The sequence below is a fragment of the Schistocerca nitens genome, chromosome 12 (assembly GCF_023898315.1).
Source record: "Schistocerca nitens isolate TAMUIC-IGC-003100 chromosome 12, iqSchNite1.1, whole genome shotgun sequence".
Classification (NCBI taxonomy): Eukaryota; Metazoa; Arthropoda; class Insecta; order Orthoptera; family Acrididae; genus Schistocerca; species Schistocerca nitens.
The window spans coordinates 178,424,139-178,568,317 of record NC_064625.1 but is presented as its reverse complement, the minus strand read 5'-3'; positions in this window follow the sequence as shown (position 1 = coordinate 178,568,317).

The following is a 144,179-nucleotide window of genomic DNA, read 5'->3' as shown; positions in this document are numbered from 1 at the left end:
CAATGTGAAGGTCCAAGGGATACAGTAAACCTGCACTGGTGCATCGGAATCCAATACTATTATCCCAGGAACCGCTCAAAGCATAACTCTTAGAAAATTCACTCTTCTTGTACTTAAGTCGGCATTGTGCTTTTTATATTCAATTCCGATGCGATTTCTGTGTTTCATCGTCAATGTGAAGGTCCAAGGCATACAGTATACCTGCACTGGTGCATCGGAATCCAATACTATTATCCCAGGAACCGCTCAAAGCATAACTCTTAGAAAATTCACTCTTCTTGTACTTAAGTCGGCATTGTGCTTTTTATATTCAATTCCGATGCGATTTCTGTGTTTCATCGTCAATGTGAAGGTCCAAGGGATACAGTATACCTGCACTGGTGCATCGGAATCCAATACTATTATCCCAGGAACCGCTCAAAGCATAACTCTTAGAAAATTCACTCTTCTTGTACTTAAGTCGGCATTGTGCTTTTTATATTCAATTCCGATGCGATTTCTGTGTTTCATCGTCAATGTGAAGGTGCAAGGGAAACAGTATACCTGCACTGGTGCATCGGAATCCAATACTGGTCTCCCAGGAGCCGCTCAAAGCACAAACTCTTAGAAAATTCACTCTTCTTGTACTTAAGTCGGCATTGTGCTTTTTATATTCAATTCCGATGCGATTTCTGTGTTTCATCGTCAATGTGAAGGTCCAAGGCATACAGTATACCTGCACTGGTGCATCGGAATCCAATACTATTATCCCAGGAACCGCTCAAAGCATAACTCTTAGAAAATTCACACTTCTTGTACTTAAGTCGGCACTGTGCTTTTTATATTCAATTCCGATGCGATTTCTGTGTTTCATCGTCAATGTGAAGGTCCAAGCCATACAGTATACCTGCACTGGTGCATCGGAATCCAATACTGGTCTCCCAGGAGCCGCTCAAAGCATAACTCTTAGAAAATTCACTCTTCTTGTACTTAAGTCGGCATTGTGCTTTTTATATTCAATTCCGATGCGATTTCTGTGTTTCATCGTCAATGTGAAGGTCCAAGGGACACAGTATACCTGCACTGGTGCATCGGAATCCAATACTATTATCCCAGGAACCGCTCAAAGCAGAAACTCTTAGAAAATTCACTCTTCTTGTACTTAAGTCGGCATTGTGCTTTTTATATTCAATTCCGATGCGATTTCTGTGTTTCATCGTCAATGTGAAGGTCCAAGCCATACAGTATACCTGCACTGGTGCATCGGAATCCAATACTGGTCTCCCAGGAACCGCTCAAAGCATAACTCTTAGAAAATTCACTCTTCTTGTACTTAAGTCGGCATTGTGCTTTTTATATTCAATTCCGATGCGATTTCTGTGTTTCATCGTCAATGTGAAGGTCCAAGGGACACAGTATACCTGCACTGGTGCATCGGAATCCAATACTATTATCCCAGGAACCGCTCAAAGCATAACTCTTAGAAAATTCACTCTTCTTGTACTTAAGTCGGCATTGTGCTTTTTATATTCAATTCCGATGCGATTTCTGTGTTTCATCGTCAATGTGAAGGTCCAAGGCATACAGTATACCTGCACTGGTGCATCGGAATCCAATACTGGTCTCCCAGGAGCCGCTCAAAGCATAACTCTTAGAAAATTCACTCTTCTTGTACTTAAGTCGGCATTGTGCTTTTTATATTCAATTCCGATGCGATTTCTGTGTTTCATCGTCAATGTGAAGGTCCAAGGGACACAGTATACCTGCACTGGTGCATCGGAATCCAATACTGGTCTCCCAGGAGCCGCTCAAAGCAGAAACTCTTAGAAAATTCACTCTTCTTGTACTTAAGTCGGCATTGTGCTTTTTATATTCAATTCCGATGCGATTTCTGTGTTTCATCGTCAATGTGAAGGTCCAAGGGACACAGTATACCTGCACTGGTGCATCGGAATCCAATACTGGTCTCCCAGGAGCCGCTCAAAGCAGAAACTCTTAGAAAATTCACTCTTCTTGTACTTAAGTCGGCATTGTGCTTTTTATATTCAATTCCGATGTGATTTCTGTGTTTCATCGTCAATGTGAAGGTCCAAGCCATACAGTATACCTGCACTGGAGCATCGGAATCCAATACTGGTCTCCCAGGAGCCGCTCAAAGCATAACTCTTAGAAAATTCACTCTTCTTGTACTTAAGTCGGCATTGTGCTTTTTATATTCAATTCCGATGCGATTTCTGTGTTTCATCGTCAATGTGAATGTCCAAGGCATACAGTAAACCTGCACTGGTGCATCGGAATCCAATACTGGTCTCCCAGGAGCCGCTCAAAGCATAGCTCTTAGAAAATTCACTCTTCTTGTACTTAAGTCGGCATTGTGCTTTTTATATTCAATTCCGATGCGATTTCTGTGTTTCATCGTCAATGTGAAGGTCCAAGGCATACAGTAAACCTGCACTGGTGCATCGGAATCCAATACTGGTCTCCCAGGAACCGCTCAAAGCATAGCTCTTAGAAAATTCACTCTTCTTGTACTTAAGTCGGCATTGTGCTTTTTATATTCAATTCCGATGCGATTTCTGTGTTTCATCGTCAATGTGAAGGTCCAAGCCATACAGTATACCTGCACTGGTGCATCGGAATCCAATACTGGTCTCCCAGGAGCCGCTCAAAGCATAACTCTTAGAAAATTCACTCTTCTTGTACTTAAGTCGGCATTGTGCTTTTTATATTCAATTCCGATGCGATTTCTGTGTTTCATCGTCAATGTGAAGGTCCAAGGGACACAGTATACCTGCACTGGTGCATCGGAATCCAATACTGGTCTCCCAGGAGCCGCTCAAAGCAGAAACTCTTAGAAAATTCACTCTTCTTGTACTTAAGTCGGCATTGTGCTTTTTATATTCAATTCCGATGCGATTTCTGTGTTTCATCGTCAATGTGAAGGTCCAAGGGACACAGTATACCTGCACTGGTGCATCGGAATCCAATACTGGTCTCCCAGGAGCCGCTCAAAGCAGAAACTCTTAGAAAATTCACTCTTCTTGTACTTAAGTCGGCATTGTGCTTTTTATATTCAATTCCGATGCGATTTCTGTGTTTCATCGTCAATGTGAAGGTCCAAGGGACACAGTATACCTGCACTGGTGCATCGGAATCCAATACTGGTCTCCCAGGAGCCGCTCAAAGCAGAAACTCTTAGAAAATTCACTCTTCTTGTACTTAAGTCGGCATTGTGCTTTTTATATTCAATTCCGATGCGATTTCTGTGTTTCATCGTCAATGTGAAGGTCCAAGCCATACAGTATACCTGCACTGGTGCATCGGAATCCAATACTGGTCTCCCAGGAGCCGCTCAAAGCATAACTCTTAGAAAATTCACTCTTCTTGTACTTAAGTCGGCATTGTTCTTTTTATATTCAATTCCGATGCGATTTCTGTGTTTCATCGTCAATGTGAAGGTCCAAGGCATACAGTAAACCTGCACTGGTGCATCGGAATCCAATACTGGTCTCCCAGGAGCCGCTCAAAGCATAACACTTAGAAAATTCACTCTTCTTGTACTTAAGTCGGCATTGTGCTTTTTATATTCAATTCCGATGCGATTTCTGTGTTTCATCGTCAATGTGAAGGTCCAAGCCATACAGTATACCTGCACTGGTGCATCGGAATCCAATACTGGTCTCCCAGGAACCGCTCAAAGCATAACTCTTAGAAAATTCACTCTTCTTGTACTTAAGTCGGCATTGTGCTTTTTATATTCAATTCCGATGCGATTTCTGTGTTTCATCGTCAATGTGAAGGTCCAAGGCATACAGTAAACCTGCACTGGTGCATCGGAATCCAATACTGGTCTCCCAGGAACCGCTCAAAGCATAACTCTTAGAAAATTCACTCTTCTTGTACTTAAGTCGGCATTGTGCTTTTTATATTCAATTCCGATGCGATTTCTGTGTTTCATCGTCAATGTGAAGGTCCAAGGGACACAGTATACCTGCACTGGTGCATCGGAATCCAATACTGGTCTCCCAGGAGCCGCTCAAAGCAGAAACTCTTAGAAAATTCACTCTTCTTGTACTTAAGTCGGCATTGTGCTTTTTATATTCAATTCCGATGCGATTTCTGTGTTTCATCGTCAATGTGAAGGTCCAAGGCATACAGTATACCTGCACTGGTGCATCGGAATCCAATACTATTATCCCAGGAACCGCTCAAAGCATAACTCTTAGAAAATTCACTCTTCTTGTACTTAAGTCGGCATTGTGCTTTTTATATTCAATTCCGATGCGATTCTGTGTTTCATCGTCAATGTGAAGGTCCAAGGCATACAATATACCTGCACTGGTGCATCGGAATCCAATACTGGTCTCCCAGGAGCCGCTCAAAGCAGAAACTCTTAGAAAATTCACTCTTCTTGTACTTAAGTCGGCATTGTGCTTTTTATATTCAATTCCGATGCGATTTCTGTGTTTCATCGTCAATGTGAAGGTCCAAGCCATACAGTATACCTGCACTGGTGCATCGGAATCCAATACTGGTCTCCCAGGAGCCGCTCAAAGCATAACTCTTAGAAAATTCACTCTTCTTGTACTTAAGTCGGCATTGTGCTTTTTATATTCAATTCCGATGCGATTTCTGTGTTTCATCGTCAATGTGAAGGTCCAAGGCATACAGTATACCTGCACTGGTGCATCGGAATCCAATACTATTATCCCAGGAACCGCTCAAAGCATAACTCTTAGAAAATTCACTCTTCTTGTACTTAAGTCGGCATTGTGCTTTTTATATTCAATTCCGATGCGATTTCTGTGTTTCATCGTCAATGTGAAGGTCCAAGCCATACAGTATGCCTGCACTGGTGCATCGGAATCCAATACTGGTCTCCCAGGAGCCGCTCAAAGCATAACTCTTAGAAAATTCACTCTTCTTGTACTTAAGTCGGCATTGTGCTTTTTATATTCAATTCCGATGCGATTTCTGTGTTTCATCGTCAATGTGAAGGTCCAAGGCATACAGTATACCTGCACTGGTGCATCGGAATCCAATACTATTATCCCAGGAACCGCTCAAAGCATAACTCTTAGAAAATTCACTCTTCTTGTACTTAAGTCGGCATTGTGCTTTTTATATTCAATTCCGATGCGATTTCTGTGTTTCATCGTCAATGTGAAGCTCCAAGCCATACAGTATACCTGCACTGGTGCATCGGAATCCAATACTGGTCTCCCAGGAGCCGCTCAAAGCATAACTCTTAGAAAATTCACTCTTCTTGTACTTAAGTCGGCATTGTGCTTTTTATATTCAATTCCGATGCGATTTCTGTGTTTCATCGTCAATGTGAAGGTCCAAGGGACACAGTATACCTGCACTGGTGCATCGGAATCCAATACTATTATCCCAGGAACCGCTCAAAGCATAACTCTTAGAAAATTCACTCTTCTTGTACTTAAGTCGGCATTGTGCTTTTTATATTCAATTCCGATGCGATTTCTGTGTTTCATCGTCAATGTGAAGGTCCAAGGGATACAGTAAACCTGCACTGGTGCATCGGAATCCAATACTATTATCCCAGGAACCGCTCAAAGCATAACTCTTAGAAAATTCACACTTCTTGTACTTAAGTCGGCACTGTGCTTTTTATATTCAATTCCGATGCGATTTCTGTGTTTCATCGTCAATGTGAAGGTCCAAGGGATACAGTATACCTGCACTGGTGCATCGGAATCCAATACTATTATCCCAGGAACCGCTCAAAGCATAACTCTTAGAAAATTCACTTTTCTTGTACTTAAGTCGGCATTGTGCTTTTTATATTCAATTCCGATGCGATTTCTGTGTTTCATCGTCAATGTGAAGGTGCAAGGGAAACAGTATACCTGCACTGGTGCATCGGAATCCAATACTGGTCTCCCAGGAGCCGCTCAAAGCACAAACTCTTAGAAAATTCACTCTTCTTGTACTTAAGTCGGCATTGTGCTTTTTATATTCAATTCCGATGCGATTTCTGTGTTTCATCGTCAATGTGAAGGTCCAAGGCATACAGTATACCTGCACTGGTGCATCGGAATCCAATACTATTATCCCAGGAACCGCTCAAAGCATAACTCTTAGAAAATTCACTCTTCTTGTACTTAAGTCGGCATTGTGCTTTTTATATTCAATTCCGATGCGATTTCTGTGTTTCATCGTCAATGTGAAGGTCCAAGGCATACAGTATACCTGCACTGGTGCATCGGAATCCAATACTATTATCCCAGGAACCGCTCAAAGCATAACTCTTAGAAAATTCACTCTTCTTGTACTTAAGTCGGCATTGTGCTTTTTATATTCAATTCCGATGCGATTTCTGTGTTTCATCGTCAATGTGAAGGTCCAAGGCATACAGTATACCTGCACTGGTGCATCGGAATCCAATACTATTATCCCAGGAACCGCTCAAAGCATAACTCTTAGAAAATTCACTCTTCTTGTACTTAAGTCGGCATTGTGCTTTTTATATTCAATTCCGATGCGATTTCTGTGTTTCATCGTCAATGTGAAGGTCCAAGGCATACAGTATACCTGCACTGGTGCATCGGAATCCAATACTGGTCTCCCAGGAGCCGCTCAAAGCATAACTCTTAGAAAATTCACTCTTCTTGTACTTAAGTCGGCATTGTGCTTTTTATATTCAATTCCGATGCGATTTCTGTGTTTCATCGTCAATGTGAAGGTCCAAGGGATACAGTATACCTGCACCGGTGCATCGGAATCTAATACTATTATCCCAGGAGCCGCTCAAAGCATAACTCTTAGAAAATTCACTCTTCTTGTACTTAAGTCGGCATTGTGCTTTTTATATTCAATTCCGATGCGATTTCTGTGTTTCATCGTCAATGTGAAGGTCCAAGGCATACAGTATACCTGCACTGGTGCATCGGAATCCAATACTGGTCTCCCAGGAGCCGCTCAAAGCATAACTCTTAGAAAATTCACTCTTCTTGTACTTAAGTCGGCATTGTGCTTTTTATATTCAATTCCGATGCGATTTCTGTGTTTCATCGTCAATGTGAAGGTCCAAGGCATACAGTATACCTGCACTGGTGCATCGGAATCCAATACTGGTCTCCCAGGAGCCGCTCAAAGCATAACTCTTAGAAAATTCACTCTTCTTGTACTTAAGTCGGCATTGTGCTTTTTATATTCAATTCCGATGCGATTTCTGTGTTTCATCGTCAATGTGAAGGTCCAAGGCATACAGTATACCTGCACTGGTGCATCGGAATCCAATACTGGTCTCCCAGGAGCCGCTCAAAGCAGAAACTCTCAGAAAATTCACTCTTCTTGTACTTAAGTCGGCATTGTGCTTTTTATATTCAATTCCGATGCGATTTCTGTGTTTCATCGTCAATGTGAAGGTCCAAGGGACACACTATACCTGCACTGGTGCATCGGAATCCAATACTGGTCTCCCAGGAGCCGCTCAAAGCAGAAACTCTTAGAAAATTCACTCTTCTTGTACTTAAGTCGGCATTGTGCTTTTTATATTCAATTCCGATGCGATTTCTGTGTTTCATCGTCAATGTGAAGGTCCAAGGGACACAGTATACCTGCACTGGTGCATCGGAATCCAATACTATTATCCCAGGAACCGCTCAAAGCATAACTCTTAGAAAATTCACTCTTCTTGTACTTAAGTCGGCATTGTGCTTTTTATATTCAATTCCGATGCGATTTCTGTGTTTCATCGTCAATGTGAAGGTCCAAGGGATACAGTAAACCTGCACTGGTGCATCGGAATCCAATACTATTATCCCAGGAACCGCTCAAAGCATAACTCTTAGAAAATTCACACTTCTTGTACTTAAGTCGGCACTGTGCTTTTTATATTCAATTCCGATGCGATTTCTGTGTTTCATCGTCAATGTGAAGGTCCAAGGGATACAGTATACCTGCACTGGTGCATCGGAATCCAATACTATTATCCCAGGAACCGCTCAAAGCATAACTCTTAGAAAATTCACTTTTCTTGTACTTAAGTCGGCATTGTGCTTTTTATATTCAATTCCGATGCGATTTCTGTGTTTCATCGTCAATGTGAAGGTGCAAGGGAAACAGTATACCTGCACTGGTGCATCGGAATCCAATACTGGTCTCCCAGGAGCCGCTCAAAGCACAAACTCTTAGAAAATTCACTCTTCTTGTACTTAAGTCGGCATTGTGCTTTTTATATTCAATTCCGATGCGATTTCTGTGTTTCATCGTCAATGTGAAGGTCCAAGGCATACAGTATACCTGCACTGGTGCATCGGAATCCAATACTATTATCCCAGGAACCGCTCAAAGCATAACTCTTAGAAAATTCACTCTTCTTGTACTTAAGTCGGCATTGTGCTTTTTATATTCAATTCCGATGCGATTTCTGTGTTTCATCGTCAATGTGAAGGTCCAAGGCATACAGTATACCTGCACTGGTGCATCGGAATCCAATACTATTATCCCAGGAACCGCTCAAAGCATAACTCTTAGAAAATTCACTCTTCTTGTACTTAAGTCGGCATTGTGCTTTTTATATTCAATTCCGATGCGATTTCTGTGTTTCATCGTCAATGTGAAGGTCCAAGGCATACAGTATACCTGCACTGGTGCATCGGAATCCAATACTATTATCCCAGGAACCGCTCAAAGCATAACTCTTAGAAAATTCACTCTTCTTGTACTTAAGTCGGCATTGTGCTTTTTATATTCAATTCCGATGCGATTTCTGTGTTTCATCGTCAATGTGAAGGTCCAAGGCATACAGTATACCTGCACTGGTGCATCGGAATCCAATACTGGTCTCCCAGGAGCCGCTCAAAGCATAACTCTTAGAAAATTCACTCTTCTTGTACTTAAGTCGGCATTGTGCTTTTTATATTCAATTCCGATGCGATTTCTGTGTTTCATCGTCAATGTGAAGGTCCAAGGGATACAGTATACCTGCACCGGTGCATCGGAATCTAATACTATTATCCCAGGAGCCGCTCAAAGCATAACTCTTAGAAAATTCACTCTTCTTGTACTTAAGTCGGCATTGTGCTTTTTATATTCAATTCCGATGCGATTTCTGTGTTTCATCGTCAATGTGAAGGTCCAAGGCATACAGTATACCTGCACTGGTGCATCGGAATCCAATACTGGTCTCCCAGGAGCCGCTCAAAGCATAACTCTTAGAAAATTCACTCTTCTTGTACTTAAGTCGGCATTGTGCTTTTTATATTCAATTCCGATGCGATTTCTGTGTTTCATCGTCAATGTGAAGGTCCAAGGCATACAGTATACCTGCACTGGTGCATCGGAATCCAATACTGGTCTCCCAGGAGCCGCTCAAAGCATAACTCTTAGAAAATTCACTCTTCTTGTACTTAAGTCGGCATTGTGCTTTTTATATTCAATTCCGATGCGATTTCTGTGTTTCATCGTCAATGTGAAGGTCCAAGGCATACAGTATACCTGCACTGGTGCATCGGAATCCAATACTATTATCCCAGGAACCGCTCAAAGCATAACTCTTAGAAAATTCACTCTTCTTGTACTTAAGTCGGCATTGTGCTTTTTATATTCAATTCCGATGCGATTTCTGTGTTTCATCGTCAATGTGAAGGTCCAAGGCATACAGTATACCTGCACTGGTGCATCGGAATCCAATACTATTATCCCAGGAACCGCTCAAAGCATAACTCTTAGAAAATTCACTCTTCTTGTACTTAAGTCGGCATTGTGCTTTTTATATTCAATTCCGATGCGATTTCTGTGTTTCATCGTCAATGTGAAGGTCCAAGGCATACAGTATACCTGCACTGGTGCATCGGAATCCAATACTATTATCCCAGGAACCGCTCAAAGCATAACTCTTAGAAAATTCACTCTTCTTGTACTTAAGTCGGCATTGTGCTTTTTATATTCAATTCCGATGCGATTTCTGTGTTTCATCGTCAATGTGAAGGTCCAAGGCATACAGTATACCTGCACTGGTGCATCGGAATCCAATACTGGTCTCCCAGGAGCCGCTCAAAGCATAACTCTTAGAAAATTCACTCTTCTTGTACTTAAGTCGGCATTGTGCTTTTTATATTCAATTCCGATGCGATTTCTGTGTTTCATCGTCAATGTGAAGGTCCAAGGGATACAGTATACCTGCACCGGTGCATCGGAATCTAATACTATTATCCCAGGAGCCGCTCAAAGCATAACTCTTAGAAAATTCACTCTTCTTGTACTTAAGTCGGCATTGTGCTTTTTATATTCAATTCCGATGCGATTTCTGTGTTTCATCGTCAATGTGAAGGTCCAAGGCATACAGTATACCTGCACTGGTGCATCGGAATCCAATACTGGTCTCCCAGGAGCCGCTCAAAGCATAACTCTTAGAAAATTCACTCTTCTTGTACTTAAGTCGGCATTGTGCTTTTTATATTCAATTCCGATGCGATTTCTGTGTTTCATCGTCAATGTGAAGGTCCAAGGCATACAGTATACCTGCACTGGTGCATCGGAATCCAATACTGGTCTCCCAGGAGCCGCTCAAAGCATAACTCTTAGAAAATTCACTCTTCTTGTACTTAAGTCGGCATTGTGCTTTTTATATTCAATTCCGATGCGATTTCTGTGTTTCATCGTCAATGTGAAGGTCCAAGGCATACAGTATACCTGCACTGGTGCATCGGAATCCAATACTGGTCTCCCAGGAGCCGCTCAAAGCAGAAACTCTCAGAAAATTCACTCTTCTTGTACTTAAGTCGGCATTGTGCTTTTTATATTCAATTCCGATGCGATTTCTGTGTTTCATCGTCAATGTGAAGGTCCAAGGGACACACTATACCTGCACTGGTGCATCGGAATCCAATACTGGTCTCCCAGGAGCCGCTCAAAGCAGAAACTCTTAGAAAATTCACTCTTCTTGTACTTAAGTCGGCATTGTGCTTTTTATATTCAATTCCGATGCGATTTCTGTGTTTCATCGTCAATGTGAAGGTCCAAGGCATACAGTATACCTGCACTGGTGCATCGGAATCCAATACTATTATCCCAGGAACCGCTCAAAGCATAACTCTTAGAAAATTCACTCTTCTTGTACTTAAGTCGGCATTGTGCTTTTTATATTCAATTCCGATGCGATTTCTGTGTTTCATCGTCAATGTGAAGGTCCAAGGCATACAGTATACCTGCACTGGTGCATCGGAATCCAATACTGGTCTCCCAGGAGCCGCTCAAAGCACAAACTCTAAGAAAATTCACTCTTCTTGTACTTAAGTCGGCATTGTGCTTTTTATATTCAATTCCGATGCGATTTCTGTGTTTCATCGTCAATGTGAAGGTCCAAGGCATACAGTATACCTGCACTGGTGCATCGGAATCCAATACTATTATCCCAGGAACCGCTCAAAGCATAACTCTTAGAAAATTCACTCTTCTTGTACTTAAGTCGACATTGTGCTTTTTATATTCAATTCCGATGCGATTTCTGTGTTTCATCGTCAATGTGAAGGTCCAAGCCATACAGTATACCTGCACTGGTGCATCGGAATCCAATACTGGTCTCCCAGGAGCCGCTCAAAGCATAACTCTTAGAAAATTCACTCTTCTTGTACTTAAGTCGGCATTGTGCTTTTTATATTCAATTCCGATGCGATTTCTGTGTTTCATCGTCAATGTGAAGGTCCAAGGCATACAGTATACCTGCACTGGTGCATCGGAATCCAATACTGGTCTCCCAGGAGCCGCTCAAAGCATAACTCTTAGAAAATTCACTCTTCTTGTACTTAAGTCGGCATTGTGCTTTTTATATTCAATTCCGATGCGATTTCTGTGTTTCATCGTCAATGTGAAGGTCCAAGGGACACAGTATACCTGCACTGGTGCATCGGAATCCAATACTGGTCTCCCAGGAGCCGCTCAAAGCAGAAACTCTTAGAAAATTCACTCTTCTTGTACTTAAGTCGGCATTGTGCTTTTTATATTCAATTCCGATGCGATTTCTGTGTTTCATCGTCAATGTGAAGGTCCAAGGCATACAGTATACCTGCACTGGTGCATCGGAATCCAATACTATTATCCCAGGAACCGCTCAAAGCATAACTCTTAGAAAATTCACTCTTCTTGTACTTAAGTCGGCATTGTGCTTTTTATATTCAATTCCGATGCGATTTCTGTGTTTCATCGTCAATGTGAAGGTCCAAGGCATACAGTATACCTGCACTGGTGCATCGGAATCCAATACTATTATCCCAGGAACCGCTCAAAGCATAACTCTTAGAAAATTCACTCTTCTTGTACTTAAGTCGGCATTGTGCTTTTTATATTCAATTCCGATGCGATTTCTGTGTTTCATCGTCAATGTGAAGGTCCAAGCCATACAGTATACCTGCACTGGTGCATCGGAATCCAATACTGGTCTCCCAGGAGCCGCTCAAAGCAGAAACTCTTAGAAAATTCACTCTTCTTGTACTTAAGTCGGCATTGTGCTTTTTATATTCAATTCCGATGCGATTTCTGTGTTTCATCGTCAATGTGAAGGTCCAAGGCATACAGTATACCTGCACTGGTGCATCGGAATCCAATACTATTATCCCAGGAACCGCTCAAAGCATAACTCTTAGAAAATTCACTCTTCTTGTACTTAAGTCGGCATTGTGCTTTTTATATTCAATTCCGATGCGATTTCTGTGTTTCATCGTCAATGTGAAGGTCCAAGGCATACAGTATACCTGCACTGGTGCATCGGAATCCAATACTGGTCTCCCAGGAGCCGCTCAAAGCACAAACTCTAAGAAAATTCACTCTTCTTGTACTTAAGTCGGCATTGTGCTTTTTATATTCAATTCCGATGCGATTTCTGTGTTTCATCGTCAATGTGAAGGTCCAAGGCATACAGTATACCTGCACTGGTGCATCGGAATCCAATACTATTATCCCAGGAACCGCTCAAAGCATAACTCTTAGAAAATTCACTCTTCTTGTACTTAAGTCGACATTGTGCTTTTTATATTCAATTCCGATGCGATTTCTGTGTTTCATCGTCAATGTGAAGGTCCAAGCCATACAGTATACCTGCACTGGTGCATCGGAATCCAATACTGGTCTCCCAGGAGCCGCTCAAAGCATAACTCTTAGAAAATTCACTCTTCTTGTACTTAAGTCGGCATTGTGCTTTTTATATTCAATTCCGATGCGATTTCTGTGTTTCATCGTCAATGTGAAGGTCCAAGGCATACAGTATACCTGCACTGGTGCATCGGAATCCAATACTGGTCTCCCAGGAGCCGCTCAAAGCATAACTCTTAGAAAATTCACTCTTCTTGTACTTAAGTCGGCATTGTGCTTTTTATATTCAATTCCGATGCGATTTCTGTGTTTCATCGTCAATGTGAAGGTCCAAGGGACACAGTATACCTGCACTGGTGCATCGGAATCCAATACTGGTCTCCCAGGAGCCGCTCAAAGCAGAAACTCTTAGAAAATTCACTCTTCTTGTACTTAAGTCGGCATTGTGCTTTTTATATTCAATTCCGATGCGATTTCTGTGTTTCATCGTCAATGTGAAGGTCCAAGGCATACAGTATACCTGCACTGGTGCATCGGAATCCAATACTATTATCCCAGGAACCGCTCAAAGCATAACTCTTAGAAAATTCACTCTTCTTGTACTTAAGTCGGCATTGTGCTTTTTATATTCAATTCCGATGCGATTTCTGTGTTTCATCGTCAATGTGAAGGTCCAAGGCATACAGTATACCTGCACTGGTGCATCGGAATCCAATACTATTATCCCAGGAACCGCTCAAAGCATAACTCTTAGAAAATTCACTCTTCTTGTACTTAAGTCGGCATTGTGCTTTTTATATTCAATTCCGATGCGATTTCTGTGTTTCATCGTCAATGTGAAGGTCCAAGCCATACAGTATACCTGCACTGGTGCATCGGAATCCAATACTGGTCTCCCAGGAGCCGCTCAAAGCATAACTCTTAGAAAATTCACTCTTCTTGTACTTAAGTCGGCATTGTGCTTTTTATATTCAATTCCGATGCGATTTCTGTGTTTCATCGTCAATGTGAAGGTCCAAGGCATACAGTATACCTGCACTGGTGCATCGGAATCCAATACTGGTCTCCCAGGAGCCGCTCAAAGCATAACTCTTAGAAAATTCACTCTTCTTGTACTTAAGTCGGCATTGTGCTTTTTATATTCAATTCCGATGCGATTTCTGTGTTTCATCGTCAATGTGAAGGTCCAAGGGACACAGTATACCTGCACTGGTGCATCGGAATCGAATACTGGTCTCCCAGGAGCCGCTCAAAGCAGAAACTCTTAGAAAATTCACTCTTCTTGTACTTAAGTCGGCATTGTGCTTTTTATATTCAATTCCGATGCGATTTCTGTGTTTCATCGTCAATGTGAAGGTCCAAGGCATACAGTATACCTGCACTGGTGCATCGGAATCCAATACTGGTCTCCCAGGAGCCGCTCAAAGCATAACTCTTAGAAAATTCACTCTTCTTGTACTTAAGTCGGCATTGTGCTTTTTATATTCAATTCCGATGCGATTTCTGTGTTTCATCGTCAATGTGAAGGTCCAAGGCATACAGTATACCTGCACTGGTGCATCGGAATCCAATACTGGTCTCCCAGGAGCCGCTCAAAGCATAACTCTTAGAAAATTCACTCTTCTTGTACTTAAGTCGGCATTGTGCTTTTTATATTCAATTCCGATGCGATTTCTGTGTTTCATCGTCAATGTGAAGGTCCAAGGCATACAGTATACCTGCACTGGTGCATCGGAATCCAATACTGGTCTCCCAGGAGCCGCTCAAAGCATAACTCTTAGAAAATTCACTCTTCTTGTACTTAAGTCGGCATTGTGCTTTTTATATTCAATTCCGATGCGATTTCTGTGTTTCATCGTCAATGTGAAGGTCCAAGCCATACAGTATACCTGCACTGGTGCATCGGAATCCAATACTGGTCTCCCAGGAGCCGCTCAAAGCATAACTCTTAGAAAATTCACTCTTCTTGTACTTAAGTCGGCATTGTGCTTTTTATATTCAATTCCGATGCGATTTCTGTGTTTCATCGTCAATGTGAAGGTCCAAGGGACACAGTATACCTGCACTGGTGCATCGGAATCCAATACTGGTCTCCCAGGAGCCGCTCAAAGCATAACTCTTAGAAAATTCACTCTTCTTGTACTTAAGTCGGCATTGTGCTTTTTATATTCAATTCCGATGCGATTTCTGTGTTTCATCGTCAATGTGAAGGTCCAAGGGACACAGTATACCTGCACTGGTGCATCGGAATCCAATACTGGTCTCCCAGGAGCCGCTCAAAGCATAACTCTTAGAAAATTCACTCTTCTTGTACTTAAGTCGGCATTGTGCTTTTTATATTCAATTCCGATGCGATTTCTGTGTTTCATCGTCAATGTGAAGGTCCAAGGCATACAGTATACCTGCACTGGTGCATCGGAATCCAATACTGGTCTCCCAGGAGCCGCTCAAAGCATAACTCTTAGAAAATTCACTCTTCTTGTACTTAAGTCGGCATTGTGCTTTTTATATTCAATTCCGATGCGATTTCTGTGTTTCATCGTCAATGTGAAGGTCCAAGGGACACAGTATACCTGCACTGGTGCATCGGAATCCAATACTGGTCTCCCAGGAGCCGCTCAAAGCATAACTCTTAGAAAATTCACTCTTCTTGTACTTAAGTCGGCATTGTGCTTTTTATATTCAATTCCGATGCGATTTCTGTGTTTCATCGTCAATGTGAAGGTCCAAGGGACACAGTATACCTGCACTGGTGCATCGGAATCCAATACTGGTCTCCCAGGAGCCGCTCAAAGCATAACTCTTAGAAAATTCACTCTTCTTGTACTTAAGTCGGCATTGTGCTTTTTATATTCAATTCCGATGCGATTTCTGTGTTTCATCGTCAATGTGAAGGTCCAAGCCATACAGTATACCTGCACTGGTGCATCGGAATCCAATACTGGTCTCCCAGGAGCCGCTCAAAGCATAACTCTTAGAAAATTCACTCTTCTTGTACTTAAGTCGGCATTGTGCTTTTTATATTCAATTCCGATGCGATTTCTGTGTTTCATCGTCAATGTGAAGGTCCAAGGGACACAGTATACCTGCACTGGTGCATCGGAATCCAATACTGGTCTCCCAGGAGCCGCTCAAAGCATAACTCTTAGAAAATTCACTCTTCTTGTACTTAAGTCGGCATTGTGCTTTTTATATTCAATTCCGATGCGATTTCTGTGTTTCATCGTCAATGTGAAGGTCCAAGGGACACAGTATACCTGCACTGGTGCATCGGAATCCAATACTGGTCTCCCAGGAGCCGCTCAAAGCATAACTCTTAGAAAATTCACTCTTCTTGTACTTAAGTCGGCATTGTGCTTTTTATATTCAATTCCGATGCGATTTCTGTGTTTCATCGTCAATGTGAAGGTCCAAGCCATACAGTATACCTGCACTGGTGCATCGGAATCCAATACCGGTCTCCCAGGAGCCGCTCAAAGCATAACTCTTAGAAAATTCACTCTTCTTGTACTTAAGTCGGCATTGTGCTTTTTATATTCAATTCCGATGCGATTTCTGTGTTTCATCGTCAATGTGAAGGTCCAAGGGACACAGTATACCTGCACTGGTGCATCGGAATCCAATACTGGTCTCCCAGGAGCCGCTCAAAGCATAACTCTTAGAAAATTCAGTCTTCTTGTACTTAAGTCGGCATTGTGCTTTTTATATTCAATTCCGATGCGATTTCTGTGTTTCATCGTCAATGTGAAGGTCCAAGGGACACAGTATACCTGCACTGGTGCATCGGAATCCAATACTGGTCTCCCAGGAGCCGCTCAAAGCATAACTCTTAGAAAATTCACTCTTCTTGTACTTAAGTCGGCATTGTGCTTTTTATATTCAATTCCGATGCGATTTCTGTGTTTCATCGTCAATGTGAAGGTCCAAGCCATACAGTATACCTGCACTGGTGCATCGGAATCCAATACTGGTCTCCCAGGAGCCGCTCAAAGCATAACTCTTAGAAAATTCACTCTTCTTGTACTTAAGTCGGCATTGTGCTTTTTATATTCAATTCCGATGCGATTTCTGTGTTTCATCGTCAATGTGAAGGTCCAAGGGACACAGTATACCTGCACTGGTGCATCGGAATCCAATACTGGTCTCCCAGGAGCCGCTCAAAGCATAACTCTTAGAAAATTCACTCTTCTTGTACTTAAGTCGGCATTGTGCTTTTTATATTCAATTCCGATGCGATTTCTGTGTTTCATCGTCAATGTGAAGGTCCACGCCATACAGTATACCTGCACTGGTGCATCGGAATCCAATACTGGTCTCCCAGGAGCCGCTCAAAGCATAACTCTTAGAAAATTCACTCTTCTTGTACTTAAGTCGGCATTGTGCTTTTTATATTCAATTCCGATGCGATTTCTGTGTTTCATCGTCAATGTGAAGGTCCAAGGGACACAGTATACCTGCACTGGTGCATCGGAATACAATACTGGTCTCCCAGGAGCCGCTCAAAGCATAACTCTTAGAAAATTCACTCTTCTTGTACTTAAGTCGGCATTGTGCTTTTTATATTCAATTCCGATGCGATTTCTGTGTTTCATCGTCAATGTGAAGGTCCAAGCCATACAGTATACCTGCACTGGTGCATCGGAATCCAATACTGGTCTCCCAGGAGCCGCTCAAAGCATAACTCTTAGAAAATTCACTCTTCTTGTACTTAAGTCGGCATTGTGCTTTTTATATTCAATTCCGATGCGATTTCTGTGTTTCATCGTCAATGTGAAGGTCCAAGGGACACAGTATACCTGCACTGGTGCATCGGAATCCAATACTATTATCCCAGGAACCGCTCAAAGCATAACTCTTAGAAAATTCACTCTTCTTGTACTTAAGTCGACATTGTGCTTTTTATATTCAATTCCGATGCGATTTCTGTGTTTCATCGTCAATGTGAAGGTCCAAGCCATACAGTATACCTGCACTGGTGCATCGGAATCCAATACTGGTCTCCCAGGAGCCGCTCAAAGCATAACTCTTAGAAAATTCACTCTTCTTGTACTTAAGTCGGCATTGTGCTTTTTATATTCAATTCCGATGCGATTTCTGTGTTTCATCGTCAATGTGAAGGTCCAAGCCATACAGTATACCTGCACTGGTGCATCGGAATCCAATACTGGTCTCCCAGGAGCCGCTCAAAGCATAACTCTTAGAAAATTCACTCTTCTTGTACTTAAGTCGGCATTGTGCTTTTTATATTCAATTCCGATGCGATTTCTGTGTTTCATCGTCAATGTGAAGGTCCAAGGCATACAGTAAACCTGCACTGGTGCATCGGAATCCAATACTGGTCTCCCAGGAGCCGCTCAAAGCATAACTCTTAGAAAATTCACTCTTCTTGTACTTAAGTCGGCATTGTGCTTTTTATATTCAATTCCGATGCGATTTCTGTGTTTCATCGTCAATGTGAAGGTCCAAAGGACACAGTATACCTGCACTGGTGCATCGGAATCCAATACTGGTCTCCCAGGAGCCGCTCAAAGCATAACTCTTAGAAAATTCACTCTTCTTGTACTTAAGTCGGCATTGTGCTTTTTATATTCAATTCCGATGCGATTTCTGTGTTTCATCGTCAATGTGAAGGTCCAAGCCATACAGTATACCTGCACTGGTGCATCGGAATCCAATACTGGTCTCCCAGGAGCCGCTCAAAGCAGAAACTCTTAGAAAATTCACTCTTCTTGTACTTAAGTCGGCATTGTGCTTTTTATATTCAATTCCGATGCGATTTCTGTGTTTCATCGTCAATGTGAAGGTCCAAGCCATACAGTATACCTGCACTGGTGCATCGGAATCCAATACTGGTCTCCCAGGAGCCGCTCAAAGCATAACTCTTAGAAAATTCACTCTTCTTGTACTTAAGTCGGCATTGTGCTTTTTATATTCAATTCCGATGCGATTTCTGTGTTTCATCGTCAATGTGAAGGTCCAAGGGACACAGTATACCTGCACTGGTGCATCGGAATCCAATACTGGTCTCCCAGGAGCCGCTCAAAGCAGAAACGCTTAGAAAATTCACTCTTCTTGTACTTAAGTCGGCATTGTGCTTTTTATATTCAATTCCGATGCGATTTCTGTGTTTCATCGTCAATGTGAAGGTCCAAGGCATACAGTATACCTGCACTGGTGCATCGGAATCCAATACTATTATCCCAGGAACCGCTCAAAGCATAACTCTTAGAAAATTCACTCTTCTTGTACTTAAGTCGGCATTGTGCTTTTTATATTCAATTCCGATGCGATTTCTGTGTTTCATCGTCAATGTGAAGGTCCAAGCCATACAGTATACCTGCACTGGTGCATCGGAATCCAATACTGGTCTCCCAGGAGCCGCTCAAAGCATAACTCTTAGAAAATTCACTCTTCTTGTACTTAAGTCGGCATTGTGCTTTTTATATTCAATTCCGATGCGATTTCTGTGTTTCATCGTCAATGTGAAGGTCCAAGGGACACAGTATACCTGCACTGGTGCATCGGAATCCAATACTGGTCTCCCAGGAGCCGCTCAAAGCAGAAACTCTTAGAAAATTCACTCTTCTTGTACTTAAGTCGGCATTGTGCTTTTTATATTCAATTCCGATGCGATTTCTGTGTTTCATCGTCAATGTGAAGGTCCAAGGCATACAGTATACCTGCACTGGTGCATCGGAATCCAATACTATTATCCCAGGAACCGCTCAAAGCATAACTCTTAGAAAATTCACTCTTCTTGTACTTAAGTCGGCATTGTGCTTTTTATATTCAATTCCGATGCGATTTCTGTGTTTCATCGTCAATGTGAAGGTCCAAGGCATACAGTATACCTGCACTGGTGCATCGGAATCCAATACTGGTCTCCCAGGAGCCGCTCAAAGCATAACTCTTAGAAAATTCACTCTTCTTGTACTTAAGTCGGCATTGTGCTTTTTATATTCAATTCCGATGCGATTTCTGTGTTTCATCGTCAATGTGAAGGTCCAAGGGACACAGTATACCTGCACTGGTGCATCGGAATCCAATACTGGTCTCCCAGGAGCCGCTCAAAGCATAACTCTTAGAAAATTCACTCTTCTTGTACTTAAGTCGGCATTGTGTTTTTTATATTCAATTCCGATGCGATTTCTGTGTTTCATCGTCAATGTGAAGGTCCAAGGGACACAGTATACCTGCACTGGTGCATCGGAATCCAATACTGGTCTCCCAGGAGCCGCTCAAAGCATAACTCTTAGAAAATTCACTCTTCTTGTACTTAAGTCGGCATTGTGCTTTTTATATTCAATTCCGATGCGATTTCTGTGTTTCATCGTCAATGTGAAGGTCCAAGCCATACAGTATACCTGCACTGGTGCATCGGAATCCAATACTGGTCTCCCAGGAGCCGCTCAAAGCATAACTCTTAGAAAATTCACTCTTCTTGTACTTAAGTCGGCATTGTGCTTTTTATATTCAATTCCGATGCGATTTCTGTGTTTCATCGTCAATGTGAAGGTCCAAGGGACACAGTATACCTGCACTGGTGCATCGGAATCCAATACTGGTCTCCCAGGAGCCGCTCAAAGCATAACTCTTAGAAAATTCACTCTTCTTGTACTTAAGTCGGCATTGTGCTTTTTATATTCAATTCCGATGCGATTTCTGTGTTTCATCGTCAATGTGAAGGTCCAATGGACACAGTATACCTGCACTGGTGCATCGGAATCCAATACTGGTCTCCCAGGAGCCGCTCAAAGCATAACTCTTAGAAAATTCACTCTTCTTGTACTTAAGTCGGCATTGTGCTTTTTATATTCAATTCCGATGCGATTTCTGTGTTTCATCGTCAATGTGAAGGTCCAAGCCATACAGTATACCTGCACTGGTGCATCGGAATCCAATACTGGTCTCCCAGGAGCCGCTCAAAGCATAACTCTTAGAAAATTCACTCTTCTTGTACTTAAGTCGGCATTGTGCTTTTTATATTCAATTCCGATGCGATTTCTGTGTTTCATCGTCAATGTGAAGGTCCAAGGGACACAGTATACCTGCACTGGTGCATCGGAATCCAATACTGGTCTCCCAGGAGCCGCTCAAAGCATAACTCTTAGAAAATTCAGTCTTCTTGTACTTAAGTCGGCATTGTGCTTTTTATATTCAATTCCGATGCGATTTCTGTGTTTCATCGTCAATGTGAAGGTCCAAGCCATACAGTATACCTGCACTGGTGCATCGGAATCCAATACTGGTCTCCCAGGAGCCGCTCAAAGCATAACTCTTAGAAAATTCAGTCTTCTTGTACTTAAGTCGGCATTGTGCTTTTTATATTCAATTCCGATGCGATTTCTGTGTTTCATCGTCAATGTGAAGGTCCAAGCCATACAGTATACCTGCACTGGTGCATCGGAATCCAATACTGGTCTCCCAGGAGCCGCTCAAAGCATAACTCTTAGAAAATTCACTCTTCTTGTACTTAAGTCGGCATTGTGCTTTTTATATTCAATTCCGATGCGATTTCTGTGTTTCATCGTCAATGTGAAGGTCCAAGCCATACAGTATACCTGCACTGGTGCATCGGAATCCAATACTGGTCTCCCAGGAGCCGCTCAAAGCAGAAACTCTTAGAAAATTCACTCTTCTTGTACTTAAGTCGGCATTGTGCTTTTTATATTCAATTCCGATGCGATTTCTGTGTTTCATCGTCAATGTGAAGGTCCACGCCATACAGTATACCTGCACTGGTGCATCGGAATCCAATACTGGTCTCCCAGGAGCCGCTCAAAGCATAACTCTTAGAAAATTCACTCTTCTTGTACTTAAGTCGGCATTGTGCTTTTTATATTCAATTCCGATGCGATTTCTGTGTTTCATCGTCAATGTGAAGGTCCAAGGGACACAGTATACCTGCACTGGTGCATCGGAATCCAATACTGGTCTCCCAGGAGCCGCTCAAAGCATAACTCTTAGAAAATTCACTCTTCTTGTACTTAAGTCGGCATTGTGCTTTTTATATTCAATTCCGATGCGATTTCTGTGTTTCATCGTCAATGTGAAGGTCCAAGCCATACAGTATACCTGCACTGGTGCATCGGAATCCAATACTGGTCTCCCAGGAGCCGCTCAAAGCATAACTCTTAGAAAATTCACTCTTCTTGTACTTAAGTCGGCATTGTGCTTTTTATATTCAATTCCGATGCGATTTCTGTGTTTCATCGTCAATGTGAAGGTCCAAGGGACACAGTATACCTGCACTGGTGCATCGGAATCCAATACTGGTCTCCCAGGAGCCGCTCAAAGCATAACTCTTAGAAAATTCACTCTTCTTGTACTTAAGTCGGCATTGTGCTTTTTATATTCAATTCCGATGCGATTTCTGTGTTTCATCGTCAATGTGAAGGTCCAAGGGACACAGTATACCTGCACTGGTGCATCGGAATCCAATACTGGTCTCCCAGGAGCCGCTCAAAGCATAACTCTTAGAAAATTCACTCTTCTTGTACTTAAGTCGGCATTGTGCTTTTTATATTCAATTCCGATGCGATTTCTGTGTTTCATCGTCAATGTGAAGGTCCAAGGGACACAGTATACCTGCACTGGTGCATCGGAATCCAATACTGGTCTCCCAGGAGCCGCTCAAAGCATAACTCTTAGAAAATTCACTCTTCTTGTACTTAAGTCGGCATTGTGCTTTTTATATTCAATTCCGATGCGATTTCTGTGTTTCATCGTCAATGTGAAGGTCCAAGGGACACAGTATACCTGCACTGGTGCATCGGAATCCAATACTGGTCTCCCAGGAGCCGCTCAAAGCATAACTCTTAGAAAATTCACTCTTCTTGTACTTAAGTCGGCATTGTGCTTTTTATATTCAATTCCGATGCGATTTCTGTGTTTCATCGTCAATGTGAAGGTCCAAGGGACACAGTATACCTGCACTGGTGCATCGGAATCCAATACTGGTCTCCCAGGAGCCGCTCAAAGCATAACTCTTAGAAAATTCACTCTTCTTGTACTTAAGTCGGCATTGTGCTTTTTATATTCAATTCCGATGCGATTTCTGTGTTTCATCGTCAATGTGAAGGTCCAAGGCATACAGTATACCTGCACTGGTGCATCGGAATCCAATACTGGTCTCCCAGGAGCCGCTCAAAGCATAACTCTTAGAAAATTCACTCTTCTTGTACTTAAGTCGGCATTGTGCTTTTTATATTCAATTCCGATGCGATTTCTGTGTTTCATCGTCAATGTGAAGGTCCAAGGGACACAGTATACCTGCACTGGTGCATCGGAATCCAATACTGGTCTCCCAGGAGCCGCTCAAAGCATAACTCTTAGAAAATTCACTCTTCTTGTACTTAAGTCGGCATTGTGCTTTTTATATTCAATTCCGATGCGATTTCTGTGTTTCATCGTCAATGTGAAGGTCCAAGGGACACAGTATACCTGCACTGGTGCATCGGAATCCAATACTGGTCTCCCAGGAGCCGCTCAAAGCATAACTCTTAGAAAATTCACTCTTCTTGTACTTAAGTCGGCACTGTGCTTTTTATATTCAATTCCGATGCGATTTCTGTGTTTCATCGTCAATGTGAAGGTCCAAGCCATACAGTATACCTGCACTGGTGCATCGGAATCCAATACTGGTCTCCCAGGAGCCGCTCAAAGCATAACTCTTAGAAAATTCACTCTTCTTGTACTTAAGTCGGCATTGTGCTTTTTATATTCAATTCCGATGCGATTTCTGTGTTTCATCGTCAATGTGAAGGTCCAAGGGACACAGTATACCTGCACTGGTGCATCGGAATCCAATACTGGTCTCCCAGGAGCCGCTCAAAGCATAACTCTTAGAAAATTCACTCTTCTTGTACTTAAGTCGGCATTGTGCTTTTTATATTCAATTCCGATGCGATTTCTGTGTTTCATCGTCAATGTGAAGGTCCAAGGGACACAGTATACCTGCACTGGTGCATCGGAATCCAATACTGGTCTCCCAGGAGCCGCTCAAAGCATAACTCTTAGAAAATTCACTCTTCTTGTACTTAAGTCGGCATTGTGCTTTTTATATTCAATTCCGATGCGATTTCTGTGTTTCATCGTCAATGTGAAGGTCCAAGCCATACAGTATACCTGCACTGGTGCATCGGAATCCAATACCGGTCTCCCAGGAGCCGCTCAAAGCATAACTCTTAGAAAATTCACTCTTCTTGTACTTAAGTCGGCATTGTGCTTTTTATATTCAATTCCGATGCGATTTCTGTGTTTCATCGTCAATGTGAAGGTCCAAGGGACACAGTATACCTGCACTGGTGCATCGGAATCCAATACTGGTCTCCCAGGAGCCGCTCAAAGCATAACTCTTAGAAAATTCAGTCTTCTTGTACTTAAGTCGGCATTGTGCTTTTTATATTCAATTCCGATGCGATTTCTGTGTTTCATCGTCAATGTGAAGGTCCAAGGGACACAGTATACCTGCACTGGTGCATCGGAATCCAATACTGGTCTCCCAGGAGCCGCTCAAAGCATAACTCTTAGAAAATTCACTCTTCTTGTACTTAAGTCGGCATTGTGCTTTTTATATTCAATTCCGATGCGATTTCTGTGTTTCATCGTCAATGTGAAGGTCCAAGCCATACAGTATACCTGCACTGGTGCATCGGAATCCAATACTGGTCTCCCAGGAGCCGCTCAAAGCATAACTCTTAGAAAATTCACTCTTCTTGTACTTAAGTCGGCATTGTGCTTTTTATATTCAATTCCGATGCGATTTCTGTGTTTCATCGTCAATGTGAAGGTCCAAGGGACACAGTATACCTGCACTGGTGCATCGGAATCCAATACTGGTCTCCCAGGAGCCGCTCAAAGCATAACTCTTAGAAAATTCACTCTTCTTGTACTTAAGTCGGCATTGTGCTTTTTATATTCAATTCCGATGCGATTTCTGTGTTTCATCGTCAATGTGAAGGTCCACGCCATACAGTATACCTGCACTGGTGCATCGGAATCCAATACTGGTCTCCCAGGAGCCGCTCAAAGCATAACTCTTAGAAAATTCACTCTTCTTGTACTTAAGTCGGCATTGTGCTTTTTATATTCAATTCCGATGCGATTTCTGTGTTTCATCGTCAATGTGAAGGTCCAAGGGACACAGTATACCTGCACTGGTGCATCGGAATCCAATACTGGTCTCCCAGGAGCCGCTCAAAGCATAACTCTTAGAAAATTCACTCTTCTTGTACTTAAGTCGGCATTGTGCTTTTTATATTCGATGCGATTTCTGTGTTTCATCGTCAATGTGAAGGTCCAAGCCATACAGTATACCTGCACTGGTGCATCGGAATCCAATACTGGTCTCCCAGGAGCCGCTCAAAGCAGAAACTCTTAGAAAATTCACTCTTCTTGTACTTAAGTCGGCATTGTGCTTTTTATATTCAATTCCGATGCGATTTCTGTGTTTCATCGTCAATGTGAAGGTCCAAGCCATACAGTATACCTGCACTGGTGCATCGGAATCCAATACTGGTCTCCCAGGAGCCGCTCAAAGCATAACTCTTAGAAAATTCACTCTTCTTGTACTTAAGTCGGCATTGTGCTTTTTATATTCAATTCCGATGCGATTTCTGTGTTTCATCGTCAATGTGAAGGTCCAAGGGACACAGTATACCTGCACTGGTGCATCGGAATCCAATACTGGTCTCCCAGGAGCCGCTCAAAGCAGAAACGCTTAGAAAATTCACTCTTCTTGTACTTAAGTCGGCATTGTGCTTTTTATATTCAATTCCGATGCGATTTCTGTGTTTCATCGTCAATGTGAAGGTCCAAGGCATACAGTATACCTGCACTGGTGCATCGGAATCCAATACTATTATCCCAGGAACCGCTCAAAGCATAACTCTTAGAAAATTCACTCTTCTTGTACTTAAGTCGGCATTGTGCTTTTTATATTCAATTCCGATGCGATTTCTGTGTTTCATCGTCAATGTGAAGGTCCAAGCCATACAGTATACCTGCACTGGTGCATCGGAATCCAATACTGGTCTCCCAGGAGCCGCTCAAAGCATAACTCTTAGAAAATTCACTCTTCTTGTACTTAAGTCGGCATTGTGCTTTTTATATTCAATTCCGATGCGATTTCTGTGTTTCATCGTCAATGTGAAGGTCCAAGGGACACAGTATACCTGCACTGGTGCATCGGAATCCAATACTGGTCTCCCAGGAGCCGCTCAAAGCAGAAACTCTTAGAAAATTCACTCTTCTTGTACTTAAGTCGGCATTGTGCTTTTTATATTCAATTCCGATGCGATTTCTGTGTTTCATCGTCAATGTGAAGGTCCAAGGCATACAGTATACCTGCACTGGTGCATCGGAATCCAATACTATTATCCCAGGAACCGCTCAAAGCATAACTCTTAGAAAATTCACTCTTCTTGTACTTAAGTCGGCATTGTGCTTTTTATATTCAATTCCGATGCGATTTCTGTGTTTCATCGTCAATGTGAAGGTCCAAGGCATACAGTATACCTGCACTGGTGCATCGGAATCCAATACTGGTCTCCCAGGAGCCGCTCAAAGCATAACTCTTAGAAAATTCACTCTTCTTGTACTTAAGTCGGCATTGTGCTTTTTATATTCAATTCCGATGCGATTTCTGTGTTTCATCGTCAATGTGAAGGTCCAAGGGACACAGTATACCTGCACTGGTGCATCGGAATCCAATACTGGTCTCCCAGGAGCCGCTCAAAGCATAACTCTTAGAAAATTCACTCTTCTTGTACTTAAGTCGGCATTGTGTTTTTTATATTCAATTCCGATGCGATTTCTGTGTTTCATCGTCAATGTGAAGGTCCAAGGGACACAGTATACCTGCACTGGTGCATCGGAATCCAATACTGGTCTCCCAGGAGCCGCTCAAAGCATAACTCTTAGAAAATTCACTCTTCTTGTACTTAAGTCGGCATTGTGCTTTTTATATTCAATTCCGATGCGATTTCTGTGTTTCATCGTCAATGTGAAGGTCCAAGCCATACAGTATACCTGCACTGGTGCATCGGAATCCAATACTGGTCTCCCAGGAGCCGCTCAAAGCATAACTCTTAGAAAATTCACTCTTCTTGTACTTAAGTCGGCATTGTGCTTTTTATATTCAATTCCGATGCGATTTCTGTGTTTCATCGTCAATGTGAAGGTCCAAGGGACACAGTATACCTGCACTGGTGCATCGGAATCCAATACTGGTCTCCCAGGAGCCGCTCAAAGCATAACTCTTAGAAAATTCACTCTTCTTGTACTTAAGTCGGCATTGTGCTTTTTATATTCAATTCCGATGCGATTTCTGTGTTTCATCGTCAATGTGAAGGTCCAAGGGACACAGTATACCTGCACTGGTGCATCGGAATCCAATACTGGTCTCCCAGGAGCCGCTCAAAGCATAACTCTTAGAAAATTCACTCTTCTTGTACTTAAGTCGGCATTGTGCTTTTTATATTCAATTCCGATGCGATTTCTGTGTTTCATCGTCAATGTGAAGGTCCAAGCCATACAGTATACCTGCACTGGTGCATCGGAATCCAATACTGGTCTCCCAGGAGCCGCTCAAAGCATAACTCTTAGAAAATTCACTCTTCTTGTACTTAAGTCGGCATTGTGCTTTTTATATTCAATTCCGATGCGATTTCTGTGTTTCATCGTCAATGTGAAGGTCCAAGGGACACAGTATACCTGCACTGGTGCATCGGAATCCAATACTGGTCTCCCAGGAGCCGCTCAAAGCATAACTCTTAGAAAATTCAGTCTTCTTGTACTTAAGTCGGCATTGTGCTTTTTATATTCAATTCCGATGCGATTTCTGTGTTTCATCGTCAATGTGAAGGTCCAAGCCATACAGTATACCTGCACTGGTGCATCGGAATCCAATACTGGTCTCCCAGGAGCCGCTCAAAGCATAACTCTTAGAAAATTCAGTCTTCTTGTACTTAAGTCGGCATTGTGCTTTTTATATTCAATTCCGATGCGATTTCTGTGTTTCATCGTCAATGTGAAGGTCCAAGCCATACAGTATACCTGCACTGGTGCATCGGAATCCAATACTGGTCTCCCAGGAGCCGCTCAAAGCATAACTCTTAGAAAATTCACTCTTCTTGTACTTAAGTCGGCATTGTGCTTTTTATATTCAATTCCGATGCGATTTCTGTGTTTCATCGTCAATGTGAAGGTCCAAGGGACACAGTATACCTGCACTGGTGCATCGGAATCCAATACTGGTCTCCCAGGAGCCGCTCAAAGCATAACTCTTAGAAAATTCACTCTTCTTGTACTTAAGTCGGCATTGTGCTTTTTATATTCAATTCCGATGCGATTTCTGTGTTTCATCGTCAATGTGAAGGTCCAAGGGACACAGTATACCTGCACTGGTGCATCGGAATCCAATACTGGTCTCCCAGGAGCCGCTCAAAGCATAACTCTTAGAAAATTCACTCTTCTTGTACTTAAGTCGGCATTGTGCTTTTTATATTCAATTCCGATGCGATTTCTGTGTTTCATCGTCAATGTGAAGGTCCAAGGGACACAGTATACCTGCACTGGTGCATCGGAATCCAATACTGGTCTCCCAGGAGCCGCTCAAAGCATAACTCTTAGAAAATTCACTCTTCTTGTACTTAAGTCGGCATTGTGCTTTTTATATTCAATTCCGATGCGATTTCTGTGTTTCATCGTCAATGTGAAGGTCCAAGGGACACAGTATACCTGCACTGGTGCATCGGAATCCAATACTGGTCTCCCAGGAGCCGCTCAAAGCATAACTCTTAGAAAATTCACTCTTCTTGTACTTAAGTCGGCATTGTGCTTTTTATATTCAATTCCGATGCGATTTCTGTGTTTCATCGTCAATGTGAAGGTCCAAGGTACACAGTATACCTGCACTGGTGCATCGGAATCCAATACTGGTCTCCCAGGAGCCGCTCAAAGCATAACTCTTAGAAAATTCACTCTTCTTGTACTTAAGTCGGCATTGTGCTTTTTATATTCAATTCCGATGCGATTTCTGTGTTTCATCGTCAATGTGAAGGTCCAAGCCATACAGTATACCTGCACTGGTGCATCGGAATCCAATACTGGTCTCCCAGGAGCCGCTCAAAGCATAACTCTTAGAAAATTCACTCTTCTTGTACTTAAGTCGGCATTGTGCTTTTTATATTCAATTCCGATGCGATTTCTGTGTTTCATCGTCAATGTGAAGGTCCAAGGGACACAGTATACCTGCACTGGTGCATCGGAATCCAATACTGGTCTCCCAGGAGCCGCTCAAAGCATAACTCTTAGAAAATTCACTCTTCTTGTACTTAAGTCGGCATTGTGCTTTTTATATTCAATTCCGATGCGATTTCTGTGTTTCATCGTCAATGTGAAGGTCCAAGCCATACAGTATACCTGCACTGGTGCATCGGAATCCAATACTGGTCTCCCAGGAGCCGCTCAAAGCATAACTCTTAGAAAATTCACTCTTCTTGTACTTAAGTCGGCATTGTGCTTTTTATATTCAATTCCGATGCGATTTCTGTGTTTCATCGTCAATGTGAAGGTCCAAGGGACACAGTATACCTGCACTGGTGCATCGGAATCCAATACTGGTCTCCCAGGACCCGCTCAAAGCATAACTCTTAGAAAATTCACTCTTCTTGTACTTAAGTCGGCATTGTGCTTTTTATATTCAATTCCGATGCGATTTCTGTGTTTCATCGTCAATGTGAAGGTCCAAGGGACACAGTATACCTGCACTGGTGCATCGGAATCCAATACTGGTCTCCCAGGAGCCGCTCAAAGCATAACTCTTAGAAAATTCACTCTTCTTGTACTTAAGTCGGCATTGTGCTTTTTATATTCAATTCCGATGCGATTTCTGTGTTTCATCGTCAATGTGAAGGTCCAAGCCATACAGTATACCTGCACTGGTGCATCGGAATCCAATACTGGTCTCCCAGGAGCCGCTCAAAGCATAACTCTTAGAAAATTCACTCTTCTTGTACTTAAGTCGGCATTGTGCTTTTTATATTCAATTCCGATGCGATTTCTGTGTTTCATCGTCAATGTGAAGGTCCAAGGGACACAGTATACCTGCACTGGTGCATCGGAATCCAATACTGGTCTCCCAGGAGCCGCTCAAAGCATAACTCTTAGAAAATTCACTCTTCTTGTACTTAAGTCGGCATTGTGCTTTTTATATTCAATTCCGATGCGATTTCTGTGTTTCATCGTCAATGTGAAGGTCCAAGGGACACAGTATACCTGCACTGGTGCATCGGAATCCAATACTGGTCTCCCAGGAGCCGCTCAAAGCATAACTCTTAGAAAATTCACTCTTCTTGTACTTAAGTCGGCATTGTGCTTTTTATATTCAATTCCGATGCGATTTCTGTGTTTCATCGTCAATGTGAAGGTCCAAGCCATACAGTATACCTGCACTGGTGCATCGGAATCCAATACTGGTCTCCCAGGAGCCGCTCAAAGCATAACTCTTAGAAAATTCACTCTTCTTGTACTTAAGTCGGCATTGTGCTTTTTATATTCAATTCCGATGCGATTTCTGTGTTTCATCGTCAATGTGAAGGTCCAAAGGACACAGTATACCTGCACTGGTGCATCGGAATCCAATACTGGTCTCCCAGGAGCCGCTCAAAGCATAACTCTTAGAAAATTCACTCTTCTTGTACTTAAGTCGGCATTGTGCTTTTTATATTCAATTCCGATGCGATTTCTGTGTTTCATCGTCAATGTGAAGGTCCAAGCCATACAGTATACCTGCACTGGTGCATCGAAATCCAATACTGGTCTCCCAGGAGCCGCTCAAAGCATAACTCTTAGAAAATTCACTCTTCTTGTACTTAAGTCGGCATTGTGCTTTTTATATTCAATTCCGATGCGATTTCTGTGTTTCATCGTCAATGTGAAGGTCCAAGGGACACAGTATACCTGCACTGGTGCATCGGAATCCAATACTGGTCTCCCAGGAGCCGCTCAAAGCATAACTCTTAGAAAATTCACTCTTCTTGTACTTAAGTCGGCATTGTGCTTTTTATATTCAATTCCGATGCGATTTCTGTGTTTCATCGTCAATGTGAAGGTCCAAGGCATACAGTATACCTGCACTGGTGCATCGGAATCCAATACTGGTCTCCCAGGAGCCGCTCAAAGCATAACTCTTAGAAAATTCACTCTTCTTGTACTTAAGTCGGCATTGTGCTTTTTATATTCAATTCCGATGCGATTTCTGTGTTTCATCGTCAATGTGAAGGTCCAAGGGACACAGTATACCTGCACTGGTGCATCGGAATCCAATACTGGTCTCCCAGGAGCCGCTCAAAGCATAACTCTTAGAAAATTCACTCTTCTTGTACTTAAGTCGGCATTGTGCTTTTTATATTCAATTCCGATGCGATTTCTGTGTTTCATCGTCAATGTGAAGGTCCAAGCCATACAGTATACCTGCACTGGTGCATCGGAATCCAATACTGGTCTCCCAGGAGCCGCTCAAAGCATAACTCTTAGAAAATTCACTCTTCTTGTACTTAAGTCGGCATTGTGCTTTTTATATTCAATTCCGATGCGATTTCTGTGTTTCATCGTCAATGTGAAGGTCCAAGGGACACAGTATACCTGCACTGGTGCATCGGAATCCAATACTGGTCTCCCAGGAGCCGCTCAAAGCATAACTCTTAGAAAATTCACTCTTCTTGTACTTAAGTCGGCATTGTGCTTTTTATATTCAATTCCGATGCGATTTCTGTGTTTCATCGTCAATGTGAAGGTCCAAGCCATACAGTATACCTGCACTGGTGCATCGGAATCCAATACTGGTCTCCCAGGAGCCGCTCAAAGCATAACTCTTAGAAAATTCACTCTTCTTGTACTTAAGTCGGCATTGTGCTTTTTATATTCAATTCCGATGCGATTTCTGTGTTTCATCGTCAATGTGAAGGTCCAAGGGACACAGTATACCTGCACTGGTGCATCGGAATCCAATACTGGTCTCCCAGGAGCCGCTCAAAGCATAACTCTTAGAAAATTCACTCTTCTTGTACTTAAGTCGGCATTGTGCTTTTTATATTCAATTCCGATGCGATTTCTGTGTTTCATCGTCAATGTGAAGGTCCAAGCCATACAGTATACCTGCACTGGTGCATCGGAATCCAATACTGGTCTCCCAGGAGCCGCTCAAAGCATAACTCTTAGAAAATTCACTCTTCTTGTACTTAAGTCGGCATTGTGCTTTTTATATTCAATTCCGATGCGATTTCTGTGTTTCATCGTCAATGTGAAGGTCCAAGGGACACAGTATACCTGCACTGGTGCATCGGAATCCAATACTGGTCTCCCAGGAGCCGCTCAAAGCATAACTCTTAGAAAATTCACTCTTCTTGTACTTAAGTCGGCATTGTGCTTTTTATATTCGATGCGATTTCTGTGTTTCATCGTCAATGTGAAGGTCCAAGGGACACAGTATACCTGCACTGGTGCATCGGAATCCAATACTGGTCTCCCAGGAGCCGCTCAAAGCATAACTCTTAGAAAATTCACTCTTCTTGTACTTAAGTCGGCATTGTGCTTTTTATATTCAATTCCGATGCGATTTCTGTGTTTCATCGTCAATGTGAAGGTCCAAGCCATACAGTATACCTGCACTGGTGCATCGGAATCCAATACTGGTCTCCCAGGAGCCGCTCAAAGCATAACTCTTAGAAAATTCACTCTTCTTGTACTTAAGTCGGCATTGTGCTTTTTATATTCAATTCCGATGCGATTTCTGTGTTTCATCGTCAATGTGAAGGTCCAAGGGACACAGTATACCTGCACTGGTGCATCGGAATCCAATACTGGTCTCCCAGGAGCCGCTCAAAGCATAACTCTTAGAAAATTCACTCTTCTTGTACTTAAGTCGGCATTGTGCTTTTTATATTCAATTCCGATGCGATTTCTGTGTTTCATCGTCAATGTGAAGGTCCAAGGGACACAGTATACCTGCACTGGTGCATCGGAATCCAATACTGGTCTCCCAGGAGCCGCTCAAAGCAGAAACTCTTAGAAAATTCACTCTTCTTATACTTAAGTCGGCATTGTGCTTTTTATATTCAATTCCGATGCGATTTCTGTGTTTCATCGTCAATGTGAAGGTCCAAGGGACACAGTATACCTGCACTGGTGCATCGGAATCCAATACTGGTCTCCCAGGAGCCGCTCAAAGCATAACTCTTAGAAAATTCACTCTTCTTGTACTTAAGTCGGCATTGTGCTTTTTATATTCAATTCCGATGCGATTTCTGTGTTTCATCGTCAATGTGAAGGTCCAAGCCATACAGTATACCTGCACTGGTGCATCGGAATCCAATACTGGTCTCCCAGGAGCCGCTCAAAGCATAACTCTTAGAAAATTCACTCTTCTTGTACTTAAGTCGGCATTGTGCTTTTTATATTCAATTCCGATGCGATTTCTGTGTTTCATCGTCAATGTGAAGGTCCAAGGGACACAGTATACCTGCACTGGTGCATCGGAATCCAATACTGGTCTCCCAGGAGCCGCTCAAAGCATAACTCTTAGAAAATTCACTCTTCTTGTACTTAAGTCGGCATTGTGCTTTTTATATTCAATTCCGATGCGATTTCTGTGTTTCTCGTCAATGTGAAGGTCCAAGGCATACAGTATACCTGCACTGGTGCATCGGAATCCAATACTGGTCTCCCAGGAGCCGCTCAAAGCATAACTCTTAGAAAATTCACTCTTCTTGTACTTAAGTCGGCATTGTGCTTTTTATATTCAATTCCGATGCGATTTCTGTGTTTCATCGTTAATGTGAAGGTCCAAGCCATACAGTATACCTGCACTGGTGCATCGGAATCCAATACTGGTCTCCCAGGAGCCGCTCAAAGCATAACTCTTAGAAAATTCACTCTTCTTGTACTTAAGTCGGCATTATGCTTTTTATATTCAATTCCGATGCGATTTCTGTGTTTCATCGTCAATGTGAAGGTCCAAGGGACACAGTATACCTGCACTGGTGCATCGGAATCCAATACTGGTCTCCCAGGAGCCGCTCAAAGCATAACTCTTAGAAAATTCACTCTTCTTGTACTTAAGTCGGCATTGTGCTTTTTATATTCAATTCCGATGCGATTTCTGTGTTTCATCGTCAATGTGAAGGTCCAAGCCATACAGTATACCTGCACTGGTGCATCGGAATCCAATACTGGTCTCCCAGGAGCCGCTCAAAGCATAACTCTTAGAAAATTCACTCTTCTTGTACTTAAGTCGGCATTGTGCTTTTTATATTCAATTCCGATGCGATTTCTGTGTTTCATCGTCAATGTGAAGGTCCAAGGGACACAGTATACCTGCACTGGTGCATCGGAATCCAATACTGGTCTCCCAGGAGCCGCTCAAAGCATAACTCTTAGAAAATTCACTCTTCTTGTACTTAAGTCGGCATTGTGTTTTTTATATTCAATTCCGATGCGATTTCTGTGTTTCATCGTCAATGTGAAGGTCCAAGGGACACAGTATACCTGCACTGGTGCATCGGAATCCAATACTGGTCTCCCAGGAGCCGCTCAAAGCAGAAACGCTTAGAAAATTCACTCTTCTTGTACTTAAGTCGGCATTGTGCTTTTTATATTCAATTCCGATGCGATTTCTGTGTTTCATCGTCAATGTGAAGGTCCAAGGCATACAGTATACCTGCACTGGTGCATCGGAATCCAATACTATTATCCCAGGAACCGCTCAAAGCATAACTCTTAGAAAATTCACTCTTCTTGTACTTAAGTCGGCATTGTGCTTTTTATATTCAATTCCGATGCGATTTCTGTGTTTCATCGTCAATGTGAAGGTCCAAGCCATACAGTATACCTGCACTGGTGCATCGGAATCCAATACTGGTCTCCCAGGAGCCGCTCAAAGCATAACTCTTAGAAAATTCACTCTTCTTGTACTTAAGTCGGCATTGTGCTTTTTATATTCAATTCCGATGCGATTTCTGTGTTTCATCGTCAATGTGAAGGTCCAAGGGACACAGTATACCTGCACTGGTGCATCGGAATCCAATACTGGTCTCCCAGGAGCCGCTCAAAGCAGAAACTCTTAGAAAATTCACTCTTCTTGTACTTAAGTCGGCATTGTGCTTTTTATATTCAATTCCGATGCGATTTCTGTGTTTCATCGTCAATGTGAAGGTCCAAGGGACACAGTATACCTGCACTGGTGCATCGGAATCCAATACTATTATCCCAGGAGCCGCTCAAAGCATAACTCTTAGAAAATTCACTCTTCTTGTACTTAAGTCGGCATTGTGCTTTTTATATTCAATTCCGATGCGATTTCTGTGTTTCATCGTCAATGTGAAGGTCCAAGGGACACAGTATACCTGCACTGGTGCATCGGAATCCAATACTGGTCTCCCAGGAGCCGCTCAAAGCAGAAACTCTTAGAAAATTCACTCTTCTTGTACTTAAGTCGGCATTGTGCTTTTTATATTCAATTCCGATGCGATTTCTGTGTTTCATCGTCAATGTGAAGGTCCAAGCCATACAGTATACCTGCACTGGTGCATCGGAATCCAATACTGGTCTCCCAGGAGCCGCTCAAAGCATAACTCTTAGAAAATTCACTCTTCTTGTACTTAAGTCGGCATTGTGCTTTTTATATTCAATTCCGATGCGATTTCTGTGTTTCATCGTCAATGTGAATGTCCAAGGGACACAGTATACCTGCACTGGTGCATCGGAATCCAATACTGGTCTCCCAGGAGCCGCTCAAAGCAGAAACTCTTAGAAAATTCACTCTTCTTGTACTTAAGTCGGCATTGTGCTTTTTATATTCAATTCCGATGCGATTTCTGTGTTTCATCGTCAATGTGAAGGTCCAAGGGACACAGTATACCTGCACTGGTGCATCGGAATCCAATACTGGTCTCCCAGGAGCCGCTCAAAGCAGAAACTCTTAGAAAATTCACTCTTCTTGTACTTAAGTCGGCATTGTGCTTTTTATATTCAATTCCGATGCGATTTCTGTGTTTCATCGTCAATGTGAAGGTCCAAGGGACACAGTATACCTGCACTGGTGCATCGGAATCCAATACTGGTCTCCCAGGAGCCGCTCAAAGCAGAAACTCTTAGAAAATTCACTCTTCTTGTACTTAAGTCGGCATTGTGCTTTTTATATTCAATTCCGATGCGATTTCTGTGTTTCATCGTCAATGTGAAGGTCCAAGGGACACAGTATACCTGCACTGGTGCATCGGAATCCAATACTATTATCCCAGGAGCCGCTCAAAGCATAACTCTTAGAAAATTCACTCTTCTTGTACTTAAGTCGGCATTGTGCTTTTTATATTCAATTCCGATGCGATTTCTGTGTTTCATCGTCAATGTGAAGGTCCAAGGGACACAGTATACCTGCACTGGTGCATCGGAATCCAATACTGGTCTCCCAGGAGCCGCTCAAAGCAGAAACTCTTAGAAAATTCACTCTTCTTGTACTTAAGTCGGCATTGTGCTTTTTATATTCAATTCCGATGCGATTTCTGTGTTTCATCGTCAATGTGAAGGTCCAAGGCATACAGTATACCTGCACTGGTGCATCGGAATCCAATACTGGTCTCCCAGGAGCCGCTCAAAGCATAACTCTTAGAAAATTCACTCTTCTTGTACTTAAGTCGGCATTGTGCTTTTTATATTCAATTCCGATGCGATTTCTGTGTTTCATCGTCAATGTGAATGTCCAAGGGACACAGTATACCTGCACTGGTGCATCGGAATCCAATACTGGTCTCCCAGGAGCCGCTCAAAGCAGAAACTCTTAGAAAATTCACTCTTCTTGTACTTAAGTCGGCATTGTGCTTTTTATATTCAATTCCGATGCGATTTCTGTGTTTCATCGTCAATGTGAAGGTCCAAGGCATACAGTATACCTGCACTGGTGCATCGGAATCCAATACTATTATCCCAGGAACCGCTCAAAGCATAACTCTTAGAAAATTCACTCTTCTTGTACTTAAGTCGGCATTGTGCTTTTTATATTCAATTCCGATGCGATTTCTGTGTTTCATCGTCAATGTGAAGGTGCAAGGCATACAGTATACCTGCACTGGTGCATCGGAATCCAATACTGGTCTCCCAGGAGCCGCTCAAAGCATAACTCTTAGAAAATTCACTCTTCTTGTACTTAAGTCGGCATTGTGCTTTTTATATTCAATTCCGATGCGATTTCTGTGTTTCATCGTCAATGTGAAGGTCCAAGGCATACAGTATACCTGCACTGGTGCATCGGAATCCAATACTATTATCCCAGGAACCGCTCAAAGCATAACTCTTAGAAAATTCACTCTTCTTGTACTTAAGTCGGCATTGTGCTTTTTATATTCAATTCCGATGCGATTTCTGTGTTTCATCGGCAATGTGAAGGTCCAAGGCATACAGTATACCTGCACTGGTGCATCGGAATCCAATACTATTATCCCAGGAACCGCTCAAAGCATAACTCTTAGAAAATTCACTCTTCTTGTACTTAAGTCGGCATTGTGCTTTTTATATTCAATTCCGATGCGATTTCTGTGTTTCATCGTCAATGTGAAGGTCCAAGGCATACAGTATACCTGCACTGGTGCATCGGAATCCAATACTGGTCTCCCAGGAGCCGCTCAAAGCAGAAACTCTTAGAAAATTCACTCAACTTGTACTTAAGTCGGCATTGTGCTTTTTATATTCAATTCCGATGCGATTTCTGTGTTTCATCGTCAATGTGAAGGTCCAAGGCATACAGTATACCTGCACTGGTGCATCGGAATCCAATACTGGTCTCCCAGGAGCCGCTCAAAGCATAACTCTTAGAAAATTCACTCTTCTTGTACTTAAGTCGGCATTGTGCTTTTTATATTCAATTCCGATGCGATTTCTGTGTTTCATCGTCAATGTGAAGGTCCAAGGGACACAGTATACCTGCACTGGTGCATCGGAATCCAATACTGGTCTCCCAGGAGCCGCTCAAAGCAGAAACTCTTAGAAAATTCACTCTTCTTGTACTTAAGTCGGCATTGTGCTTTTTATATTCAATTCCGATGCGATTTCTGTGTTTCATCGTCAATGTGAAGGTCCAAGGCATACAGTATACCTGCACTGGTGCATCGGAATCCAATACTGGTCTCCCAGGAGCCGCTCAAAGCATAACTCTTAGAAAATTCACTCTTCTTGTACTTAAGTCGGCATTGTGCTTTTTATATTCAATTCCGATGCGATTTCTGTGTTTCATCGGCAATGTGAAGGTGCAAGGCATACAGTATACCTGCACTGGTGCATCGGAATCCAATACTGGTCTCCCAGGAGCCGCTCAAAGCATAACTCTTAGAAAATTCACTCTTCTTCTACTTAAGTCGGCATTGTGCTTTTTATATTCAATTCCGATGCGATTTCTGTGTTTCATCGTCAATGTGAAGGTCCAAGCCATACAGTATATCTGCACTGGTGCATCGGAATCCAATACTGGTCTCCCAGGAGCCGCTCAAAGCATAACTCTTAGAAAATTCACTCTTCTTGTACTTAAGTCGGCATTGTGCTTTTTATATTCAATTCCGATGCGATTTCTGTGTTTCATCGGCAATGTGAAGGTGCAAGGCATACAGTATACCTGCACTGGTGCATCGGAATCCAATACTGGTCTCCCAGGAGCCGCTCAAAGCATAACTCTTAGAAAATTCACTCTTCTTGTACTTAGGCGGCATTGTGCTTTTTATATTCAATTCCGATGCGATTTCTGTGTTTCATCGTCAATGTGAAGGTCCAAGGCATACAGTATACCTGCACTGGTGCATCGGAATCCAATACTGGTCTCCCAGGAGCCGCTCAAAGCATAACTCTTAGAAAATTCACTCTTCTTGTACTTAAGTCGGCATTGTGCTTTTTATATTCAATTCCGATGCGATTTCTGTGTTTCATCGTCAATGTGAAGGTCCAAGGGACACAGTATACCTGCACTGGTGCATCGGAATCCAATACTGGTCTCCCAGGAGCCGCTCAAAGCAGAAACTCTTAGAAAATTCACTCTTCTTGTACTTAAGTCGGCATTGTGCTTTTTATATTCAATTCCGATGCGATTTCTGTGTTTCATCGGCAATGTGAAGGTCCAAGGCATACAGTATACCTGCACTGGTGCATCGGAATCCAATACTGGTCTCCCAGGAGCCGCTCAAAGCATAACTCTTAGAAAATTCACTCTTCTTGTACTTAAGTCGGCATTGTGCTTTTTATATTCAATTCCGATGCGATTTCTGTGTTTCATCGTCAATGTGAAGGTCCAAGGGACACAGTATACCTGCACTGGTGCATCGGAATCCAATACTGGTCTCCCAGGAGCCGCTCAAAGCAGAAACTCTTAGAAAATTCACTCTTCTTGTACTTAAGTCGGCATTGTGCTTTTTATATTCAATTCCGATGCGATTTCTGTGTTTCATCGTCAATGTGAAGGTCCAAGCCATACAGTATACCTGCACTGGTGCATCGGAATCCAATACTATTATCCCAGGAACCGCTCAAAGCATAACTCTTAGAAAATTCACTCTTCTTGTACTTAAGTCGGCATTGTGCTTTTTATATTCAATTCCGATGCGATTTCTGTGTTTCATCGTCCATGTGAAGGTCCAAGGGACACAGTATACCTGCACTGGTGCATCGGAATCCAATACTGGTCTCCCAGGAGCCGCTCAAAGCAGAAACTCTTAGAAAATTCACTCTTCTTGTACTTAAGTCGGCATTGTGCTTTTTATATTCAATTCCGATGCGATTTCTGTGTTTCATCGTCAATGTGAAGGTCCAAGGGACACAGTATACCTGCACTGGTGCATCGGAATCCAATACTGGTCTCCCAGGAGCCGCTCAAAGCATAACTCTTAGGAAATTCACTCTTCTTGTACTTAAGTCGGCATTGTGCTTTTTATATTCAATTCCGATGCGATTTCTGTGTTTCATCGTCAATGTGAAGGTCCAAGGGACACAGTATACCTGCACTGGTGCATCGGAATCCAATACTGGTCTCCCAGGAGCCGCTCAAAGCATAACTCTTAGAAAATTCACTCTTCTTGTACTTAAGTCGGCATTGTGCTTTTTATATTCAATTCCGATGCGATTTCTGTGTTTCATCGGCAATGTGAAGGTCCAAGGCATACAGTATACCTGCACTGGTGCATCGGAATCCAATACTGGTCTCCCAGGAGCCGCTCAAAGCTTAACTCTTAGAAAATTCACTCTTCTTGTACTTAAGTCGGCATTGTGCTTTTTCTATTCAATTCCGATGCGATTTCTGTGTTTCATCGGCAATGTGAAGGTCCAAGGCATACAGTATACCTGCACTGGTGCATCGGAATCCAATACTGGTCTCCCAGGAGCCGCTCAAAGCAGAAACTCTTAGAAAATTCACTCTTCTTGTACTTAAGTCGGCATTGTGCTTTTTATATTCAATTCCGATGCGATTTCTGTGTTTCATCGTCAATGTGAAGGTCCAAGGGACACAGTATACCTGCACTGGTGCATCGGAATCCAATACTGGTCTCCCAGGAGCCGCTCAAAGCAGAAACTCTTAGAAAATTCACTGTTCTTGTACTTAAGTCGGCATTGTGCTTTTTATATTCAATTCCGATGCGATTTCTGTGTTTCATCGTCAATGTGAAGGTCCAAGCCATACAGTATACCTGCACTGGTGCATCGGAATCCAATACTGGTCTCCCAGGAGCCGCTCAAAGCATAACTCTTAGAAAATTCACTCTTCTTGTACTTAAGTCGGCATTGTGCTTTTTATATTCAATTCCGATGCGATTTCTGTGTTTCATCGGCAATGTGAAGGTGCAAGGCATACAGTATACCTGCACTGGTGCATCGGAATCCAATACTGGTCTCCCAGGAGCCGCTCAAAGCAGAATCTCTTAGAAAATTCACTCTTCTTGTACTTAAGTCGGCATTGTGCTTTTTATATTCAATTCCGATGCGATTTCTGTGTTTCATCGTCAATGTGAAGGTCCAAGGCATACAGTATACCTGCACTGGTGCATCGGAATCCAATACTATTATCCCAGGAACCGCTCAAAGCATAACTCTTAGAAAATTCACTCTTCTTGTACTTAAGTCGGCATTGTGCTTTTTATATTCAATTCCGATGCGATTTCTGTGTTTCATCGTCAATGTGAAGGTCCAAGGCATACAGTATACCTGCACTGGTGCATCGGAATCCAATACTATTATCCCAGGAACCGCTCAAAGCATAACTCTTAGAAAATTCACTCTTCTTGTACTTAAGTCGGCATTGTGCTTTTTATATTCAATTCCGATGCGATTTCTGTGTTTCATCGTCAATGTGAAGGTCCAAGGCATACAGTATACCTGCACTGGTGCATCGGAATCCAATACTATTATCCCAGGAACCGCTCAAAGCATAACTCTTAGAAAATTCACTCTTCTTGTACTTAAGTCGGCATTGTGCTTTTTATATTCAATTCCGATGCGATTTCTGTGTTTCATCGTCAATGTGAAGGTCCAAGGCATACAGTATACCTGCACTGGTGCATCGGAATCCAATACTATTATCCCAGGAACCGCTCAAAGCATAACTCTTAGAAAATTCACTCTTCTTGTACTTAAGTCGGCATTGTGCTTTTTATATTCAATTCCGATGCGATTTCTGTGTTTCATCGTCAATGTGAAGGTCCAAGGCATACAGTATACCTGCACTGGTGCATCGGAATCCAATACTGGTCTCCCAGGAGCCGCTCAAAGCACAAACTCTTAGAAAATTCACTCTTCTTGTACTTAAGTCGGCATTGTGCTTTTTATATTCAATTCCGATGCGATTTCTGTGTTTCATCGTCAATGTGAAGGTCCAAGGCATACGGTATACCTGCACTGGTGCATCGGAATCCAATACTGGTCTCCCAGGAGCCGCTCAAAGCACAAACTCTTAGAAAATTCACTCTTCTTGTACTTAAGTCGGCATTGTGCTTTTTATATTCAATTCCGATGCGATTTCTGTGTTTCATCGTCAATGTGAAGGTCCAAGGCATACAGTATACCTGCACTGGTGCATCGGAATCCAATACTGGTCTCCCAGGAGCCGCTCAAAGCATAACTCTTAGAAAATTCACTCTTCTTGTACTTAAGTCGGCATTGTGCTTTTTATATTCAATTCCGATGCGATTTCTGTGTTTCATCGGCAATGTGAAGGTGCAAGGCATACAGTATACCTGCACTGGTGCATCGGAATCCAATACTGGTCTCCCAGGAGCCGCTCAAAGCATAACTCTTAGAAAATTCACTCTTCTTGTACTTAAGTCGGCATTGTGCTTTTTATATTCAATTCCGATGCGATTTCTGTGTTTCATCGTCAATGTGAAGGTCCAAGGCATACAGTATACCTGCACTGGTGCATCGGAATCCAATACTATTATCCCAGGAACCGCTCAAAGCATAACTCTTAGAAAATTCACTCTTCTTGTACTTAAGTCGGCATTGTGCTTTTTATATTCAATTCCGATGCGATTTCTGTGTTTCATCGTCAATGTGAAGGTCCAAGGCATACAGTATACCTGCACTGGTGCATCGGAATCCAATACTGTTATCCCAGGAACCGCTCAAAGCATAACTCTTAGAAAATTCACTCTTCTTGTACTTAAGTCGGCATTGTGCTTTTTATATTCAATTCCGATGCGATTTCTGTGTTTCATCGTCAATGTGAAGGTCCAAGGCATACAGTATACCTGCACTGGTGCATCGGAATCCAATACTGGTCTCCCAGGAGCCGCTCAAAGCATAACTCTTAGAAAATTCACTCTTCTTGTACTTAAGTCGGCATTGTGCTTTTTATATTCAATTCCGATGCGATTTCTGTGTTTCATCGTCAATGTGAAGGTCCAAGGGACACAGTATACCTGCACTGGTGCATCGGAATCCAATACTGGTCTCCCAGGAGCCGCTCAAAGCAGAAACTCTTAGAAAATTCACTCTTCTTGTACTTAAGTCGGCATTGTGCTTTTTATATTCAATTCCGATGCGATTTCTGTGTTTCATCGTCAATGTGAAGGTCCAAGGCATACAGTATACCTGCACTGGTGCATCGGAATCCAATACTATTATCCCAGGAACCGCTCAAAGCATAACTCTTAGAAAATTCACTCTTCTTGTACTTAAGTCGGCATTGTGCTTTTTATATTCAATTCCGATGCGATTTCTGTGTTTTATCGTCAATGTGAAGGTCCAAGGCATACAGTATACCTGCACTGGTGCATCGGAATCCAATACTGGTCTCCCAGGAGCCGCTCAAAGCACAAACTCTTAGAAAATACACTCTTCTTGTACTTAAGTCGGCATTGTGCTTTTTATATTCAATTCCGATGCGATTTCTGTGTTTCATCGTCAATGTGAAGGTCCAAGGGACACAGTATACCTGCACTGGTGCATCGGAATCCAATACTGGTCTCCCAGGAGCCGCTCAAAGCAGAAACTCTTAGAAAATTCACTCTTCTTGTACTTAAGTCGGCATTGTGCTTTTTATATTCAATTCCGATGCGATTTCTGTGTTTCATCGGCAATGTGAAGGTCCAAGGCATACAGTATACCTGCACTGGTGCATCGGAATCCAATACTATTATCCCAGAAACCGCTCAAAGCATAACTCTTAGAAAATTCACTCTTCTTGTACTTAAGTCGGCATTGTGCTTTTTATATTCAATTCCGATGCGATTTCTGTGTTTCATCGTCAATGTGAAGGTCCAAGCCATACAGTATACCTGCACTGGTGCATCGGAATCCAATACTGGTCTCCCAGGAGCCGCTCAAAGCATAACTCATAGAAAATTCACTCTTCTTGTACTTAAGTCGGCATTGTGCTTTTTATATTCAATTCCGATGCGATTTCTGTGTTTCATCGTCAATGTGAAGGTCCAAGGGATACAGTATACCTGCACTGGTGCATCGGAATCCAATACTGGTCTCCCAGGAGCCGCTCAAAGCACAAACTCTTAGAAAATTCACTCTTCTTGTACTTAAGTCGGCATTGTGCTTTTTATATTCAATTCCGATGCGATTTCTGTGTTTCATCGTCAATGTGAAGGTCCAAGGCATACAGTATACCTGCACTGGTGCATCGGAATCCAATACTGGTCTCCCAGGAGCCGCTCAAAGCACAAACTCTTAGAAAATTCACTCTTCTTGTACTTAAGTCGGCATTGTGCTTTTTATATTCAATTCCGATGTGATTTCTGTGTTTCATCGTCAATGTGAAGGTGCAAGGCATACAGTATACCTGCACTGGTGCATCGGAATCCAATACTGGTCTCCCAGGAGCCGCTCAAAGCATAACTCTTAGAAAATTCACTCTTCTTGTACTTAAGTCGGCATTGTGCTTTTTATATTCAATTCCGATGCGATTTCTGTGTTTCATCGTCAATGTGAAGGTGCAAGGCATACAGTATACCTGCACTGGTGCATCGGAATCCAATACTGGTCTCCCAGGAGCCGCTCAAAGCATAACTCTTAGAAAATTCACTCTTCTTGTACTTAAGTCGGCATTGTGCTTTTTATATTCAATTCCGATGCGATTTCTGTGTTTCATCGGCAATGTGAAGGTCCAAGGCATACAGTATACCTGCACTGGTGCATCGGAATCCAATACTGGTCTCCCAGGAGCCGCTCAAAGCATAACTCTTAGAAAATTCACTCTTCTTGTACTTAAGTCGGCATTGTGCTTTTTATATTCAATTCCGATGCGATTTCTGTGTTTCATCGTCAATGTGAAGGTGCAAGGCATACAGTATACCTGCACTGGTGCATCGGAATCAAATACTGGTCTCCCAGGAGCCGCTCAAAGCATAACTCTTACAAAATTCACTCTTCTTGTACTTAAGTCGGCATTGTGCTTTTTATATTCAATTCCGATGCGATTTCTGTGTTTCATCGGCAATGTGAAGGTCCAAGGCATACAGTATACCTGCACTGGTGCATCGGAATCCAATACTATTATCCCAGGAACCGCTCAAAGCATAACTCTTAGAAAATTCACTCTTCTTGTACTTAAGTCGGCATTGTGCTTTTTATATTCAATTCCGATGCGATTTCTGTGTTTCATCGGCAATGTGAAGGTCCAAGGCATACAGTATACCTGCACTGGTGCATCGGAATCCAATACTGGTCTCCCAGGAGCCGCTCAAAGCATAACTCTTAGAAAATTCACTCTTCTTGTACTTAAGTCGGCATTGTGCTTTTTATATTCAATTCCGATGCGATTTCTGTGTTTCATCGTCAATGTGAAGGTCCAAGCCATACAGTATACCTGCACTGGTGCATCGGAATCCAATACTATTATCCCAGGAACCGCTCAAAGCATAACTCTTAGAAAATTCACTCTTCTTGTACTTAAGTCGGCATTGTGCTTTTTATATTCAATTCCGATGCGATTTCTGTGTTTCATCGGCAATGTGAAGGTCCAAGGCATACAGTATACCTGCACTGGTGCATCGGAATCCAATACTATTATCCCAGGAACCGCTCAAAGCATAACTCTTAGAAAATTCACTCTTCTTGTACTTAAGTCGGCATTGTGCTTTTTATATTCAATTCCGATGCGATTTCTGTGTTTCATCGTCAATGTGAAGGTCCAAGCCATACAGTATACCTGCACTGGTGCATCGGAATCCAATACTATTATCCCAGGAACCGCTCAAAGCATAACTCTTAGAAAATTCACTCTTCTTGTACTTAAGTCGGCATTGAGCTTTTTATATTCAATTCCGATGCGACTTCTGTGTTTCATCGTCAATGTGAAGGTGCAAGGCATACAGTATACCTGCACTGGTGCATCGGAATCCAATACTGGTCTCCCAGGAGCCGCTCAAAGCATAACTCTTAGAAAATTCACTCTTCTTGTACTTAAGTCGGCATTGTGCTTTTTATATTCAATTCCGATGCGATTTCTGTGTTTCATCGGCAATGTGAAGGTCCAAGGCATACAGTATACCTGCACTGGTGCATCGGAATCCAATACTATTATCCCAGGAACCGCTCAAAGCATAACTCTTAGAAAATTCACTCTTCTTGTACTTAAGTCGGCATTGTGCTTTTTATATTCAATTCCGATGCGATTTCTGTGTTTCATCGGCAATGTGAAGGTCCAAGGCATACAGTATACCTGCACTGGTGCATCGGAATCCAATACTATTATCCCAGGAACCGCTCAAAGCATAACTCTTAGAAAAATTCACTCTTCTTGTACTTAAGTCGGCATTGTGCTTTTTATATTCAATTCCGATGCGATTTCTGTGTTTCATCGGCAATGTGAAGGTCCAAGGCATACAGTATACCTGCACTGGTGCATCGGAATCCAATACTATTATCCCAGGAACCGCTCAAAGCATAACTCTTAGAAAATTCACTCTTCTTGTACTTAAGTCGGCATTGTGCTTTTTATATTCAATTCCGATGCGATTTCTGTGTTTCATCGGCAATGTGAAGGTCCAAGCCATACAGTATACCTGCACTGGTGCATCGGAATCCAATACTATTATCCCAGGAACCGCTCAAAGCATAACTCTTAGAAAATTCACTCTTCTTGTACTTAAGTCGGCATTGTGCTTTTTATATTCAATTCCGATGCGATTTCTGTGTTTCATCGTCAATGTGAAGGTCCAAGCCATACAGTATACCTGCACTGGTGCATCGGAATCCAATACTATTATCCCAGGAACCGCTCAAAGCATAACTCTTAGAAAATTCACTCTTCTTGTACTTAAGTCGGCATTGTGCTTTTTATATTCAATTCCGATGCGATTTCTGTGTTTCATCGGCAATGTGAAGGTCCAAGGCATACAGTATACCTGCACTGGTGCATCGGAATCCAATACTGGTCTCCCAGGAGCCGCTCAAAGCATAACTCTTAGAAAATTCACTCTTCTTGTACTTAAGTCGGCATTGTGCTTTTTATATTCAATTCCGATGCGATTTCTGTGTTTCATCGGCAATGTGAAGGTCCAAGGCATACAGTATACCTGCACTGGTGCATCGGAATCCAATACTATTATCCCAGGAACCGCTCAAAGCATAACTCTTAGAAAATTCACTCTTCTTGTACTTAAGTCGGCATTGTGCTTTTTATATTCAATTCCGATGCGATTTCTGTGTTTCATCGGCAATGTGAAGGTCCAAGGCATACAGTATACCTGCACTGGTGCATCGGAATCCAATACTGGTCTCCCAGGAGCCGCTCAAAGCATAACTCTTAGAAAATTCACTCTTCTTGTACTTAAGTCGGCATTGTGCTTTTTATATTCAATTCCGATGCGATTTCTGTGTTTCATCGGCAATGTGAAGGTGCAAGGCATACAGTATACCTGCACTGGTGCATCGGAATCCAATACTATTATCCCAGGAACCGCTCAAAGCATAACTCTTAGAAAATTCACTCTTCTTGTACTTAAGTCGGCATTGTGCTTTTTATATTCAATTCCGATGCGATTTCTGTGTTTCATCGTCAATGTGAAGGTCCAAGGCATACAGTATACCTGCACTGGTGCATCGGAATCCAATACTGGTCTCCCAGGAGCCGCTCAAAGCATAACTCTTAGAAAATTCACTCTTCTTGTACTTAAGTCGGCATTGTGCTTTTTATATTCAATTCCGATGCGATTTCTGTGTTTCATCGGCAATGTGAAGGTCCAAGCCATACAGTATACCTGCACTGGTGCATCGGAATCCAATACTGGTCTCCCAGGAGCCGCTCAAAGCATAACTCTTAGAAAATTCACTCTTCTTGTACTTAAGTCGGCATTGTGCTTTTTATATTCAATTCCGATGTGATATCTGTGTTTCATCGTCAATGTGAAGGTGCAAGGCATACAGTATACCTGCTCTGGTGCATCGGAATCCAATACTGGTCTCCCAGGAGCCGCTCAAAGCATAACTCTTAGAAAATTCACTCTTCTTGTACTTAAGTCGGCATTGTGCTTTTTATATTCAATTCCGATGCGATTTCTGTGTTTCATCGGCAATGTGAAGGTCCAAGGCATACAGTATACCTGCACTGGTGCATCGGAATCCAATACTGGTCTCCCAGGAGCCGCTCAAAGCATAACTCTTAGAAAATTCACTCTTCTTGTACTTAAGTCGGCATTGTGCTTTTTATATTCAATTCCGATGCGATTTCTGTGTTTCATCGTCAATGTGAAGGTGCAAGGCATACAGTATACCTGCACTGGTGCATCGGAATCCAATACTGGTCTCCCAGGAGCCGCTCAAAGCATAACTCTTAGAAAATTCACTCTTCTTGTACTTAAGTCGGCATTGTGCTTTTTATATTCAATTCCGATGCGATTTCTGTGTTTCATCGTCAATGTGAAGGTCCAAGGCATACAGTATACCTGCACTGGTGCATCGGAATCCAATACTATTATCCCAGGAACCGCTCAAAGCATAACTCTTAGAAAATTCACTCTTCTTGTACTTAAGTCGGCATTGTGCTTTTTATATTCAATTCCGATGCGATTTCTGTGTTTCATCGGCAATGTGAAGGTCCAAGGCATACAGTATACCTGCACTGGTGCATCGGAATCCAATACTATTATCCCAGGAACCGCTCAAAGCATAACTCTTAGAAAATTCACTCTTCTTGTACTTAAGTCGGCATTGTGCTTTTTATATTCAATTCCGATGCGATTTCTGTGTTTCATCGGCAATGTGAAGGTCCAAGGCATACAGTATACCTGCACTGGTGCATCGGAATCCAATACTATTATCCCAGGAACCGCTCAAAGCATAACTCTTAGAAAATTCACTCTTCTTGTACTTAAGTCGGCATTGTGCTTTTTATATTCAATTCCGATGCGATTTCTGTGTTTCATCGGCAATGTGAAGGTCCAAGGCATACAGTATACCTGCACTGGTGCATCGGAATCCAATACTGGTCTCCCAGGAGCCGCTCAAAGCATAACTCTTCGAAAATTCACTCTTCTTGTACTTAAGTCGGCATTGTGCTTTTTATATTCAATTCCGATGCGATTTCTGTGTTTCATCGTCAATGTGAAGGTCCAAGGCATACAGTATACCTGCACTGGTGCATCGGAATCCAATACTATTATCCCAGGAACCGCTCAAAGCATAACTCTTAGAAAATTCACTCTTCTTGTACTTAAGTCGGCATTGTGCTTTTTATATTCAATTCCGATGCGATTTCTGTGTTTCATCGGCAATGTGAAGGTCCAAGGCATACAGTATACCTGCACTGGTGCATCGGAATCCAATACTGGTCTCCCAGGAGCCGCTCAAAGCATAACTCTTAGAAAATTCACTCTTCTTGTACTTAAGTCGGCATTGTGCTTTTTATATTCAATTCCGATGCGATTTCTGTGTTTCATCGGCAATGTGAAGGTCCAAGGCATACAGTATACCTGCACTGGTGCATCGGAATCCAATACTATTATCCCAGGAACCGCTCAAAGCATAACTCTTAGAAAATTCACTCTTCTTGTACTTAAGTCGGCATTGTGCTTTTTATATTCAATTCCGATGCGATTTCTGTGTTTCATCGTCAATGTGAAGGTCCAAGGCATACAGTATACCTGCACTGGTGCATCGGAATCCAATACTATTATCCCAGGAACCGCTCAAAGCATAACTCTTAGAAAATTCACTCTTCTTGTACTTAAGTCGGCATTGTGCTTTTTATATTCAATTCCGATGCGATTTCTGTGTTTCATCGTCAATGTGAAGGTCCAAGGCATACAGTATACCTGCACTGGTGCATCGGAATCCAATACTATTATCCCAGGAGCCGCTCAAAGCATAACTCTTAGAAAATTCACTCTTCTTGTACTTAAGTCGGCATTGTGCTTTTTATATTCAATTCCGATGCGATTTCTGTGTTTCATCGTCAATGTGAAGGTCCAAGGCATACAGTATACCTGCACTGGTGCATCGGAATCCAATACTATTATCCCAGGAACCGCTCAAAGCATAACTCTTAGAAAATTCACTCTTCTTGTACTTAAGTCGGCATTGTGCTTTTTATATTCAATTCCGATGCGATTTCTGTGTTTCATCGGCAATGTGAAGGTCCAAGGCATACAGTATACCTGCACTGGTGCATCGGAAACCAATACTATTATCCCAGGAGCCGCTCAAAGCATAACTCTTAGAAAATTCACTCTTCTTGTACTTAAGTCGGCATTGTGCTTTTTATATTCAATTCCGATGCGATTTCTGTGTTTCATCGTCAATGTGAAGGTCCAAGGCATACAGTATACCTGCACTGGTGCATCGGAATCCAATACTATTATCCCAGGAACCGCTCAAAGCATAACTCTTAGAAAATTCACTCTTCTTGTACTTAAGTCGGCATTGTGCTTTTTATATTCAATTCCGATGCGATTTCTGTGTTTCATCGGCAATGTGAAGGTCCAAGGCATACAGTATACCTGCACTGGTGCATCGGAATCCAATACTATTATCCCAGGAGCCGCTCAAAGCATAACTCTTAGAAAATTCACTCTTCTTGTACTTAAGTCGGCATTGTGCTTTTTATATTCAATTCCGATGCGATTTCTGTGTTTCATCGTCAATGTGAAGGTCCAAGGCATACAGTATACCTGCACTGGTGCATCGGAATCCAATACTATTATCCCAGGAACCGCTCAAAGCATAACTCTTAGAAAATTCACTCTTCTTGTACTTAAGTCGGCATTGTGCTTTTTATATTCAATTCCGATGCGATTTCTGTGTTTCATCGGCAATGTGAAGGTCCAAGGCATACAGTATACCTGCACTGGTGCATCGGAATCCAATACTGGTCTCCCAGGAGCCGCTCAAAGCATAACTCTTAGAAAATTCACTCTTCTTGTACTTAAGTCGGCATTGTGCTTTTTATATTCAATTCCGATGCGATTTCTGTGTTTCATCGGCAATGTGAAGGTCCAAGGCATACAGTATACCTGCACTGGTGCATCGGAATCCAATACTATTATCCCAGGAACCGCTCAAAGCATAACTCTTAGAAAATTCACTCTTCTTGTACTTAAGTCGGCATTGTGCTTTTTATATTCAATTCCGATGCGATTTCTGTGTTTCATCGGCAATGTGAAGGTCCAAGGCATACAGTATACCTGCACTGGTGCATCGGAATCCAATACTGGTCTCCCAGGAGCCGCTCAAAGCATAACTCTTAGAAAATTCACTCTTCTTGTACTTAAGTCGGCATTGTGCTTTTTATATTCAATTCCGATGCGATTTCTGTGTTTCATCGGCAATGTGAAGGTCCAAGGCATACAGTATACCTGCACTGGTGCATCGGAATCCAATACTGGTCTCCCAGGAGCCGCTCAAAGCATAACTCTTAGAAAATTCACTCTTCTTGTACTTAAGTCGGCATTGTGCTTTTTATATTCAATTCCGATGCGATTTCTGTGTTTCATCGGCAATGTGAAGGTCCAAGGCATACAGTATACCTGCACTGGTGCATCGGAATCCAATACTATTATCCCAGGAACCGCTCAAAGCATAACTCTTAGAAAATTCACTCTTCTTGTACTTAAGTCGGCATTGTGCTTTTTATATTCAATTCCGATGCGATTTCTGTGTTTCATCGGCAATGTGAAGGTCCAAGGCATACAGTATACCTGCACTGGTGCATCGGAATCCAATACTGGTCTCCCAGGAGCCGCTCAAAGCATAACTCTTAGAAAATTCACTCTTCTTGTACTTAAGTCGGCATTGTGCTTTTTATATTCAATTCCGATGCGATTTCTGTGTTTCATCGGCAATGTGAAGGTCCAAGGCATACAGTATACCTGCACTGGTGCATCGGAATCCAATACTGGTCTCCCAGGAGCCGCTCAAAGCATAACTCTTAGAAAATTCACTCTTCTTGTACTTAAGTCGGCATTGTGCTTTTTATATTCAATTCCGATGTGATTTCTGTGTTTCATCGTCAATGTGAAGGTCCAAGGCATACAGTATACCTGCACTGGTGCATCGGAATCCAATACTATTATCCCAGGAACCGCTCAAAGCATAACTCTTAGAAAATTCACTCTTCTTGTACTTAAGTCGGCATTGTGCTTTTTATATTCAATTCCGATGCGATTTCTGTGTTTCATCGTCAATGTGAAGGTCCAAGGCATACAGTATACCTGCACTGGTGCATCGGAATCCAATACTATTATCCCAGGAGCCGCTCAAAGCATAACTCTTAGAAAATTCACTCTTCTTGTACTTAAGTCGGCATTGTGCTTTTTATATTCAATTCCGATGCGATTTCTGTGTTTCATCGGCAATGTGAAGGTCCAAGGCATACAGTATACCTGCACTGGTGCATCGGAATCCAATACTATTATCCCAGGAACCGCTCAAAGCATAACTCTTAGAAAATTCACTCTTCTTGTACTTAAGTCGGCATTGTGCTTTTTATATTCAATTCCGATGCGATTTCTGTGTTTCATCGGCAATGTGAAGGTCCAAGGCATACAGTATACCTGCACTGGTGCATCGGAATCCAATACTGGTCTCCCAGGAGCCGCTCAAAGCATAACTCTTAGAAAATTCACTCTTCTTGTACTTAAGTCGGCATTGTGCTTTTTATATTCAATTCCGATGCGATTTCTGTGTTTCATCGGCAATGTGAAGGTCCAAGGCATACAGTATACCTGCACTGGTGCATCGGAATCCAATACTATTATCCCAGGAACCGCTCAAAGCATAACTCTTAGAAAATTCACTCTTCTTGTACTTAAGTCGGCATTGTGCTTTTTATATTCAATTCCGATGCGATTTCTGTGTTTCATCGGCAATGTGAAGGTCCAAGGCATACAGTATACCTGCACTGGTGCATCGGAATCCAATACTGGTCTCCCAGGAGCCGCTCAAAGCATAACTCTTAGAAAATTCACTCTTCTTGTACTTAAGTCGGCATTGTGCTTTTTATATTCAATTCCGATGCGATTTCTGTGTTTCATCGGCAATGTGAAGGTCCAAGGCATACAGTATACCTGCACTGGTGCATCGGAATCCAATACTGGTCTCCCAGGAGCCGCTCAAAGCATAACTCTTAGAAAATTCACTCTTCTTGTACTTAAGTCGGCATTGTGCTTTTTATATTCAATTCCGATGTGATTTCTGTGTTTCATCGTCAATGTGAAGGTCCAAGGCATACAGTATACCTGCACTGGTGCATCGGAATCCAATACTATTATCCCAGGAACCGCTCAAAGCATAACTCTTAGAAAATTCACTCTTCTTGTACTTAAGTCGGCATTGTGCTTTTTATATTCAATTCCGATGCGATTTCTGTGTTTCATCGTCAATGTGAAAGTCCAAGGCATACAGTATACCTGCACTGGTGCATCGGAATCCAATACTATTATCCCAGGAGCCGCTCAAAGCATAACTCTTAGAAAATTCACTCTTCTTGTACTTAAGTCGGCATTGTGCTTTTTATATTCAATTCCGATTCGATTTCTGTGTTTCATCGTCAATGTGAAGGTCCAAGGCATACAGTATACCTGCACTGGTGCATCGGAATCTAATACTATTATCCCAGGAACCGCTCAAAGCATAACTCTTAGAAAATTCACTCTTCTTGTACTTAAGTCGGCATTGTGCTTTTTATATTCAATTCCGATGCGATTTCTGTGTTTCATCGGCAATGTGAAGGTCCAAGGCATACAGTATACCTGCACTGGTGCATCGGAATCCAATACTGGTCTCCCAGGAGCCGCTCAAAGCATAACTCTTAGAAAATTCACTCTTCTTGTACTTAAGTCGGCATTGTGCTTTTTATATTCAATTCCGATGCGATTTCTGTGTTTCATCGGCAATGTGAAGGTCCAAGGCATACAGTATACCTGCACTGGTGCATCGGAATCCAATACTATTATCCCAGGAGCCGCTCAAAGCATAACTCTTAGAAAATTCACTCTTCTTGTACTTAAGTCGGCATTGTGCTTTTTATATTCAATTCCGATGCGATTTCTGTGTTTCATCGTCAATGTGAAGGTCCAAGGCATACAGTATACCTGCACTGGTGCATCGGAATCCAATACTATTATCCCAGGAACCGCTCAAAGCATAACTCTTAGAAAATTCACTCTTCTTGTACTTAAGTCGGCATTGTGCTTTTTATATTCAATTCCGATGCGATTTCTGTGTTTCATCGGCAATGTGAAGGTCCAAGGCATACAGTATACCTGCACTGGTGCATCGGAATCCAATACTATTATCCCAGGAACCGCTCAAAGCATAACTCTTAGAAAATTCACTCTTCTTGTACTTAAGTCGGCATTGTGCTTTTTATATTCAATTCCGATGCGATTTCTGTGTTTCATCGTCAATGTGAAGGTGCAAGGCATACAGTATACCTGCACTGGTGCATCGGAATCCAATACTATTATCCCAGGAACCGCTCAAAGCATAACTCTTAGAAAATTCACTCTTCTTGTACTTAAGTCGGCATTGTGCTTTTTATATTCAATTCCGATGCGATTTCTGTGTTTCATCGTCAATGTGAAGGTCCAAGCCATACAGTATACCTGCACTGGTGCATCGGAATCCAATACTATTATCCCAGGAACCGCTCAAAGCATAACTCTTAGAAAATTCACTCTTCTTGTACTTAAGTCGGCATTGTGCTTTTTATATTCAATTCCGATGCGATTTCTGTGTTTCATCGGCAATGTGAAGGTCCAAGGCATACAGTATACCTGCACTGGTGCATCGGAATCCAATACTGGTCTCCCAGGAGCCGCTCAAAGCATAACTCTTAGAAAATTCACTCTTCTTGTACTTAAGTCGGCATTGTGCTTTTTATATTCAATTCCGATGTGATTTCTGTGTTTCATCGTCAATGTGAAGGTGCAAGGCATACAGTATACCTGCACTGGTGCATCGGAATCCAATACTGGTCTCCCAGGAGCCGCTCAAAGCATAACTCTTAGAAAATTCACTCTTCTTGTACTTAAGTCGGCATTGTGCTTTTTATATTCAATTCCGATGCGATTTCTGTGTTTCATCGGCAATGTGAAGGTCCAAGGCATACAGTATACCTGCACTGGTGCATCGGAATCCAATACTGGTCTCCCAGGAGCCGCTCAAAGCATAACTCTTAGAAAATTCACTCTTCTTGTACTTAAGTCGGCATTGTGCTTTTTATATTCAATTCCGATGCGATTTCTGTGTTTCATCGTCAATGTGAAGGTGCAAGGCATACAGTATACCTGCACTGGTGCATCGGAATCCAATACTGGTCTCCCAGGAGCCGCTCAAAGCATAACTCTTAGAAAATTCACTCTTCTTGTACTTAAGTCGGCATTGTGCTTTTTATATTCAATTCCGATGCGATTTCTGTGTTTCATCGTCAATGTGAAGGTCCAAGGCATACAGTATACCTGCACTGGTGCATCGGAATCCAATACTATTATCCCAGGAACCGCTCAAAGCATAACTCTTAGAAAATTCACTCTTCTTGTACTTAAGTCGGCATTGTGCTTTTTATATTCAATTCCGATGCGATTTCTGTGTTTCATCGTCAATGTGAAGGTGCAAGGCATACAGTATACCTGCACTGGTGCATCGGAATCCAATACTGGTCTCCCAGGAGCCGCTCAAAGCATAACTCTTAGAAAATTCACTCTTCTTGTACTTAAGTCGGCATTGTGCTTTTTATATTCAATTCCGATGCGATTTCTGTGTTTCATCGGCAATGTGAAGGTCCAAGGCATACAGTATACCTGCACTGGTGCATCGGAATCCAATACTGGTCTCCCAGGAGCCGCTCAAAGCATAACTCTTAGAAAATTCACTCTTCTTGTACTTAAGTCGGCATTGTGCTTTTTATATTCAATTCCGATGCGATTTCTGTGTTTCATCGGCAATGTGAAGGTCCAAGGCATACAGTATACCTGCACTGGTGCATCGGAATCCAATACTATCATCCCAGGAACCGCTCAAAGCATAACTCTTAGAAAATTCACTCTTCTTGTACTTAAGTCGGCATTGTGCTTTTTATATTCAATTCCGATGCGATTTCTGTGTTTCATCGTCAATGTGAAGGTGCAAGGCATACAGTATACCTGCACTGGTGCATCGGAATCCAATACTGGTCTCCCAGGAGCCGCTCAAAGCATAACTCTTAGAAAATTCACTCTTCTTGTACTTAAGTCGGCATTGTGCTTTTTATATTCAATTCCGATGCGATTTCTGTGTTTCATCGGCAATGTGAAGGTGCAAGGCATACAGTATACCTGCACTGGTGCATCGGAATCCAATACTGGTCTCCCAGGAGCCGCTCAAAGCATAACTCTTAGAAAATTCACTCTTCTTGTACTTAAGTCGGCATTGTGCTTTTTATATTCAATTCCGATGCGATTTCTGTGTTTCATCGTCAATGTGAAGGTCCAAGCCATACAGTATACCTGCACTGGTGCATCGGAATCCAATACTGGTCTCCCAGGAGCCGCTCAAAGCATAACTCTTAGAAAATTCACTCTTCTTGTACTTAAGTCGGCATTGTGCTTTTTATATTCAATTCCGATGCGATTTCTGTGTTTCATCGTCAATGTGAAGGTCCAAGGCATACAGTATACCTGCACTGGTGCATCGGAATCCAATACTATTATCCCAGGAACCGCTCAAAGCATAACTCTTAGAAAATTCACTCTTCTTGTACTTAAGTCGGCATTGTGCTTTTTATATTCAATTCCGATGCGATTTCTGTGTTTCATCGGCAATGTGAAGGTCCAAGGCATACAGTATACCTGCACTGGTGCATCGGAATCCAATACTATTATCCCAGGAACCGCTCAAAGCATAACTCTTAGAAAATTCACTCTTCTTGTACTTAAGTCGGCATTGTGCTTTTTATATTCAATTCCGATGCGATTTCTGTGTTTCATCGGCAATGTGAAGGTCCAAGGCATACAGTATACCTGCACTGGTGCATCGGAATCCAATACTATTATCCCAGGAACCGCTCAAAGCATAACTCTTAGAAAATTCACTCTTCTTGTACTTAAGTCGGCATTGAGCTTTTTATATTCAATTCCGATGCGACTTCTGTGTTTCATCGTCAATGTGAAGGTGCAAGGCATACAGTATACCTGCACTGGTGCATCGGAATCCAATACTGGTCTCCCAGGAGCCGCTCAAAGCATAACTCTTAGAAAATTCACTCTTCTTGTACTTAAGTCGGCATTGTGCTTTTTATATTCAATTCCGATGCGATTTCTGTGTTTCATCGGCAATGTGAAGGTCCAAGGCATACAGTATACCTGCACTGGTGCATCGGAATCCAATACTATTATCCCAGGAACCGCTCAAAGCATAACTCTTAGAAAATTCACTCTTCTTGTACTTAACTCGGCATTGTGCTTTTTATATTCAATTCCGATGCGATTTCTGTGTTTCATCGGCAATGTGAAGGTCCAAGGCATACAGTATACCTGCACTGGTGCATCGGAATCCAATACTGGTCTCCCAGGAGCCGCTCAAAGCATAACTCTTAGAAAATTCACTCTTCTTGTACTTAAGTCGGCATTGTGCTTTTTATATTCAATTCCGATGCGATTTCTGTGTTTCATCGGCAATGTGAAGGTCCAAGGCATACAGTATACCTGCACTGGTGCATCGGAATCCAATACTATTATCCCAGGAACCGCTCAAAGCATAACTCTTAGAAAATTCACTCTTCTTGTACTTAACTCGGCATTGTGCTTTTTATATTCAATTCCGATGCGATTTCTGTGTTTCATCGGCAATGTGAAGGTCCAAGGCATACAGTATACCTGCACTGGTGCATCGGAATCCAATACTATTATCCCAGGAACCGCTCAAAGCATAACTCTTAGAAAATTCACTCTTCTTGTACTTAACTCGGCATTGTGCTTTTTATATTCAATTCCGATGCGATTTCTGTGTTTCATCGGCAATGTGAAGGTCCAAGGCATACAGTATACCTGCACTGGTGCATCGGAATCCAATACTGGTCTCCCAGGAGCCGCTCAAAGCATAACTCTTAGAAAATTCACTCTTCTTGTACTTAAGTCGGCATTGTGCTTTTTATATTCAATTCCGATGCGATTTCTGTGTTTCATCGTCAATGTGAAGGTCCAAGGCATACAGTATACCTGCACTGGTGCATCGGAATCCAATACTATTATCCCAGGAACCGCTCAAAGCATAACTCTTAGAAAATTCACTCTTCTTGTACTTAAGTCGGCATTGTGCTTTTTATATTCAATTCCGATGCGATTTCTGTGTTTCATCGGCAATGTGAAGGTCCAAGGCATACAGTATACCTGCACTGGTGCATCGGAATCCAATACTATTATCCCAGGAACCGCTCAAAGCATAACTCTTAGAAAATTCACTCTTCTTGTACTTAAGTCGGCATTGTGCTTTTTATATTCAATTCCGATGCGATTTCTGTGTTTCATCGGCAATGTGAAGGTCCAAGGCATACAGTATACCTGCACTGGTGCATCGGAATCCAATACTATTATCCCAGGAACCGCTCAAAGCATAACTCTTAGAAAATTCACTCTTCTTGTACTTAAGTCGGCATTGAGCTTTTTATATTCAATTCCGATGCGACTTCTGTGTTTCATCGTCAATGTGAAGGTGCAAGGCATACAGTATACCTGCACTGGTGCATCGGAATCCAATACTGGTCTCCCAGGAGCCGCTCAAAGCATAACTCTTAGAAAATTCACTCTTCTTGTACTTAAGTCGGCATTGTGCTTTTTATATTCAATTCCGATGCGATTTCTGTGTTTCATCGGCAATGTGAAGGTCCAAGGCATACAGTATACCTGCACTGGTGCATCGGAATCCAATACTATTATCCCAGGAACCGCTCAAAGCATAACTCTTAGAAAATTCACTCTTCTTGTACTTAACTCGGCATTGTGCTTTTTATATTCAATTCCGATGCGATTTCTGTGTTTCATCGGCAATGTGAAGGTCCAAGGCATACAGTATACCTGCACTGGTGCATCGGAATCCAATACTATTATCCCAGGAACCGCTCAAAGCATAACTCTTAGAAAATTCACTCTTCTTGTACTTAACTCGGCATTGTGCTTTTTATATTCAATTCCGATGCGATTTCTGTGTTTCATCGGCAATGTGAAGGTCCAAGGCATACAGTATACCTGCACTGGTGCATCGGAATCCAATACTATTATCCCAGGAACCGCTCAAAGCATAACTCTTAGAAAATTCACTCTTCTTGTACTTAACTCGGCATTGTGCTTTTTATATTCAATTCCGATGCGATTTCTGTGTTTCATCGGCAATGTGAAGGTCCAAGGCATACAGTATACCTGCACTGGTGCATCGGAATCCAATACTGGTCTCCCAGGAGCCGCTCAAAGCATAACTCTTAGAAAATTCACTCTTCTTGTACTTAAGTCGGCATTGTGCTTTTTATATTCAATTCCGATGCGATTTCTGTGTTTCATCGGCAATGTGAAGGTCCAAGGCATACAGTATACCTGCACTGGTGCATCGGAATCCAATACTGGTCTCCCAGGAGCCGCTCAAAGCATAACTCTTAGAAAATTCACTCTTCTTGTACTTAAGTCGGCATTGTGCTTTTTATATTCAATTCCGATGCGATTTCTGTGTTTCATCGGCAATGTGAAGGTCCAAGGCATACAGTATACCTGCACTGGTGCATCGGAATCCAATACTGGTCTCCCAGGAGCCGCTCAAAGCATAACTCTTAGAAAATTCACTCTTCTTGTACTTAAGTCGGCATTGTGCTTTTTATATTCAATTCCGATGCGATTTCTGTGTTTCATCGGCAATGTGAAGGTGCAAGGCATACAGTATACCTGCACTGGTGCATCGGAATCCAATACTGGTCTCCCAGGAGCCGCTCAAAGCATAACTCTTAGAAAATTCACTCTTCTTGTACTTAAGTCGGCATTGTGCTTTTTATATTCAATTCCGATGCGATTTCTGTGTTTCATCGTCAATGTGAAGGTGCAAGGCATACAGTATACCTGCACTGGTGCATCGGAATCCAATACTGGTCTCCCAGGAGCCGCTCAAAGCATAACTCTTAGAAAATTCACTCTTCTTGTACTTAAGTCGGCATTGTGCTTTTTATATTCAATTCCGATGCGATTTCTGTGTTTCATCGTCAATGTGAAGGTCCAAGCCATACAGTATACCTGCACTGGTGCATCGGAATCCAATACTGGTCTCCCAGGAGCCGCTCAAAGCATAACTCTTAGAAAATTCACTCTTCTTGTACTTAAGTCGGCATTGTGCTTTTTATATTCAATTCCGATGCGATTTCTGTGTTTCATCGTCAATGTGAAGGTCCAAGCCATACAGTATACCTGCACTGGTGCATCGGAATCCAATACTGGTCTCCCAGGAGCCGCTCAAAGCATAACTCTTAGAAAATTCACTCTTCTTGTACTTAAGTCGGCATTGTGCTTTTTATATTCAATTCCGATGCGATTTCTGTGTTTCATCGTCAATGTGAAGGTCCAAGCCATACAGTATACCTGCACTGGTGCATCGGAATCCAATACTGGTCTCCCAGGAGCCGCTCAAAGCATAACTCTTAGAAAATTCACTCTTCTTGTACTTAAGTCGGCATTGTGCTTTTTATATTCAATTCCGATGCGATTTCTGTGTTTCATCGGCAATGTGAAGGTGCAAGGCATACAGTATACCTGCACTGGTGCATCGGAATCCAATACTGGTCTCCCAGGAGCCGCTCAAAGCATAACTCTTAGAAAATTCACTCTTCTTGTACTTAAGTCGGCATTGTGCTTTTTATATTCAATTCCGATGCGATTTCTGTGTTTCATCGTCAATGTGAAGGTGCAAGGCATACAGTATACCTGCACTGGTGCATCGGAATCCAATACTGGTCTCCCAGGAGCCGCTCAAAGCATAACTCTTAGAAAATTCACTCTTCTTGTACTTAAGTCGGCATTGTGCTTTTTATATTCAATTCCGATGCGATTTCTGTGTTTCATCGTCAATGTGAAGGTCCAAGGCATACAGTATACCTGCACTGGTGCATCGGAATCCAATACTGGTCTCCCAGGAGCCGCTCAAAGCATAACTCTTAGAAAATTCACTCTTCTTGTACTTAAGTCGGCATTGTGCTTTTTATATTCAATTCCGATGCGATTTCTGTGTTTCATCGGCAATGTGAAGGTCCAAGGCATACAGTATACCTGCACTGGTGCATCGGAATCCAATACTGGTCTCCCAGGAGCCGCTCAAAGCATAACTCTTAGAAAATTCACTCTTCTTGTACTTAAGTCGGCATTGTGCTTTTTATATTCAATTCCGATGCGATTTCTGTGTTTCATCGGCAATGTGAAGGTGCAAGGCATACAGTATACCTGCACTGGTGCATCGGAATCCAATACTGGTCTCCCAGGAGCCGCTCAAAGCATAACTCTTAGAAAATTCACTCTTCTTGTACTTAAGTCGGCATTGTGCCTTTTATATTCAATTCCGATGCGATTTCTGTGTTTCATCGTCAATGTGAAGGTCCAAGCCATACAGTATACCTGCACTGGTGCATCGGAATCCAATACTGGTCTCCCAGGAGCCGCTCAAAGCATAACTCTTAGAAAATTCACTCTTCTTGTACTTAAGTCGGCATTGTGCTTTTTATATTCAATTCCGATGCGATTTCTGTGTTTCATCGTCAATGTGAAGGTGCAAGGCATACAGTATACCTGCACTGGTGCATCGGAATCCAATACTGGTCTCCCAGGAGCCGCTCAAAGCATAACTCTTAGAAAATTCACTCTTCTTGTACTTAAGTCGGCATTGTGCTTTTTATATTCAATTCCGATGCGATTTCTGTGTTTCATCGTCAATGTGAAGGTCCAAGCCATACAGTATACCTGCACTGGTGCATCGGAATCCAATACTGGTCTCCCAGGAGCCGCTCAAAGCATAACTCTTAGAAAATTCACTCTTCTTGTACTTAAGTCGGCATTGTGCTTTTTATATTCAATTCCGATGCGATTTCTGTGTTTCATCGTCAATGTGAAGGTGCAAGGCATACAGTATACCTGCACTGGTGCATCGGAATCCAATACTGGTCTCCCAGGAGCCGCTCAAAGCATAACTCTTAGAAAATTCACTCTTCTTGTACTTAAGTCGGCATTGTGCTTTTTATATTCAATTCCGATGCGATTTCTGTGTTTCATCGTCAATGTGAAGGTGCAAGGCATACAGTATACCTGCACTGGTGCATCGGAATCCAATACTGGTCTCCCAGGAGCCGCTCAAAGCATAACTCTTAGAAAATTCACTCTTCTTGTACTTAAGTCGGCATTGTGCTTTTTATATTCAATTCCGATGCGATTTCTGTGTTTCATCGTCAATGTGAAGGTGCAAGGCATACAGTATACCTGCACTGGTGCATCGGAATCCAATACTGGTCTCCCAGGAGCCGCTCAAAACATAACTCTTAGAAAATTCACTCTTCTTGTACTTAAGTCGGCATTGTGCTTTTTATATTCAATTCCGATGCGATTTCTGTGTTTCATCGGCAATGTGAAGGTGCAAGGCATACAGTATACCTGCACTGGTGCATCGGAATCCAATACTGGTCTCCCAGGAGCCGCTCAAAGCATAACTCTTAGAAAATTCACTCTTCTTGTACTTAAGTCGGCATTGTGCTTTTTATATTCAATTCCGATGCGATTTCTGTGTTTCATCGGCAATGTGAAGGTCCAAGCCATACAGTATACCTGCACTGGTGCATCGGAATCCAATACTGGTCTCCCAGGAGCCGCTCAAAGCATAACTCTTAGAAAATTCACTCTTCTTGTACTTAAGTCGGCATTGTGCTTTTTATATTCAATTCCGATGCGATTTCTGTGTTTCATCGTCAATGTGAAGGTCCAAGCCATACAGTATACCTGCACTGGTGCATCGGAATCCAATACTGGTCTCCCAGGAGCCGCTCAAAGCATAACTCTTAGAAAATTCACTCTTCTTGTACTTAAGTCGGCATTGTGCTTTTTATATTCAATTCCGATGCGATTTCTGTGTTTCATCGGCAATGTGAAGGTGCAAGGCATACAGTATACCTGCACTGGTGCATCGGAATCCAATACTGGTCTCCCAGGAGCCGCTCAAAGCATAACTCTTAGAAAATTCACTCTTCTTGTACTTAAGTCGGCATTGTGCTTTTTATATTCAATTCCGATGCGATTTCTGTGTTTCATCGTCAATGTGAAGGTCCAAGCCATACAGTATACCTGCACTGGTGCATCGGAATCCAATACTGGTCTCCCAGGAGCCGCTCAAAGCATAACTCTTAGAAAATTCACTCTTCTTGTACTTAAGTCGGCATTGTGCTTTTTATATTCAATTCCGATGCGATTTCTGTGTTTCATCGGCAATGTGAAGGTCCAAGCCATACAGTATACCTGCACTGGTGCATCGGAATCCAATACTGGTCTCCCAGGAGCCGCTCAAAGCATAACTCTTAGAAAATTCACTCTTCTTGTACTTAAGTCGGCATTGTGCTTTTTATATTCAATTCCGATGCGATTTCTGTGTTTCATCGTCAATGTGAAGGTGCAAGCCATACAGTATACCTGCACTGGTGCATCGGAATCCAATACTGGTCTCCCAGGAGCCGCTCAAAGCATAACTCTTAGAAAATTCACTCTTCTTGTACTTAAGTCGGCATTGTGCTTTTTATATTCAATTCCGATGCGATTTCTGTGTTTCATCGTCAATGTGAAGGTCCAAGCCATACAGTATACCTGCACTGGTGCATCGGAATCCAATACTGGTCTCCCAGGAGCCGCTCAAAGCATAACTCTTAGAAAATTCACTCTTCTTGTACTTAAGTCGGCATTGTGCTTTTTATATTCAATTCCGATGCGATTTCTGTGTTTCATCGTCAATGTGAAGGTGCAAGGCATACAGTATACCTGCACTGGTGCATCGGAATCCAATACTGGTCTCCCAGGAGCCGCTCAAAGCATAACTCTTAGAAAATTCACTCTTCTTGTACTTAAGTCGGCATTGTGCTTTTTATATTCAATTCCGATGCGATTTCTGTGTTTCATCGTCAATGTGAAGGTGCAAGGCATACAGTATACCTGCACTGGTGCATCGGAATCCAATACTGGTCTCCCAGGAGCCGCTCAAAGCATAACTCTTAGAAAATTCACTCTTCTTGTACTTAAGTCGGCATTGTGCTTTTTATATTCAATTCCGATGCGATTTCTGTGTTTCATCGTCAATGTGAAGGTGCAAGGCATACAGTATACCTGCACTGGTGCATCGGAATCCAATACTGGTCTCCCAGGAGCCGCTCAAAACATAACTCTTAGAAAATTCACTCTTCTTGTACTTAAGTCGGCATTGTGCTTTTTATATTCAATTCCGATGCCATTTCTGTGTTTCATCGGCAATGTGAAGGTGCAAGGCATACAGTATACCTGCACTGGTGCATCGGAATCCAATACTGGTCTCCCAGGAGCCGCTCAAAGCATAACTCTTAGAAAATTCACTCTTCTTGTACTTAAGTCGGCATTGTGCTTTTTATATTCAATTCCGATGCGATTTCTGTGTTTCATCGTCAATGTGAAGGTCCAAGCCATACAGTATACCTGCACTGGTGCATCGGAATCCAATACTGGTCTCCCAGGAGCCGCTCAAAGCATAACTCTTAGAAAATTCACTCTTCTTGTACTTAAGTCGGCATTGTGCTTTTTATATTCAATTCCGATGCGATTTCTGTGTTTCATCGTCAATGTGAAGGTCCAAGCCATACAGTATACCTGCACTGGTGCATCGGAATCCAATACTGGTCTCCCAGGAGCCGCTCAAAGCATAACTCTTAGAAAATTCACTCTTCTTGTACTTAAGTCGGCATTGTGCTTTTTATATTCAATTCCGATGCGATTTCTGTGTTTCATCGGCAATGTGAAGGTGCAAGGCATACAGTATACCTGCACTGGTGCATCGGAATCCAATACTGGTCTCCCAGGAGCCGCTCAAAGCATAACTCTTAGAAAATTCACTCTTCTTGTACTTAAGTCGGCATTGTGCTTTTTATATTCAATTCCGATGCGATTTCTGTGTTTCATCGTCAATGTGAAGGTCCAAGCCATACAGTATACCTGCACTGGTGCATCGGAATCCAATACTGGTCTCCCAGGAGCCGCTCAAAGCATAACTCTTAGAAAATTCACTCTTCTTGTACTTAAGTCGGCATTGTGCTTTTTATATTCAATTCCGATGCGATTTCTGTGTTTCATCGGCAATGTGAAGGTGCAAGGCATACAGTATACCTGCACTGGTGCATCGGAATCCAATACTGGTCTCCCAGGAGCCGCTCAAAGCATAACTCTTAGAAAATTCACTCTTCTTGTACTTAAGTCGGCATTGTGCTTTTTATATTCAATTCCGATGCGATTTCTGTGTTTCATCGTCAATGTGAAGGTGCAAGCCATACAGTATACCTGCACTGGTGCATCGGAATCCAATACTGGTCTCCCAGGAGCCGCTCAAAGCATAACTCTTAGAAAATTCACTCTTCTTGTACTTAAGTCGGCATTGTGCTTTTTATATTCAATTCCGATGCGATTTCTGTGTTTCATCGGCAATGTGAAGGTGCAAGGCATACAGTATACCTGCACTGGTGCATCGGAATCCAATACTGGTCTCCCAGGAGCCGCTCAAAGCATAACTCTTAGAAAATTCACTCTTCTTGTACTTAAGTCGGCATTGTGCTTTTTATATTCAATTCCGATGCGATTTCTGTGTTTCATCGTCAATGTGAATGTCCAAGGCATACAGTATACCTGCACTGGTGCATCGGAATCCAATACTATTATCCCAGGAACCGCTCAAAGCATAACTCTTAGAAAATTCACTCTTCTTGTACTTAAGTCGGCATTGTGCTTTTTATATTCAATTCCGATGCGATTTCTGTGTTTCATCGTCAATGTGAAGGTCCAAGGCATACAGTATACCTGCACTGGTGCATCGGAATCCAATACTGGTCTCCCAGGAGCCGCTCAAAGCACAAACTCTTAGAAAATTCACTCTTCTTGTACTTAAGTCGGCATTGTGCTTTTTATATTCAATTCCGATGCGATTTCTGTGTTTCATCGTCAATGTGAAGGTCCAAGTCATACAGTATACCTGCACTGGTGCATCGGAATCCAATACTGGTCTCCCAGGAGCCGCTCAAAGCATAACTCTTAGAAAATTCACTCTTCTTGTACTTAAGTCGGCATTGTGCTTTTTATATTCAATTCCGATGCGATTTCTGTGTTTCATCGTCAATGTGAAGGTCCAAGGGACACAGTATACCTGCACTGGTGCATCGGAATCCAATACTGGTCTCCCAGGAGCCGCTCAAAGCAGAAACTCTTAGAAAATTCACTCTTCTTGTACTTAAGTCGGCATTGTGCTTTTTATATTCAATTCCGATGCGATTTCTGTGTTTCATCGTCAATGTGAAGGTCCAAGGCATACAGTATACCTGCACTGGTGCATCGGAATCCAATACTATTATCCCAGGAACCGCTCAATGCATAACTCTTAGAAAATTCACTCTTCTTGTACTTAAGTCGGCATTGTGCTTTTTATATTCAATTCCGATGCGATTTCTGTGTTTCATCGTCAATGTGAAGGTCCAAGGCATACAGTATACCTGCACTGGTGCATCGGAATCCAATACTATTATCCCAGGAGCCGCTCAAAGCATAACTCTTAGAAAATTCACTCTTCTTGTACTTAAGTCGGCATTGTGCTTTTTATATTCAATTCCGATGCGATTTCTGTGTTTCATCGTCAATGTGAAGGTCCAAGGCATACAGTATACCTGCACTGGTGCATCGGAATCCAATACTATTATCCCAGGAGCCGCTCAAAGCATAACTCCTAGAAAATTCACTCTTCTTGTACTTAAGTCGGCATTGTGCTTTTTATATTCAATTCCGATGCGATTTCTGTGTTTCATCGTCAATGTGAAGGTCCAAGGCATACAGTATACCTGCACTGGTGCATCGGAATCCAATACTATTATCCCAGGAACCGCTCAAAGCATAACTCTTAGAAAATTCACTCTTCTTGTACTTAAGTCGGCATTGTGCTTTTTATATTCAATTCCGATGCGATTTCTGTGTTTCATCGTCAATGTGAAGGTCCAAGGCATACAGTATACCTGCACTGGTGCATCGGAATCCAATACTATTATCCCAGGAGCCGCTCAAAGCAGAAACTCTTAGAAAATTCACTCTTCTTGTACTTAAGTCGGCATTGTGCTTTTTATATTCAATTCCGATGCGATTTCTGTGTTTCATCGTCAATGTGAAGGTCCAAGGCATACAGTATACCTGCACTGGTGCATCGGAATCCAATACTATTATCCCAGGAACCGCTCAAAGCATAACTCTTAGAAAATTCACTCTTCTTGTACTTAAGTCGGCATTGTGCTTTTTATATTCAATTCCGATGCGATTTCTGTGTTTCATCGTCAATGTGAAGGTCCAAGGCATACAGTATACCTGCACTGGTGCATCGGAATCCAATACTATTATCCCAGGAGCCGCTCAAAGCATAACTCTTAGAAAATTCACTCTTCTTGTACTTAAGTCGGCATTGTGCTTTTTATATTCAATTCCGATGCGATTTCTGTGTTTCATCGTCAATGTGAAGGTCCAAGGCATACAGTATACCTGCACTGGTGCATCGGAATCCAATACTATTATCCCAGGAGCCGCTCAAAGCATAACTCTTAGAAAATTCACTCTTCTTGTACTTAAGTCGGCATTGTGCTTTTTATATTCAATTCCGATGCGATTTCTGTGTTTCATCGTCAATGTGAAGGTCCAAGCCATACAGTATACCTGCACTGGTGCATCGGAATCCAATACTGGTCTCCCAGGAGCCGCTCAAAGCATAACTCTTAGAAAATTCACTCTTCTTGTACTTAAGTCGGCATTGTGCTTTTTATATTCAATTCCGATGCGATTTCTGTGTTTCATCGTCAATGTGAAGGTGCAAGGCATACAGTATACCTGCACTGGTGCATCGGAATCCAATACTGGTCTCCCAGGAGCCGCTCAAAGCATAACTCTTAGAAAATTCACTCTTCTTGTACTTAAGTCGGCATTGTGCTTTTTATATTCAATTCCGATGCGATTTCTGTGTTTCATCGTCAATGTGAAGGTCCAAGGCATACAGTATACCTGCACTGGTGCATCGGAATCCAATACTATTATCCCAGGAGCCGCTCAAAGCATAACTCCTAGAAAATTCACTCTTCTTGTACTTAAGTCGGCATTGTGCTTTTTATATTCAATTCCGATGCGATTTCTGTGTTTCATCGTCAATGTGAAGGTCCAAGGCATACAGTATACCTGCACTGGTGCATCGGAATCCAATACTATTATCCCAGGAGCCGCTCAAAGCATAACTCTTAGAAAATTCACTCTTCTTGTACTTAAGTCGGCATTGTGCTTTTTATATTCAATTCCGATGCGATTTCTGTGTTTCATCGTCAATGTGAAGGTCCAAGGCATACAGTATACCTGCACTGGTGCATCGGAATCCAATACTATTATCCCAGGAGCCGCTCAAAGCATAACTCTTAGAAAATTCACTCTTCTTGTACTTAAGTCGGCATTGTGCTTTTTATATTCAATTCCGATGCGATTTCTGTGTTTCATCGTCAATGTGAAGGTCCAAGGGACACAGTATACCTGCACTGGTGCATCGGAATCCAATACTGGTCTCCCAGGAGCCGCTCAAAGCAGAAACTCTTAGAAAATTCACTCTTCTTGTACTTAAGTCGGCATTGTGCTTTTTATATTCAATTCCGATGCGATTTCTGTGTTTCATCGTCAATGTGAAGGTCCAAGGCATACAGTATACCTGCACTGGTGCATCGGAATCCAATACTATTATCCCAGGAGCCGCTCAAAGCATAACTCCTAGAAAATTCACTCTTCTTGTACTTAAGTCGGCATTGTGCTTTTTATATTCAATTCCGATGCGATTTCTGTGTTTCATCGTCAATGTGAAGGTCCAAGGCATACAGTATACCTGCACTGGTGCATCGGAATCCAATACTATTATCCCAGGAACCGCTCAAAGCATAACTCTTAGAAAATTCACTCTTCTTGTACTTAAGTCGGCATTGTGCTTTTTATATTCAATTCCGATGCGATTTCTGTGTTTCATCGTCAATGTGAAGGTCCAAGGCATACAGTATACCTGCACTGGTGCATCGGAATCCAATACTATTATCCCAGGAGCCGCTCAAAGCAGAAACTCTTAGAAAATTCACTCTTCTTGTACTTAAGTCGGCATTGTGCTTTTTATATTCAATTCCGATGCGATTTCTGTGTTTCATCGTCAATGTGAAGGTCCAAGGCATACAGTATACCTGCACTGGTGCATCGGAATCCAATACTATTATCCCAGGAACCGCTCAAAGCATAACTCTTAGAAAATTCACTCTTCTTGTACTTAAGTCGGCATTGTGCTTTTTATATTCAATTCCGATGCGATTTCTGTGTTTCATCGTCAATGTGAAGGTCCAAGGCATACAGTATACCTGCACTGGTGCATCGGAATCCAATACTATTATCCCAGGAGCCGCTCAAAGCATAACTCTTAGAAAATTCACTCTTCTTGTACTTAAGTCGGCATTGTGCTTTTTATATTCAATTCCGATGCGATTTCTGTGTTTCATCGTCAATGTGAAGGTCCAAGGCATACAGTATACCTGCACTGGTGCATCGGAATCCAATACTATTATCCCAGGAGCCGCTCAAAGCATAACTCTTAGAAAATTCACTCTTCTTGTACTTAAGTCGGCATTGTGCTTTTTATATTCAATTCCGATGCGATTTCTGTGTTTCATCGTCAATGTGAAGGTCCAAGCCATACAGTATACCTGCACTGGTGCATCGGAATCCAATACTGGTCTCCCAGGAGCCGCTCAAAGCATAACTCTTAGAAAATTCACTCTTCTTGTACTTAAGTCGGCATTGTGCTTTTTATATTCAATTCCGATGCGATTTCTGTGTTTCATCGTCAATGTGAAGGTGCAAGGCATACAGTATACCTGCACTGGTGCATCGGAATCCAATACTGGTCTCCCAGGAGCCGCTCAAAGCATAACTCTTAGAAAATTCACTCTTCTTGTACTTAAGTCGGCATTGTGCTTTTTATATTCAATTCCGATGCGATTTCTGTGTTTCATCGTCAATGTGAAGGTCCAAGGCATACAGTATACCTGCACTGGTGCATCGGAATCCAATACTATTATCCCAGGAGCCGCTCAAAGCATAACTCCTAGAAAATTCACTCTTCTTGTACTTAAGTCGGCATTGTGCTTTTTATATTCAATTCCGATGCGATTTCTGTGTTTCATCGTCAATGTGAAGGTCCAAGGCATACAGTATACCTGCACTGGTGCATCGGAATCCAATACTATTATCCCAGGAACCGCTCAAAGCATAACTCTTAGAAAATTCACTCTTCTTGTACTTAAGTCGGCATTGTGCTTTTTATATTCAATTCCGATGCGATTTCTGTGTTTCATCGTCAATGTGAAGGTCCAAGGCATACAGTATACCTGCACTGGTGCATCGGAATCCAATACTATTATCCCAGGAGCCGCTCAAAGCAGAAACTCTTAGAAAATTCACTCTTCTTGTACTTAAGTCGGCATTGTGCTTTTTATATTCAATTCCGATGCGATTTCTGTGTTTCATCGTCAATGTGAAGGTCCAAGGCATACAGTATACCTGCACTGGTGCATCGGAATCCAATACTATTATCCCAGGAGCCGCTCAAAGCATAACTCCTAGAAAATTCACTCTTCTTGTACTTAAGTCGGCATTGTGCTTTTTATATTCAATTCCGATGCGATTTCTGTGTTTCATCGTCAATGTGAAGGTCCAAGGCATACAGTATACCTGCACTGGTGCATCGGAATCCAATACTATTATCCCAGGAACCGCTCAAAGCATAACTCTTAGAAAATTCACTCTTCTTGTACTTAAGTCGGCATTGTGCTTTTTATATTCAATTCCGATGCGATTTCTGTGTTTCATCGTCAATGTGAAGGTCCAAGCCATACAGTATACCTGCACTGGTGCATCGGAATCCAATACTGGTCTCCCAGGAGCCGCTCAAAGCATAACTCTTAGAAAATTCACTCTTCTTGTACTTAAGTCGGCATTGTGCTTTTTATATTCAATTCCGATGCGATTTCTGTGTTTCATCGTCAATGTGAAGGTGCAAGGCATACAGTATACCTGCACTGGTGCATCGGAATCCAATACTGGTCTCCCAGGAGCCGCTCAAAGCATAACTCTTAGAAAATTCACTCTTCTTGTACTTAAGTCGGCATTGTGCTTTTTATATTCAATTCCGATGCGATTTCTGTGTTTCATCGTCAATGTGAAGGTCCAAGCCATACAGTATACCTGCACTGGTGCATCGGAATCCAATACTGGTCTCCCAGGAGCCGCTCAAAGCATAACTCTTAGAAAATTCACTCTTCTTGTACTTAAGTCGGCATTGTGCTTTTTATATTCAATTCCGATGCGATTTCTGTGTTTCATCGTCAATGTGAAGGTGCAAGGCATACAGTATACCTGCACTGGTGCATCGGAATCCAATACTGGTCTCCCAGGAGCCGCTCAAAGCATAACTCTTAGAAAATTCACTCTTCTTGTACTTAAGTCGGCATTGTGCTTTTTATATTCAATTCCGATGCGATTTCTGTGTTTCATCGTCAATGTGAAGGTCCAAGGCATACAGTATACCTGCACTGGTGCATCGGAATCCAATACTATTATCCCAGGAGCCGCTCAAAGCATAACTCTTAGAAAATTCACTCTTCTTGTACTTAAGTCGGCATTGTGCTTTTTATATTCAATTCCGATGCGATTTCTGTGTTTCATCGTCAATGTGAAGGTCCAAGGCATACAGTATACCTGCACTGGTGCATCGGAATCCAATACTATTATCCCAGGAGCCGCTCAAAGCATAACTCCTAGAAAATTCACTCTTCTTGTACTTAAGTCGGCATTGTGCTTTTTATATTCAATTCCGATGCGATTTCTGTGTTTCATCGTCAATGTGAAGGTCCAAGGCATACAGTATACCTGCACTGGTGCATCGGAATCCAATACTATTATCCCAGGAACCGCTCAAAGCATAACTCTTAGAAAATTCACTCTTCTTGTACTTAAGTCGGCATTGTGCTTTTTATATTCAATTCCGATGCGATTTCTGTGTTTCATCGTCAATGTGAAGGTCCAAGGCATACAGTATACCTGCACTGGTGCATCGGAATCCAATACTATTATCCCAGGAGCCGCTCAAAGCAGAAACTCTTAGAAAATTCACTCTTCTTGTACTTAAGTCGGCATTGTGCTTTTTATATTCAATTCCGATGCGATTTCTGTGTTTCATCGTCAATGTGAAGGTCCAAGGCATACAGTATACCTGCACTGGTGCATCGGAATCCAATACTATTATCCCAGGAGCCGCTCAAAGCATAACTCTTAGAAAATTCACTCTTCTTGTACTTAAGTCGGCATTGTGCTTTTTATATTCAATTCCGATGCGATTTCTGTGTTTCATCGTCAATGTGAAGGTCCAAGGCATACAGTATACCTGCACTGGTGCATCGGAATCCAATACTATTATCCCAGGAACCGCTCAAAGCATAACTCTTAGAAAATTCACTCTTCTTGTACTTAAGTCGGCATTGTGCTTTTTATATTCAATTCCGATGCGATTTCTGCGTTTCATCGTCAATGTGAAGGTCCAAGCCATACAGTATACCTGCACTGGTGCATCGGAATCCAATACTGGTCTCCCAGGAGCCGCTCAAAGCATAACTCTTAGAAAATTCACTCTTCTTGTACTTAAGTCGGCATTGTGCTTTTTATATTCAATTCCGATGCGATTTCTGTGTTTCATCGTCAATGTGAAGGTCCAAGCCATACAGTATACCTGCACTGGTGCATCGGAATCCAATACTGGTCTCCCAGGAGCCGCTCAAAGCATAACTCTTAGAAAATTCACTCTTCTTGTACTTAAGTCGGCATTGTGCTTTTTATATTCAATTCCGATGCGATTTCTGTGTTTCATCGTCAATGTGAAGGTCCAAGCCATACAGTATACCTGCACTGGTGCATCGGAATCCAATACTGGTCTCCCAGGAGCCGCTCAAAGCATAACTCTTAGAAAATTCACTCTTCTTGTACTTAAGTCGGCATTGTGCTTTTTATATTCAATTCCGATGCGATTTCTGTGTTTCATCGTCAATGTGAAGGTGCAAGGCATACAGTATACCTGCACTGGTGCATCGGAATCCAATACTGGTCTCCCAGGAGCCGCTCAAAGCATAACTCTTAGAAAATTCACTCTTCTTGTACTTAAGTCGGCATTGTGCTTTTTATATTCAATTCCGATGCGATTTCTGTGTTTCATCGTCAATGTGAAGGTGCAAGGCATACAGTATACCTGCACTGGTGCATCGGAATCCAATACTGGTCTCCCAGGAGCCGCTCAAAGCATAACTCTTAGAAAATTCACTCTTCTTGTACTTAAGTCGGCATTGTGCTTTTTATATTCAATTCCGATGCGATTTCTGTGTTTCATCGTCAATGTGAAGGTGCAAGGCATACAGTATACCTGCACTGGTGCATCGGAATCCAATACTGGTCTCCCAGGAGCCGCTCAAAACATAACTCTTAGAAAATTCACTCTTCTTGTACTTAAGTCGGCATTGTGCTTTTTATATTCAATTCCGATGCGATTTCTGTGTTTCATCGGCAATGTGAAGGTGCAAGGCATACAGTATACCTGCACTGGTGCATCGGAATCCAATACTGGTCTCCCAGGAGCCGCTCAAAGCATAACTCTTAGAAAATTCACTCTTCTTGTACTTAAGTCGGCATTGTGCTTTTTATATTCAATTCCGATGCGATTTCTGTGTTTCATCGTCAATGTGAAGGTCCAAGCCATACAGTATACCTGCACTGGTGCATCGGAATCCAATACTGGTCTCCCAGGAGCCGCTCAAAGCATAACTCTTAGAAAATTCACTCTTCTTGTACTTAAGTCGGCATTGTGCTTTTTATATTCAATTCCGATGCGATTTCTGTGTTTCATCGGCAATGTGAAGGTGCAAGCCATACAGTATACCTGCACTGGTGCATCGGAATCCAATACTGGTCTCCCAGGAGCCGCTCAAAGCATAACTCTTAGAAAATTCACTCTTCTTGTACTTAAGTCGGCATTGTGCTTTTTATATTCAATTCCGATGCGATTTCTGTGTTTCATCGTCAATGTGAAGGTCCAAGCCATACAGTATACCTGCACTGGTGCATCGGAATCCAATACTGGTCTCCCAGGAGCCGCTCAAAGCATAACTCTTAGAAAATTCACTCTTCTTGTACTTAAGTCGGCATTGTGCTTTTTATATTCAATTCCGATGCGATTTCTGTGTTTCATCGTCAATGTGAAGGGCCAAGCCATACAGTATACCTGCACTGGTGCATCGGAATCCAATACTGGTCTCCCAGGAGCCGCTCAAAGCATAACTCTTAGAAAATTCACTCTTCTTGTACTTAAGTCGGCATTGTGCTTTTTATATTCAATTCCGATGCGATTTCTGTGTTTCATCGGCAATGTGAAGGTGCAAGGCATACAGTATACCTGCACTGGTGCATCGGAATCCAATACTGGTCTCCCAGGAGCCGCTCAAAGCATAACTCTTAGAAAATTCACTCTTCTTGTACTTAAGTTGGCATTGTGCTTTTTATATTCAATTCCGATGCGATTTCTGTGTTTCATCGTCAATGTGAAGGTCCAAGCCATACAGTATACCTGCACTGGTGCATCGGAATCCAATACTGGTCTCCCAGGAGCCGCTCAAAGCATAACTCTTAGAAAATTCACTCTTCTTGTACTTAAGTCGGCATTGTGCTTTTTATATTCAATTCCGATGCGATTTCTGTGTTTCATCGGCAATGTGAAGGTGCAAGGCATACAGTATACCTGCACTGGTGCATCGGAATCCAATACTGGTCTCCCAGGAGCCGCTCAAAGCATAACTCTTAGAAAATTCACTCTTCTTGTACTTAAGTCGGCATTGTGCTTTTTATATTCAATTCCGATGCGATTTCTGTGTTTCATCGTCAATGTGAAGGTGCAAGCCATACAGTATACCTGCACTGGTGCATCGGAATCCAATACTGGTCTCCCAGGAGCCGCTCAAAGCATAACTCTTAGAAAATTCACTCTTCTTGTACTTAAGTCGGCATTGTGCTTTTTATATTCAATTCCGATGCGATTTCTGTGTTTCATCGGCAATGTGAAGGTGCAAGGCATACAGTATACCTGCACTGGTGCATCGGAATCCAATACTGGTCTCCCAGGAGCCGCTCAAAGCATAACTCTTAGAAAATTCACTCTTCTTGTACTTAAGTCGGCATTGTGCTTTTTATATTCAATTCCGATGCGATTTCTGTGTTTCATCGTCAATGTGAATGTCCAAGGCATACAGTATACCTGCACTGGTGCATCGGAATCCAATACTATTATCCCAGGAACCGCTCAAAGCATAACTCTTAGAAAATTCACTCTTCTTGTACTTAAGTCGGCATTGTGCTTTTTATATTCAATTCCGATGCGATTTCTGTGTTTCATCGTCAATGTGAAGGTCCAAGGCATACAGTATACCTGCACTGGTGCATCGGAATCCAATACTATTATCCCAGGAACCGCTCAAAGCATAACTCTTAGAAAATTCACTCTTCTTGTACTTAAGTCGGCATTGTGCTTTTTATATTCAATTCCGATGCGATTTCTGTGTTTCATCGTCAATGTGAAGGTCCAAGGCATACAGTATACCTGCACTGGTGCATCGGAATCCAATACTATTATCCCAGGAACCGCTCAAAGCATAACTCTTAGAAAATTCACTCTTCTTGTACTTAAGTCGGCATTGTGCTTTTTATATTCAATTCCGATGCGATTTCTGTGTTTCATCGTCAATGTGAAGGTCCAAGGCATACAGTATACCTGCACTGGTGCATCGGAATCCAATACTATTATCCCAGAAACCGCTCAAAGCATAACTCTTAGAAAATTCACTCTTCTTGTACTTAAGTCGGCATTGTGCTTTTTATATTCAATTCCGATGCGATTTCTGTGTTTCATCGTCAATGTGAAGGTCCAAGGCATACAGTATACCTGCACTGGTGCATCGGAATCCAATACTATTATCCCAGGAGCCGCTCAAAGCATAACTCCTAGAAAATTCACTCTTCTTGTACTTAAGTCGGCATTGTGCTTTTTATATTCAATTCCGATGCGATTTCTGTGTTTCATCGTCAATGTGAAGGTCCAAGGCATACAGTATACCTGCACTGGTGCATCGGAATCCAATACTGGTCTCCCAGGAGCCGCTCAAAGCATAACTCTTAGAAAATTCACTCTTCTTGTACTTAAGTCGGCATTGTGCTTTTTATATTCAATTCCGATGCGATTTCTGTGTTTCATCGTCAATGTGAAGGTCCAAGGGACACAGTATACCTGCACTGGTGCATCGGAATCCAATACTGGTCTCCCAGGAGCCGCTCAAAGCAGAAACTCTTAGAAAATTCACTCTTCTTGTACTTAAGTCGGCATTGTGCTTTTTATATTCAATTCCGATGCGATTTCTGTGTTTCATCGTCAATGTGAAGGTCCAAGGCATACAGTATACCTGCACTGGTGCATCGGAATCCAATACTATTATCCCAGGAACCGCTCAAAGCATAACTCTTAGAAAATTCACTCTTCTTGTACTTAAGTCGGCATTGTGCTTTTTATATTCAATTCCGATGCGATTTCTGTGTTTCATCGTCAATGTCAAGGTCCAAGGCATACAGTATACCTGCACTGGTGCATCGGAATCCAATACTATTATCCCAGGAGCCGCTCAAAGCATAACTCTTAGAAAATTCACTCTTCTTGTACTTAAGTCGGCATTGTGCTTTTTATATTCAATTCCGATGCGATTTCTGTGTTTCATCGTCAATGTGAAGGTCCAAGGCATACAGTATACCTGCACTGGTGCATCGGAATCCAATACTATTATCCCAGGAGCCGCTCAAAGCATAACTCCTAGAAAATTCACTCTTCTTGTACTTAAGTCGGCATTGTGCTTTTTATATTCAATTCCGATGCGATTTCTGTGTTTCATCGTCAATGTGAAGGTCCAAGGCATACAGTATACCTGCACTGGTGCATCGGAATCCAATACTATTATCCCAGGAACCGCTCAAAGCATAACTCTTAGAAAATTCACTCTTCTTGTACTTAAGTCGGCATTGTGCTTTTTATATTCAATTCCGATGCGATTTCTGTGTTTCATCGTCAATGTGAAGGTCCAAGGCATACAGTATACCTGCACTGGTGCATCGGAATCCAATACTATTATCCCAGGAGCCGCTCAAAGCAGAAACTCTTAGAAAATTCACTCTTCTTGTACTTAAGTCGGCATTGTGCTTTTTATATTCAATTCCGATGCGATTTCTGTGTTTCATCGTCAATGTGAAGGTCCAAGGCATACAGTATACCTGCACTGGTGCATCGGAATCCAATACTATTATCCCAGGAACCGCTCAAAGCATAACTCTTAGAAAATTCACTCTTCTTGTACTTAAGTCGGCATTGTGCTTTTTATATTCAATTCCGATGCGATTTCTGTGTTTCATCGTCAATGTGAAGGTCCAAGGCATACAGTATACCTGCACTGGTGCATCGGAATCCAATACTATTATCCCAGGAGCCGCTCAAAGCATAACTCTTAGAAAATTCACTCTTCTTGTACTTAAGTCGGCATTGTGCTTTTTATATTCAATTCCGATGCGATTTCTGTGTTTCATCGTCAATGTGAAGGTCCAAGGCATACAGTATACCTGCACTGGTGCATCGGAATCCAATACTGGTCTCCCACGAGCCGCTCAAAGCACAAACTCTTAGAAAATTCACTCTTCTTGTACTTAAGTCGGCATTGTGCTTTTTATATTCAATTACGATGCGATTTCTGTGTTTCATCGTCAATGTGAAGGTCCAAGGCATACAGTATACCTGCACTGGTGCATCGGAATCCAATACTATTATCCCAGGAGCCGCTCAAAGCATAACTCTTAGAAAATTCACTCTTCTTGTACTTAAGTCGGCATTGTGCTTTTTATATTCAATTCCGATGCGATTTCTGTGTTTCATCGTCAATGTGAAGGTCCAAGGCATACAGTATACCTGCACTGGTGCATCGGAATCCAATACTATTATCCCAGGAGCCGCTCAAAGCAGAAACTCTTAGAAAATTCACTCTTCTTGTACTTAAGTCGGCATTGTGCTTTTTATATTCAATTCCGATGCGATTTCTGTGTTTCATCGTCAATGTGAAGGTCCAAGGCATACAGTATACCTGCACTGGTGCATCGGAATCCAATACTATTATCCCAGGAACCGCTCAAAGCATAACTCTTAGAAAATTCACTCTCCTTGTACTTAAGTCGGCATTGTGCTTTTTATATTCAATTCCGATGCGATTTCTGTGTTTCATCGTCAATGTGAAGGTCCAAGGCATACAGTATACCTGCACTGGTGCATCGGAATCCAATACTATTATCCCAGGAGCCGCTCAAAGCATAACTCTTAGAAAATTCACTCTTCTTGTACTTAAGTCGGCATTGTGCTTTTTATATTCAATTCCGATGCGATTTCTGTGTTTCATCGTCAATGTGAAGGTCCAAGCCATACAGTATACCTGCACTGGTGCATCGGAATCCAATACTATTATCCCAGGAGCCGCTCAAAGCATAACTCTTAGAAAATTCACTCTTCTTGTACTTAAGTCGGCATTGTGCTTTTTATATTCAATTCCGATGCGATTTCTGTGTTTCATCGTCAATGTGAAGGTCCAAGGGACACAGTATACCTGCACTGGTGCATCGGAATCCAATACTGGTCTCCCAGGAGCCGCTCAAAGCAGAAACTCTTAGAAAATTCACTCTTCTTGTACTTAAGTCGGCATTGAGCTTTTTATATTCAATTCCGATGCGATTTCTGTGTTTCATCGTCAATGTGAAGGTCCAAGGCATACAGTATACCTGCACTGGTGCATCGGAATCCAATACTATTATCCCAGGAGCCGCTCAAAGCATAACTCTTAGAAAATTCACTCTTCTTGTACTTAAGTCGGCATTGTGCTTTTTATATTCAATTCCGATGCGATTTCTGTGTTTCATCGTCAATGTGAAGGTCCAAGGCATACAGTATACCTGCACTGGTGCATCGGAATCCAATACTGGTCTCCCAGGAGCCGCTCAAAGCATAACTCTTAGAAAATTCACTCTTCTTGTACTTAAGTCGGCATTGTGCTTTTTATATTCAATTCCGATGCGATTTCTGTGTTTCATCGTCAATGTGAAGGTCCAAGGGACACAGTATACCTGCACTGGTGCATCGGAATCCAATACTGGTCTCCCAGGAGCCGCTCAAAGCAGAAACTCTTAGAAAATTCACTCTTCTTGTACTTAAGTCGGCATTGTGCTTTTTATATTCAATTCCGATGCGATTTCTGTGTTTCATCGTCAATGTGAAGGTCCAAGGCATACAGTATACCTGCACTGGTGCACCGGAATCCAATACTATTATCCCAGGAACCGCTCAAAGCATAACTCTTAGAAAATTCACTCTTCTTGTACTTAAGTCGGCATTGTGCTTTTTATATTCAATTCCGATGCGATTTCTGTGTTTCATCGTCAATGTGAAGGTCCAAGGCATACAGTATACCTGCACTGGTGCATCGGAATCCAATACTATTATCCCAGGAACCGCTCAAAGCATAACTCGTAGAAAATTCACTCTTCTTGTACTTAAGTCGGCATTGTGCTTTTTATATTCAATTCCGATGCGATTTCTGTGTTTCATCGTCAATGTGAAGGTCCAAGGCATACAGTATACCTGCACTGGTGCATCGGAATCCAATACTATTATCCCAGGAACCGCTCAAAGCATAACTCTTAGAAAATTCACTCTTCTTGTACTTAAGTCGGCATTGTGCTTTTTATATTCAATTCCGATGCGATTTCTGTGTTTTATCGTCAATGTGAAGGTCCAAGGCATACAGTATACCTGCACTGGTGCATCGGAATCCAATACTGGTCTCCCAGGAGCCGCTCAAAGCACAAACTCTTAGAAAATTCACTCTTCTTGTACTTAAGTCGGCATTGTGCTTTTTATATTCAATTCCGATGCGATTTCTGTGTTTCATCGTCAATGTGAAGGTCCAAGGGACACAGTATACCTGCACTGGTGCATCGGAATCCAATACTGGTCTCCCAGGAGCCGCTCAAAGCAGAAACTCTTAGAAAATTCACTCTTCTTGTACTTAAGTCGGCATTGTGCTTTTTATATTCAATTCCGATGCGATTTCTGTGTTTCATCGTCAATGTGAAGGTCCAAGGCATACAGTATACCTGCACTGGTGCATCGGAATCCAATACTATTATCCCAGGAACCGCTCAAACATAACTCTTAGAAAATTCACTCTTCTTGTACTTAAGTCGGCATTGTGCTTTTTATATTCAATTCCGATGCGATTTCTGTGTTTCATCGTCAATGTGAAGGTCCAAGGCATACAGTATACCTGCACTGGTGCATCGGAATCCAATACTGGTCTCCCAGGAGCCGCTCAAAGCACAAACTCTTAGAAAATTCACTCTTCTTGTACTTAAGTCGGCATTGTGCTTTTTATATTCAATTCCGATGCGATTTCTGTGTTTCATCGTCAATGTGAAGGTCCAAGGGACACAGTATACCTGCACTGGTGCATCGGAATCCAATACTGGTCTCCCAGGAGCCGCTCAAAGCACAAACTCTTAGAAAATTCACTCTTCTTGTACTTAAGTCGGCATTGTGCTTTTTATATTCAATTCCGATGCGATTTCTGTGTTTCATCGTCAATGTGAAGGTCCAAGGGATACAGTATACCTGCACTGGTGCATCGGAATCCAATACTGGTCTCCCAGGAGCCGCTCAAAGCACAAACTCTTAGAAAATTCACTCTTCTTGTACTTAAGTCGGCATTGTGCTTTTTATATTCAATTCCGATGCGATTTCTGTGTTTCATCGTCAATGTGAAGGTCCAAGGTATACAGTATACCTGCACTGGTGCATCGGAATCCAATACTGGTCTCCCAGGAGCCGCTCAAAGCACAAACTCTTAGAAAATTCACTCTTCTTGTACTTAAGTCGGCATTGTGCTTTTTATATTCAATTCCGATGCGATTTCTGTGTTTCATCGTCAATGTGAAGGTCCAAGGGATACAGTATACCTGCACTGGTGGATCGGAATCCAATACTGGTCTCCCAGGAGCCGCTCAAAGCACAAACTCTTAGAAAATTCACTCTTCTTGTACTTAAGTCGGCATTGTGCTTTTTATATTCAATTCCGATGCGATTTCTGTGTTTCATCGACAATGTGAAGGTCCAAGGGATACAGTATACCTGCACTGGTGCATCGGAATCCAATACTGGTCTCCCAGGAGCCGCTCAAAGCACAAACTCTTAGAAGACTCACTCTTCTTGCACTTATGTCGGCATTGTGCCTTTTATATTCAAATCCGATGCGATTTCTGTGTTTCATCGTCAATGTGAAGGTCCAAGGGATACAGTATACCTGCACTGGTGCATCGGAATCGAATACTGGTCTCGCAGGGGCCTCTCAAACCACAAACTCATAGAAGACTCACCCTTCTTGTACTTAAGTCGGCATTGTGCTTTTTATATTCAATTCCGATGCGATTTCTGTGTTTCATCGTCAATGTGAAGGTCCAAGGCATGCAGTAAACCTGCACCGGTGCATCGGAATCCAATACTGGTCTCCCAGGAGCCGCTCAAAGCACAACTCTTAGAAAATTCACTCTTCTTGTACTTAAGTCGGCATTGTGCTTTTTATATTCAATTCCGATGCGATTTCTGTGTTTCATCGTCAATGTGAAGGTCCAAGGCATACAGTAAACCTGCACTGGTGCATCGGAATATAATACTGGTCTCCCAGGAGCCGCTCAAAGCACAAACTCTTAGAAAATTCACTCTTCTTGTACTTAAGTCGGCATTGTGCTTTTCATATTCAATTCCGATGCGATTTCTGTGTTTCATCGTCAATATGAAGGTCCAAGGGATACAGTATACCTGCACTGGTGCATCGGAATCCAATACTGGTCTCCCAGGAGCCGCTCAAAGCACAACTCTTAGAAAATTCACTCTTCTTGTACTTAAGTCGGCATTGTGCTTTTCATATTCAATTCCGATGCGATTTCTGTGTTTCATCGTCAATGTGAAGGTCCAAGGGATACAGTATACCTGCACTGGTGCATCGGAATCGAATTCTGGTCTCCCAGGAGCCGCTCAAACCACAAACTCATAGAAGACTCACTCTTCTTATACTTAAGTCGGAATTGTGCTTTTTATATTCAATTCCGATGCGATTTCTGTGTTTCATGCAGAAAATAGGATGTGATGAAGCCCAAGCAAATGAGAAAATTCTCTTGCAAAATATAAAGGGATTGATGTGATTTTAAAATAGCGACTTCAAATAAATCGTATTATTACTTCTGAAACGGATTTTCAATCTTCCTTTCTTCCAGGAGTGCTAGCCCCTCGAGGTATGCAGGAGAATATCTGTGAAGTTTGATAGGCAGGAGATGAAGTACTGGCGGAAACAGAACTATGAGCGCGGGTCGTGAATCGCACTTGGGTACCGTTCTCGTCGATGGAAGTGCTGTGCGATATCCCCACACAACTGCCGATGAAAACTGACGGAGAAACAGAAAAATGGACCGAATAATAAAAAAAAAGGCGACTGATCACTTGCCCGAGAAAGGCATTTGCACGGTCCGGCAAACATTTTAATCTGCCAGAAAGTGTAATGTTGCTCTTACCCATTGAAACTATTGAAGTTCCACACAGTATGTCTTAATAACTTGAATGACCTGGTAAGCAGTTTCATTCGGGAGTTCGCGATTCACCCCAGAATGTGGGATACGTGTCCCGGTAGTCAGTACTATCTGAAGTCTCACGTCCCTTACACTTCACAGCTGCGGAAGTGCGGTACAGCACTAACACGAATAAATGCCGGACTACGATGGGGATATGTTGGAGAGAATTCATTACTTGAAGTACGACGTAAATCAGGCCCTGAATGTTTAATAGGCGTATTTCAAGAGCCCGCATCTCGTAGTCGTGCGGTAGCGTTCACGCTTCCCACGCCCGGGTTCCCGGGTTCGATTCCCGGCGGGGTCAGGGATTTTCTCTGCCTCGTGATGGCTGGGTGTTGTGTGCTGTCCTTAGGTTAGTTAGGTTTAAGTAGTTCTAAGTTCTAGGGGACTTATGACCACAGCAGTTGAGTCCCATAGTGCTCAGAGCCATTTGAACCATTTGAACGTATTTCAAGAAGACAGAAAAGCTTTTCTGCAAATAAAATGCGCTGTTATTATCGACAGATACACTAGAAGGTCCCTGAAAACGATACTTTTTGCTGGTGGTCGCAGCAGCTGACTGTTGAAAGTGCGGCGTGGCGTGAGAGGGTTCGATTCTATGTCGAGTTGTAACAGTCGTTTTCCTCCTTTAGCTTTTCCGGTGATTCGTGGTAAGTGCTGCGTATCAACGAGGCTCACTTGTCGTGGCAACTATGATTAACGTCATTTTATCCATATTGGATGTTACGAACTTCGCAGCTGTTAATGATTTTGATGAAGAACGAAGCCAGTCACTAATAGTTAAAAATGCTTTATTTCAGTACGAGTACCAGTTACGGACTACCATGCTGGTCAGTGTAATTGAAAATGTTAGCCACCTGAAGATGGGAACGAGTAGCAGCAGTGTAATGGGAAATTGTAACCGTATGAAGAGTGGCGTGGTAGTCCTTAAATGGTAACGGCATTTAAATTAAGCATCTGAAAAGTGTGTGTGGATGGTCGCGTTATTCACCAACCAACAAGTAGGACTAAACTGGCGGCAAAGTTTGCTGCTGGGTGCCCTGTATCGGATGGTTCTGAATTCTGCAAAAAAAGTAGTAATAGCAGTTTAGTAGTAATGAATAAATTTCACCACAGACTAGCAGCACGGCGGATATTATTCAGACCATAAAACAGCAGTAGCACGAACACAGACATGCTCTCACTATTATACCAGTATTGCAAGCGGAGGCTACACTGGACCATCCGAAGAATTCTCTACGCTTCAAAACATGATATTGGGGAGAATTCAAAGAGTACCGTTGTAACAGGGTTTGCACCGATGGGCCCCAGTAAAAGCAAGTAGATGATCTAATGCATGTCGTTTCATACTGTCGCTCAGGTATTATCCTCGTAAGAATCCATCGAGTGTTAAACGTCATTCAGAATATAAAGCATACATAACACAATCTTCTGCACCATGCACATTTAGTAAAACACATTTTGTGTAATAATTGCTGGAAAAGAAACCTTAATTATATTCGACCGCATTCATGAAAAAGCAACATGCCTGTAATTAGTTAAAGGTAAGGGACTGCCTGAATAACAATACAAAACTTTATGTGTTTCGAAAATCTATAATCGTATATTATTTTATTGTTACCTGTATAATCACAGTATCTTTTAATTATTGCCGCGGGGGTAGCCGTGAAGTCTGGGTCGCCTTGCCACGTTTCGCGCGACTACCCCCGTCGGAGACTCGAGTCTTCCCTCGGGCGTACGTATGTGTGTGTGTGTGTGTGTGTGTGTGTGTGTGTGTGTTTGTGTCATTGTTTACTCTTCAGTGTTCTCAATGGTTGTATAATTTATTTGCAGGTGCTTTAGACAAGGAGTCACAAGGATAACGAGAAATAATTTAATACACACTTTTAAGTTCGATACTTACGTCCTTGACAATGACATGAGATTTTCGGATCTTGGAAGCAGTGTAATGTCCAATCATTCGTCTCACACTGCCAGAGAAATAATTCTTCTTCTTAATAACAACAACTTCTCCCTAAATGAAAGAATACGGAAAGTTAAGCACAAAAAAATCCCAAACCTCAAACACCGTACGTCACGAAGGCGGAAAAGAGCTTATATGTGTATCTGCTCATCTCCATCCACATGTGCATCACTATTCCATTATTTGGACTTAAGTGCCTTCCAGATGGTTCGTCGAACCACCTTCAGATTTTCTCTACCGTCCGATTCCCTAAATGCGCAAGGGAAAAAGTAACTCATAAATCTTTCTGTACGAGCTCTGATTTCTCTTATTTTATTGCGATGATCGGTTCTCCGTATGTAGATGGACGACAGCAAAATATTTACCGATTAAAAGGTGAAATTTGATGATAGAAATTTCGTGACAACGTCTCGCCGCTACTAAAAAGTGTCTGTTTTAATGATTGCTACCCTAGGTCGCTTACTGTATTCGTGGCAGTATCTCCCCTATTTCGCGATATTACAATACTAGCTGCCCTTATTTGAAATTTAACAGTGTCCTCCGTTATTTCTCTCAGTTGAGAATCCCACACCATGTAGCAGTGGACGGACAAGCGTAGTGCAGGCACCCTCTTCAGGCATCCTGGAAGTGTTCTGTCAATAAAACGCAGTCTTTGGTTTGCCTTCACCAGAACATTTTCTGTGCGATCGTTCCAGCTTAAAGTTTTCGTAACTGTAATTTCGAATTATTTAGTTGAATTGTCTGTCTTTAAATTTGTGTAAATTATCGTGTAACCGAAATTTAACTGATGATTATTATTGTTAATCATTTCAATTTTCGTGCTCATGTAGATGACTTCATACTTTTCCTCATTCAGGAACAATTTCAACTTTTCACAACATACAGATATAATGCTGAAGTCATTTTGCAATTGTTTTACATGTTGGAGAGCGGAGGAGCTTGTTTACTGCTCTATAATTTCTCTTCTCCGTTTTTCTCATAGACAGGAACAAGGCCGAAACATTGAACTTCTTTCCACAAACATCGATTAAAATTAAAGCTGCAAACCATAGCGTGTGTTTCAGGAATAAAGCTTCTAGGTGATTGGACGGCAGCAATTTCGAATCGTGACAGAGGCAGCGTTCTCTCAAAGCACGTTGGTTTCAATAGTTAAATAAAAAGTCGTATGTTATTCGCTTTATGTACGGTAGCGAAATGTAGACAGCTGAATTGGGTTTGTTTCCTCTCAAGAATTTGTAAGACCGATGTAAAGTGTAAACAACTGTCAAAACTATTTGATCCAACTTTTGAACGTTCCATTCAGAGACAGTGGAAACAGATACAAGAAACAGCTTGATAAGCAAGATTTTACCTTTTTGCTGGCAGACACCAATATTCTCTGTTCGGTCCCCTAAAGTCATCTACAAATAAAAACTTGCTGCCATCATTAAACCATTTTGTTGATAAAATATATCTGCAGAATGGGCCGGATCTTGGACAGGTTCCGTGTATTTTCTCCTAATGCGATCCAGTTACTGTTTCCACTTCGATGTGATGGTAGTGAGGTTACTAAGTTAGAGCTTAGACTGTCTAGTATGATAAAAATTAAATATTGATATATTTCAATTTCTTTCAGTTTTAATCTAATACTTATATAGGTGTTGTATTTCATAATAGAATGTCGTGTTCCCAGTTTGGCACAGGTTTGCCACGGGAAACACGAAAGAGGCCGAAGACGTCCGCCTTCTGTTCGGCTCCTGATCGTTGTCAGGAGGAGGCTAGTTTTTTGATTACGCAAAGGTTTCTATTATTTGGAAAAGAACAACCCGGATTCCTTTACGTAATCAGTATGAATTTTATAATCAGCTAAGCGCCCTTTAACAATGAACAATGAAAATTGCATTTGCAAATGAAATCATTTATAAATGGGGCAGCTATGAGTTGTATAGAAGAGAAGGAGCGGCCTCCTGTCTACGACCAGGATGCCGCAGTATTCTCTAGTGTAGTAAAGGCTTTTTGACATTTATAAAAATAATATGCCATGGAGGTAAAAAAGGAAAGAATAGTATAAGAATTCTGGTAAACACTAAATACACTCCTGGAAATTGAAATAAGAACAGCGTGAATTCATTGTCCCAGGAAGGGGAAACTTTATTGACACATTCCTGGGGTCAGATACATCACGTGATCACACTGACAGAACCACAGGCACATAGACACAGGCAACAGAGCATGCACAATGTCGGCACTAGTACAGTGTATATCCACCTTTCGCAGCAATGCAGGCTGCTATTCTCCCATGGAGACGATCGTAGAGATGCTGGATGTAGTCCTGTGGAACGGCTTGCCATGCCATTTCCACCTGGCGCCACAGTTGGACCAGCGTTCGTGCTGGACGTGCAGACCGCGTGAGACGACGCTTCATCCAGTCCCAAACATGCTCAGTGGGGGACAGATCCGGAGATCTTGCTGGCCAGGGTAGTTGACGTACACCTTCTAGAGCACGTTGGGTGGCACGGGATACATGCGGACGTGCATTGTCCTGTTCCCTTGCCGGTCTAGGAATGGTAGAACGATGGGTTCGATGACGGTTTGGATGTACCGTGCACTATTCAGTGTCCCCTCGACGATCACCAGTGGTGTACGGCCAGTGTAGGAGATCGTTCCCCACACCATGATGCCGGGTGTTGGCCCTGTGTGCCTCGGTCGTATGCAGTCCGGATTGTGGCGCTCACCTGCACGGCGCCAAACACGCATACGACCATCATTGGCACCAAGGCAGAAGCGACTCTCATCGCTGAAGACGACACGTCTCCATTCGTCCCTCCATTCACGCCTGTCGCGACACCACTGGAGGCGGGCTGCACGATGTTGGGGCGTGAGCGGAAGACGGCCTAACGGTGTGCGGGACCGTAACCCAGCTTCATGGAGACGGTTGCGAATGGTCCTCGCCGATACCCCAGGAGCAACAGTGTCCCTAATTTGCTGGGAAGTGGCGGTGCGGTCCCCTACGGCACTGCGTAGGATCCTACGGTCTTGGCGTGCATCCGTGCGTCGCTGCGGTCCGGTCCCAGGTCGACGGGCACGTGCACCTTCCGCCGACCACTGGCGACAACATCGATGTACTGTGGAGACCTCACGCCCCACGTGTTGAGCAATTCGGCGGTACGTCCACCCGGCCTCCCGCATGCCCACTATACGCCCTCGCTCAAAGTCCGTCAACTGCACATACGGTTCACGTCCACGCTGTCGCGGCATGCTACCAGTGTTAAAGACTGCGATGGAGCTCCGTATGCCACGGCAAACTGGCTGACACTGACGGCGGCGGTGCACAAATGCTGCGCAGCTAGCGCCATTCGACGGCCAACACCGCGGTTCCTGGTGTGTCCGCTGTGCCGTGCGTGTGATCATTGCTTGTACAGCCCTCTCGCAGTGTCCGGAGCAAGTATGGTGGGTCTGACACACCGGTGTCAATGTGGTCTTTTTTCCATTTCCAGGAGTGTATATTCAAATAATTCTCACAAGCAATTAGGGCTTATTTATAAACTGTATAACTTACACAAGTAATTTTATGACTATGTTGGTGCGATAAGATTCCAGCCTGTTCTGTGATCACTTCTTGGTTTACGTCTATATCACAAATTACACTCATTATCTTTCTCTTTCTTTCGATGCAATTCTTTCACTGTTTAACACTTTTATAACAATAACTTGCCGATTTACAGTATCGAACATAAATTACTTGAATTTTACCAATTAATAACTGTTGTCTGCACGCTGGCAAGACCGCTCACCTTTATGGCTTAAAGAGGACCTTCTTTACACTTTCACATTACAAGAAGAAGTACGATGAAATCTAACGATCTACAAAGGTTTTTAGCGTCATATTTTTTATTTAGATCGAAGAGGAACGTTCAGTTCAGCTTCTGTTAAAATGTTTCTCTGACTGTGCAGTCGATGTACTAGCGTTTGCACTAGATGCTCATCTTTACAGTTACGTAAATTATATAAACCAAATGTCTTTCAAAGAATAGGTCTTATCTTATAAGTTGATCATTTAATACGTACCTAGGTGAATGCCTTTCCAAGGGTACTTATACCTTTCATGCGACGGACAGCCCAATAATATTACAACTCAAGACCTTCTTCTTTAATGAAAATTGATAAAATTGTGTATCTTTTCCTTTTGCATGCTATTTTGCAATTACAAATGGTTTTCGCACTTCATTTTGAATGCAAAGATGGCTACTTCCAGCTAAAACTGTTATTTCAAGACGACAGTTTTTTTTTGCATTCATTTTTATATCGTTTACACAACGCCAGTAGCTTACAACTTCTTCCGTGATAAACTCCAATAAATATTAATGCCCGACGTAAATCAATAAAGACTTCCCTTGGCTGAACACCATCTCTACAACACACAGAATTCAGAACACTACTTGCCAGTCTAGCGTTAAAAGGTTTTTTTCTTTTCGTATTTAACCAAATATAACATTGATGATGATAATTTATGGCAATGTTTGCCGACAAGATAAAGAATGCCACCTTTAACAATAGATTGCGTACTCACGGCAGTTCTCCTTGGCCGTTTTTTTTTTTTGGTACGACTTGGAAAGAGTGAAAAATCAATTAATGATCACCGATGCGTCGGTTCTCGATTGTGTTCAGGAGACGTACGGATTGATTGCGCGAAAATAGTTTCTCAAATGACCTCTTAACCCGGATTGCTTTCACGCAAAGACTCTTCAATGAAATTACCTAAGGGACCTATTTGAATAATAAAAAAAATGCAAAACAGTGAAATTTTGTAAAAAAAAAAGTTGTCAGATCGGAAATTGAACACATTAAGGGTCTCCCAAATACAATCGAGACACCGCAATAAAGAGCGAACCTGTAACAAAGTTCATTTAAACTTAAACATTATTTGTGGTTAATTTAAAGAAAAGAACAAGCATAGATTTTCTGTACAGTGAAGCATCAATATATTCTCAAAGAACAAAGGCGTTAAACTATAAACATTAACAAATTTACAATGAATACAAAACTTACATTTTTATGTTTTTCTCATACATGGAGCAGTCCAACAATCGCTGTTTTTGTATGTGTGATATTTTGTAAAAATTAAATGTCCTGGCGTACGCGTAAGTATTTTTTATCGTCACAAAGTTTACAAAAGCGTTTTGTTTTTCTTGGTGATAACGTGGTTTTTCACACTAAAAGAGTCGGCGACCAAACATCAAAAGTAATGAAGTACATGTTAACATATCGGCGACCAGAAGTACAACCAACTATAAAGACTCTAGAATTTTCCTAACAAATGATAAATTGTTCTTTCTTCTGTTTCGCAGCTTCTTGCTATCAAGCGCTGCGGCAATGATTTTAAATATCTGCGCCCAGCGAGTCATAGTATTTAAAAGTACCTTTTAAACGCTGGCCTCGCGTCTTGGTGTAGGCGCACGTTATAAACAGATTTCATTTCTTTACTCTCGCGTTGTCATGCTTAGTATCATTACAAACTACAGCTCGGTGGCTATCCTTTTCTCATATGCAAAATGTCTGAAATCCAATAATATCACACCAGTCAGAGATTATCTACAGTACTGATCTCTGTATCTACATCTACATGATTACTGTGTAATTCACAATTAAGTGTCTGTCAGAAGTTTCATCGAACCACCTTCAAACTGTTTCTCTAGCGTTCTACTCTCGAACACCAAGTAGGAAAACGAACACACAACGTTCTGTGCGAGATCTGATTTCTCGTATTTTGTTATGATCTTGTATCATCTAAACGTTCTGCCAAGGAAATCACGTTCTTTGGTTCAGGTTCCCTACAGAATTATCTATGTGATCGTTTTTCGTAATCCCTAAGTACCTAGTTGAAATCACAGTCCTTAGGCTTCCTTTATTTAGCGTGTAACCGACATTCAGCAGATTCCTTTTAGTACTCATGTGGACTCCATTTTTCGAACCATCCAGATATGTTGTGTAAATAATATCGCAATTAGTTTTGATCATCTGATGACTTCACAAGATGGTAAATGAGGATCAGCATTCTCTGAATGCAATGTAAGAGGGCTGCTCAGATTCTCTCCTAGATCATTTATATAATTCAGGAGCCGCACTTTCTTGGGGAACGCCAAATATTAGTCCTGTTTAACTTGAAGATTTTCCGTCTATTACTAAGAATTGCGACGTTTCTGTCAGGAAATGAGGAATCCAGTCGCACAACTCCGTAGACACACACAGTAGAAGCCGCTTGTGAAGCACGGTGTCAAAAGACTTCTGGAAACCTAAAAATACAGAATCAATTTGACGTCCACTGTCGACAGCTCTCATTACTTCGTGAGAATGAAGAGATAGTTGTGTTTCACTAGAACGATATTTGTCAGTAAACAGTTTTCATCGAGATAATTCGTTCTGTTCGAACACAGTATATGTTCCGAAACCCTAGTGCAAATCGATGTAATTGATACGAGTCTGTCATTCAGCCGATTACTCCTATTTCCTTTCTCGAATATTCGTGTGACCTGTGCCACATTTCAGTCTTTGGGTTCTGATTTTTGAACTATCGAGCGCTCGTATACGACTGCCTAGTATGGAGCTGTTCTATGAGCATTCTCTGAATAGAACTGGTATACAATGTGGACTGGAGGCCTTGCCTTTCGCTACGCCGAGGATATCAACGTCTAACAGGGGGAGGCCGCCAATTGTGAAATTCAGATTCGATTCATACTGCGCATAATAAAAGCTCATGGCCAGAGGTGTAATGCGGCAAAGCACCAAGATGCACTTCTCAGTCGTTGTCGAGAAAATCGACAGTTAAAAGAAACCGCTGCGGGGAAATACTATCTACGATTAATAATTTTCTACAGCGTCGTGGCGCAGCGGTAAGCGCTCGGGTTCGTAATCCGAAAGTCGCCGGATCGAATCTCGCGCCATGCAACCTTTTTTTTTTAGTTTTTGTTTTTTTGTAATTCAAATGTGTGTATACACACACACACACACACACACACACACACACACACACACATATATATATATATATATATATATATATATATATATATATAATTCCCGGTAATCAGTTGCAACAATTATGCATATAATAAGTTGTTGAAAGTCGTTTGTCGTGGAAAAACTGGCGACTTCGAACATCATTATGTTTTCCGCAAACAAAGTTGTATTTCATAAATGTTATTGATTGTCCTCATAATGTAACCCACGTATAGTTAACGGAAGACGTAATAACGATATTCCGAAACGAATACGTATAGCGTAAGTCAAACGTTCGAATTAGAATAGAGACCCCACGAACACAAATTTGCTGTGGCAGGTATTAAATGTAAACTCCGTTACTCGCTCGTTACACTTGAAGGACAGATGTTGAATGGGCCGAAACGATCCGCCGCATAACACCGTAGTTGCCTGCTAACTTCGAAAGAAGGTAGATGCGATCCATAGCGCAACTTATAACATCGGTGAAAATCGGTGCGGACGTGAGAGCTTTGGTACACCCTGTTAAACAAACGGAAAAATGGAGGCGGTACAATTGGAGAGCGATCCACCTTCACCAACATGCATAAGCAATTCATTAATAGTTATATATATATATATATATATATATATATATATATATATTTGAATTACAAAAAACTAATAATAAAGATAATTGCATGGCGCGAGATTCGATCCGGCGACCTTCGGATTACGAACCCTAGCGCTTACCGCTGCGACACGACGCTGTAGAAAATTGTTAATCGTAGAGAGTATTTCACCGCAGCGGTTTCTTTTAATTGTCGATTTTCTCGACAACGGCTGAGAAGTGCATCTTGGTGCTTTGCCACATTACACCTCTGGCCATGAGCTTTTATTATGCGCAGTATGAATCGAATCTGAATTTCACAATTGGCGGCCTCCCCTTGTAAGTTACGTATGACGCCAGTTTCTCTTGATTCGAATTCTGGAACCATTACTTCGTCTTCTTTGGTGAGCGAATTTCGGAAAACCGTGTTTAGTAAGTCTGTAACATCATCGTCAGTTAAGGTACTGATTGCGCCTTGCCGCTGGTGCACTTAACATACAAAAAGAATGTATTTGGGTTTTCTGCCCGATTTCGAGTCGGAGTTTCGTTATGAAAGCTATGCGGGAAAGCCACGCACCACAGTCTTCTGTCGGTGAAACAGTGAACAGAGAGAGCCCTCTGAGCTTGAAGTGACCTAGGTAGCGACGGGCAGCCTGGTGTCTGCTACTCCTGCAAACCCTGTGGACCTGAAGTATCCTGGGCTCGTAGGAGTGTCAGCACATTCCATCTCCGTACAAGCGTCACTCCGTAAAAGGGTCACAAACTCGTTCCTATCTGCCCGGTACAGCAAATATCCGCAGTTCCGCGGCAGTTCAGTGATTCTCGAAGAGCCAGCAAACGCAGCTCTCACTTCAGAACTTCCTCCTCTCCAGCGTCCAGTGACTGTCGGATATTTCTCGACCGGACCGAGGAGACGGTTTTTCTATTCTTTCTCGTCACCACCTCACATAAAACGCAATACATGAGAACAGGAAAGAAAAGACACACACGAGCAAAGGAAGAAAGATGGGGGATCTACACGGCAGTCATTTGAGACGTGGTGCAGGCTCGCCTCGTGTTTATCAGAACGGGCCAGTGAGTCGCCAGTGTCGTGGTCACTCACAGACCAGGAAAGTAGTCTCTCTTGCCTTCCACAGCGGTACAAAGACATCCACACAGCTCCCCCCTATCCACTGTGTATTATTATGCACTGTGTTAATGCCACTAAATAAATTATGTGAACTGACCTAATGTGACACACTATCCGACTAAACGAATGAATTGAGCAAGACAGCCTAAAAAGAAATCTTTCGATTGACGGCATTGTTTTAGACACCTGATGCTCGATTTTTAGTTCCCTTCTCATAGAGTTATACCCCGATTAGTCAGAACATTATGTCGCCTGCCTAACAGCCGAAATGTCCATCTTTGGCACGTATAGCAGAGGCGACCCGATGTGGCATCAAAGCAACGTAGGGCTCGGGAGAACGCTACTCACACAAGTCGCATAATTCCCGTAAATCTCAAGAAGGGGGCCACTAGCTCTGACGGCACATTCTGCTCGGAAACGTGATCGTCATGAAGTGGTGTACGTGGTTTGCAACCAATGTACGATACACCGCGGCCGTCGTGGTGCCTCGCACGAGCTCCCTGGAACTATGAATGCCCACGTGAATATTCGCCAGAGCATAACGGACCCGCATTCCAGTTCGTCACTGTCCCGCAGTACGTGTGCCAAGCAGCTGTCCTCCTACTCATTAGCTCAATCAGCTGCCAACAAGCCGTACAGTTTCCCAAATGCTCCTGCCGAGCCTCCGGGCCACCACAGTCTGCCCTCGGTCAAACTCAGATAGATCGTGCGCCTCCCATTCTACACCCATATCCATAGTCCGCAAGCCACCTGACGGTGTGTGGCGGAGGGTATCTTGAGTACCTCTCTAACAAGGGGAGGCCGCCAATTGTGAAATTCAGATTCGATTCATACTGCGCATAATAAAAGCTCATGGCCAGAAGTGTAATGTGGCAAAGCACCAGGATGCACTTCTCAGCCCTTGTCGAGAAAATCGACAGTTAAAAGAAACCGTTGCGGTGAAATACTCTCTACGATTAATAATTTTCTACAGCGTCGTGGCGCAGTGGTAAGCGCTCGGGTTCGTAATCCGAAAGTCGCCGGATCGAATCTCGCGCCATGCAACCTTTTTTTTTTTAGTTTTTGTTTTTTTGTAATTCAAATGTGTGTATACACACATACACACACACACACACACACACACACACACATATATATATATATATATATATATATATATATATATATATATATATATATATATATATATATAATTCCCGGTAATCAGTTGCAACAATTATGCATATAATAAGTTGTTGAAAGTCGTTTGTCGTGGAAAAACTGGTGACTTCGAACATCATTATGTTTTCCGCAAACAAAGTTGTATTTCATAAATGTTATTGATTGTCCTCATAATGTAACCCACGTATAGTTAACGGAAGACGTAATAACGATATTCCGAAACGAATACGTATAGCGTAAGTCAAACGTTCGAATTAGAATAGAGACCCCACGAACACAAATTTGCTGCGGCAGGTATGAAATACAAACTCCGTTACTCGCTCGTTACACTTGAAGGACAGATGTTGAATGGGCCGAAACGATCCGCCGCATAACAGCGTAGTTGCCTGCTAACTTCGAAAGAAGGTAGATGCGATCCATAGCGCAACTTGTAACATCGGTGAAAATCGGTGCGGACGTGAGAGCTTTGGTACACCCTGTTAAACAAACGGAAAAATGGAGGCGGTACAATTGGAGAGCGATCCACCTTCACCAACATGCATAAGCAATTCATTAATAGTTATATATATATATATATATATATATATATATATATATATATATATATATTTTAATTACAAAAAACTAATAATAAAGATAATTGCATGGCGCGAGATTCGATCCGGCGACCTTCGGATTACGAACCCGAGCGCTTACCGCTGCGCCACGACGCTGTAGAAAATTATTAATCGTAGATAGTATTTCCCCGCAGCGGTTTCTTTTAACTGTCGATTTTCTCGACAACGGCTGAGAAGTGCATCTTGGTGCTTTGCCACGTTACACCTCTGGCCATGAGCTTTTATTATGCGCAGTATGAATCGAATCTGAATTTCACAATTGGCGGCCTCCCCCTGTTAGACGTTGATATCCTCGGCGTAGCGAAAGGCAAGGCCTCCAGTCCACATTGTATACCAGTTCTATTCAGAGAATGCTCATAGAATAGCTCCATACTAGGCAGTCGTATACGAGCGCTCGATAGTTCAAAAATCAGAACCCAAAGACTGAAATGTGGCACAGGTCACACGAATATTCGAGAAAGGAAATAGAAGTAATCGGCTGAATGACAGACTCGTATCAATTACATCGATTTGCACTAGGGTTTCGGAACATATACTGTGTTCGAACAGAACGAATTATCTCGATGAAAACTGTTTACTGACAAATATCGTTCTAGTGAAACACAACTATCTCTTCATTCTCACGAAGTAATGAGAGCTGTCGACAGTGGACGTCAAATTGATTCTGTATTTTTGGGTTTCCAGAAGTCTTTTGACACCGTGCTTCACAAGCGGCTTCTACAGTGTGTGTCTACGGAGTTGTGCGACTGGATTCCTCATTTCCTGACAGAAATGTCGCAATTCTTAGTAATAGACGGAAAATCTTCAAGTTAAACAGGACTAATATTTGGCGTTCCCCAAGAAAGTGCGGCTCCTGAATTATATAAATGACCTAGGAGAGAATCTGAGCAGCCCTCTTACATTGCATTCAGAGAATGCTGATCCTCATTTACCATCTTGTGAAGTCATCAGATGATCAAAACTAATTGCGATATTATTTACACAACATATCTGGATGGTTCGAAAATTGAGTCCACATGAGTACTAAAAGGAATCTGCTGAATGTCGGTTACACGCTAAATAAAGGAAGCCTAAGGACTGTTATTTCAACTAGGTACTTAGGGATTACGAAAAACTTAAATTGTAACGATCACATAGATAATTCTGTAGGGAACCTGAACCAAAGAACGTGATTTCCTTAGCAGAACGTTTAGATGATACAAGATCATAACAAAATACGAGAAATCAGATCTCGCACAGAACGTTGTGTGTTCGTTTTCCTACTTGGTGTTCGAGTGTAGAACGCTAGAGAAACAGTTTGAAGGTGGTTCGATGAAACTTCTGACAGACAGTTAATTGTGAACTACACAGTAATCATGTAGATGTAGATACAGAGATCAGTACTGTAGATAATCTCTGACTGGCAAGTAGTGTTCTGAATTCTGTGTGTTGTAGACATGGTGTCCAGCCAAGGGAAGTCTTTATTGATTTACGTCGGGCATTAATATTTATTGGAGTTTATCACGGAAGAATTTGTAAGCTACTGGCGTTGTGTAAACGATATAAAAATGAATGCAAAAAAAACTGTCGTCTTGAAATGACACTGTTTTAGCTGGAAGTAGCCATCTTTGTATTCAAAATGAAGTGCGAAAACCATTTGTAATTGCAAAATAGCATGCAAAAGGAAAAGATACACAATTTTATCAATTTTCATTAAAGAAGAAGGTCTTGAGTTGTAATACGATGGCAGTTCAATAAGTAATGCAACACATTTTTTTTCTGAAACAGGGGTTGTTTTATTCAGCATTGAAATACACCAGGTTATTCCCCAATCTTTTAGCTTCACAACACTATTTTTCAACGTAATCTCCATTCAATGCTACGGCCTTACGCCACCTTGAAATGAGGGCCTGTATGCCTGCACGGTACCATTCCACTGGTCGATGTCGGAGCCAACGTCGTACTGCATCAATAACTTCTTCATCATCCGCGTAGTGCGTCCCACGGATTGCGTCCTTCATTGGGCCGAACATATGGAAATCCGACGGTGCGAGATCGGGGCTGTAGGGTGCATGAGGAAGAACAGTCCACTGAAGTTTTGTGTGCTCCTCTCGGGTGCGAAGACTTGTGTGAGGTCTTGCGTTGTCATGATTTTTGTGCCTAGGAACACGCTGAAGTCGTTCCTTCAATTTCTGCAGAGTAGCACTGTGGTGTCACCGCTAGACACCACACTTGCTAGGTGGTAACTTAAATCGGCCGCGGTCCTGTAGTACATGTCGGACCCGCGTGTCGCCACTGTGTATTCGCAAACGTAGCGCCACCACAGGGCAGGTCACAAGACACGGACATGACCTCGCCCCAGTTGTACGGACGACATAGCTTGCGACTAGACCTATCAAGTATTCCTCTCATTTGCCGAGAGACAGATTAAATAGCCTTCAGCTAGTCCATCGCTACTACCTAGCAAGGCGCCATGTGTATCATTGCTAATTGCTTACTACTATGCAAGAGATGTATTTCAACAAGAACAAGACTACATTAAAGTTAAGTATATTAACATCTCTCTTCTTTTCTTTATAGTTTTCATCCAGTCTCCTGTTTCAGAATTTACGCCCGTCTGCGTTAGTTTCGCGTGCACCTAGCCACTCATTGTGTCGAGACCTTAGGGAATCGACACAACAATATTTTGGCGACGAGGATGGGATGCCGCGCCCACGTTGCAGTCTTTGTGTTATACTTGCTCTAATTTGCTTGTGTCATGGCTTCGCCGCATTCTCCAGATGTACTGTCCGAATTTTTTCGCTTGCAGAATCAGCAGACGCAGGCGTTATTGGAAGCCCTTGGACAGCTCGTCCAGGGTCAACGTGCGCTGCAAACCGATGCGGCGGCAGCCGCTTCTTCGCTACCGCAGCCACACAACGCTGTCGCACCGCCATTTAGGCCCTTCGAGGCCACAACCGAGAGCTGGACTGAGTGGGCCGATCAGTTCCGGTTCCACCTCACAGCTTATGGAATTCAAGGTAAAGAGCGGCAGCCGTTTTTGCTTTCTTGTGTCGGTGTGTCTACCTACCGGGTGATAGTGAAATTGTTTCCCCGACGCGACGTAGCAACTCTGTCCTACGAGGAAATTTTGTCGGCTTTAGATGCCTATTTCAAAGAAACAGTAAATGTAGTTGCCAAACGGTATACGTTTTTTCGTACAAAACGTACGGCCGGTCAGACTAATAGGGAGTGGGTAGCAACTTTGCAAGGACTTACTAGAGACTGCGCGTTTGCCTGTGAATGTGGCCTCCCATATTCAGATACTATGGTGCGTGATGCAATTGCACAGAACGTTTCTGATGTTCGCATAAGGGAACAGATTTTGAAGCTAGTTAATCCCTCCCTGCAACAAGTGATAGACATATTGGACAGGCAAGACACACTTGACTTTGCTCAGGAATCATTTGAAACTTCGCCAGCAGTGTGTCACATTAATCGGCCCGCCGGGCCCGCTGCACGGGACGCTAAGCGGCCCTCGCGCCCGACTTCGCAGCGGCCGCCTAGCTTGCAACCACGTGCGCCGCGTAAGCAAGCAACTGCAGTGAAATCTTGCCCGCGGTGTGCCACTAGACATTCGCGTGAAAATTGCCCGTCACGCCAAGCTATTTGCTTTTACTGTCAAAAGAAAGGACATGTACAAAGTGTTTGCCAGAAAAAGCTTCGGTCAGACAATCACACCAATTCCAGGCCCTTTGCTTCGCGCCGGAATCGAACCCAGGACAATCCGGCTCGTGGACCTTCGCCCATGGACATTCATGTAGTTCATTCCCACCCGTCCAGTGACACTTTAGCTAACAGTGACTGTGTTCGTCCCACCCAAAGTGTGCGTCGACGTCGCCGGAAATCCCGTAAAGTCGCAAGTGCTTCTGTACCTGTCTCCGTTCAAATTGCACGAGACAGTCGCTCTTGTCGTCAACAAGACACTAAACTTTTTGTGGACTTAGACTTTGCAGGAAAAGTGATACCATTCCAGCTCGATACCGGAGCTGCAGTTTCATTGCTCAATCACGACACGTACAAACAACTGGGCGCCCCGCCATTGCGTGCCGCAAATGTTACGTTAACTAGTTACTCAGGACAGCATATACCTGTGTTAGGACGGTGCAGCCTTATTGCAACATACAAGGGACAGACAAAACTTGTGTCATTTTATGTTCTTCGTTCCTCTAGTGCAGTGAACTTGTTTGGTTTAGATTTGTTTCAATTGTTTAATATGTCTATTGTAAATCAGGTCCTATCAGTGAATCAGACTGTGCCTTCCGCCAGCGTTTCTAGTCTTTGTGAAGAATTTGCAGACATTTTTGCACCGGGCCTTGGTTGCGCTAAGAACTATGAAGCGCATTTGGAACTGAAAGACAACGCGCAACCGAAATTTTTCAGAGCGCGCAATGTTCCCCACGCATTGCGTGATGAGGTCGCACGAACATTAGCCGAATTAGAATCTCAAGGTGTAATTGAACGTGTGCAGGCTTCTCTCTGGGCCTCACCCTTAGTAATTTTGCCAAAACCTTCCGGAAAACTGAGACTTTGTGTGGACTTCAAGGCAACTGTGAATCCACAACTTGTGACTGCTACTTTTCCTTTGCCCCGCCCGGAAGATCTTTTTGACAAACTGTGCCCGGGAAAATATTTTTCAAAATTGGACCTAGCAGATGCGTACTTGCAAATACCTGTGGACGAAGACTCCCAGCGCGTCTTAGTGGTAAACACGCATCTTGGCTTGTATCGCTTCAAAAGACTGCCATTCGGGTGTGCATCCGCCCCTGCTTTATTTCAGCAATATTTACAAACTGTTTGTGCGTCGGTCCCTACTGCTGCGAACTATCTGGACGATATTGTGATCTCAGGAAAGACGGAAGCCGAACATTTGCAGAATCTCCGGACCTTATTTCAGGTCTTGCGTCGGAATGGTCTTCGCTTGAGGAAGGACAAATGTGTGTTTTTTGCTCGTGACTTACCGTACCTGGGCCATGTCCTTAACGCCCAAGGTATACATCCGAGTCCAGAGCACCTTCGTGCCATTCAGGACTTGCCGTCACCGCAGAACTTAAAACAGCTCCAGAGTGTGCTGGGTAAGGTAAATTATTATCACCGATTTGTGCGCAATGCTTCTTCCATTTCAGCTCCGCTTCATCGCTTACGCCGTAAAGGTGTTCCGTTCGTCTGGACGACGGAATGCGAACGCGCCTTTCGCCAGTTGAAATCGGCGTTACTATCAAATACTTGCCTTACGCCATTCGATCCCCGAAAACCCCTTTTGTTGATGGTCGATGCATCGGATTTCGGGATCGGTGCTGTGCTTGCGCACAAGGATGGCTCGCATGATCGCCCTATTGCCTTTGCGTCCAAATTGCTCTCATCTGCGCAAAGAAATTTTTCACAAATAGAGAAAGAAGCTTTAGCTCTCGTGTTTGGTGTTACCAAGTTCCATGACTTCTTGTATGGTCGTCACTTTACAATCATCACGGACCACAAGCCTTTGACATCGCTTTTTCATCCAAACAAGCCTGTACCTCCACGTACAGCGCAGAAATTCATTCGCTGGTCTCTTTTTCTCTCGCAGTACCGCTACGATATCTTGTATCGGTCCACTGCTAAGCACGGAAACGCTGATGCGTTGTCCCGTTTGCCTGTTGCTGAGGATAAAGCATTCGATTCTTCCGAACTTGCTTGCATGTTCCTTGATTCGGAAGCCGATGACGTGGTCGCATCGTTTCCGATTGATTTTCGTCGTGTAGCTACTGCCACAGCTGCTGACCCTGTCCTTGCTTCCGTTTTGCGTTTTGTTGCTACGCAATGGCCCTTGTCAAAGTCACGGATCGAGGATCCTTTGGTTCGCCGTTTTTTTGCTCACAAGGAGAGACTTTTTGTACGACGTGGTGTTTTGTTGTTGCGTTCCGATAATGATCAATCCCGAGTCGTAGTCCCACGTTCGTTACAGTCCTCTGTCTTACGGCTTCTTCACCAAGGACATTGGGGTATAGTGCGAACGAAACAACTTGCTCGACAGCACTGTACTTGGTTCGGAATCGATGCTGCGATTGCGAATATGTGCTCCTCTTGCGTGGCGTGTGCCGAACAACAATCCGCACGGCCGCGGAAATTCTTTGCATGGCCGAAAGCCACTTCCCCTTGGCAACGCTTGCACATCGATTTTGCTGGTCCATTCTGGAATGCTCGATGGTTGGTTGTGGTCGATGCTTTCAGTAATTTTCCTTTTGTTGTCCGGATGTCTTCCACGACGTCTTCTGCCACAATCCAAGCCTTGTCTGCTATCTTTTGCATTGAAGGTCTTCCGCAGACTATTGTTTCCGACAATGGCCCACAATTCATGTCCGCAGAATTTCAGTCGTTCTGCAAGGCCAATGGTATTCACCATCTGACATCCGCGCCGTTTTCGCCTCAGTCAAACGGTGCCGCGGAACGATTGGTCCGGACTTTCAAGTCGCAGATGTTGAAGTTGGAAGAGTCGCATTCTCGGGAGGACGCTTTGTTGCTCTTTTTGTCCTCATATCGCTCTCAGCCCCGCGATGGTCGCTCGCCGGCTGAGTTGCTCCATGGTCGTCCTCATCGAACTCTGATGTCTTTGCTGCATCCGCCACATCAGGTTCCTGTGCAGCGGCAGTCTCCTGCTTTTGCTCCTGGCGACGTTGTCTATTATCGCAACTATCGCGGTTCACAGCGTTGGCTCGCAGGGCGCATTCTTCGCTGCCTCGGCCGCGCGATGTATTTGGTTTTGGGGGCCTCTGGTGAGGTGCGTCGGCATCTCAATCAGCTGCGCCTCTGTCGTCGCCTGGGTTCTGCCGCTCCCCGTCTGCTTTCAGCGACGGAGCCGTCAGGTCAGCGCCCTGGGGACCCATCTACTGGCTCGCCTCATCCCCAGGTGTTACCGACGATGCCTTCCATTTTGCCTCATGGCGTCGCGCCGCCGCAGCCGCCGCCGGCGCCGCCAGCAGCGGACGCTTCGCTGCGGCCGCCTCGCGCCTCCCTGGGTCACGCGCCGCCGCTTGCTTCCCGTGACCAGCCGTCCTCCGCCATGGACCTCTTGCCCGCTCCGGACCAGATGTCGTCTTCGCCCGTCGGGTGCTCCGACCACATGGAGGTCGACCCCGCGGCTCCTCTTATATCATTACGTGCGCATACACCTCATGTTGACGTGCACCCTGGACTAGGTTTGCAGGCGTTTCCTAGCTCCCCTCGGACCGAATGGCCGGGTGCGGGTGGCACAGCCTCGCCTGTTGTTAGGCTCCCCACCTCATCGCATACGTCAACATGGGGTCCTCCCCACGGCGGGCGGAAGCTTTATCTCACGACCGTTCGCCGATTTGCGGGGGAGGAATGTGGTGTCACCGCTAGACACCACACTTGCTAGGTGGTAACTTAAATCGGCCGCGGTCCTGTAGTACATGTCGGACCCGCGTGTCGCCACTGTGTATTCGCAAACGTAGCGCCACCACAGGGCAGGTCACAAGACACGGACATGACCTCGCCCCAGTTGTACGGACGACATAGCTTGCGACTAGACCTATCAAGTATTCCTCTCATTTGCCGAGAGACAGATTAAATAGCCTTCAGCTAGTCCATCGCTACTACCTAGCAAGGCGCCATGTGTATCATTGCTAATTGCTTACTACTATGCAAGAGATGTATTTCAACAAGAACAAGACTACATTAAAGTTAAGTATATTAACATCTCTCTTCTTTTCTTTATAGTTTTCATCCAGTCTCCTGTTTCAGAATTTACGCCCGTCTGCGTTAGTTTCGCGTGCACCTAGCCACTCATTGTGTCGAGACCTTAGGGAATCGACACAACAAGCACAATACACTTCAGAGTTGATCGTTTGACCATGGGGAAGGACATCGAACAGAATAACCCCTTCAGCGTCCCAGAAGACTTTAACCGTGACTTTACCGGCTGAGGGTATGGCTTTAAACTTTTTCTTGGTAGGGTAGTGGGTGTGGCGCCACTCAATTGATTGCCGTTTTGTTTCAGGTTCGAAGTGATGAACCCATGTTTCATCGGCTGTAACAATCTTTGACAAGAAATTGTCAAACTCAGCCACAAGACGAGCAAGCAATTCCGCACAGATGGTTCTCCTTTGCTCTTTATGGTGTTCGGTTAGACAACGAGGGACCCAGCGGGAACAAACCTTTGAATATCCCAACTGGTGAACAATTGTGACAGCACTACCAACAGAGATGTCAAGTTGAGCACTGAGTTGTTTGATGGTGATCCGTCGATCATCTCGAACGAGTGTGTTCGCACGCTCCGCCATTGCAGGAGTCACAGCTGTGCACGGCCGGCCCGCACGCGGGAGATCAGACAGTCTTGCTTGACCTTGCGGCGATGATGACACACGCTTTGCCCAACGACTCACCGTGCTTTTGTCCACTGCCAGATCACCGTAGACATTCTGCAAGCGCCTATGAATATCTGAGATGCCCTGGTTTTCCGCCAAAAGAAACTCGATCACTGCCCGTTGTTTGCAACGCACATCCGTTACAGACGCCATTTTAACAGCTCCGTACAGCGCTGCCACTTGTCGGAAGTCAATGAAACTATACGAGACGAAGCGGGAATGTTTGAAAATATTCCACAAGAAATTTCCGGTTTTTTCAACCAAAATTGGCCGAGAAAAAAAATGTGTTGCATTACTTATTGAACTGCCCTCGTATTATTGGGCTGTCCGTCGCATGAAAGGTATAAGTACCCTTGGAAAGGCATTCACCAAGGTATGTATTAAATGATCAACTTATAAGATAAGACCTATACTTTGAAAGACATTTGGTTTATATAATTTACGTAACTGTAAAGATGAGCATCTAGCGCAAACGCTAGTACATCGACTGCGGAGTCAGAGAAACATTTTAACAGAAGCTGAACTGAACGTTCCTCTTCGATCTAAATAAAAAATATGACGCTAAAAACCTTTGAAGATCGTTAGATTTCATCGTACTTCTTCTTGTAATGTGAAAGTGTAAAGAAGGTCCTCTTTAAGCCATAAAGGTGAGCGGTCTTGCCAGCGTGCAGACAACAGTTATTAATTGGTAAAATTCAAGTAGTTTATGTTCGATACTGTAAATCGGCAAGTTATTGTTATAAAAGTGTTAAACAGTGAAAGAACTGCATCGAAAGAAAGAGAAAGATAATGAGTGTAATTTGTGATATAGCCGTGAACCAAGAAGCGATCACAGAACAGGCTGGAATCTTATCGCACCAACATAGTCATAAAATTACTTATGTAAGTTACACAGTTTATAAATAAGCCCTAATTGCTTGTGAGAATTATTTGAATATATGTAGTGTTTACCAGAATTCTTATACTATTCTTTCCTTTTTTACCTCCATGGCATATTATTTTTATAAATGTCAAAAAGCCTTTACTACGAGGGTTGTTTTTTTAAGTAAGGGCCGTTTTTATTTTTAAAAAAAGATACAAATACTTTTGTAAAAAAACTTTTACTTTCTATTTTTCTACATAGTTGCCTTGTTTATTTAAGCACTTGTCATACCGTACAACTAAGTTTTTAATTCCCTCTTCAAAGAATTCGGCCGCCTGTTCCGACAGCCAAGAGTTCAAGGCCGCTTTCACTTCATCGTCGTCATTGAAGCGCTGCCCGCCAAGATGGTGTTTCAGGTGCCGGAAAAGGTGAAAATCGCTAGGAGCAAGGTCGGGGCTGTATGGTGCATGGTCCAAAACTTGCCAGCCAAAAGAATCAATCAAATCTCGAGTCTTTTGAGAGGTGTGAGGCCTAGCGTTATCGTGCAGGAGCAAAACTCCTTTTGTCAGCATGCCGCGCCTTTTGTTTTGAATTGCTCTGCTGAGCTTCTTTAAAGTTTGCACAGTGGGCATCTGAGCTGATTGTCGTTCCTCGTGGCATAAAGTCCACTAGCAAAACACCGCGCTGGTCCCAGAACACAGTTGCCATAATCTTGCGCTTTGACAGCGTCTGTTTGGCTTTGACCTTGCCGGGTGAGGTTGTGTGTCGCCATTCCACCGATTGTCGCTTGCTTTCGGGAGTGATACGGGATACCCATGTTTCATCTCCAGTGACAATTTGACTCAACATGTCATCCCCTTCTTCCTCGTAACGAATCAAAAAGTCCAATGAAGTGGCAAATCTCATCCCTTTGTGGTCCTCTGTGAGGAGTCTGGCTATCCACCTAGAACACAGTTTCTTAAAGTTTAGGTTTTCAGACACAATTTTGTACAAAACCGATCTTGAAACTTGTGGAAATTCCAAAGAAAGAGTGGAAATTGTGAATCTTCTGACCTCACGAATCTTTGTTTCGATTGCAGCCACCAAATCATCAGTGATCACAGAGGGCCGGCCTGAGCGTTCTTCGTCATGGACGTTTTGACGGCCATTTTTAAACTCTCTAACCCATTGACGCACTTTACCTTCACTCATTGCATTCGAGCCATAGACTTCTGTTAACTTACGATGAATTTCTGCAGCTGATAGGCTTCTCGCGTACAAAAAACGTATCACTGACCGTATCTCACACGCGGCGGGCGATTCAATAATCGTAAACATTGTAAAGTAGCACAGCGATGCGTACACGTCAGCTACAGAGCTGCAACTTGCATCAGTGTGAACGGGAAGGATGCCGGCAAGTGGCGCGGTGGCTTGTTGCGGCGTCCGCGCGAACTACGGGACTATACGCGCGAACGGCCCTTACTTAAAAAACAACCCTCGTACAATAGAGAATACTGCGGCATCCTGGTCGTAGACAGAAGGCCGCTCCTTGTCTTCTATACAACTCATAGCTGCCCCATTTATTAACGATTTCATTTGCAAATGCAATTTTCATTGTTCATTGTTAAAGGGCCCTTAGGTGATTATAAAATTCATACTGATTACGTAAAGGAATCCGGGTTGTTCTTTTCCAAATAATAGAAACCTTTGCGTAATCAAAAAACTAGCCTCCTTCTGACAGCGATCAGGAGCCGACCAGAAGGCGGACGTCTTCGGCCTCTTTCGTGTTTCCCGTGGCAAAGCTGTGCCAAACTGGGAACACGACATTCTATTATGAAATACAACACCTATATAAGTATTAGATTAAAATTGAAAGAAATTGAAATATATCAATATTTAATTTTTATCATACTAGACAGTCTAAGCTCTAACTTAGTAACCTCACTACCATCACATCGAAGTGGAAACAGTAACTGGATCGCATTAGGAGAAAATACACGGAACCTGTCCAAGATCCGGCCCATTCTGCAGATATATTTTATCAACAAAATGGTTTAATGATGGCAGCAAGTTTTTATTTGTAGATGGCAATAGGGGACCGAACAGAGAATATTGGTGTCTGCCAGCAAAAAGGTAAAATCTTGCTTATCAAGCTGTTTCTTGTATCTGTTTCCACTGTCTCTGAATGGAACGTTCAAAAGTTGGATCAAATAGTTTTGACAGTTGTTTACACTTTACATCGGTCTTACAAATTCTTGAGAGGAAACAAACCCAATTCAGCTGTCTACATTTCGCTACCGTACATAAAGCGAATAACATACGACTTTTTATTTAACTATTGAAACCAACGTGCTTTGAAAGAACGCTGCCTCTGTCATGATTCGAAATTGCTACCGTCCAATCACCTAGAAGCTTTTTTCCTGAAACACACGCTATGGTTTGCAGCTTTAATTTTAATCGATGTTTGTGGAAAGAAGTTCAATGTTTCGGCCTTGTTCCTGTCTATGAGAAAAACGGAGAAGAGAAATTATAGAGCAGTAAACAAGCTCCTCCGCTCTCCAACATGTAAAACAATTGCAAAATGACTTCAGCATTATATCTGTATGTTGTGAAAAGTTGAAATTGTTCCTGAATGAGGAAAAGTATGAAGTCATCTACATGAGCACGAAAATTGAAATGATTAATAATAATAATCATCAGTTAAATTTCGGTTACACGATAATTTACACAAATTTAAAGACAGACAATTCAACTAAATAATTCGAAATTACAGTTACGAAAACTTTAAACTCGAACGATCGCACAGAAAATGTTCTGGTGAAGGCAAACCAAAGACTGCGTTTTATTGACAGAACACTTCCAGGATGCCTGAAGAGGGTGCCTGCACTACGCTTGTCCGTCCACTGCTACATGGTGTGGGATTCTCAACTGAGAGAAATAACGGAGGACACTGTTAAATTTCAAATAAGGGCAGCTAGTATTGTAATATCGCGAAATAGGGGAGATACTGCCACGAATACAGTAAGCGACCTAGGGTAGCAATCATTAAAACAGACACTTTTTAGTAGCGGCGAGACGTTGTCACGAAATTTCTATCATCAAATTTCACCTTTTAATCGGTAAATATTTTGCTGTCGTCCATCTACATACGGAGAACCGATCATCGCAATAAAATAAGAGAAATCAGAGCTCGTACAGAAAGATTTATGAGTTACTTTTTATTTTTTTTATTTATTTATTTATGCATTTATTTTACCTGGCAAGATTAGGGCCTTCAGGCCCTCTCTTACACCTAACCAGGCATACTCAGGTTCAACAAGCTTCAGTTTCTACAGAACATTAAGGACATATAACATGTTATACAGTATTAATGTTAAAGAAAAAAATAGAGATTATAAAAGTAGTACACTGATAATTATAACAATCAAAAAATAATTATAACAATCAAGAATAATAATAATAATAGTAATAATAATAATAATAATAATAATAATGACTATGTATATGAAAGTAAACATATTTTTCTTTTATGAATGTCAGTCCTATTGCTAGTTGGGAATTTTCTCGTTATATTCTTGCAGCTTGTGAGTTATTCTCATCAAGCAGAGACATAAGACGATGGAATGGGGTGAAAGAGATATAGAAGAGGTAGATAGGTTAGAGGAAGAGAAATAGAATGGTAAAATTCGAAGCTATGATGGAGAGGAGAAAGAAAAAGATGAGAGGGGCACAACAATGGTGGCTATACCGTCCCTAATATGTGAGTCTTGAGTTCCCTCTTGAATGCTGAGTGGTTTTGGATAAGACGCAGATCACAGGGGAGCGCGTTCCATAGTCGTATGGCTGAGATGGAGAATGACACGGAGAAAGATTTTGTGTTATGTAAAGGTACAGCCAAGATGCTAGACGTATCCGATCTGGTATTGCGGTTGTGGAATGATGAAAGGTGTTTAATGTGAGAAGATAAGTATTGGGGGCACCAGTGGCTAAGAAATCGATGAAGTAAGCACATCGTGTGGAGATCGCGTGCCTTATGTGGGCGTATCCAACCTAGCTGGGAGTATGAAGGACTGATATGATCATACAACCGTATATTGCATACGTATCTAACGCAAGCATTCATCACTAGCTCGAGGCATCTCGAATTTTCACTATTTGTGCCGTGTTGAACTACATCACAGTAGTAAAGATTAGGCAAGACTAGTGTTTGGACTAATTTTTGTTTAACATGGGTTGGAAATATTTTTCTAAATTTTTGAATTGCATGTAGGGAGGAGAGCGATTTCCGGCAAGCTGTGACTGTTTGTTCTTCCCAGTTTAGGTGTTCATCCATGATTATTCCAAGGTCTTTTACTGTTTTTTGGTATGGTAGTTGGGTACCATTGAGGAGTATTTGAGGGACTGTTTCGCGAAAGTACCGACTGATTAACTTTGGATGAGATATGAGTATGACCTGGGATTTCTTGGGGTTTAGTTTCAGACCTAGGTTCTGTGCCCATCGAGAAACAGAGCAAAGATCTGCGTTCATACTCGCTACTGCGTCAGCAATTTTCTTGGGGCTTGCACTTATGTACAGTTGGATGTCGTCGGCATATAGATGGTAGTTGCAGGAGTGAATCACTGAAGAAATATCATTAATGTACAGTGAGAAGAGTAATGGACCAAGGACGGAGCCTTGGGGAACTCCAGAGCGCACGTTTTTCCATGATGACTTTTCCGACCCATAAATGACTTGTTGACTTCTGTTTTTGAGGTAGCTGTCGAACCAGTGTATTGCGCTGTTTGAGAAATTCAGCTGCTTCATTTTAATTAGTAATATATCAAAGTCAACTGTATCAAAAGCCTTGCTAAAGTCAAGCAGAGTTAGGATGGTAGCTTCACGTCTGTCCATAGCATGTTTAATGTCATCAGTTACTTTGATTAATGCAGTTGCTGTACTATGGTGCTTTCGAAAGCCTGACTGATATTTGTCGTGGATTTTATGAGTTTTGAGGTAATCCGTCAGCTGTTCATGGACGATGTATTCTAGGGCTTTAGATATTGCAGGAAGTATGCTGATCGGCCTGTAGTCACCTGGCGACTTAGGGTTGTCAGTCTTGGGTAAAGGTTGAATTAAACTTTGCTTCCACTCAGTAGGATATGTACTACTGACAAGAGACAGGTTGAAGATGTCTGTGATAACTGGAGTAATAGTGTTTACGACGTTCTTAATCATGCCAATGCTGACTCCATCATTTCCTACTGCCTCGGAAGAGATTCTCATAATTGCCCTGTGTACTGTGCCGGTAGTGACATGTTTTAGGAAAAACTTGTCTCTCGAGAGATTGATATCTTGGGGCTGGTAATTTGTCGCTGCGTGGCAGTTTACAGCTGTTGAGAAGAAATCGTTTAATTCTTCTGCAGACGCTTGATAAACAGCGTCAGATCTTCGCTTCCCTATACCGAAACTGCGCAGCTTTTTCCACAGTGCAGCAGGTTTTGATATGCCGCATACGACAGAGCGGGCATGTCTGATTTTGGCATTCCTCACGCTTTGCTTGGTTCTATTTCGGAGTTTCCTATAAGCTTCGTACGCCTCGGGAGTTGGATTACGCTTGAAGGCCCTATGTGCAGCATCACGTTTATTCATTAACTGGCGTAATGCAGTGGTGAGCCACGGAGCGGGAGCCCTCTTTACCTTGACAGTGCGTTGAGGAGCATGTTTATCATGCAGTGCAATAATTTTGCGACATAATTCCCGAATTTTTCCGTCTAAAGTCTCTTCATTGCTTATATCATGCCAAGGGATGTCTGAGCAATCCTTTTGAAGAGCGTCATGGTTAACATTTTTTAGGTTTCTGTAGGTTACCAGGTGAGATTTTTCTTTGGTAGTATGTACTGAGTAATTTAAGAATATCACGTCATGAGCAGAGAGTCCTGGAGCGGATGTCTGATTGGCGCGAATTATTTTATCTGGTCGCTTTGTTGCTATTATATCTATGAGTGTATGGCTGTGTGGCGTGTGATGAGTTGGGTCCAGCGGTGTTAAACTCATATCATTGGAGTGGAACAGTCTCCTTAGTTTTTCTGCAGAGGGAGATTTTAACTGTAAGTCGATGTTTGTGTCGCCCATAATGATTATGTGTTCATACAGTGTCACGAGCGAGGACAGGGCAGACTGAAAGGAGGACATAGCACCGACGTTTGGAGGTTTATAGATCACTCCAATTAGCAGTTTCTGATTTGATGTATTTATTTCGAAAAACAAGAACTCTGCTTCTCCTTCGCCCTTTGCATCCGATGTGCATAGTATAGTAGGTCTCAGATCAGAGCGAACATAGGCACCCACTCCACCCCCGCGTCGTGTTTCACGATCTGCCCTTAGGAGAGTGTAACCAGTGATTCGGATAGCGTCGGAAGAAATGTTTGGTTTCAACCAAGTTTCAGAGACGAGGATAATATGGAACAGCGATTGGCAGAACAGGTCACAGAACTCGTCGAAGTGAGCCGTTAGCGACTGAGCGTTCGCGTGGGCCACAAAGAGCCCGCCGCCGGAACCAGTCCGTCCCATTGTGGCCGCCTGTAGGACCGAGCGCGCTCCGTCTACCTGCTGGCCGGAAGAGGGACAAAAGCTGGATTTCGCGGGGGAAGACATATTTACAGGTGTGTCCAAGGTCGTGACTGACTCAAGCATCTGTGGGCTAAAGGTGAAAGACAAGCTGGAGGTATCGGAGAAGGAAGCGAAAAGAAAGATGGAAAGTGGCAGTAGTGGTTTCGAAAAAGATAATAGTAGTAGTAGTGGTAGTGATGAGGATGAAAATAACAGATATAGAAAGGCGCCCTTGCGCATTTAGGGAATCGGACGGTAGAGAAAATCTGAAGGTGGTTCGACGAACCATCTGGAAGGCACTTAAGTCCAAATAATGGAATAGTGATGCACATGTGGATGGAGATGAGCAGATACACATATAAGCTCTTTTCCGCCTTCGTGACGTACGGTGTTTGAGGTTTGGAATTTTTTTGTGCTTAACTTTCCGTCTTCTTTCATTTAGGGAGAAGTTGTTGTTATTAAGAAGAAGAATTATTTCTCTGGCAGTAGGAGACGAATGATTGGACATTACACTGCTTCCAAGATCCGAAAATCTCATGTCATTGTCAAGGACGTAAGTATCGAACTTAAAAGTGTGTATTAAATTATTTCTCGTTATCCTTGTGACTCCTTGTCTAAAGCACCTGCAAATAAATTATACAACCATTGAGAACACTGAAGAGTAAACAAAGACACAAACACACACACACACACACACACACACACACACACACACACACACATACGTACGCCCGAGGGAAGACTCGAGTCTCCGACGGGGGTAGTCGCGCGAAACGTGGCAAGGTGACCCAGACTTCACGGCTACCCCCGCGGCAATAATTAAAAGATACTGTGATTATACAGGTAACAATAAAATAATATACGATTATAGATTTTCGAAACACATAAAGTTTTGTATTGTTATTCAGGCAGTCCCTTACCTTTAACTAATTACAGGCATGTTGCTTTTTCATGAATGCGGTCGAATATAATTAAGGTTTCTTTTCCAGCGATTATTACACAAAATGTGTTTTACTAAATGTGCATGGTGCAGAAGATTGTGTTATGTATGCTTTATATTCTGAATGACGTTTAACACTCGATGGATTCTTACGAGGATAATACCTGAGCGACAGTATGAAACGATACGCATTAGATCATCTACTTGCTTTTACTGGGGCCCATCGGTGCAAACCCTGTTACAACGGTACTCTTTGAATTCTCCCCAATATCATGTTTTGAAGCGCAGAGAATTCTTCGGATGGTCCAGTGTAGCCTCCGCTTGCAATACTGGTATAATAGTGAGAACATGTCTGTGTTGGTGCTACTGCTGTTTTATGGTCTGAATAATATCCGCCGTGCTGCTAGTCTGTGGTGAAATTTATTCATTACCACTAAACTGCTATTACTACTTTTTTTGCAGAATTCAGATCCATCCGATACAGGGCACCCAGCAGCAAACTTTGCCGCCAGTTTAGTCCTACTTGTTGGTTGGTGAATAACGCGACCATCCACACACACTTTTCAGATGCTTAATTTAAATGCCGTTACCATTTAAGGACTACCACGCCACTCTTCATATGGTTACAATTTCCCATTACACTGCTGCTACTCGTTCCCATCTTCAGGTGGCTAACATTTTCAATTACACTGATCAGCATGGTAGTCCGTAACTGGTACTCGTACTGAAATAAAGCATTTTTAACTATTAGTTACTGGCTTCGTTCTTCATCAAAATCATTAACAGCTGCGAAGTTCGTAACATCCAATATGGATAAAATGACGTTAATCATAGTTGCCACGACAAGTGAGCCTCGTTGATACGCAGCGCAAAGCTAATCGCTGTGGAGCACTTACCACGCATCACCGGAAAAGCTAAAGGAGGAAAACGACTGTTACAACTCGACATGGAATCGAACCCTCTCACGCCACGCCGCACTTTTAACAGTCAGCTGCTGCAACCACCAGCAAAAAGTATCGTTTTCAGGGACCTTCTAGTGCAGGGCTTAACAACTGGCCGGTTTTGAGCGCGAGTACTCGCGTCTGCTCAGGCACGTGCTCGCGAGCAGGTGCACGGTCGCGCAGTAGGGAGGGAGGGGAGGGAGGGGAAATGCGCGCGCATGTTTGAATGTGATCTCGCGTTCTTAGCAGATTTAACTAGCCATCTGAATGCTTTGAACATTTTACTACAAGGCAAAGATCTGTTAATTACTCATTTCATAGATCGAATACGAGCTTTTAAAATGAAATTGACACTCCGGGTGAGTCAGCTGGAAACAGGAAACCTAGCTCATTTTCCTAAATCATCATCCATGCAAGATGTTCACAAAGACTGAACGTTATTCACATAGTTTATTTGATCAGCGCTTTCAAGATCTGACAGCACTAGACAGTGATTTTGATCTGTTCTCTCCATATTCAGCGAATATTTAAGAGATTCGTCCTGAGCTGCAGCAAGAAATTATTGACCTGCAGTGTGACAGAGAATACAGAGACAAATTTTAGAACAAGAAAAACATTTTGGAATTCTACAGACCCTTCCCTCAGGATAGATTTCCTCGTTTGCACAAACTGGCGGCTACAATAACATCAATGTTCGGTTCCACGTATGTTTGTGAACAACTGTTCTCTGCAATGAAATGTAACAAGACGTGCCTGAGAAACGCATTGTCTGATCGAAATTTAAACTGCACGCTGCGCCTAAAATGCACAAGAACAATTACTCCGAACATAGACGCAATTGTAAAGGGCAAAAAGTACAAGATAACCGAGAATCCCACACTTCAGTGACACCTTTTATTGTGTAACAGTTCACAAATTAATGCGAATGTAGAGGCATGCACTAAGCTAATAAAATTATGTGGCATGTGTACTTTCTCCTTTATTTGTTTCATTTGTCGCAGTAATAATTCGTGAGTGATATCCCTGCAGGTGGCCGCGGATTTACATTGACTGGCGGCAGCTGTTGTGTGCCCCCACGTGACTCTCCCCACTCTCCGCTCTGGTCCGGTAGTGGGGGTAGCGTGCTCGCGCTGCTCCGTGCTCGCGTCTTGCTGCTCACAGCTTGCTCCGCTAGCACGTATGTTGTGAAGCCCTGTTCTAGTGTATCTGTCGATAATAACAGCCCATTTTATTTGCAGAAAAGCTTTTCTGTCTTCTTGAAATACGTCTATTAAACATTCAGGGCCTGATTTACGTCGTACTTCAAGTAATGAATTCTCTCCAACATATCCCCATCGTAGTCCGGCATTTATTCGTGTTAGTGCTGTACCGCACTTCCGCAGCTGTGAAGTGTAAGGGACGTGAGACTTCAGATAATACTGACTACCGGGTCACGTATCCCACATTCTGGGGTGAATAGCGAACTCCCGAATGAAACTGTTTACCAGGTCATTCGAGTTATTAAGACATACTGTGTGGAACTTCAATAGTTTCAATGGGTAAGAGTAATATTACACTTTCTGGCAGATTAAAATGTTTGCCGGACCGTGCAAATGCCTTTCTCGGGCAAGTGATCAGTCGCCTTTTTTTTATTATTCGGTCCATTTTTCTGTTTCTCCGTCAGTTTTCATCGGCAGTTGTGTGGGGATATCGCACAGCACTTCCATCGACGAGAACGGTACCCAAGTGCGATTCACGACCCGCGCTCATAGTTCTGTTTCCGCCAGTACTTCATCTCCTGCCTATCAAACTTCACAGATATTCTCCTGCATACCTCGAGGGGCTAGCACTCCTGGAAGAAAGGAAGATTGAAAATCCGTTTCAGAAGTAATAATACGATTTATTTGAAGTCGCTATTTTAAAATCACATCAATCCCTTTATATTTTGCAAGAGAATTTTCTCATTTGCTTGGGCTTCATCACATCCTATTTTCTTTCGTTCGCGTGATCAGAAGTTAGCTTCAAAGATGAACATGAACTATTATACTCTTAAGACATCAAGAGAAGGAAATATTATGGCTGAGAACATCATTTACACTGTTGAGAACAATTCGCAAAAAGTATATTTGGTCTGCAACGATACAATTTTGTAAAACGAAACTTTTTCACTACAGGAAAATTCTGAGATCCAGTTAGTTATGATTTAAATTTATTCTCTGTATTTAATAATTGTAAAATACTGTGAACTGCTCGTCAGGCGTCTTTTGAAGAAATGGAATCATTTTACATTTACTTGAAGTATAAGTTCAGACAAAGGAGAACAGCATTACACCATCAACGATTCATCTGAAGTATTCTCTCAGCGAAATACGAAACTCATCTTGCAATGAAATTCTTCTCCACAACAACTACCGCGTCTTCTTCCGTAGCTATGGCTATGCGAGGACAGAATGCTATACCGGCAATATTTTTAAAGTAATTACCTTCTTTTGGTAATTTAGCATTAGCATATGTGAGTAGTTCGAAGGATTTAGTGGTGTTTGGAATTTTGCATCGCAGATAATAGAACTGTTGGTAATAATCAGTCACTGGCATAATAAGAGCAGGAATACAGTACGTGATTTTTGACTTGTTTGAGTAAATTCCTACTCTAAATTCACTATGTTATAACCTTCATGCCGTTCATCAGAGAAAAACGACCGGAGTGAAATGTATACTTGGAATGGTTGTAATAGAGTCGTTTAATAAAAATAAATCATTGTATAATTTAATGATTGTCCGCCCCCGGTAGCTAAATGGTCAGTGTGACGGATTGTCAATCCTCTGGTACCTGGATCGATTCCCGGCTGGGTCGCGGAATTTTCTCCACCCAGGGACTGGCTGTTATGTCGTCATCATCATCATCCTATCATCTTCATCGACTACTGGCCACCGAAGTGGCGTCAAATTGAAAGACCGGCAGCCGGCGAACGGCCTGCTGCCCGGCAGGGGGGTGGGGGGCCAGCCATACGATTGAGTAAATTAAATTTAATGATTCTGTTGAAGTGTAATGCGAGTGTGAAGAAATTACGTGACGTAGCTGTGTATTATCTTAAATTCTATTTAGGGTTACCACGTCCCACAAAGCAACTGTCTCCTGTAAAATTTGACTAAAAGTGAACGTGTTTTCTAGGCGTCCAAGAAGCGATTTGTTTATTTGAATCAAATTTCTGCTTTATGCGTTGAAATATTCCGATACCGCACATTGTACCTCATAATGGAGGACTAGTTCCCAAATACACTCCTGGAAATGGAAAAAAGAACACATTGACACCGGTGTGTCAGACCCACCATACTTGCTCCGGACACTGCGAGAGGGCTGTACAAGCAATGATCACACGCACGGCACAGCGGACACACCAGGAACCGCGGTGTTGGCCGTCGAATGGCGCTAGCTGCGCAGCATTTGTGCACCGCCGCCGTCAGTGTCAGCCAGTTTGCCGTGGCATACAGAGCTCCATCGCAGTCTTTAACACTGGTAGCATGCCGCGACAGCGTGGACGTGAACCGTATGTGCAGTTGACGGACTTTGAGCGAGGGCGTATAGTGGGCATGCGGGAGGCCGGGTGGACGTACCGCCGAATTGCTCAACACGTGGGGCGTGAGGTCTCCACAGTACATCCATGTTGTCGCCAGTGGTCGGCGGAAGGTGCACGTGCCCGTCGACCTGGGACCGGACCGCAGCGACGCACGGATGCACGCCAAGACCGTAGGATCCTACGCAGTGCCGTAGGGGACCGCACCGCCACTTCCCAGCAAATTAGGGACACTGTTGCTCCTGGGGTATCGGCGAGGACCATTCGCAACCGTCTCCATGAAGCTGGGCTACGGTCCCGCACACCGTTAGGCCGTCTTCCGCTCACGCCCCAACATCGTGCAGCCCGCCTCCAGTGGTGTCGCGACAGGCGTGAATGGAGGGACGAATGGAGACGTGTCGTCTTCAGCGATGAGAGTCGCTTCTGCCTCGGTGCCAATGATGGTCGTATGCGTGTTTGGCGCCGTGCAGGTGAGCGCCACAATCCGGACTGCATACGACCGAGGCACACAGGGCCAACACCCGGCATCATGGTGTGGGGAGCGATCTCCTACACTGGCCGTACACCACTGGTGATCGTCGAGGGGACACTGAATAGTGCACGGTACATCCAAACCGTCATCGAACCCATCGTTCTACCATTCCTAGACCGGCAAGGGAACTTGCTGTTCCAACAGGACAATGCACGTCCGCATGTATCCCGTGCCACCCAACGTGCTCTAGAAGGTGTAAGTCAACTACCCTGGCCAGCAAGATCTCCGGATCTGTCCCCCATTGAGCATGTTTGGGACTGGTCTGCACGTCTGCACGAACGCTGGTCCAACTGAGGCGCCAGGTGGAAATGGCATGGCAAGCCGTTCCACAGGACTACATCCAGCATCTCTACGATCGTCTCCATGGGAGAATAGCAGCCTGCATTGCTGCGAAAGGTGGATATACACTGTACTAGTGCCGACATTGTGCATGCTCTGTTGCCTGTGTCCATGTGCCTGTGGTTCTGTCAGTGTGATCATGTGATGTATCTGACCCCAGGAATGTGTCAATAAAGTTTCCCCTTCCTGGGACAATGAATTCACGGTGTTCTTATTTCAATTTCCAGGAGTGTACTTGTATTTTAAAGTCTTTGTAGAGCGTTATGAAGGATCAGTGCACACGTCATGAGCACAATAACGAAATTTGCAATGTTTTTACGTGTACAACCTCACGTCAAGTAAAACAATTGCAACGAAATATTAGATGCTATTTGCACCATCGACTCATAATTTCCGTATCTTATGAAAGAATCTTGCCCAAATCTTTGTGGGATGAGAGATCACGAAAGTAGACGGGACATCTGATAAGTGACTTCAGTGCATTCATTGGTGTGCGAGCTTGTTACGGGAATGCAGGAACCGTTATCGCCGCCAATATGAGGTGTGTAGGTTGAGGGGAGGGGTAGGAATTGCAGAGGTGGGGTAGGGGGGCGTGGGTGGCGGGCACGTGGTCCTGCCGACAGTCAGAGTGCTCCAGGCTGCCAGCAGCTCCACTGCCGCCGCTGCAGGGAGGACTCCAGGGGAGCAGCCAGTGCCACGTGCAGCAGGTGAGGTCCGCGTCTCGTCTCGCATCCCCTCTGTGGTAGCGTCATTCAAGGTCGTTCCCGGTTCTCCACGTCTTTCTAGAAGAGTACACCGTTTTTGAGAGGCTGTTATAATTTGCGTACGTTTGCCCCGTTTTATTATAATTCAGATGGAGAGAGAAATAGAGAGAGAGAGAGAGAGAGAGAGAGAGAGAGAGAGATATCCGTTTCTTGCATTGCAGTTTACAATTCAAGTGACTTATTTCTTGCTGACGATCACTATTTCTCCTATTATACCTTTTTGTGGAATATACCGTGTTGAACGAAATTTCATAGGAGCAGAATAACTTGAAAATGTTAACCAGTATAATGATCATACTTATTCTGCTACCGGCATATCTTTGATTTGGCTCGATATCTTCAGAACGGCATTCCGTTGACAATGAGAAGGTTCTGCTGACGAGAATCTGCAGCGTGCTCTGGAGTAATACTTGTGTAGGAGTCCTGGTTTTGTGATAGGAAAAGTTTTTGCCTTCTGGGTAAAGAACGTGTTTAAATCTTAAAACAGAATTTTTTTTACGTTTTCTCCTTAAGTTTCTGATCGAATATAACTGTATTTCCTAATGCGATACTCAGTGGAACAGAAGCGGAAGTTAACTCGTGATAGTGTGATAGTTTAAGAGCATACACGAAGTAACTGTTGATTGTACGCTTAGTTTCAAAATAGTTCCATCTTTATTACTGTTATTGGGACTGAATTTAGTGTTCGTTGCTGGAAAAATAGGATTTCTTTATATAAAAAGTAAGAATATCTCGCTATCGAAACTATTTAGCTTTGGTGCAAAATACGTAACAGTTTGTTACAAATACAACTGTAAGTCAAGTGAGACGTTGGCAGCGATGAAGAACTGTAGTATTTGACGAACGAAGAATTGTGTCCAACTTTCTAATCCACAAGTATTATCGTTGTTGTTTTTGTGGTCTTCAGTCCTGAGACTGGTTTGATGCAGCTCTCCATGCTACTCTATCCTGTGCAAGCTTCTTCATCTCCCAGTACCTACTGCAACCTACATCCTTCTGAATCTGCTTACTGTATTCATCTCTTGGTCTCCCCCTAAGATTTTTACCCTCCACGCTGCCCTCCAATACTAAGTTGGTGATCCCTTGATGCCCCAGAACATGTTCTACCAACCGATCCCTTCTTCTGGTCAAGTTGTGCCACAAGCTCCTCTTCTCCCCAATCCTATTCAGTACCTCCTCATTAGTTATGTGATCCACCCATCTAATCTTCAGCATTCTTCTGTAGCACCACATTTCGAAAGCTTCTATTCTCTTCTTGTCCAAACTATTTACCGTCCATGTTTCACTTCCATACATGGCTACACTCCATACAAATACTTTCAGAAAAGACTTCCTGACACTTAAATCTATACTCGATCTTAACGAATTTCTCTTGTTCAGAAACGCTTTCCTTGCCATTGCCAGTCTACATTTTATATCCTCCCTACTTCGACCATCATCAGTTATTTTGCTCCCCAAATAGCAAAACTCCTTTACTACTTTAAGTGTCTCATTTCCTAATCTAATACCCTCAACATCACCCGACTTAATTCGACTACATTCCATTATCCTCGTTTTGCTTTTGGTGATGTTCATCTTATATCCTCCCTTCAAGACACCATCCATTCCGTTCAACTGCTCTTCCAAGTCCTTTGCTGTCTCTGACAGAATTACAATGTCATCGGCGAACCTCAAAGTTTTTATTTCTTCTCCATGGATTTTAATACCTACTCCGAATTTTTGTTTTGTTTCCTTTACTGCTTGCTCAATATACAGATTGAATAACATCGGGGAGAGGCTACAACCCTGTCTTACTCCCTTCCCAACGACTGCTTCCCTTTCATGTCCCTCGACTCTTATAACTGCCATCTGGTTTCTGTACAAATTGTAAATAGCCTTTCGCTCCCTGTATTTTACCCCTGCCACCTTTAGAATTTGAAAGAGATTATTCCAGTCAACATTGTCAAAAGCTTTCTCTAAGTCTACAAATGCTAGAAACGTAGGTTTGCTTTTCCTTAATCTTTCTTCTAAGATAAGTCGTAAGGTCAGTATTGCCTCACGTGTTCCAACATTTGTACGGAATCCAAACTGATCTTCCCCGAGGTCGGCTTCTACTAGTTTTTCCATTCGTCTGTAAAGAATTCGTGTTAGTATTTTGCAGCTGTGGCTTATTAAACTGATTGTTCGGTAATTCTCATATCTGTCAACACCTGCTTTCTTTGGGATTGGAATTATTATATTCTTCTTGAAGTTTGAGGGTATTTCGCCTGTTTCATACATCTTGCTCACCAGATGGTAGAGTTTTGTCAGGACTGGCTCTCCCAAGGCCGTCAGTAGTTCCAATGGAATGTTGTCTACTCCGGGGGCCTTGTTTCGACTCAGGTCTTTCAGTGCTCTGTCAAACTCTTCACGCAGTATCGTATCTCCCATTTCATCTTCATCTACATCCTCTTCCATTTCCATAATATTGTCCTCAAGTACATGGCCCTTGTATAGACCCTCTATATACTCCTTCCACCTTTCTGCTTTCCCTTCTTTGCTTAGAACTGGGTTTCCATCTGAGCTCTTGATGTTCATACAAGTGGTTCTCTTATCTCCAAAGGTCTCTTTAATTTTTCCCGCCGGCCGCGGTGGTCTCGCGGTTCTAGGCGCGCAGTCCGGAAGCGCGCGACTGCTACGGTCGCAGGTTCGAATCCTGCCTCGGGCATGGATGTGTGTGATGTCCTTAGGTTAGTTAGTTTTAAGTAGTTCTAAGTTCTAGGGGACTGATGACCACAGCTGTTGAGTCCCATAGTGCTCAGAGCCATTTGAACCATTTTTTTTTTAATTTTCCTGTAGGCAGTATCTATCTTACCCCTAGTGAGATAAGCCTCTACATCCTTACATTTGTCCTCTAGCCATCCCTGCTTAGCCATTTTGCACTTCCTGTCGATCTCATTTTTGAGACGTTTGTATTCCTTTTTGCCTGCTTCATTTACTGCATTTTTATATTTTCTCCTTTCATCAATTAAATTCAATATTTCTTCTGTTACCCAAGGATTTCTACTAGCCCTCGTCTTTTTACCTACTTGATCCTCTGCTGCCTTCACTACTTCATCCCTCAAAGCTACCCATTCTTCTTCTACTGTATTTCTTTCCCCCATTCCTGTCAATTGTTCCCTTATGCTCTCCCTGAAACTCTGTACACCCTCTGGTTCTTTCAGTTTATCCAGGTCCCATCTCCTTAAATTCCCACCTTTTTGCAGTTTCTTCAGTTTTAATTGAAAGGTCTCTGTTGGATTCCTTTCATGTTTAATTTCTTAAATCTGATGTCATTTATGGAGTAAATTCCTCTCCTAAATTTACTGTGGCGTTTCTGACTATCTGGGAGGAGACTGAGTAGTGGAACGTGTTACTTTTACACGTAAACAAGAACGATCTGTCACACTACTACACTTTAAAACACAGTTTATATGTAATTCATGTCACACAGTCTCATACGGAACCTACATCCGCTTTCTGTTATATACTGTATATGATAAGATACTGTCATCCCCCTTCCCTTCTGTGTGAGAGGATGAATGATCAAATGTGTTTGTAGTTGCATGTTTGAGGGTAGCAGACAAGGCTGTCTGCTAGAGAACAATAGGACCAACGTCGGAACAGGTAGCTACGGTTCCTAAAAGCAAAGTGGTTTCTATTCTTAGTATGGTCCGGTCCGTCCCTTGTCATGTTGGTATAGGAAGCTGCCCCTCTGGCCCCTTCCGTTTGTCTTTGTGAGCGACTCTCGGGAAGCACGCTGGGTAGTAGACAGTTGCAGCGGGACCGTGGCGAGCGTCTGAAGTGGTAAGATCTCCGGCTAAGCGCGTGTCTGCTAAGTCCGTAGGACAATGGATTTGTTAAGTTCAGCCTAACTGAAAATTTAATCACCGTGATTTCAGGTGTAGCTTTAAAATATCTAATGCTATCTTAAATTGCAGCGTAGTGTAATTCTCGTGTGAAGTTCATATCATTTTCCGGTAGTTGCTTTGTCACTACTTTGTGAGTAAAGTGGAACCACGTGTTGATCAGTAACTCTAACTAAGATCAATCTCAAATGCGAATGCTTGTGTGATTATAACGTCTCGTCTTGATAATATTTTCAATATAGCAACTTTTCTTTATGTTCAACCCACGTGGGGTGTACTTTGTGAGACCAGTACCACGTGCTTATATAACTGTTTGACCCGTCAGGTTAACAGTAAGACGTTAATAACCAGTTCGAGGTTTTTCTTTTGTAATTTGCTTTTCGATCTAATTTATTTTAATTTATCAAAATTATTGTGGAGTTATACGCTTTGTGTAAACCAAGTTGACCACGTGAAGCATGTGGTGTAATCATCAAAGTAGCCCTCAGCTATTCTTCTTGGGAAGATTTCACAAAGAGTTAATATGAATTTAGTATACCAGTGTGTGGTAATTACATGACGGACAGGATTGTGCTACGAACGTAATTTCTTTGACTGAAAATTTGAATCTGTTGGTTGTGGTTAACTTTCTCTTGCATGTGTTTCAATGTTCTTTGTGTGTTGTTTTATGAATCCAGTGTTGTATCCAGTCTCCCAATCTTGGCTCCATATTTTATGTGTTCCGTAAGATTCCAATCTCACATTTTCACAATCGTAAATAAGGCACCAGCTCAGTATAACTCACGTATAATATGCTGAAATTTCGATGATCAATCTTAAAAATAAATTTCCAAATATAAACTGATTTCTTTCGTTTTATTTAAATTCTCCTTTTATATATACACTCCTGGAAATTGAAATAAGAACACCGTGAATTCATTGTCCCAGGAAGGGGAAACTTTATTGACACATTCCTGGGGTCAGATACATCACATGATCACACTGATAGAACCACAGGCACATAGACACAGGCAACAGAGCATGCACAATGTCGGCACTAGTACAGTGTATATCCACCTTTCGCAGCAATGCAGGCTGCTATTCTCCCATGGAGACGATCGTAGAGATGCTGGATGTAGTCCTGTGGAACGGCTTGCCATGCCATTTCCACCTGGCGCCTCAGTTGGACCAGCGTTCGTGCTGGACGTGCAGACCGCGTGAGACGACGCTTCATCCAGTCCCAAACATGCTCAATGAGGGACAGATCCGGAGATCTTGCTGGCCAGGGTAGTTGAAACTACACCTTCTAGAGCACGTTGGGTGGCACGGGATACATGCGGACGTGCATTGTTCTGTTGGAACAGCAAGTTCCCTTGCCGGTCTAGGAATGGTAGAACGATGGGTTCGATGACGGTTTCGATGTACCGTGCACTATTCAGTGTCCCCTCGACGATCACCAGTGGTGTACGGCCAGTGTAGGAGATCGCTCCCCACACCATGATGCCGGGTGTTGGCCCTGTGTGCCTCGGTCGTATGCAGTCCGGATTGTGGCGCTCACCTGCACGGCGCCAAACACGCATACGACCATCATTGGCACCAAGGCAGAAGCGACTCCCATCGCTGAAGACGACACGTCTCCATTCGTCCCTCCATTCACGCCTGTCGCGACACCACTGGAGGCGGGCTGCACGATGTTGGGGCGTGAGCGGAAGACGGCCTAGCAGTGTGCGGGACCATAGCCCAGCTTCATGGAGACGGTTGCGAATGGTCCTCGCCGATACCCCAGGAGCAACAGTGTCCCTAATTTGCTGGGAAGTGGCGGTGCGGTCCCCTACGGCACTGCGTAGGATCCTACGGTCTTGGCGTGCATCCGTGCGTCGCTGCGGTCCGGTCCCAGGTCGACGGGCATGTGCACCTTCCGCCGACCACTGGCGACAACATCGATGTACTGTGGAGATCTCACGCCCCACGTGTTGAGCAATTCGGCGGTACGTCCACCCGGCCTCCCGCATGCCCACTATACGCCCTCGCTCAAAGTCCGTCAACTGCACATACGGTTCACGTCCACGCTGTCGCGGCATGCTACCAGTGTTAAAGACTGCGATGGAGCTCCGTATGCCACGGCAAACTGGCTGACACTGACGGCGGCGGTGCACAAATGCTGCGCAGCTAGCGCCATTCGACGGCCAACACCGCGGTTCCTGGTGTGTCCGCTGTGCCGTGCGTGTGATCATTGCTTGTACAGCCCTCTCGCAGTGTCCGGAGCAAGTATGGTGGGTCTGACACACCGGTGTCAATGTGTTCTTTTTCTATTTCCAGGAGTGTATATATATTTCCGGTTGTTGTATGACTGTAAAAGATTATAATCAATGTTAGTCTGATTGGTAATGTGGTAAACCTAGACTAGATACCCAGTCGTGAAACAGTTGCTTAGTAATGCAAGATTAACTTCCCCAGACAGCTCACAGCTTTCAACCCGCTTTCATTGGCTATTAGCACCGATCATCATACCAAATTAAAGCTACAATATTACACATGGCGACCCTGTTCTGTGATTCCGCTAGACTCTGGAATCTCTGAAACGTTAGATTGCGAGCGTGTTATAATCTTAATTTTTTTTTCCCTACAGTGCTCAAACAACTTCTGCGTTGTTTCTGAGCAGACTTTCAAAAGATTCACGGCGTTGTTGATCGGCATTGCGTTGTTTGTCTTGTTTTGTTTTCTATATTTGTGTGTTCTATATGTGTGTGTTTTATATGTGTGTTTTTTTTCTCGCTTGTAAATTCCACTGTTTCGATCAAAGATAAAAATTTGTTTTGCGTGTGAAAAAGTGCGTACTAGGTTGGGTATCTTTCGTGTGACTGTCGTAATTTTTGGGGGATACATTTATTGTGATTAGTGTGGCGTGTACCGGGTGTAAATTGAACTAATGCAGACACGTAACCAAACTAAAAGTAAGCGGTCCGACAACTTAAGCAACATGGACCAAGGGGATAATTTGATTTCGAATGTTAATGCTTCGGGCAGTTCCGAAAATGCAATGGGGAATACTTCAGACGAAATGCAAAACAGCACGAACAGGCTCACATCAGAGCCACAAATTAATTTGCCTCCAACTAACCAAATTGATTTGGCAGAACTCATGAAAGCGTTATTGCAACAAAATAAAGAAAACGCAGAGAAATTAAAAAAATCGTCGATGCAGAGAGTGTCCGATGATATCTCACAAAGAATAAACAATCTGGCAAGTGAAATAAAAAGTGATATTATGAAAGAATTAGGCCGTACATTTGAACAAATCGATGACCGTCTGCAAGCCCTAGAACAGGGTAAGCGGAGTGGCGAGGCCGAATCTAAAGTAAGCGAAGAACGGCTACTTAGGAATTTCCAAGAGCTGAGGGAAGAATGCCAAAGGGAACACCAGCAGGTACTCTCGAGGGTCCAAGAGACGGAAACGCATTGTCCCACGTCCGTTAGCAACACAATAGCGGACAACAGTTTAGCGATCCACGCGTTGGAACAGCAGGTCGAACAATTGAAGCAGACTGGGGCGGAGGACAAGAGACAAATAGATGATAAGATTGCGGCATTAGCGGACATTGTAGGCACGATGAAGCTGACGGAAAGCGAGAACAATACTACACCAGTAGCGGCCGCAGAGACCGAAGAAGTGCGTTCGCTTCTTAAATTTCAGAAGGGACAATTCGAAGTGAACAGGCGACACAAAGCAGTAACAGGCGAATTACAAGAACGCGTGGCGCATCTGGAAAACCGCATGGCGTGTGATTCCGAACTCGCCAATAGCAATAAAAATAGCCGTACGAACAGTGCAGAGAGGGACTCTGGCCACGAGGGAGATTTTGACGACAGGGAAGAATGTAATTTGAGGGGCAGACATGAGACAAATAGAAACATACAAGGGCCTCGCCAGGAGGAAATGCGGGGATTTGATTTCAAACATTTCCTTACGGTAAGAAAGTTTGAGATATTCAGAAATTCGCAAAAAGGAATACATCCACGAGCATGGCTCGAGCAATTTGAGTTTTGTCTGCCCCCCGACTGGGCAAGTTCACATAAGATAGAATATATGTGTGGCTATTTGGAAGGCGAACCGGCGATTCGCATGAGGTCGGCAGCGCGTCACTGCAACTCCACTCGGGAGTTTCGACAAGCCTTTCTCTCCGCCTATTGGTCGGAAGCGGCACAAGATAGGGTCAAACATGGCATAATTATGCTGCCAAATTTGAACCAGTCTGGTTTCGGCAGCCCTGCACGCCTATTCGACCACATGCTGCAGGCAAATCAATTTTTATACGACCCATACGGGCCTGCGGAACTAATTAGGATATGCATCACCAAATTGCCGATGCACTTGCGGCACGTCATTCTTGCGGGACGATGCAAAGAGGACGTGGAAACGTTTAAAACACTTCTCCAAGAGTTGGAATATAATACAGCAGAATGCCCGCCTAATCAGGCACAAAGTTATTACGGGGCACAGCAGCGCGACCGCAGTCGTGGCCGTATTACTAATCAACGACGTGACTGGTCGTCGCGACGCGAACGGAACAATAATCGGGACCGGCCGTATAGAAACTGGGGTAACAGTCGCGAACACAGGTGGAACAACGGAAATGATCGAGGACGTGGACAGAATCGTGAACGGAACAGTTACGGCAACCAGAATCGATACTACGGTGAACACGGTGGGAATAGGACTACAGGCGGAGCACCTCATGATGTTGAAATTCGGCCGGCTAACCCTAGACATAATCCAGCAAATGGAAATGAACAAAATCGGCAATGACAAACGATCAGCGCAGAAGGCGCCGAATCGGAACCAATGAACGACATGGCAAAGGAGTGCATACGGTATATAGAGAGGGAAGATATTAGAGAGGATTTGTTGCAAGAAACTACGAGTGTTAAAATTTCGGGAATAAATCCAGTTGTGACAGTTGCAGTAAACGAAATATGTTTTAAGTGTGTCATTGACACTGGAAGCCCTTTCTCGATAGTGAGCGAGGCAGCATTTCAAAAATGCGAAGGGACTGGGACTTGGCCCGTTTTTCAAGTGAGAGGAATAAAGGTGAAGGGCGCAATCTACGGTAAGAGCATAGAAATCCGAAGGCAAACTCGGCTTAATTTTACCTGCCAGGGAAGAGAGTTTGAGTACAACTTCTTTGTGCTCCCAATGCTGAATGTGGCAATGATTTTAGGAAATGACTTCATGAATGCCCACCATGCAGTAATTGACATGGGTGGAGGAGTAATGACAGTTCAAGTTGGGGATCAACCAATTAATTTAGTATTTGATGAATGCATATTACGTGCCGAGTCAGAAATTAGTTGCCTAAAATTTCAAGCTCAAACCGAGTCGCAACCCAGACTGGAGCTACTCGTGAACTATGTAAGTGAGTCGTGCTCTATGTCTGGTGAGCAGGGGAAAGATGTTGCTTTTGCTGATGCACTGAGAAAGAGCATCGCGGGTGTCAGAACCACGGACAGGGAAAAGGAGAAATTGTATTGCCTACTTAGGAATCATGAACGGGTATTTTCTGAGACTCCCGGGGCTATTAAGGGTTTTACGTACCAATTCAGAGTACGTGACCATCAGAAGTTTTCTGTTAGACCGTACCCTATTCCCGTGGCGTATAAAGCACAGGTGGAGGAGGAAATAAACAAGATGTTAGAACAAGGAATAATTGAGCGGGCAGTAAGCTCGTACAACTCACCTTTGCTTGTCGTGCCAAAACGCGACAACTCAGTTCGTTTGGTGCTAGACTCGAGACAGATAAACACAATTATTATGTCGGAAACGGACAGGCCTGAGAGCCTTGAGGAACTCTTACAACGTTTCCACGGGGTAAAGGTACTACCATCTGTCGACCTCCGTTCGAGTTTTTGGCAAATCGTGCTACACCCATCTTGCAGATTATATACAGCGTTCCTGTGTTACGGAAATTGTTTCCAATTCCGGCGTCTCCCGTTCGGACTAAACGTCTCATCAGCTGCTTTTATAAGGGGATTAAATAGCATTTTACCTGATGATTTGAAACAGCGAGTGACAATTTACGTGGATGACATATTAATTGCGGAAAAGTCGTGGGAGGACCATAATGACGTTCTGAACAGACTACTGGATGTTTTTGAGAAGGCAGGTGTAACAGTCAACTTAGATAAGTCACAGTTCGGACGAGAGAACATAAAATTCTTAGGCCATATTGTCTCAGCAAATGGAATACAACCTGACCCGGAGAAAATTGCGGCGATAGCGGAGTGTGCAATGCCGACAAATAAAAAACAGTTGCGAGCATTCTTAGGCCTGTGTAATTTTTATAAGCGATTTATAAATTTTAGTGTACTTGGTACACCCCGTCTATGTGGACTAACAGGGAAGAACGCTTTGTGGGTCTGGGATCAAGAGGCACAGGATGAATTTTATAAATTGAAAAAGGCATTAGTAGAGGCTCCCATCCTCGTGCATCCCGACCTGACACAAGAATTCTGTTTAATGACGGACAGTTCCTTGTCAGGATTAGGTGCGGTACTGTTTCAAACGGAAGGAAATGATGATATTACAACTTGGAAAACAATCTCGTTTGGGAGCAGGGTACTCTCACGATGTGAAAAAAATTATTCCGTGACGGAACTCGAAGCACTCGCGATAGTTTGGGCATTCTCAAAATTTAGGTATTTTTTATTTGGAAGGACCACCAAGGTGTACACTGACCATCGTGCACTCCAATTTCTGATGAGCACAAAAATCACGCATGGGAGACTAGGACGCTGGGCACTATACCTACAGGAATATAACTTCACTGTAGAATATATTCCTGGACAGAAAAATGTAATTGCTGACGCTTTATCGCGCATTCCTATGGGTTTGGTTCACACAGAAGAAAGGGAACTCGGTGAAAATAATTTTAGCATCCTATACTTACAGAATGTAGCGTTCGAGAATTTTGTTACCACCTCTTTAGGGAGTATAGCGGACGAACAGGATAAGGACGCAGTATTGAATGATATAAAGAAGAAGTGGGAGGACAAGGAGAATGTAGGAATACACCAGTACTACTTAGTGCGCAATAGAATACTATTCAAGAAACGAGCCCCGGACGACTCCAGATGGGTGTTGGTGATTCCGGAGGAACTCGTAAACAAAATTATATGGTACATACACTTGAGTTATGGTCACTTCGGAGCACAGAAATGTTGTGAAAAACTGAAAGAGACATGCTATTTTAATAACATGCTACGGCGTATTCGTGGTGTACTTAGAGTGTGCGGACCTTGTCAGCGAGCAAAGGCGGCCACAGTGACTTATGCTGCATCATTGCACCCGATAATACCAAGCAAACTTTGTGACCTCGCGGCCGTGGATCTATTTGGGCCACTAATACGATCTAAAGCAGGTTTTGCATATGTTTTCGTAGCGGTAGAGCTAACCTCCAAGTTTGTGTGTCTGACTCCGTTGAAGCGAGCCACAGGAAGGGCAGTGGCAACTGCATTTGCAAAGCAGTTTCTGCATGAAGTTGGGAGCGTGAAAAGGGTTATCTCGGATAATGGACCACAATTTAGATCGCAATACTGGCAGCGGATGCTTCGAAGAAGAAGAATTAAACCTATATATATATATATATATATATATATATATATATATATATATATATATATATATATATATATATATATATATCTTTCACCCCAGCTCGAACCCCAGTGAGCGTATTATGCGGGAATTAGGAAAATTATGTAGGTTATATTGCAGTCGTGATCACCGATCGTGGGACATACACCTAAAAGGATTTCAGAACATAATTAATGAGTTGCCTAATACGTCAACAAAGCTTCCGCCAATCACTGTGCTAAAAAACAAGGAGCCCCCAAGCAAAATCAAAGAGGTGGTGCCTTGGCCACTAGAGCCGAGACTACGCCGGAACGCAATTGTTGACTTAGCTTTACGCAACATCAAGCGTGCAGCAGAAGCCAGAGTCAAGGCGTATAAGAAACACGTGAGAAAAACAGTGTTTCATGTAGGACAAAAAGATCTTATCAGATTACACAAGCTGTCTAACAAACGGTCAGGTGTCTGCAAGAAATTTTTTAATCTCTTTAACGGCCCGTATCGGATAAGGAAGATTCCCCATGAAAACGCCATAGAAGTGGAAACTCTTCGATCGAAGAAATCAAAAGGGCTACACCATGTGTCAAACGTAAAACCATACATTGAGTAGAAAGGGCAGTGGGGAGTAGAGAGGACGGTGAAGAGAAACAATTGATTTGTTTAAATTTGTGACATGCATTTTGAATAATATGTTGGTAAAAAAATTAATGAAAAAGATGTTTTTATGTGATTGATTGAAGTGATGTTTTAATTTGTTTTCTTTCCTTGTGCAATTAGGATTTAGTTTGATTCAAATGTGAACATAAAAGGTTTCCTTGTGAACGAGTAAAATGCTGTTTATGTTTTTTTTTTTGTGTGTAAATTGAAAAGAGTCGCTCCTGAGGAAAGCAAGATCTGTGTTGAATAAATGCAAAAACTCAGGGGAATATCCGATCTGTGGGTATTATGGGTCTGGCAAACCCAGGTCCCCAGCTGTTAGTAGCCTTGTTTCCGATTTTCTGCTTTCAGTGCTACTATCTGTCTATTACTATTCTATATCTGTCAGTATAAATGAGGATCTCTTACTATAGTATGCGTGCTGTATGAATATTTTAAGATAGGATAACTCTGAGAAAGGAATGAGTAAGTTTGGAATCTTGAAAACAGGATGCGATAATACGATTGTTTAACCATTGGTTTCCCAATATGCGATGATATGTTAATATTGATGATATATGTCTTTTTTGTTCTTTATAGCTGAGTACGTAAAGTGCTGTCTGTGGATTTCGTAAGTAGTATATTGATTCCCTTCAAGGTGAAAGAAGAATTGTGGTTTGTGTAATTTACGTGGCTCTGAAATATTATTGTGGCAGTCAAATACGAGCAGTTTTTCAGCAAATGGAGAATGGAACGGAAATATGGATCCTTTTTGTAGTCTTGATTGATGTTGAGCCAAAGCCTGAAAAATTATTCTGCGTTAATACTTGTCCTAGAAAAGCGACGTTTATGTGTTTTGCTGATGCTGTGAGCATTACAGCCTAATGTTTTCGCTGGTGCGGGATGCACTGCAGCCTATAGGATTTGTACTGAGGAAATTTCCCTCTTGAAGGTAGAGGATGATTAAATAATTTTGATTATGGGAACGAAGGAAAGCTTGGTTTAAGGTAATAAGGATGAAGCAAAACATTTGTCATTTAAACTACAGGAGGATTCGAATCTTTTGTATCTGTTGTAAGTTCAATATGTTAAGATGATACTGTTTTACAGAATAGAGGTGACCACAATTTTGCCATTCATGAGAAATGAATCCAGAATAACCACCACAGGCGAAATAACTGATTTGGAAGCAAAAGGTAACTTAAAGAAGGAACGAAATCGCAGCAAAATGGGTAAGAAAATGTAATATAACCTGTATAATAAAAATATTTTTACCCTTCTCAGAGCCATCTGTGTGATTAATTCTTGTGACAACGTAATTTTAGATGAAATTTTCTTACTGTTTTATGTGTGAATATATGAGTATGATAAATGTATAATGTGCGAACTGGTATAAATGTTTTGGCGTGCAAATAACCATTGTTCTTTTACTGTGTATGTTTAAGGAAAGTTTCTCCATATTTATCATGTGACAAGACGTATGCCGCGAGCGTCAAGAAGAGGACGAATTAGAACAATGTTGTAGTGGTGTAAACACTTTGTTGAAGTAGCATTGAAGTAGCTTGTTGGATTAATTAGTAGTGGATAGAAGTAGAATTATGAGTAATGCATGTGTATGGGTAGTTAGTTTGTAGAATAGACAACAGGTGTGCATGTGTGTGTGTGTAAATAACATGTGAACCCTATGCTGTCCTGACCTATACTTGTACAAGGGATAATCCTATTCATTTTAGTGAATTAATAAGTAGCACTTGATTTATTAAAACGTAAGTGAACCACATTAGTGATGTGGATTTAAATATGATATTGTCAGTTCATTCAAATTTTTATTTTTATACTGTCAAGTCATTTCACTTTTATTTTTTTTTACATTGTCAAGTCATTTAAATTTTATTTTATATTGTCGATTCATCTAATTTTTTTATAAAATAAATAATTAAGTCTCACGTTTGTTCTTAAAAATTGTGAAAGACAATACTAAGTGGTATTATGTATGACATTTTATAATCACATAACTATGATGAACAATGTCTTTATATGCAGTTGTGAACGTGAAAGCGAACCGGCTAAACTCTTACGAGACAGCGGGAGCAGCCGGACTAGTTGTAAACTGGCGGGTTTCCCTGCGGGAGACGCTGTCAGCCAGGCCACTTTGGGAGCGCGGCCGACAACAAAAGAAGGGTCGCGGCAAACACTTTCCCTTGTACCTGGAGCTAATGGGCGGCCGCCCCGTGTGACCCTTTCCTCGAGGCGATGACCTGAGATGGGCGAGCGGTCCACCGCGCGGAAATCCATCTGCTGGCAACGCACCACACGCACGCGACCGTGACGAGACGGCCGCGGTGAAACAACACAAGGGGCGTGGAGCCTTTTGACAGGTACTGTCCAGAGAAACTTGCAGACGTCAACGACGCCTATCAACATTTCCTGACGGATGCCTACTGTCAAGCGACAGTAAATCATGGTTCGATGTTCTCTGGTCGCTAAGGGTGGCACAAAAGAAGAGCCGCTAAGTGCCATCCTTGCCCAGGAATATCAAACCGGCGAGCCAATTGAGGATAACTCAAGAATGTAACAACACAAAAGGCGTGGAGCCTTTTGACAGGTACTGTCCAGAGAAACTTGCAGACGTCAACGACGCCTATCAACATCTCCTGACGGATGCCCACTGTCAAGCGACAGTAAATCATGGTTCGATGTTCTCTGGTCGCTAATGGTGGCACAAAAGAAGAGCCATTGAAGTGTCATCCTTGCCCAGGAATATCAACCTGGCGTGTCAGTCGAGGAGACCGCACGAATTTGACAACACAAACATGGAACCAAATCGAGATGTACGTGACACAGACTACCAAGAGAAACTTCATGAGAGGGCAGAGACGGCGGGATCGCACGCAACAGATGGACAAAAATCCCTACTGACAGCTGCGGCGACGAACCCCCCTCCCCCACCCCTTATATTGTGCCTCGGAACAGTGGAACTAGTGAGTGTATCAGTGAACAGTGATTATACGGTTCTTAGTTCAATGCATATACGTGTGTTTCTGTCACAGAAACTTTGACTCGTGTGTTTTGCAGGGACTCGATTTATTGGTGTTTATTAAACTCTGACTCTTGTATTTTGCAGGTGTTCTATATTTTTTTTTAAAGTTTGACTCTTGTATTTTGCAGCTGTTCTATATCTTTTTTGTTTTGAAACTTTGACTCTTGTATTTTGCAGGTGTTTTATTTATTGGTGTTTTGTTTTAGATGTTGACTATTGTACTGTTTTATTGATCAATGTTTGTTCTTGTGTTATGTATTAGATTTGTGATATTTTGTTTCGTAAATTCATTGCAGTGGCATTGCTTCGTTTATCAGTCAGATTGCTATTCATTTTCATTGGACTGTGATCGATTAGCCTTTGCATGGGGCATATTTATTGTGAGGAACCCCTTAAGGGTAACAATCACATAATTATTGTAGTTTCAGTATAACGACACAGTGATCATTGTTTGCTAACTAACTGAAATATTGTAGAGTGATTAAATTAGTGCCACATAGTTAGGTTAATTCTACAGATTATTAGTTTTATAAGATATAGAATTTTTTTTGCGATAACCACTTTGCAAAACATGTTTTTTCTCTTCTCATTTTTTTTGCTTTTGCGGATTGTGCATTGTAATGTTCTGCTTTATAATACTGATGTTATTTCATGTTCTTTTTTAATTGCTGTGGCACCTTTGCTATTTTCATAAATTTTGCTTGTTAATAAACAGTCATAAATTTGCCTGTGATCAGTTGGCTCTTGCAATGAGCAAATACTGGTGAACTCCATAAGGGTAACAACCAGAAATTGTTTTCATATTAATGACACAGGAACCATTGTTTTTACTTGCTGACCGATTTAGGTCTACACGATCTTTTAAATAGGTGTCACAGATTGTGTGTGTTTTTTTTTCTCTCTTTGAAATTGGTAGATTGTAAAGATGTTTGAAATTATTGTGTTTTAGCAAGTAGCTGGTGACCTTTTGCCTTTTCTTTACACTTTTGGTTTAAGTAGGGTGTGAGAAGCCTGCTTGGGAATGTCCTAGCATGGCCAGAAAATTCCCTGCACAGTCTTTTCCCGGAGCGTTGGGGTTATGAAAGGTCTCTGTTGGATTCCTTTCATGTTTAATTTCTTAAATCTGATGTCATTTATGGAGTAAATTCCTCTCCTAAATTTACTGTGGCGTTTCTGACTATCTGGGAGGAGACTGAGTAGTGGAACGTGTTACTTTTACACGTAAACAAGAACGATCTGTCACACTACTACACTTTAAAACACAGTTTATATGTAATTCATGTCACACAGTCTCATACGGAACCTACATCCGCTTTCTGTTATATACTGTATATGATAAGATACTGTCATCCCCCTTCCCTTCTGTGTGAGAGGATGAATGATCAAATGTGTTTGTAGTTGCATGTTTGAGGGTAGCAGACAAGGCTGTCTGCTAGAGAACAATAGGACCAACGTCGGAACAGGTAGCTACGGTTCCTAAAAGCAAAGAGGTTTCTATTCTTAGTATGGTCCGGTCCGTCCCTTGTCATGTTGGTATAGGAAGCTGCCCCTCTGGCCCCTTCCGTTTGTCTTTGTGAGCGACTCTCGGGAAGCACGCTGGGTAGTAGACAGTTGCAGCGGGACCGTGGCGAGCGTCTGAAGTGGTAAGATCTCCGGCTAAGCGCGTGTCTGCTAAGTCCGTAGGACAATGGATTTGTTAAGTTCAGCCTAACTGAAAATTTAACCACCGTGATTTCAGGTTTAGCTTTAAAATATCTAATGTTATCTTAAATTGCAGCGTAGTGTAATTCTCGTGTGAAGTTCATATCATTTTCCGGTAGTTGCTTTGTCACTACTTTGTGAGTAAAGTGGAACCACGTGTTGATCAGTAACTCTAACTAAGATCAATCTCAAATGCGAATGCTTGTGTGATTATAACGTCTCGTCTTGATAATATTTTCAATATAGCAACTTTTCTTTATGTTCAACCCACGTGGGGTGTACTTTGTGAGACCAGTACCACGTGCTTATATAACTGTTTGACCCATCAGGTTAACAGTAAGACGTTAATAACCAGTTCGAGGTTTTTCTTTTGTAATTTGCTTTTCGATCTAATTTATTTTAATTTATCAAAATTATTGTGGAGTTATACGCTTTGTGTAAACCAAGTTGACCACGTGAAGCATGTGGTGTAATCATCAAAGTAGCCCTCAGCTATTCTTCTTGGGAAGATTTCACAAAGAGTTAATATGAATTTAGTATACCAGTGTGTGGTAATTACATGACGGACAGGATTGTGCTACGAACGTAATTTCTTTGACTGAAAATTTGAATCTGTTGGTTGTGGTTAACTTTCTCTTGCATGTGTTTCAATGTTCTTTGTGTGTTGTTTTATGAATCCAGTGTTGTATCCAGTCTCCCAATCTTGGCTCCATATTTTATGTGTTCCGTAAGATTCCAATCTCACATTTTCACAATCGTAAATAAGACACCAGCTCAGTATAACTCACGTATAATATGCTGAAATTTCGATGATCAATCTTAAAAATAAATTTCCAAATATAAACTGATTTCTTTCGTTTTATTTAAATTCTCCTTATATATATATATATATATATATATATATATATATATATATATATATATATATATTTCCGGTTGTTGTATGACTGTAAAAGATTATAATCAATGTTAGTCTGATTGGTAATGTGGTAAACCTAGACTAGATACCCAGTCGTGAAACAGTTGGTTAGTAATGCAAGATTAACTCCCCCAGACAGCTCACGGCTTTCAACCCGCTTTCATTGGCAATTAGCACCGATTTCACCATACCAAATTAAAGCTACAATATTACATAATCTACAGGTCATAACCAATAGATTGTGGTCAGAGTCCACATCTGCCCCTGGAAATGTCTTACAATTTAAAACCTGGTTCCTAAATCTCTGTCTTACCATTATATAATCTATCTGAGATCTTTTAGTATCTCCAGGCTTCTTCCATGTATACAACCTTCTATCATGATTCTGAAACCAAGTGTTAGCTATGATTAAGTTGTGCTCTGTGCAAAATTCTACCAGGCGGCTTCCTCTTTCATTTCTTAGCCCCAATCCATATTCACCTACTACGTTTCCTTCTCTCCCTTTTCCTACACTCGAATTCCAGTCACCCATGACTATTAAATTTTCGTCTCCCTTCACTATCTGAATAATTTCTTTTATTTCATCATACATTTCTTCAATTTCTTCGTCATCTGCAGAGCTAGTTGGCATATAAACTTGTACTACTGTAGTAGATGTGGGCTTCGTATCTATCTTGGCCACAATAATGCGTTCACTAAGCTGTTTGTAGTAGCTTACCCGCGTTCCTTTTTTCCTATTCATTATTAAACCTACTACTGCATTACCCCTATTTGACTTTGTGTTTATAACCCTGTAGTCACCTGACCAGAAGTCTTGTTCCTCCTGCCACCGAACTTCACTAATTCCCACTATATCTAACTTTAACCTATCCATTTCCCTTTTCAAATTTTCTAACCTACCTGCCCGATTAAGGGATCTGACATTCCACGCTCCGATCCGTAGAACGCCAGTTTTCTTCCTCCTGATAACGACATCCTCTTGAGTAGTCCCCGACCGGAGATCCGAACGGGGGACTATTTTACCTCCGGAATATTTTACCCAAGAGGACGCCATCATCATTTAATCATACAGTAAAGCTGCATGCCCTCGGGAAAAATTACGGCCGTAGTTTCCCCTTGCTTTCAGCCGTTCGCAGTACCAGCACAGCAAGGCCGTTTTGGTTAGTGTTACAAGGCTAGATCAGTCAATCATCCAGACTGTTGCCCCTGCAACTACTGAAAAGGCTGCTGCCCCTCTTCAGGAACCACACGTTTGTTGGCCTCTCAACAGATACCCCTCCGTTGTGGTTGCACCTATGGTACGGCCATCTGTATCGCTGAGGCACGCAAGCCTCCCCACCAACGGCAAGGTCCATGGTTCATGGGGTGGAAGTATTATCAAAGACCACAACAGTTAACGGAACACTTGAGAAATGACCTAATTGGATTCGCTAGTAGTGATGCCGGTCACGGGAAAGAAGGGAGCACTGTCGCCACGTCACTGAGATGTAGAGGGTGGGAGTGGCGGCGGGGGAGGGTGGTAGTGACGTCACACACGAGCCGACCGTGGCGCTCAGTCTGCTAGAGAATCTCGCGCCAGCATCACCGTTAGCTGAAGGCTTCCAGCATCGCTGCTGCACACACCGGGGAACCAGCGACGCGAGATGAGAAGACAGGCGAGAGCTTCAATGAGGGCATTTGTCTCGTCATCTCCACTGCTGTCTAGGGAAAGCTTCCTTTTTTGGCCTTTGTTATCAGCTCTTTCTATCCGGAATTATCGTAAATTTGATGAGGAATCGAGTTAACTGCGTCTAGTTTAGTTTTTCGTAGCAGCAGTGCTTCCAGTGTAGCCAGTGCCTGCGTGTGCCGTTCTCGCGAAATATAACCCGAATACGAGCTACTGCCTTTGCGAAACTTTATAGTAGCTCACTTTGTATTTGTTGGCGTGTCTAACTAATGTGATTTTCTATTGCCATGTATTTCTCTTATATCTAACAAAGCTCAAGCGCGTTAAGATCCTTCAAAACGAATTCCAGTATAGCAAAAACATTCCGATGGCAACACTCCTACGGAATCGTCCGATTGAGCAATGCAATAAATATCAATGTTTCCGTGATGATACAAGTCGTTGCGAAACAGTTGACGCAACCGGTCCAAAATTAAAGGAGAAAATATCTTTTATAGTTGCTTTATTTTCCATTCAAAGTAACTGTAGTCTCTGTATCAATCAGTGTTCAGCTACCACGTAAATAGAAGCACAGACTAAGTGACAATTGTGTTACCTCCGTGGTTTAGAAACACCAAATACCTGTCTTACCCTACGTGCAACGTCATGACACGCTGGCATCAGTCACACGGATAAACTACTTCACTCCCCCAATTTATAGCAACATTATCTGAGCGGAGACAAAACCTCTTTGGATTTAAGAACGTTGACACCAGTGTTCTGTAATTGTGTAAGTTTTGTGTGATACAGTGTGTCATTGTTTTTCATGGTAAATTAATTACAGAAGGTGACGTTCAGACGGCTTCTAGGAGATAAGTTGTTGGCAAAATTGTTCCGACATCGTTTCTTAACAACATTCAGCACTATTCTTCCAGATCGTTACCAACAGAATTCTTGTAATGATTGATAAGAGAACAATTTTAAGGGTATATCGTGTCTTTGCATAAAGCATTGACGGATGAATTAATTGATTTAATTCGTTGTTGCTGCGTGCTCATTTTCAACGGTTAAAATTATCTGTACTGATCGAACAGTGAGCGTAACAGGTAAAGCAGAGAAGTTTGTAATGTTACCTGCGTTGTTACACACTGTAATTGTATAATACTTCAGTTTCTACAGTCCATCGAAGTATTGGCCCTGTCCTGATTTAGTAAGCTAGTCTGCAGTTTATATATATAAATTCAGTAATACTTCCGCTGCACAATACTACGTTTCTGCTTTATGCAAACAACGACATTCTTTGCCGAAGGATTTTAAAATTTGTCGTTTTTAGCTAATATATTATCAGTGTAGGGAAAGTCAAAAGCTTCATATTTTACACTGCGGTGTATGGTAATTTATTACAGATATAGAGATGATGTTGCCTGTAAATATGCCTGTATATTTCTGTAATGTTTCAGATTAATAAGCGTAAGTTAATACAGTCAGAGCAATATAACATTTTACTTGGTTCTAAATTTCCAATTTAACATATTAATAGAGTCAGAACTTAACCGATGATTACAAGAATAAGATTTATATAGGTGTCATAGGAAGCTTTCGGCTATGAACAAGGCATTTTCTGCCCTTACTAAAAAATATGAGCTGGAGTATTCATCACCCTGTACCACAGTTTCAAACATTAGATGTAAATCCAATAGTCTATTCGTAATTAGCGTTTCGCTGGAATGGCTTGCGGAATTACGGTCCTTTCTGTGTTTCCCTGAAAAGAAGGGAACTTGACAAACACTCAGAAAATTGGTCAGCTCTGGAAGCAAGAGAGCCCGTAGTAACCAGTCGTCACACGCTCAGCTCTTACATACAGTAAACCCCACTCACGGTTTGACTGACTGAGCAGACGAGAGGTTCCGTCAGGTTAAGCCTGGAGCTGCTTGAGGACAAGCCACCTGGACGAATTCTTCACGAGACCGGCAGACAACAGCAGCTCATCCTCTCCGTACGGTTACACTGTGCTCTTAAGCAACGATGAAGCTTTTGAATTGAGGAACGCTTCCGTTGCAGTTCACATTTTGCCAAATTAACTCGCCTTGTAGACTTCACAGTCGACTAATGTTTGAGGCGCTTGCTGAATCTGTACACTCGGCCATTTGCATGTCCCGCCCGTTCTTCGCAGATTACTTAGCACGGCGATCAGAGGCGTCGCTGCGCGCTTTCCTAAACAAACTGTTTCTCTTTGATTCTCCCAGCCGTACGTCCTCTGCGTTCTTACCCTGCGTCTCTTAGATTTATATTGTTTACGTGGGATATCCTCTTTGTCTTTAGTCAGGGGTCCTTTTCTGAAAGTTTCAAATTACCCAATCTATTGAAGATTGAAGCGTCATAAATATCACCGTTTTACCGGGTGAGATTGTTTTGAAACTTATTCTGTATTACCCTGAAAACAAGCTCTGGTCATTTAGTGGTATTTTGAAACTCGTGTTCTATTGATATGCTGTCTTTATCCTATATGTTCATTTTTCATTCTGCTCCTAAGAAACTGTCACACATTAAAATTAAAAACATCACTTGTGAGTTTCCGGTATACAATCTTAATTTTCGGTTTTACCTTCCGTATAGGAGCTCTAATTTCGATATCGGATTGTGAAGTATTGACTGCATTTGCATATTTCTTCTTATTTCGTGTCATGATTGTGCTGATTTGTTTGATGCGGCCCGTAAGATTTCATTTTCATCTCACAGCAGCACTTGCATTCTATGTCCTCAGTTATTTGTTGGATGTATTCCACCCTTTGTCTTCTCCTACAGTTTTAACCCTATAGAGCTCACTCTAGAGTCGTGGAAGTTAATCTCGGACGCGCTAACACATGTTGTATCATCGTGTCCCTTCTTCTTGTCAATATTTTTCGTGTTTTCGTTGCCTCGCTGATTCTATGGAGAACCTCTTCATTGCCCACTTTATCAGCCTAAACAAATGTACGGCATCCTTCCGTATCAGCACATCTATAAAGCTTGCATTCTCTTCATTTGCAGTTTTCCCACAGTCAATAATTCACTAACATACACCGTTGTGCTCCAAATGTGCATTCTCAAAAATTTCTTCTTCGAATTAAAGCCAAGTTTGAAATCAGTCTATCTCTTATGGTCAGGAATGTCCTCGTTGCCTATACTAGTCTACTTCTTCCGCCGTTGCGTCATACATCCTGTTTCTTTTCTTCCGAGGTAGCATGATTCCTCACATCCTGATCTTTGTTGGTCCCCAGTTTGGATGTTATGTTTATTAGAATTTTTTTATAGCTGCTCCTCCCAAGTCACAACTTTCCCCTGCTTTCTGTTTACTCTCAATCCAAATGGTTCAAATGGCTCTGAGCACTGTGGGACTTAACATCTATGGTCATCAGTCCCCTAGAACTTAGAACTACTTAAACCTAACTAACCTAAGGACAGCACACAACACCCAGCCATCACAAAGCAGAGAAAATCCCTGACCCCGCCGGGAATCGAACCCGGGAACCCGGGCGTGGGAAGCGAGAACGCTACCGCACGACCACGAGATGCGGGCAATTACTCTCAATCCAAAATGTTTTATGGTTTCTATGTTCATTCACTTTAACACATCACACAGTTACACTGTTTACAGAAGCTCATTCTCTTACCTAGGCTATTTTCTTATCCACAATGAAACAAATTCCACTTAAATCTATAGGCCTATTAGTCTGACCCAAAATCCTTATCTTCCCTCTGTTTCACTTCCTTCATCCCAAACTAGATCTAGAACAACCTTTACACGTTCCGTTGCTTCCCTACAACATTCAGACTTCTAATTTTCCTCGCAGTATTCCGTTGAATGCTGCTTTTTTGGTTTTCAGTTTCCCGTATTTCTTAGAACGTCCTGTGGTACATCTTATTGGACTTCTTGAAATTAATCTACCACTTATAATTTCTAAATTAAGATTCCCAAAACAAGTAAAAACTAAATAACAAGGGATGGATATTGTACCCGTATGTGTTTATATTTTAACTTTTGTAAGAGTGTCTCTTGCTTACTCATACCCTCCTGGGTTTAGTTTTGGGAATTTCTCTGTTAAACATTTGGAGAAGATTATAAAGTTTCTGTACAAATCTTTGCAAATAATCCTTTCTTTCAGATGTAACCATGGAGTAGTTTGCTTTACATTTCTGGTGTAGCCCGTCCCATCAGAGAAGATAAACAGAACATAAGAATGAACAAGCCAGATTGGACAGATAATCGAAAATGTAATTTTTCTGTTATCTGTTAATAGCTCCATGTAAATAAGGAATAATATCTTATATAATATTATATACAATGTTGTTCAAATTTGTGTTCGGTATGTGTGTGCTACAGTGTTTTGAACGTTGTCAGTTTGATATAACGTTTTATTATGAGTTACTAAGGAATTATAAGTTTCTAATATTACACGTTACATGTAGTGTGGCACGATCAGAAGCTTTTGAAGATCAATTAATCAGTTTAGTTAATTTACATTTGTATTAATTGTTTCAGTGGAGCTATGGTAACTATAATTGAATGACTGTTTTGAAAACTGCAACTACCCCTGCAGTTTCCTGCCACTTTACGAAACACAGCTACCTTGCTGTTTTCAGATGAAGAGGCCCAGCGCACTGCTGACCCCGGAGCAGGTCCGCCGGCGCAGTGCAGAGATGCAGGAGAGGCGGCAGGGGCTTCTGAGGACAGCCACCGGCTCTGGCTGCAGAAGGTGGCGGACCTACCAGAGGTAGACCAGCTATTCGAGGGCTGGGCTAAGGAACTGGAGGGATTCGAGGACTTCGTCCAGAGACACATCGCCGAGGACTGCGACTCCGATCCTGATGAAGACTTCCTGGATGAAGTGCCTCCAGCTGTGGGAGAACAACAGCACAGTGACCATCAGGGGGCAGGGGGGCGGCAGTACCCCCCCCCCCCAGGCGACAAACCATCAGGAAGAGGCTGGGCTCTGCTGATGAGGACGTTGGCAGCATCCACACAGAACGTATGCCAGTAGTGGTTTCTGGAAGAGCTCTACAGAGTGTAAATAATGACTTGTGCGCTATGTGTACTACTATCTGTGAAAGTTCCGAATGTAAATAACGACATGTGTGCATTATTATCTTACTGTTGTGTGTTTAGTAAAGTGGTTATAGTACCCTTTCCTGTTTGTATTTCTCTTAGAAAATAAATGATTTTCTTTGTAAAAATACTGATATATTTTCGTTATTTTCTTCACACAACACTTCCCTTTCCTAATGCCGAGAACTTATTAACCTATTGTTTTATGTTTGAAATCAAAGTATTATAATATCAGGCAGTAGTACCATAATTATTGTCACTGTCAAATTCTTTGCCTCTCATGACTTGAAATTCCAACTGTCTTACACACTATTTAATTTCTGCTTGATGTGCTAACAGTAATTTAATTCACTGGCTATGAAGAAAATGCAAATTATTATTACTTGAGTGGTTATAGGATGAACTCTGCTGGATGAATAAATAGACATTTTTTCCGTTCTCTCAAATCAGGGTGATGTGAATGTGTGAACCCTGGGTAACTTATTTCTATGACTTACTTTTCTGCATTTACAATGTTGCTGTCTGCAACTGATACCTCTGAACAGTCTAACATTTCTTTGGTTCTTGGAGCACTGTGATTGAAACACTAAGGTAACAGAAGTATGCTAAACATATTTTAAAAGTATTTTGACACCAAGGTCATGTTCTTAATAATTACCAGTAGTCAGCAGATGAAACCAAAACGTAGCAGGACAAAGATTACAATAGGCAAAACAGAATGTTTATGTCATATCTAGAAAGAAATTGATATGAAAATGCACCAAACAATTTGAAAGATTCTGATTGGACCAACTTTTCTTCTGCAGCTAGCAAGTGATAAAAAGCTTACACACACACACACACACACACACACACACACACACACACACACACATACATGCAACAGCGCGCGCGCGAGCACGCGCGCACGCACGCACAAATTCATACAAATGGTAGTGTTAACAATACAATCTACAGAATGTTACGGGACTCCGCCTTATTTTCGATTACCTGTCCAATCTGGCTTGTTCATTCTTATGTTCTGTTTATCTTCTCTGATGGGACGGGCTACACCAGAAATGTAAAGCAAACTACTCCATGGTTAACAATGTTGTGTGTTGCAAGAAAGACAAGGCAAATTCTTGGTCCCCTGCTGGCTGTAAGTGACCCACAGTCACTGAAAGCTGAGAGTGGGCAAGTGCCACTGCTGGGTGGTGAGTGCTACTGCCGTTCTGGCAT